At 40.4% G+C, this 144,179-nt stretch overlaps 2 protein-coding genes and 1 pseudogene across 11 annotated transcripts; all 3 read right to left on the reverse strand.

The window, feature by feature from the left end:
- Positions 1-5,753: 5,753 nt before the first annotated feature.
- GP5 (glycoprotein V platelet) lies at positions 5,754-8,196 on the reverse strand. Its single transcript, XM_054481594.2, has one exon. It carries the CDS (start codon positions 7,948-7,950, stop codon positions 6,268-6,270), a length of 1,683 nt encoding a protein of 560 aa, XP_054337569.1. The 5' UTR covers positions 7,951-8,196; the 3' UTR covers positions 5,754-6,267.
- Positions 8,197-11,560: 3,364 nt separating this feature from the next.
- On the reverse strand, positions 11,561-95,125 carry ATP13A3 (ATPase 13A3). 10 transcript variants are annotated; one of them, XM_054483798.2, is made up of 35 exons: positions 94,681-95,125; positions 93,901-93,942; positions 93,033-93,154; positions 70,238-70,335; positions 68,756-68,929; positions 67,887-68,069; positions 67,571-67,641; positions 65,213-65,293; positions 64,025-64,094; positions 62,387-62,521; positions 61,835-61,907; positions 58,262-58,393; positions 56,571-56,750; positions 55,965-56,122; positions 55,046-55,234; positions 52,854-52,915; positions 49,425-49,575; positions 46,990-47,106; positions 45,693-45,710; positions 45,448-45,601; positions 45,232-45,352; positions 41,654-41,778; positions 39,927-40,102; positions 39,314-39,436; positions 39,152-39,231; positions 38,482-38,524; positions 38,281-38,390; positions 37,887-37,983; positions 37,054-37,126; positions 35,313-35,490; positions 33,577-33,764; positions 28,168-28,256; positions 22,123-22,203; positions 21,045-21,134; positions 11,561-14,994 (listed from the first exon to the last, which is right to left on the reverse strand). In XM_054483798.2, the coding sequence occupies exons 4-35, from the start codon at positions 70,286-70,288 to the stop codon at positions 14,797-14,799; spliced, it is 3,771 nt and encodes a 1,256-aa protein (XP_054339773.1). In that variant the 5' UTR covers positions 70,289-70,335; positions 93,033-93,154; positions 93,901-93,942; positions 94,681-95,125; the 3' UTR covers positions 11,561-14,796. The 10 variants fall into 10 exon arrangements, 8 of the variants coding, with proteins under 8 accessions (XP_054339773.1, XP_054339774.1, XP_054339772.1 ...); XM_054483799.2 differs by lacking the exon at positions 94,681-95,125 and adding an exon at positions 94,524-94,638; XM_054483797.2 differs by lacking the exon at positions 93,033-93,154.
- Positions 95,126-140,615: 45,490 nt separating this feature from the next.
- On the reverse strand, positions 140,616-140,713 carry LOC129034373 (U6 spliceosomal RNA; annotated as a pseudogene).
- Between the last annotated feature and the right edge of the window lie 3,466 nt (positions 140,714-144,179).

Genomic DNA, 144,179 nt, shown 5'->3' on the forward strand with positions numbered 1-144,179 from the left:
AGGTCCCCAGTGTAACACTCAGCTTGCTCTTGCTCCCCCATACCCTAAAATGAAGTTGATAACCCCTGCCAGTGTGCACAAAGATCCCAATGTCAGTTATTTGTATTGCCTTACTTTAAAAATATGAACCAACAACCAAGGGTTTAAGAGAAGCAAGCAAGCAAACAACAACAACAACAAAATGAAATACCAGAGAAAAAAGATGTAGTTTAGAAAGGGGAACTTTGAAAACTCAAAAATCTTAAACTCTAGTATTCTAAAAAAAAAAAACAAACTGCATCCATAAGACAAGAATAAGAGTCTATTTTAAAAATTAACAGTGATTGCAGAAATTAAAAATACAATTGCAGAAATTAACATTTTTACATAAGTGTTGGATGGAGTTGAGGAGTCTCTCAGAAGGAGAAAAAGAATGTAGAAAAAAGAGACTAAAAAGATGAAGAAAAGAAAAAGCAAAAAAAGATGAAAGGAGAGGACAAAGGAATTATCCAAAAAAAGTATAACAGAATCTCACAAAACTTAAAAGGCATGAGTCTCCAGAGGACCCTGCAAATGCCCCTTTGTGTGAACGAAATAAAGAGCAATGTATGGCAAACATCAGATCAAAATCAGAACAGAGGACATAGAGAAGATCCTAAGGATGGCTGCCAAGAAAAGGAGAGGTCCCCTGTTAATAATGACAACAAATTCCCACCAGCACCCTTGGCGCAAGATGATCATTTGAATTTAGAATTCTCTTCCCAGCTAAACTAGCCATCAAGTATGAGAGAATAAAGAATACAGAAATTTGCTGGCAAGGACTCAGGAAAGGGGATATCCTTTGGATCCCTTTTCCTAAGTAGTTGTAAAATGAGGGAGTAGAAAAGAAAGAAGACATGGAATTTGGGAAATTGTGGAAGCAACCAAGGAAAGCTGAAGATCAGTTCTAGGAAACAGCCGGATAGGTGGCCAGAGTGGTTTCTAGAAATGCTAGAAAAATGAAGGAATTGCTAGAAAGGAAACGTAATGACAGTGGACTATTTGGCACTATAGTAAATAATATTTACAAAGAAAACATATGAAGTCTTTTTTATTCATTTTCAAGTTTTTCCACAATCACCAAAATTTTAGCTATAAGAGAATACAAAAGTGATCAGTCTTGACTGAAACTGGGAGGTGGAAGAGACAGATAAGCATCGGACAAATAGGAACATAGATGTCAGCCCACAGAACAAGGCATTCATAGAGACCGTCTGCAGTTGCTGGAACAAGAAAAAGGTGAACTTTAAAGTTACAAATGTAATCACTGGAAGGACTACATATAGTGCCAGAACTTTTAAGTTAAATCACACAAAACTTGTTTTTTTTTGTTGTTGTTGTTTTTGAGACAGAGTCTCGCTCTGTCACCCAGGCTGGAGTGCAGTGGCATGATCTTGGCTCACTGCAACCTCCACCTCCTGGGTTCAAGCAATTCTCCTGCCTCAGCCTCCCGAGTAGCTGGGACTACAGGCGTGTGCCACCATGCCTGGCTAATTTTTTGTATTTTTAGTAGAGACAGGGTTTCACCATGCTAGCCAGGCTGGTCTCGAACTTCTGAGTGATCCGCCTGCCTCGGCTTCCCAAGAAACTTGTTTTTTAGGTCAAAAATGGTTGAACATCAAAAATGTAATACAATTCAATCTAACATATGAGCAGAAGTGTATAATATCAGTAAATTAAACTATAAAAATTTTTTAAATCCAATCTTATTTTATTTTTTAATTTATTAAGAGATGGAGTCTCACTCTGTCACCCAGGTTGGTGTGCAGTGGCATGATCATGGCTCACTGCAGCCTCAACATCCTGAACTCAAACAATCCTCCTGCCTCAGCCTCCCAAGTAGCTGGGACTACAGGAGCGCGCCGCCATGCCCAGCTAACTTTGTATTTTTTGTAGAGCTGGGGATATGGCTGTGTTGCGCAGGCTGGTCTCAAACTCCTGGGCTCAAGCAATCCACACGCCTTGGACTCCCAAAGTTCTAGGATTACAAGCGTGAGCCACTATGGCTGGCCTGGACTGGCATTTTAGACATCCTCAGGGAATATGAAGCTTCAGCAAAGCTCAGGTTATATTCTTACGAAAAGCATTAAATTATTTCTGTGTTTTATATAGCAGGTCCCTTCACTTTTTAGAGAGTAGTAAATCTAGCTTCTTTGCACAGACTTACAACTTATCTAAAGATTTCATCCTTTTACCTCATATTTGGGAGAAATTTCATGGATATATGTTACCTGTTTTCCTATGCCTTCTAGCTCAAACAACATATAGATCAATGTTAATTTTTTCTTTTTCAGATCTTATAAAAAAAAAAAGCCACAAAACCCACAATTCTTTGAAGAACGAAAGGGGGAAGCCAGCTGCCATGTCATGAGGACACTCAAACATCCCTAAAGGGGTCCATATGGCAAGGGTCCGAGGCTGCCTGCCGTGAGCCAGCAGGGAACTGCCAACAGTGTAAGTGGGATATGTCGGAAGCAAATCCTCCAGCCTCAGTCATGATAATTATAGCCCCAGCCAACACTTTGATGGCAATCTCATGACAGACCCTGAGCCACAGCCACTCAACTAAACTACTCCCAAATCCTTGACCCTCAGAAACTGTGACATAATGTATTTTATTGTTTTAAACCACCAAGATCTGGGGTATTGGTTATGCAACAATAAATACCGAATACACACATATAATAAAACCAGGCCACGATGGTTTTCCAGGGGATTCTACAACACGTTCAAGGAAAAGATGATCCCGGTTTTTATGAACCATTCCAGAGAGAACGTCCCCACCCACTTTATGAGGCTGTATAACCTGATACCAAAACCAGTCAAGGATATTATTTTCAATGTATAAGCAAATCTCACTAATGAACAGATAGTAAAAGTTCTAAACAAAACAGCAAGCTGAATTCAGCAATATATTTTAAATACACATAGCATGGCTCAGTTTACTTCGGGAATGCAAGAATGAATTTACTTTTCCAAAATCTATAAATTTATTCACCACTTTAACACATTGAAGAAGAAAACTGATATGAGCATCTCAATAGTTGAGATAAAAATGGATAAAATCTAACTTTACTGATTATTTTAAAATATACTTAGCAAACTCAGACTAGAAATGTCACATTTATTGATGAAACATTAGAGACCTACCCTTTGCAACCAAGATGGTTCTAAGGATGCTCACTGTTCTGCTCAACATTATAGTGGAGGTTTTAGAGAGCGCAGGAAGATATTTTAGAATAGAAAAATAAATCGATAATGGGTGTAAGGTTTTAATAGGAAGAAGCAAATTATCAGAATTATTACTAGACATAAGAATTATGTAAAAATAAATTACATTCTTATATATTGGTAATAAAAATTAGAAAATACAACTTTTTTTGTTTTTTTCTTTAGAAAATATAACTTTTTAAAAAGATACCATCTACAATAGCAACGACAAATCAAAAAAGAGGAAGGATACCTAGGAATAAATCTAACAAAATCAGTGCAAGGTTTCTTTCTTTTTTATACTTTAAATTCTAGGGTACATGTGCACAACGTGCAGGTTTGTTACATATGTATACATGTGCCAGGTTGGTTGGCTGCACCCATCAACTTGTCATTTACATTAGGTATTTCTCCTAATGGTATCCCTCTCCCATCCCCCCAACCCCCGACAGTCCCAGGCGTGTGATGTTCCCCGCCCTGTGTCCAAGTGTTCTCATTGTTCAATTCCCACCTATGAGTGAGAACATGTGGTGTTTGGTTTTCTGTTCTTATAGTGAAGGTTTTTATAAAAAAACATTCTAAAACATCACTGAAGGATTTAAAATGATGTAAATAAATGGGAAGATGAACCATGCTTACTGGCAAGAACACTAGGTATTGTAAAAAATACAGATTCTTCCCCAAATTAGTTTTAAATTTACTGCAATTTTTTTTTTTTTTTTTTTTTTTTTTTGAGATGGAGTCTCACTCTGTTGCCCAGGCTGGAGTGCAGTGGCACGATCTCGGCTCACTGCAACCTCCGCCTCCCAGGTTCAAGTGATTCTCCTGCCTCAGTGTCCCAAGTAGCTGGGATTACAGGTACCCGCCACCACACCCGGCTAATTTTTGTATATTTAGTAGAGACGGGGTTTCACCATCTTGGCCAGGCTGGTCTCGAACTCCTGACTTTGTGATCCACCCACCTCGGCCTCCCAAAGTGCTGGGATTACAGGCGTGAGCTGTAATTTCTATTAAAATTCCAGCAGGGTTTTTCAATGGAGTTGACATGCTGACCCTGAAATATTCATAGAATTGCAAAGAACCAAGAATAGAAGAAAAACAAGGTGGAGAGATGACCCTATACCAAAAATTATTGAAGCTCCAATAATGGAGACCGTGAGTCTGGTATGGGACTAGACAAATAGACCAATGGAGAACCCAGAAACCAACTCCCACATCTGCAAAACCCGGAAACAAATGCCGGGATCCAGCTCTCCTGCTCCACATCCACCTGGTGGTGTTGGAGGATCCATTGCTCTGGACTGTGAGCACACAGCCTGGCCACCCAGGGCTGAGGCCATCCGCAGGGGAAGACAGACTGATTTGAATTTGAAAGTTTGGACTTACCTTTATACACAGAGAAAAATACCAACTCAAAGCTCTTCTTTAGAAATCATGATGCTCTTGCTCATCCTTTAGTAATAATAGCTAACATTCATTAACATGTATTGTCTGCAGGCCACTGGGCTAAGTCATTATATGCTTTATTGCCTTTAATTCTCACAAAAACTCTACAAAGCAGGTACTATGTTATCCTGTTTTAAGGTTCAGGAAACCAAGGCTTAGAGAATGTAAGCAGGTGTCTTACCCAAAGTCCCATGCAGTTAGTAAGTGGTAGAGCTGGGATTTGAACCCACAGTTGTCAACTCGCCAGCCCCTGTTTTAACCACTGCCTCTCACAAGCACAGACATTCAATTAAAGCAACAAAGGTTTTACAGCTTTCAGTTGGAAGAACAAATGAGACTGTGACAGCAGCTGAACTAGAATCAAGCTTATCATTATATTCATGAATACCAGTCACATGTTCACTGCTCCATAAATGCTTATAAAATGAGGTGGCAGAGTTCCAGGAAATGAAAATCAATCCAGTTTCAAAATGACATGTCGCATGGATGTAAAGCAGGTGGAAACCCACAGGAGGCTCAGGAAACACTCTGGACCTACACTGGGCACCTGGAGGGAAGGCTCTGTGTTTTCTTCCTCTCTCAGCCTCACAGAAGTCGCTTATCCTGAAAATGCTCATGCATGAATGAAGTCCAGTGCTCTCCCAAGTAGCCCATAGGTCAGCGAGACACAAAGTGAGAAAAATGGGGCAAGGGAAAAAATGGCAAGAGCTCTATTTCTCAAATAAAAGTCGATAAAGAGGGCCAGGTGTAGTGGCTTGTGGCTGTAATCCCAGCACTTTGGGAGGCCAAGGTGGGCAGACCACTTGTGGCCAGGAGTTCAAGACCAGGAGTTTGAGATCAGCCAGGCCAATATGGCAAAGCCCCGTCTCTACTTTAAAAAGTACAAAAATTAGCCGGGTGTAGTTGCACACGCCTCTAATCCCAGCTACTCAGAAAGCTGAGGCATGAGAATCACTTGAACCTGGGAGGCGGAGGCTGCAGTGAACCGAGATGGCCCACTGCACTCCAGCCTGGGCGACAGAGCTAGACTGTCTCAAAAAAAAAAAAAAAAAAAAAAAGTAGATACAGCAACAGCCTATCCTTTCCCTCCAAGAAAAGCCGTCATCACTTGGAGGGCATGTGTTCCTTTATCCACGCATTGATTTCACAAACATTTACCTGTGCAGGAGGCAGGCCCCGGCCTGGAGTTGTCCCCTTACTCAGTAGACACTGAAGAGGCCCCTCTCTCCACCAGACGCCAAGCCAGGCACAGCGGGGCAAGGATGGGTCCAACACAATCCAGCGCCCCCGGCAGTGTCAGCATACACCCGAGTGGGAGGTGGGGAAGGTAGGCAACCACAGTTTACAAATGTAAAGCTTAGTTTCGAGGAGCGGGCGGGGGACAGAGAGAGGAGGGGTTGCGGGCCTGTGAGAATGAAGAGCACAGAGCGGAGAGGGGGAGGAGGAGGGAAAGGAAGGCGTGGCAGTGAGAGAGAAGAGGAAGAAGAGAGGAGGAGTGGGGAGGGGAGGGAGAGCAAGACAGCAGCGGGTATGGATTCCCCTCCGAGCTACATCTGGTCAGGTTCTAAGTAATTAGAAGATTTTTCCATTGATTTAACCAAGGGCTCTCTCTCTGATTAATTTTCGAAAGAGTTGGCCAATTTTAATCAAAGCAAACACGATGATCACGGTGATCATGGCCTGAACAGCTAAAAGCAGAAAATAAAACCCCCAGAACGGGCTATGATCTTGACCTTTGCCCGTGGTCACTGGCTGGGCCCACATCCAGGGTTCTGAGCTGTTGGGAGCGAAGGCTGAATGGACAGGGGCTTCCGAGGAGCTGTCCGCAGCGGGGTGGGGAGGCAGGCCCCGGGGGCCCGGGCACTCCGCGTCATCCCCCGGTAGGGCCCAGAGCGGCAGGCCGGCGTGCGCCCCAGGGCCTGCGCACCGTGGGGGCTCTTCCCCGCCCACGAGGCCTAGGTGCTGCCGCAGCCACCCCAGGAAGGGCCCCAGGCCACAGTCGCAGCGCCAGGAGTTGTGCCCCAACAGGACCTCCGTCAGCCGGGGCAGAGCCCCAAACACGTCGCCAGGCAGGGTCTCCAGCTGGTTGTGGTCGAGCTGGACGCTCTCCAGGCTGCTGAGATTGCGGAAGAGCGCACGGGGCAGGGCGCGCAGCTTGTTGCGGCGCAGGGACACCTGGCGCAGCTTGCCGAGGCCGCGCAGCAAGCCGTCGGGGAGGCCGGTCAGGCCGTTGGAGTGCAGGGCGAGCACCCGGAGCTCGCCCAGGCCCTGGAAGGCGCCCTGCGGAAGCGCGCTCAGCCGCGGGCTCAGAGTCACCCCTAAGGACCGCAGGCGGCTCAGGTTGCGGAAGGCGGCGGCGGGCAGGGTGCGCAGCTGGGTGCGGTTCAGCCACAGCTCCTGCAGGTCCCCCATCTCCCCGAAAAGCACCCCCGGGAGCTCTGCCAGCGGGTTCTCGAACAGAGTCAACAGAGTCAAATTGTTCGAATGAAGAAAGAGCGCAGAGGGGAGAAACGCAAGGTGGTTTCTCGAAAGCGTCAAAGAACTCAGGTTTGGGAGCCGGTCGAAGGCCCCGGGTGCGATGGAACGGATGTGATTTCGGTGGAGCTGCAGCTCCGTCAGGGCGCCCAGGCTGTTCAACAGCCCCGAATCCAGAGACACAAGCCGGTTCGAGTGGAGCAGAAGTCTCTCAAGCTTAGCCTGTGCTCCAAGCAACCCCTTGGGCAGGTGGGTCAGGTTGTTTCCCGATAAATCCAACAACTTCAGGTTCCCCAGATTCGTGAAGAGACCGGCAGGAAGGAAATCGAGCTGATTCTGGTTCAGAGCGAGCTCCTGCAGATTAACCAGTTTCTGAAACATGTTTTGGTCAATGCCCCTTAGCGCATTGTGGTCCAAAAACAACTGCTCCAGGAGCACCATCTTATCCAGCAGCGCACCTGGAAGATGCGTGATTTTGTTGCGCGACAGCCTGAGGGTTTTCAGTTTTATGAGGTCATTGAAGGTGCCGGGAGCAACGGCGGAAATGTGGCTGTCGGAGATCATGAGGCGCTGCAGGACGGTCATGCCACTGAAGCTGTGGTTCTGCAAGACGCCGCGGCGCATTCCGAAGAGCAGGATGTGCGTGAGGTTGGTGGGCAGGCCCAGCGCGGAGATGAGAGCCACGTCGCCCCCCGAGCACTGCGCGGCGTCCCGGAAGACACACTTGCAGGCTGGCGGACAGGGGAAGGGCTGGGCGCGCAGAAGCCCGAGCACCGCGCACAGCAGAGTCCTCCTCAGCATGTCTGAAAAAGCAACCGTGGGAGTGTGGTCAACACACAGGAGCGTTCGCGCCCGTACTGAACCCTGGGATCCTGCACTTTGTGCAGAGGCACAATCCTTTCGCCAGAATTCTCACTCCCTGTTTTCTTAGGACTACAGATTTCCCTACGTGGTGAAAAGGCATTCATTCTACACTGCGTGGTCTCATTCTTTTGCTTTATTGATTTTCCACTCTCAGTTTAAAGCATTGAGATTAAAGCGTTTTCAAGCTACCGAATAGCCAATACTGTAAAATCCTTACATAGAGATAATAATCATTCTCATATTCAAGCTCACAGACATCACAAAGCAATGTCCACTGTGAAAACGGCTCTGCTCTTGACTTTATAACTTACCCTGCATTGGCTATAACCAACAGTCAAGAAGGGAACAGCAAAGTCTGCAGCTACCACCATCTGATTCTTTTGCTCACGATCATGCTATTTCCACAGTACCAAGTTACTCTATTAAAACAAAGGACACCCCCAAAACAGCGAACACCTTCAATCAACAGCCAACAAAAGCATATAATAATACCTATCACTTTACGCCATGCATTGTTCTCAGCGCTTTATTTATACTATATGCATTTAATCCTTACAATAACCTTAGGAGGTAAGTATATTATCCCTGATTCAAGGATGAATGCACAAAGGCACAGAAAGGTTAAACAGTATAACTAGGGTCACATAGAATTTGAGGGTAGTATTTCTGACTTAGCCATAAACATAAAGAGCTACTATTTCTAAGACGCTTAACTAAAGGTAAGACTCATGGCACTGAATTTTCTGTGAAATGCACACCATACTACTAATCTGCCAAAACAATGTTTCCTAAGCGAAATTTTACATAAATTGCTTCTTGTGCAATTTTACTTCTCATGCACACACACTAAAGAGCCCTCTAATTTCCTATACTAATGTGTAAAACATTTGGCCTTACCTGAAATGGTTCTGCACTCCAAAGCAACTGAAAGACTTAGAGCTCTGCATGTGATTCGACACTTTCCAAAGGAAGAGGGTGGTATCCTTGCATCCTGAGGATAAAGACTTAACCAGAATAGGTCAGGAAAGGACCCTATCTCAGAGCCCATGTTCTGGTTTTTAATGACAAATATCTTCAAACTGAGAGGCCATATATAACCTGATTCCTACTGTCAAAGCCAAGAGCAGTGGGGAGAGTTTTTCCATAAATAGCACAATATAACTCTATGATACCAGGGAAGTTTAGTGATACAGCTGGATCATTGCAGTAGCCACACCCCTAGATGGGCCACACTTCCCCTGGGTCTTCCTTTTTATGCCACATGGCCCTAATTTTCCACCCAGGTTTTTTTTTGTTTTTGTTTTTGTTTTTGTATGTGTTTTCCTTCTCCGCTTAGCAATAAAGCTAAGAACATTCTCAGATCTTCCATTTTTTTCTTCCTTTTGGGACTAATAAGGCTAAGAACATCTTTGAACATGTTCAACAATGGCATTGCTAGGTTGCAGGGTGCTCACTTATTCTTTTTGGTGGGGGAGGGGGACTCTGTCGCCCAGGCTGGGGTGCAGTGGTGCGATCTCGCTCACTGCAACCTCCGGCTCCCTGGTTCAAGCAATTCTCCTGCCTCAGCCTCCCAAGTAGCTGGGATTACAGGCACACACCATCACGCCCGGCTAATTTTTTGTATTTTAGTAGAGACGGGGTTTCACCGTGTTGCCCAGGCTGGTCTTGAACTCCTGAGCTCAGGCAATCCGCCCGCCTCGGCCTCCCAAACTGCTGGGATTACAGGCATGAGCCACCACGCCTGGCCGCTCACATGTTCAGTTTAACTTGGGAACGTCAAACTGCTCTCCAAAGTGGTTGTATTGGTCTACAATGACACCTACCATTTATGAGAGTTCCTGTGCTTCCTCTCTGCCCACATTTGGTACTTCCTACTTTTTGCCATTTCTATGAAAGATATCTCAGCATGGTTTTAACTTTTCCTTTCCCTGTTAATGATGAACTTGAACACCTTTTCACATAATTACGGCCCACTTGCGCTTCATTTGAGAAAGTTGGGTTTCCTTTTGCCCATTTGTCTATAGGCAAAACGTGTCTACATGTCTTTTGAGCACTCTGATAATGCTGTCTGCATTAAGACTTCTATCCTTCAAGACACCATAGAAAAGGGGAAAAGATAAACCACCAACTAAAGATATTTGTAACACCTATAGCTGACAAAGGCTTAATATCCGAATACATAAAGAATGTCTACATCATGGGATCCAATCACCCTTTGAGGCAGCCTAATGCAGTCAGAGCCCAGTAAAGGCTGGGTTGACTGAAATTACCTTCAAAGTCATGCAGTCCTGGACCACAGGGAAGAGCCACTGCCTCTGCCAGGTATCGCGTAAGTCTTTCAGTTCTGATCAAGGAATGCAACTCCAGAGCCCAGAACTGCTACACTGGTGACCTGGTAAGTCCGTCATGCATAGGCACATCGAGTGAAAGCCTCCCCACCCCCTTGCCCATGAAAATGCCAACATGACACACTGGAAAGGCGAGCTGTGAAACAGAGGAAGATGCCGATGGCTCCAATTCCTGTGGCCCTTGTTTAGCCTATTTCCCCAGGAAAACCCCCATTCAGAATGGCCTCTACATTTTGTTCCTTACGAAGACACTTTGATTGTCCAGGAAGGGAAGAGTAGGTATGGCAGTTGCAGAGTGCGGGAACACTCTTAGTCCATCCACTGAGCAAGCTGATGAGGTAACGAGAAGTATTTGGAGCAAGGAAGTTGACAGCTCCAGTGCTTCCAAGTCTTAAGATTCTGTATCCATCACCAGGTCAGAAGTCTGCTGTAAAACAGTCACCTGGCTTAAGGGGCTTGGCTATTCAAAAGCAGGTCTGCCTGGGTGAGATAAGCCTTTTTCCTCTGAGGGAGACTCAGTGGGCGGGGCACAGCAGGGAGCAACCACACCCCAACTTGGACCACGGACAGTCTCACTCAAGCCCCTAGGACTCCCTGTCCCTTGGCAGTGATACAGGGGAAGGAGAGACATGCAGAACTGTGCCCACACCAGCAGGCTGTGGGGACAGCAACACACATGCCGCACAAACCATAGCGACTGTTAAGAACTTGAGCTAAAAGCAGGCAGGCCCTCACCCCCGAAATTCATCACACCACAGCCAGCCACATATTCCCTAGCAGAGGCTCCATGTCTCCCGGAGCTGAGCTCCATGGAAACAACTCCCACCCACACACAAAGGTCCTGTCTTCTCTGGGAATTTTACAGCCATTTTCTCTCTCCATGGTATTAGCTTTTGGTTTGATTCTCCCAACTATTAATAGATTATAAGTCCCTACTCGTCTATTTCACCATTTCCCTCAGACCTCCTCGCATTTAACATTTGGCTCTACATTGCACCCGACTGCGTGGTTTCCCCAGGATGCTCACACACATGGTATGATATGCAGAATGTTGTTCTTATTTCCTTCAAAATCTAGTTTAAAAAAAAAAAAAAGAAAGAAATGGGGAAGTATTATTAGGCAGGAAAATAAATCCACAAAGGGCAGTATTCATGTCACTAAAAAGCAAACAAATGAATAAAGACACAGAAAAAGTGTTATTTCATTCATTAAAATTTTTATTTTGAATAGCTTCAATCAAAAAAGGTTTCATAAGATTATTTACAATGCTGAATGTACAATTATGAATGTATGCCTTTTTGACAAGAGGGTACCATTCTTGAGCAGCAATACAATTTTAAAAATATAAAGATGCAGTATCATTTCTGATATAAAGTTACTTAAAAAAATCCAAGGTCTTAGGGAATTCACAAATCATAACTAGAAGTAACTTTTATTAATTTAATGTACACATAATTACCAAATTTTAATACATTAAAAATGTGTAAATGCCCACAGACTGTACAAAAATTAACACCCCATTTTGTTAAAAGTTCCCAACCACCTCCCACCATAAATATACAAAAACCTATTTTTAGATATGTCAAAATTGCATGCATGAATATTTTCTAAAGCTTGAATTTTGCTTTTCACTGGATAATGTTATCTATAGCTGTTTCTGTAACAGACTACATAAACATTGATATATTATTTACCATGCCTTTGAAACTGTGCAGGACTTTCATAAACATGGGGAACAAAATAAATAGAGTAAAAAATGCAACAGTGTTGTTTAGATGCAAGTGCAATTTGGAAAGCTTTCGAATTTAAGGTTATAAAACTACTATAAAAGTATTTATTCTGTTGTTGGCTTAGCCACTTTTATTCAAGCATTATTTGCAGCATTGCTTTACAGCAGTTGGTGCCAGAAGATACAAAACATATAGTTACCACTATTTATACTTGAGGGAGAAAAAAACTTCAAACAACCCTGAGGGAGACACACATTAAAAATCTTGTTATTTATTTAAAAAGTTAAAAAGTTACATATCATTATTTAACAATTACTTTCCCAGACACTTCTGTCCTTTAAGTATGTGCATAAATAAAATTTAAATCAGCAATATTCATCTTAATACATCAAAATAATATATGTACAGATTTTAAAATTTAGGTCTGTATAAACTCAAATAATTTAATGTGAAATTCAGAATCAAAATTACTATGTAATGGTGACCTACGAGAGAAGACTCAGTCTATCTATGGCACTGAGTAGAACCCACACCTGGCTTCACAGGCATTCTTCAAATAACATTCTCAACGTGAATAACCCACCTTGTCTATATTCAAATCTAACTTCCTACAAATGCTTTTACATCCACCTAAACACCTCATTCCTTTGAAAACAATATGGACAGAAGAGATATAAAACCCTTATTAACTCTAAATGTTAAAAAAGTGGGGGGGGGGGTGTCAAAAATAGCTCTTTATGATCATGCTCTTAAAGATGTTAAATACAATCTGATAATTGAATTTTTAAGCTGCTACTTAGCAATTACTTTCATTATATGCTTCAGTACTTAAACCAAAGAATAAAATGCACAATTGTGGAAATCACTGAAGAATAACACGAGCATATTTGAAATTAATATGGAAATTATAAAATGATCCAGAGAATAACTATAGAAAATAGTGCTAATTCACAGCTCAAGAGGTCTAAGATGCATAGCTTCATAGAATCATTCATGGAACAATTGTTATCATCTAATGTGTATTAATAGCATATTATACATTTGATGGAAAACTTTGATTATATTTTTGCAGGAATCATCAGTGGCAATAGCAGTAACAGTGATCCTGAGTGTAATTTCTATTTTTCTATAGTTACCAAACATCATCCAGGTCTTTGCAGCATAAAGAGTGAGAACCATTTGGTCCTAAAATTCTAGGTAAAATTTGGTAAATTTGTAAATATATGTTGGGAAAAGAATGATCAGCTAGAAGTAGAAAGCACGAGCAAGCATGTTACTGGCTCTGGAAGAACAGAGAACAATGTCACACTGTTTTCATAGTTTAGCGTCCATTTTATAGCACGATCAGTTTTCTGTGTTGTGGTAACTGTGGGCATTGCCAGACTGCTGGATCCACCTATAAAAGGCGTTTTTTAAAAGTTACCTTAATTTTGGCAAGAATTTAAATGTTAATCAGGCCAAATAGAAAGGTGAAAAATGTTTATCCACATCTCTTTTGGCTCAATGAATGTCAATTTTTTAACTTTATTTCCTCAATTTTTTTTCTCCCAGAAATTTCCGTATCAAATATGCTCTATTTGAACGATCCAATTCAAAATAGACATGTTCTGACCTCTGGCGCCACCTAATGGCATAAAACAAACTCATCAAATTCCTATTGCTTTGAAAAAACAGCAGCCATTCAAATCCAGTATTTTTTAAGCCTCATTATCGATAAGACAGAGACATACATCAAACCTCAAAAAATTTTATGAGGTAAAATTCTAACTTAAAAAAACTATTATCCTATGTCTTTAGGTAATTGAAAACACAGAAGAAAATTTTTAAAAACTATTTAAAATAACACAAAGCCTGACAGAAACAAATTTGAAGAAATGTTAAAAGATGAATCTACATCTACTGCCAAAAGCAATGAATCTTATTTCCTAGTGAAAAAGGTTCTACAACATTTTACAGAAGCAAATTAGACTACTGACACCACACATAGCACAGGAGCCATTTAAGAGCTTTGAGAGGCATCTCAAGAAGGCAGTGAAGCACCTTGCTGATTAGAAAAATAAAACCCAGGCAGTTTGTACAGAAAATATAAAACCAGAAATGGAGATTACCTGAGTTGTTCTATAAGCAACACCATAAACACTCATTCCTAACTGCAGACCATCATAGGGAATTGGCATATGTTTATACAGAATTCTTTGGAAGAAATACTGGAATCAAATGAAAACAGGCTTTCAGTATATTTTCACTGGAGGCTAATTAACACTCATTTTCTTTTTATCAATCACAAACTTAGAGCCTGTATATAAACACAGACTTTTCTAACAAGGGGGTTGTGAGCATAAATGTGAAGAGGTAAACTGGTCTCAAAAACTAATGTTGAAAAACCTACCAAACACCAAACTTCTCCTGTACCCAATATAAAGAATATCACTGAGAGTAACCATCAAGAAAATTCTGGAAATGTATGTAATATTTGGGTTACTGAATGAAGATACAGGACTTAATGGATTGATTGTTAATTTAACTGTTAGGACGATATCTTTTTCTGTTTTTATTTTAAGGAAGAGCAAAGCTGTCAAATAAGCTACTATATCAGAAGGGACATAAACTGAAATAGTGCCATTCTGACACACAGGATCAGAAACTCCTAAAATCACATATTCCTGAATACTGCTATCAGCAATACCGCTGAGACTGATTCACTGCTATGTTATGGTGATGATTTGACATGATCCATTCTCCTTAACTAAAGCTTTAGCTTCTGTAGTTGTCTGAGGTTTTGGTGGCCATTCTGGATCAACCAAGAGCTCCTGCGCCAGATACATGTACTTTGCCTTTGGTATCTTCTTTCTACAGCCCAGGGCCCAGGGTAAGCAGCATTTTCCCCACCGATCCACTGACTCCTAAGAAAATAAGAAAAAAACAAAACAAAACACCCCAGTTGATTAAAGGCTTGTTGTTTTCAACAGGTTTGTTAAAGCACACATTAGCAGAGAAAAATAAGAGGAAATGACTTCTAAGCACAACAAATGGGGGAAAAAATCCATGTTAAAAAAGGCAGCTTTGGCCAGGCGTGGTGGCTCACGTCCAAAATCCCCACATTTTGGGAGGTGGAGGTGGGAGGATTGCTTGAGCCCAGGAGTTCGAGACCAGCCTGGGCAACACAACGAAATGTGTGTTCTTTTGTTTTATTTTGTAAAGGCAGCTTTCAATTATTTAGGAACTGATTATTCTTTAGATTAGATTTTTTTGGGGGGATAATCAATATGATTTACTTCATTTAGTTTTATATACCTATACTCTTGTGTACTAATACATTTTAAATAACTTGCAGACATGGATTCTTTACCACAGAATATCTAATGTATTAAGAAGAACTTTAAGCCATTCAGAAAGAGAAAACATTTTTAATATTTAATTTGAAAATCTTCACATTCTGTCCCAAACTATCATTTGGTACTATTGCTCCTGGCAACTTAGCTGCATGATCATTTTTGGAAGAAAGCCGTGTACAAGTATCCTTGTTACTGTTAATATCATTTCTCACAACATGAAGTAAATATTGTTTGGTCAAAATTAGGGCTTCAATCTTGTTTAATGTCAATTACGTCTTTTAAAACCTCATCCTTACTAATATAAAAAACAATACTGTTTTACAATGATGGTTTCCGTTGGTGCTCCACGACTGGAAAGGGGTATAAAACAAGTACTATTGCTTAGTATTATTTCATTGCAAAAAGCTCTGCTGTCACTGAAATCCTTCTGATCAATCCTGATGTTTTTAGTGAATGTGGCCTTAGATAAATGATCCTTGGAGAACAAGAAAGCAGAGTCCCTGGTTAATGCATAGAAATGTAAACCCAATAAAACCCAATAGAGGGCTGAAAAGGGCCCTCAGAATTTGTCTCAATTGAAATTTGAAATAAATATAAATGACTACACCAGGACTCGTAGTAGTTATATTTACTTCTAAAGAACAGCCACTTCGTAATGATTTTGGCTGTTGCTTCTCCAAAATGAAATTTAAATTCCAGGTCATTTTGTTTTGCCAATCAACATATAAACCAGGCTACAACTAGCTCTAAATGCAGTAATCTCACAAGGTAGAGGAGAACATAACTGAGATACATATTCTACTGTTACCCAAAATGCCTCATGATTTAAAAAGGCAAGTTAGCTATAGATGTATTTTGAAACATGTTTCTAAATTGGCCAATGGAGAAGAGCAAAAATACTTTAAAATTAAAGCTCTTAAAGCTTTTTCCTATTCACTTGATAACTCTTTCTCATCCAATTGCAACAACCATCAGGAACCTACTCCTCTTTCCCTCCCCTCCCTGACCCCGCAGAGAGCACGGTAAACAGTAACTCACCGCTCTCAATGTTCAAGGTCTGCTAGCTTAAGCCTGTCAACAAAACACAATCAGCTGCACTGCTACCAAGAATTTAAAGGCAAAAACGGTGGACAAAAGTAAGCTACATGGCATTCTGGGGTGGTGGGGGGAAAGTCTGAAGATTACTCGCCTAGTAGCCTTTTTACTGTCATAACTAAAGAGAGTTATATCAGTATCACCTTAAAAAAAAAGTCCACAGGAAAATATTTAGCATTAAGGTACAGAAGTCACTATGTATAGGATTCTTCAGGTGATCCAAAATAACAGATAATGCCTTTCCAGTATAGGCACACAACAAACGTAATATTTCATCTGAGATGACAGTTTACTACTTGGATCTTACTTTTCTCCCAAGGTGTCATTGTCAATCTAATTGTGGGGAAAAAACCATTGTTCCTAAATCAATTCAAAAGCTGTCACTTTTTTTTTTTTTTTTTTTTTTTTTTTGAGACGGAGTCTTGCTCTGTCGCCAGGCTGGAGTGCAGTGGCGTGATCTAAGCTCACTGCAACCACTGTCTCCCGGGTTCAAGCGATTCTCCTGCCTCAGCCTCCCAAGTAGCTGGGATTACAGGCATGCGCCATCACGCCCGGCTCATTTTTTGTATTTTAGTAGAGATGGGGTTTCACCATGTTGGCCAAGATGGTCTCGATCTCCTGACCTCGTGATCCGCCCGCCTCGGCCTCCCAAAGTGCTGGTGGGATTACAGGCATAAGCCACCGCACCCGGCCAAAAGCTGTCACTTTTAAGTAGCACTGTTAGATTACCACAGGAAATAAACTAATGTTGACTGCTGACTTTTTTAAAAAAAGCAGAAACATAATAGGACTTGTCTGCCCAAAGAGTGCCAGGTTGAAGGGCAATGCGTAGCAAGCTGAGTTAAGGAAAGCCAAACACACACATATCTCAATTCATTGTTCCCTACTTGTGGAAATTAAGTCAACCAATAGAATTAAAATTAATTTAATTGCAAATAGAACAATAACTGAATAGGCTTCTTTTTATGCATTGAAAAAATATCCTCACAACCCTATTACAACAAACAATGTACACTTGTCACAATTTTTAAAAAGTCATGAGGAACACTAAGGATCCCCCTACTGTACCATAATTGAAAACATTTTGTTCCTGTACCCTTACCTCCCCCAAGTATCATACACAAAAAGTACACTACATGCAAGCATAGGTTTGTTAGTTTACAAATACAAACATACCACACACATTCTCAAACACAATATAATTCACTGGAAGAGAAAAGAAAATGTGCTACAGGCATGCTGGAATGAGAAATCAGCCAGCGGGGAGGAGATGATGGTGAAGGGAGAAAGGCAAGTTCTGGGTAACACAAAGGCCATGAAACAGGGCATCAGGGGCACAGAACGAGCACGTGGGTCTCTCCAAAACCTCTGCGGCACAAGTCCCTAAAGCAGAACGCAGTAGCTATAGCAACTGGATCTTTCGGTTTGTTTCTGAAAGGAATGCTTCAGTGACCAAATTTATCCCCTCAGAGAAGGAAAGAGGCTACCGTGCATAGTTTAGCAGAGAAACTAAAAAGAACTTTCAAAAATGTCAAGTTTACGCTTAGCAATGTCTTTTAGGAAATGTTTTCATGGGCAGTATATAAAATAGAATGCCATGCTTGAAGGAAAAAACGTTATAATGGCGCTGTGGTTTTCATAAGTCTTCTTCCATACCAATCCTGAATATAAAACAAACACAGAAATCAGAATTAACATTCTGTCTATATAAGCTCAAATAATATTCTAAGTGGCATAAAGACTACCATTACACCATAAAAACTGCTTTTTTGGTTTTTTCACCAAGTAAGAAAACATAAATTGGGCACAAATCCTCAGGCATGATCAAATTACAGGTAGTATGATTCTAGTTCCACTAAGTGTCCTTAGTTTACCAGACACAAGGTAGGCACAAATGCTTCTAAAGAGAAGATACGACACAGATCTCCTGAAACAGGGTTGCTTTGTAGAAAAACCACAGACGATGGGGGTCTCCACCGAAGATTTCCATTCAGTAGGTCAAGGGTAGAGTTCAAAGCATTTCTGATGAATAATCTTGCTTGATAATCACTGACATAAAGAATTTTTTTTTTGGTCAGAGAGTAAGTATTAACACCCAGGGCTGCCAACTGTGACAACCAAAAATGTCTCCAGACACTGCCACGTGTCCCCTGGGGAAAACACCTGTGACTGAGAGCCACGGCCTTATGGTAATTGATTAACTGAGACCGGCTCTTGAAGAGCCACAAACATGAACAGTGAAGCAGCACTACACACACAAGTAGCAGACAAGGAAAGGATGTCACTTTGTGCTGGGAGGTTATAAGAGGTTATAACTCTCTTTCCTAAAGCCAGTAAGTTTTTAAGCCTTTAAAAAATGCACGTTAATCATGACCACAGAAACGGAAGACTTAAATTCTTGTCTATTTGATGATTCTCAGAATCAGCTAACACACAGGATGTGCTGGGGTCCACCTGCTCTGGACCACTCTCTACCTTCACTCTCCCATGAACACTTCAGAGGTAGAAACATAAACTTCTAAAAATTAGAAGGGGAGGCCGAGCGTGGTGGCTTACACCTGTAATCCCAGCACTTTGGGAGGCCGAGGCAAGCAGATGGCTTGAGCCCAGGAGTTCGAGACCAGCCTGGGCAACATGGCAAAACCTCCTCTCTGCAAAAAAAAAAAAAAAAAATGCTGGGCCTGGGACGGCATGCACCTGTAGTTCCATCTACCCAGCAACATGGTGAAACCCTAACTCTACAAAACAAACAAAAAAAAATTGCCGGGCATGGTGGCATACACCTGTAATGCCAGCTACCCGGGAGGCTGAGGTAGGAGGATCATCTGAGCCTGAGGAGCTCGAGGCTACAGTGAGCCATGATCATGCCACTGCACTCCAGCCTGGGTGACAGAGTGAGACCCTGGTCTCACAAAAAGAGAAGGGCAGATATTTCTTAATAATTTTTTAGAAAACAGAGACAAATAAATAATTTTCTGTCATTTAATTTTGGTTGAAAAGCAAGGAGAGTCTTCCAATCCAAATATTTTTAAGGGGCCTTATAATACCTACTTTCAGCTAAACCAGGGTTATTCCCCTTCAAAACATGTAATTTCTTGTTCAGATCAATAGTCAGAGATCTCTTGGGAGAATATGAAAAATCTAAATGTTTTCCTAGGCCTAAGAATACAATACAAATATTTCACATGAGAGTTGATGATATAAGCCAAAGATAACCTTTTGAAGTAATGCAGTGAGGTAACTATACGGGGGTGGGAGGGTTGGGGTGTTGGGGTGTGTGTGTGTGTGTGTGTATACACAGATGAGATTTTGCTAAAGGACTTGAGCCCCTTGTACAACCCTAGTCATACCCACTACTAGGGACAACTGATATTACACTGCTTTCAGGAAAAAAAAAAAATTGAGGCTGACTGCATTCCATCATTATTCACCCATAAAGCATTAGAAAACGGAAATGGTACTCTGCAGGCCCTGTTAGAAAGCAAGCCTGTGGCGTTACACCAGGACATCAGGCCTGCTGGATTACCAAAATAAAGCTCAGGAAGTTACCACTTAGGTAAAAGTTGGCTAAAACTAAGTGGGTAACCCAACTCAAAAATGCCAGGGAGTCGTCTTCAACTCCACCAGCTTCCTGTGGCTCAAGGCTGAGTAAAAGACTCAGAGCTCCTATCGGTAAAGCACATCATCCATCTCTAAAGAAAAATGGGTAAGGCAATGAAGGGGTGAGATTTTATCAAATTCTCTATGCCTAAAAAGCTGCCTCAAAGAGCTCTGATTCATAGGATGGGTTTAAAAAATAAGTCCAATCTGTATCTGTAACAAGAGCTATACTTTAACATCCTAACACTAGGAAATAGGTTTTATTCTTCTGTTTCTCTTCTCTCTTTACCACAGAACTTGCAATACCTTTCAAATGATAGGCTATTTAACAGACCCAAAAAGTCAAATGTCCTAAACCATGGTTTGTATGAAAAAAGGCACATCATCTTCTGAATGATAAGGTATATAACGCTGGAGAAAGCCAAAAAGTCACTCCAAATTAAGGGACAGTAACTGACAAGAAATCAGAAATAATTCTTCAAAATTTTGGCCTTTGGACTCTGATCCAAGAAGAAACAGTTTTCATTGCAAACTTTGTTTATATAAATCTCATTTAGCTTCTAAGGGGACTCATGAAAAACAAAAACATAAAATTTATAGCAGATTGAAATAGAAAAATTAACTCTCACCTTTGCGGACAAGACTTTTACACAAATAGAAGATCAGGATTGGAATGGAAAGGAGACTTATGAAATTTCTGATCTTGAAAAGCCTCTAACAAATGTTTGCCATGAATGGTCTAGGACTTCTTCTAAGAAATGAAATGCCAAGCACAGAGAAAAAGGCTGAAGGAACACGTAATAGAACAAGAACACGCTAGAGAATAACACATAACAGAACAAGAACACGCTAGAGAATACAGAGTACACAAGCAGAGAGCCTAGAGAGACAGGAAGAATCGACAGGAAGTGCTGAGTTCCAACCTGCGGTGGCTGTGTGGTGCTGAACCGATACTCTCCTTGTTTGTCTCGATTGAACACAACTTTCCAAAGGACCATGTCAAGGAAGAAGTTCTGAGAGATATTCCAGTGAGTTAAGAATTAATAATGACTAAGTCATTTTTTATTAATGTGCACCTTTTTAAAAAAATCACACATGCTGCATAACTGATGAAAAACACATTTTGATTTTCATATATGGAATTTCAGTTAATACTGCCAAAGGATCAAGAATGATAGGACTTTTGTAACAAATACAAATCATCATAAAATTCTTGATAAAATGAGACTTCTAAATTTTCCATGAAATATGGCTTTTGTATAAATAGGTCTTTCCCATATTAAAATGATGCTTATGTAATTTGAAGTCTTTCTTCACAATGGTTATTTTCATTGAATATCTAGTATTAATTCTATATCCATATCTATAGATATATAATTTCATCAGCATCCAACGCTAACCTAAAGGCAATCCTAACGGGAGGGTAACTACACAATATACAATGAATCAAAGGGTACTTAAGACCACTAGAGGTCACTCAAAAGCAAATACCAAGGAGGATGTTCCAGGAATCAATGCTGAAATTAGGTAAATCCATAACAATTATTATTTTATACTTTCATTAAACTCTCCTGCTATTAATATTCACTATGTTTCCTGGAGAATGGCCCTTCCCCTTCCCTCCTCTCTTAAATGGGAGATTTCACTGTACATCACAAAACACAGGTGGCACATGCCAACTCTGATTTCACAATCACTGGTTCATCAGTTTCATGGGCCACCAAGGCCCCAAACTTCTCTCCTTTCTACTCGTCATTAATTTCTATTATCACATTGCTTATTTTCTCCTATCTGTGTGAGTGCAACTAAGTCACCTCCCTTAATATGACCACTATCAATTCATGGAAAAGTTCACAGGAGAAGGCTAAATGAATTTGCCTAAGATCAAACTGAGACTCTGTGGCTTTCCATTATATTACCTGCCCTCTTCTCCCATTTGCCATTAAATCACCCAAGAATTCCAAAGCAACATGGTAGCCATTTGACTATGGAAGTGCTTACCTCCACTGTGATAGACACAAAGGCATTGACAAGAACAATGATGAGCATAGTTACACGCCACTGATATGGTACACACACTATCTGTAATGCAAAAACATTTTAAAGTTAAAATTGTTGTTATGTAGTCAATATTATAGCACTGTATCATAATTTCTAAATTTATTGAATTCCTATGATGTACCAAACACCTTCATATACATTATCTACTTAATCCTCAACAATGCCCCAGGGTATATATTATATTCACTTTCAGATGATAAAACTCAAAGTTTAAGTAACTCAAGGTTAAAGAAAATATTAAGTGACTGAGGTGAGAGTCAAATCCTGTTCCCTCAGATTCAAAAGCCCATGCTCTACTAGATCATGAATGTCTAACAGTTTCTATTTTTAAAATAAAAACCCATCTTTAAAGAATGAGGTGCCAGCCGGGCACAGTGGCTCACGCCTGTGATCCCAATATCTTGGGAGGCAGAGGCGGGCAGATCACTTGAGGCTAGGAGTTTGAGCCTAGCCTGGGCAACATGGCAAAACCTCGTCTCTACTAAAAATATAAAAATTAGCCAGCTGAGGTGGTTGTGTGCCTATAATCCCAGCTACTCAAAAGGCTGAGGCACGAGAATCACTTGAGCCTGGGAAGTGGAGGCTGCAGTGAGCCGAGATCCTGCCACTGTACTCCAGCGTGGGTGACAGAAGACCCTGATTAAAAAAAAAAAAAAAAAAGAGGTACTAATCTAATAATGAAGTACTGGTCAGAACTCAATTATAAAGACAAATTCATAAAAGAACTATACAGATGAAGTTAAGAAAAAACAATCTAAGTGTTCAGTTTAAAATCTGATTATTTCTAAGGACTAAAAAAATGGGATAGTAGTAAAGACAGAAAGGTTTATAAGAAAACTGAAAGAATCTAACAAATGGCTGGCTACGGAAAGAGGAAAAAAATGCACAGATAAACAGACACACACGCATGTACACAAGCATGCACACTTCTGACCTGAATAAATAGTGGTACCAAGAAACAGAGAAGAAATAGGGTTGAAGGAGAACATGATGAGCTTAGTTCTTAAAATGTTGAAATTGAGGGATCTGTTGGGTGGAACACCCAAGTAATAGTCAATATATCAGTGTATTTGCAGGTCTAAAGCTTAGTAGTGAGTTAGGCTCAGGGTATAAAGGTTGGGAGCCTTTAACATATAGATGGTCATTACAGGCGAAGCCATGACTCTAGGGGATATCACCAGAATGTACTGAGTGACCAGAGGGATAAGAACAGAAATGTAAGGAACTCTACCATTTAAGGAATGGGCAGAGGGAGTGGAGCCAAAGTGGAAAATGAGACTGAAGAGTCACAGAGGTAAGAAGAGGCCCAAAGACAGCAAAGCATCACAAAATTTCAGAAGAGAGTATCTTAAGCATGATGACATGGCTAACTCGTCAAATACTGCTGGGGAGTCAAGTAAGACTGGAAAAAAATACATTAAGGAGAAAAGTCCATTGGACTTAACCAGTAAGAGGCTAATGGCCTTGCTGAGGGCCGTTTCAGTAGATTGGCAGGGGAAGATGCCAGACTAGTTGACGAATGTGTGGGAGGTGAGCTGAATGTGGTACTATTTCAAGAAAAAGACATGTGCAGCAGGAGAGAAATACAATGCATTTTGTTTTCTTCTTTTACTGTAAGTGCTTAGCTAAACCCCTCAATGAAATATGCAGGGAAACAGACCTATACTGCTGGTAAGACTACAACCTGGAACATCTTCAAAGTTCAATAATGCAGAATTTATGAAAATTAAATTTATAGATACCCTCAGACCAAGCAATTCCACTTTTGCATATTTAGCCTATAAATATATATTTGTCTATAACTGAAGTGTGCAAGGATTTACAATACCACATTGTTTCTTTTTTTTTTTTTCTTTTTTTGAGACGGAGTCTCGCTCTGTCGCCCAGGCTGGAGTGCAGTGGCCTGATCTTGGCTCACTGCAAGCTCCGCCTTCCGGGTTCACGCCATTCTCCTTACAATACCACATTGTTTCTAATAGCAAAACACTGGAACCAACCTAAATATCCAGCAAAACAGGACTAAACAAATTACTAAAAAGTCCATGCAATGGAATACTCATTTCACAAACTTTGTAAGTTTAAGTTATATAACTTTAAGATCAAACCTGTCTGTAACATACAAGAAAAGAAAATTAAATCTGATCTCATTCATGCAGAGGCAAAAATCCAAAACAAAATCATAGCAACCTAAATCCAAATTTCAAAGAGTGTGCATCATGACCAAACTGAATTTATTCTAGAAATGCAAAGTTAGTTCAATATTTGAATACTGATCAGCTATAATTCATCACATTCCTGAGGGAGAAAAACTGTGACCATTTCAATAGCTGCAGAAAAAGCATTAGACTGGCTGGGCACGGTGGCTCACACCTGCAATCCCAGCACTTTGGGAGGCCACGGTGGGTGGATTGCGAGGTCAGGAGTTCGATACCAGTCTGGCCAGATGGTGAAACCCCATCTCTACTAAGAACACAAAAAATTAGCCAGGCATGGTGGCACATGCCTGTAATCCCAGCTACTTGGGAGGCTGAGGCAGGAGAATTGCTTGAACCCGGGAGGTGGAGGTTGCAGTGAGCCGAGATCATGCCACTGCACTCCAGCCTGGGCGACAGAGCGAGACTCCATCTCAAAAAAAAAAGCATTAGATAAAAATTTAAAACCACTTATGTTAACAACACTGTACAACCAAGGAAGCTTCCTTAACCTGATAAAGACTATATACTAGAAATATACAGCAAACAGTATATCTAATGGTGAACTATTAGGAACACTTCCTTTAGAGACAAGAGTAAGACAAGGATATCACTATCACTATAACCAATATATTAAGACATGAAAAATACAGAGAAAGCACATAAGGACTGTGAAATGTCAGAAACAAACTGCTGGGGAGTCAAGTAATTACAGCTTGTAACTACTTATATATGATGCCTGTCTAAACAGAAAATCCTAGACAATCTAAAATGTGTCTGAAAAAAGTCTGATAAGGCTTCTGGGAACAAGATGAATATCTAAAACAACTGTATTGAGTTCAAAAACATAAAAAATTAGAAAATGTCATTTTAATTATAATTTATCAAGGGATCAAAAACTGTATTACTCCAACAACCTAACAAAAAATGTGCAAAAACCATTAGGGAGAAAACTATCTGACTTACTGAAAGACATTAGGTCAAAAAGACAGAAACAGAAAGAGATACTGTTTGTGGGAAGGAAAACTGATGAATTCACCCTCAAAATTTATTGATCAACTCTGTGTAATTCTAATAGTTCCGAGAGGGCTTTTCCTGGTATTTGACAAACAAACTTAAAAGTTAAGAAGAAAAGCTTGGCTGGGCACAGTGGCTCACCAAGGCAGGGAGATCACCTGAGGTCAAGAGTTCGAGACAAGCCTGGCCAACATGGTGAAACCCCGTCTCTACTAAAAATAGAAAAAATTAGAGCCAGGCGTCGTGGCAGGTGCCAGCTACTCGGGAGGCTGAGGCAGAAGAATCGCTTGAATCTGAGAGACGAAGGTTGCAGTGGGCTGCACTCCAGCCTGGGTACCAGAGCCAGATTCTGACTGACACACGCACGCACGCGCACACACACACACACACATGAAGGAGGAAGAAGGAAAGCTCAAGCACAGCCAAAAAGGTCATGATGAACAACAATGTGGGATGGGGGTAGGAGTCCTACCCAACCATATATCAAGATTTCTTATAAAGTCATGGTAACATGGACAATATAGTACTGGCACAAATAAAGGGAACTAAACAACAAAATATGGAGTCATATTTTGACTATTAGTCATATATATGGAAAACTGCGGCCAGGCACCATGGCTCATGCCTGTAATCTTAACACTTTTGGAGGCTGAGGCAGGAGGATCACTTGAGCCCAGGAGTTGGGGGTCAGACGGCAACACAGTGAAACCCCATGACAAACCCCATTTATAATTTTTATTACAAAAAATTTTAAAATTTGCTGGGTGTGGTGGTGCACAACTGTGGTCCCAGCGACTCAGGAGGCTGTGGTGGGAGGACCACTTGAGCCCAGGAGGTCGAGGCCACAGTGAGCTGAGATCATACCACTGCACTGCAGCGTGGGTGACGGACGGACGGACGGACGGACGGACGGAAGAAAGGAAGGGAGGGAGGGAGGAGAGGGGAGGGGAGGGGAGGAAGGAAAGAAGGCATGAAGGAAGGAAGGAAGGAAACTGATGTAAGACAAAAGTATCACTGAATATCAGTGGAAAAGACAAACTTCAATAAGCAATTGCTGAAACAAATGGGTATGTGTAAGAGAAAAAAAAGAAAAAGAAATTTGATCCCTATTCAAAAGCTATACATAAAATTAATTCCAGATGGATAAGACTAAATGTGAGAGTATCTTTATAACTTTGAGATGGACAAGTCTGCCAAACTGAGACACAAGGAACAAATAAAAAAAGAAGTTAATAAATTTGCCTTGTCAGACTATAAGTTTGTTTTTTAAAAAGAGATATTATAAACAAAGTAAAAAGACAAGCCACAAACTGGGAGAAGATATTTATCACTATACAGTCAAATATAATACATTAAGAACTCTGAAAACTAAGTTTTAAAAAAAAGACAACATCCTAGTAGAAAAAACTGGCCAAAGGCATGAATAGGCAGTTCACAGAGAAAATAAAAATGGCCATTAAACATATGAAAAAATGCTCAACTCCATTAGTAAAGTTAATTAGCAAAGTAAAACCACCATAACATTTTACACCCACTGGACAAGACCAAGTGTTGGCAATGATGTGAAACAACAGGATGTCAAACACTGATGGATGATTGATACAATCACTTTGGAAAACAACTTGGCACATGGTAGCTGAAGAGTACATGCTCATCATACCAGAATACACCAGAGGAAACTTTTGTCCCTAGTGGTTTGCCAAGGGTAGTAGTGGAAGAAGTATATTACCACTGGAAGTGTTTGGAAATACCAGCACGTGGCAATATTTAAAAAGCAGATGGACTTCTACTGGGCTTAATCACTGTTTGCAAATTCTCTACAGCATCACACCACTCTCTCACTGCTTGTACCTGGGATAAACCACTCCTACTCCACTCTTTCATACACTATTACTTACCCCCATACACTGAAAGACACGTAAAAATATGTTCACAGCAGCAATATGTTCAGTAATTATTTACCAACAGAGGATGGAGAAATCAATTTAATATATTCCTACAATTGTATACTATACAGCAGTGAAAATAAAATACATGTATCAACAAACAATGTTGATGGGAGAACGCAAGTCACAGAAAAAAGGAACAAGATAACATTTTCAGGAAGTTCAAGAGCACACAAAACTATCTTTTATGACTGCAAACATATATGGTTAAGTGTATAATGAAAACAGGGAATGACAGAAAAATCATCAAAACAGGTACATGAGTGTGCTTTACTGATTGGTAATGTTACCTTTTTTTGTTTTCTTTTGTCACTGACTTGTGCTCAGGTAATGTTCATTTTTTTAGGTTGGATGATACACTCAGGGTGTTATCTCTTTACTATTTTTAAATTATGGCTAACAACTTAAATATGTGTGCATATTCTTTTGTATGAAAAACAAGTATTTCATTACTCAGAAAGTTTTTAATGAAAAGAATTGAAGAACTAAATGGCCAAAAAACAAAAGGGAGCATGTGTAGACTACTCAAGAAGTAGACTGGTAGAGAAGAGAGGAGTAACAGATAACAGGATCAATGTTTTTTTGTTGTTTTTAAAGACCAAGGGCTATTTAATTTGTTTGCAGACAAATGAAAACGGAATCAGAAGCAGAGATTAAACAGGTATAGCTAAGAAAAGCTGCTATTTTCATTAGGTTCTTTATTCTTTGTAGAGTATCTTTGGGTTAATATAACAGCATCTTAGAAAACATAAAAAGAAGAGATCCTGGAAAAAAAGAAATGTATACAGGTTAGTCTTTTTCCCCAAACAAATGATATGCTTAAGTCTTACCTGAAGAACCTGGTCAACAGAGGCAACTGGATACAACATGATGAATAATATAAAAATATATAAAAAAATCACAGAAAAAACAAAAAAATCTGGAAAAGAAAGTAAAAGTAGAACAAGTAAATTAGGAAATTCCTTTATATAAAAAGGCATCCAATAACAACTGGTATACTGTCATTTCTAAATTTGGTTTTGAATACTTTCACTTCAGTTAATGAAATAAAGACATTGTTCAGGGCACCCAAAAGATTCATATACACAACGTGATGTTATATTTAAACTCCATTAGCTTTAACCGTAAAAGTACTTCAGAAAATAATCAGCACTTTAAAAAATAAGACTCAGACCTTCACAGACATTTGTATGTCGCCCAAATGGATAGCTACTTTGTAAGATAATAAAGCCAATACATAATGAGCAAATAAGAGACTAAACTATGTGTGGCAAAATGAGATTATCATTTAAAACATGTATTCAATGACAATTACTACTGATTGTAAAAATGCTTAATAACACTTATTTTCAGTATTGGGTATGTCTTAACCCCAAATAGAGGCATTCTAACCTAAATGTAAATGTATTTCTAGTAAGTGAATCCCATTTTTTCACTGATTTACACTGTGAAAATGTTTTCACAGAAAATCTTAGCCAAAAGCCAAGAGACTGAGTTGATCTACTATTTTTCAAAGTGGGCTGACCTATGGCTTGCTATGGGAGCTGGGAATGGCAAATCCACCCAGCAGTACTTTGTCTCACTTTCCTAACTCAAAAACCAAACTGCTTGCTCATGGCCATTTTCTTAAGTGTGTACATCAACACATATACACACATGTATATAAGCATATACTTGTATAATAATAAGCCATAAAAGTGGCTCCAAAATTTTCTAATTATATTGATAGCCCAAACTTTTTTCCCTTTTTCCTTTGATCTGGACATTTATTTACAACTTCCTATTTGAACTCCACTTCAAACTCAAACTTTACTAAGACCACATACAAAAACTTTATCATGAGGCCTTCAGACTGGGTAAAGAAGTTACTGTCCTTTTTACTGACTGTAAATGAAGGGTCTCAGTGTCATTTTTAAACGTGGAAGTTATTTGTAAATATAAACTTTGTTAATATCAATTCAAAACTACAGGTAAATATTTATCATTCTATAGAAACTATACTATATATTTATCATTTTTATGTTTATATATATCAGTGTGTAGGGGTATATATATATATATATATATATAGTTTTAGTAGCTTAGGCTGAAACTTACACTAACACTTATACCAAAAGTGGAGACACATTTTTTACTATGAGCCACTGACCAAAAGGATTAAAAAAAAACATGGGGCTGGGCGTGGTGGCTCATACCTGTAATCCTAGCACTTTGGGAGGCCGAGGCAGGCGGATCACAAGGTCAGGATAATGAGACCATCCTGGCTAACATGGTGAAACCCCATCTCTACTAAAAACACAAAAAATTAGCCAGGCGTGGTGGCGGGCGCCTGTAGTCCCAGCTTCTCGGGAGGCTGAGGCAGGAAAATGGGTGTGAACATGGGAGGCAGAGCTGGCAGTGAACAGAGATCACGCCACTGCACTCTAGCCTGGGTGACAGAGCGAGACTCCATCTCAAAAAAAGAAAAAAGTGGGACTCATATTGGGTAAAAAGCAATTCTACTAAATTGTAAATAGGAAATGTGACATCCTGTTTCACAAATGCAGCAACTAAAGTATCATATAAGTTCTATGGTCATTTAAGTAGTTATGGTCAGATAAGGAAAAAGTGTTTGGAAAGTGGTGGTTGGAAGTATATAAAAACAGAAAAGAAAAAAGACAAAATCAGAAAAAGGACAAAAAGCAATGGTCAGAACATAAATGGCAGAGAGAAACACGGAGACTAAAAAAGAAATTCAATGAAGTAATAACCCATATTGCATGTTTCTCAAATCTGATTGCATTTTTCAAACCACAGCAAAAACAGATTTGCGACCTGGTTCTTGACATGTGTGTCGTTGGCAAAAAAAAAAAAAAAAAAAAAATTTCTCAAGCACAGAAGCTTCTTTACATCTACCTAAACAATGTTTGCTTCTCAAATTTTCATGTCTCTCCCAGAGCCACCTCTTGGATCCCACCTCTAAAAATCTGCCAAGATTTCCATGTGAAAGAGAAAATAAGTAACTGAATCTATCTTTGTTTAGCCTGGAGGAAAAAAAAGGCACTATTCAAAAAAGACACTAAGTGACAGGGGAGAGAAGGATGGCTGGCAGACATACAACCATTCCAAATTTTAAAATCAATAAGGATTTCAACCAAGAATATAAGAATTAGGTATTCACTTTAGAGAGGTATGAATTTCTTGTAGACTATGCTCTCAGCTCCTAGATTCTCCTAGCATTATAAGCAATGGCTTAGTAATTGTACTAAAGTGTAAACATTCTTCACCAGAAGACAGCTATCAAAACAAACTGTGTGTCACTGGTGACTGCAGGCCAGGGTCAAGGGTGTTCCTTAAGATTTAGATTGTTTTAGATTGATTCTTCCACAAAGCTATGTGAATCTGAACAAGTCATTTACAGTCAAATTATTTTATCTATAAAATGGGGATATGATAAGGATTCTGTAGGAAATAATAGATTTTTAAGTATTCAAAGTATATAGCAACATGTAAATTGAAGTTATTATGAAATATTTTTCAGCTTGTGGCAACATACGATGTGCTGTTCATGATACCAGATCCCACCGATGGACTATGGTATCAAAATAAGGTACCAGAAAGGATTTCCTTCATATTCTTAGTGACTCCGAAATAAGGTAGACACACATACAATATTCACCCCAATATATATCTCTTTGTTCCTTCCCCAAACAATAACTAGTACTAACTAACCTATAGCCACAAATCCTAAGCCTTTTTATTCCTATTCCTCTCCCCTTATCCAGTTATGTCTTTAAAAGGTCACCTTATTCTGTAGGGCCTCTAGGTATCTGAATGGCTTCAACCAATTTAGGCATGCTAGATGAACAGGAAAAAGATACACAGGCCCTGAACAGGAAAGACTCTGGCAATTCAGTAGTAATGCCTTCATAGATAAAGGGATTAGATAGCACAAGCAATAAACTATAGGGATGATCCAACAAGAAACTGCATTAAAAATTGAAGCCAAATCCCAAGAAATCATGTCTAGTTAAAGGAGAGTGTTAAGAATTAAGTGCATAGCATGGCCCTTGAAATGAAAGCAGCTGAATGAGAAAATGTAACTGTGAAGCTCAAGTTGAAAATAGGTAACCACACAGACTGAAGTTAAGTTTAATTTAGATTAAAAGTGAACCAGTACAAGAAAGCAAAAAACTCTAAAGAGAATTCCTTAAACGCCTAAGGCTGAGATTAATTCTTAAAAATAATAATTTCAAAATACATTTAATATATTACACACCATTGATAGAGAGCAACAACTGGCAGGTCCTAGCAAAGGACCCTGCATGGACTCCAGTGACAAACAGACAAGAGGTGAAAACTAACAGGCAGGTCCTAGAAAGGACTCTGCATGGATCCAGTGACAGACAGACAAGAGGTGAAAACTAGCAGAATGCCTGCATCAACTGTACTGCTCCTTTCGTACTTTTCAGAAGGCATGCTTTACAACAGCAAGTGCTTCTGTTTACCCACTGAGAGAAGTACACAAGCTGCTAATAGTAATGGCAATCGAGTTTTATGGTTATATTTCTGCTAAATATAATCTTAGTACATTTTTAAATCATCCAGTGGCCAAAAATAGTGTTTATTATTTATTCTAGTAAATTGGAAATTAAACGAGAATACAAAATTTCTTAAACCCTTTTTAAAAAGTTTTCCACACATATAGATGATGCATCTTTAGAAACAGGTAACTAATATTCTCCCTTTCTCTTTTTTAATTCTAACAGTGTGGATAGGGTAGATCTCTAAAATTAACTTTCTTGATAGAGCTGTCTTGCTTGCAAACCAGTCTGAATACCAGTTTTCTTCAAATTAAAAAAAAAAAAAGCAATGTTTTTTCATAGATGTTTTTAGCTACCCTTACATGTATTCAACATTTCCTTGAAATTTAAAAATGTTGAATAAAATGTATACCAACGCTAATGATTAAATTCACCTTATAATAAGTTATCTGTAGTAAAAAATCCTTTTAGAAATACCGTGGCAAACCTTCTATGGAAGGTTTTTCATCCCGTAGCATGGTTCTAATACAGTTCTTGGTAACATAGTTATTAGTATGGTTATACAGCAATATATAACTAATAAATAATATAGCTATTTTTTAAATAAGTTATTTTTTAAAGTTCTTAGTAACACAGTTATTACTATAGTTATATAGCAATATATAACAATAAATAAGTAATAATATAGTTATTTTTAAAATAAGAAACATCAGCTCCAAAAAGGGGGCAAAAAAAGGAAAAATTACAGTAAGATCAGATTTTAATCTTACCTGTACAAAACATAAAGTAATAAAACTTGCCCTACAAACCAACAGGGTATAAGTGACAAATAAGATAATGTATGAGAAAATGCCTTATAAATGCTAATATGAGACAGAGACACTAATAGTTGTGATTCCTATGACATACCCATACCTGTGACCTGGCATCTTGCCAACTAGAACACTGCCACCTTGTCATAACTACAGCAAAAGAATAATTGCTATTTGCTCCAAGATACTGCAGAAGTCTAAAAGTTGTTCCATATATTAGTGTATTCTCAATTTCTTTAATTGGCAATTTATATGTAGTAACTGATTTTTTCCATAAACTCTAATTTTGATCAATCAAAATGGTATATTCTATTGCCATAGACAAGTCCACAAGGGCACAGGCCTCCATTCAGTATACTGGCCCTTTCTGCAATAGCATGCAAAGATACAAGAAATGAAGAATCCCAGAGGTGAACACAGGCCACACCAGCGTCGGAAATGAAGAAGATGGCCGATGCTGTGCAGACCGCCCGGGAGGAAAGTATAATACCTACTGTTCCAACTGAGGAACCTCTGTCTCCGCTTCCATTCCTAACTCCCTCCGCAGTGGGCTGAGGAACCTCCATCTCCGCCCCCGATCCTAACTCCCCCAGCAGTGGGCTGAGGAACCTCTGTCTCTGCTTCCAATCCTAACTCCCTCTGCAATGGGTTGCAGAAATAAAAGCTGGAGCCAGAGGCACTAGATGTGAAAAACAACAGTGTTTAACACTGGTGGCTTGAACTTTAAATTTAAGGTGGCAACTACCAATGAAAGTAAAACAAAACAGTAAACATCTAAATCACTAAGTTCATTCTATCTGTGAAGATCTGGTTTACTGTGGCAAAGACAGCTATAATTATTCTCTTCTACATTAGTTTTAAAGGGGCAAGGCAGGGTGGAAATCACAATAAATGCCAAACTTACAATTTTTGTAGCAAGGTTGCCTGAAGGGTTTTCCTTTTGAAAAGGCAATTGCCACTATGAGGTACTGAAAACTGGAAATAAAAAACACTGTGGTATTTTCATAATTTTGTATATTATGTTCATCAAGTTCGGTTTCATTGTCTACGTGTGAAAAATTCCAAAACTGGCTTCCTGTTGTATTACAAGCACTAGAACACATGCAAAAAATGTCTGCATTAGTAAACATAATACTCTTTCCCAAAAGAAACCAATCTTACCTTAATTGCCCTGAATCACTATCATAACAAATAGAAATATGATATTTACAGCAAAAGGTCCAACAATATCAATATAAGATATATAAAAACAGGTACAAGAGTATGAAGGGTTTTCTCTTCAGTCAGACATCTTAATCACTTAAAAAATTAGAATCTAGTAGGAAATATTTAATAAGCCCCCCTCAGTTTTTTTAATTTTGGGAGTAATTTTAGCAGAGTGAAAACAGACAGGACAATGGGCTTGACCCAAGCACTATCACTTTTCAGTGCTAACTGAGGAAATATTATTTACTCTCTCTGAGCCTACCTCCTTCGCTGGTAAATGTTGGTACCTACATCACAAGTTGACTCGTGCAAATGCCTAGCAAGTCCCTGGTGCTGAGATGTCCCTCAATATTCTCCAGCTATGGCTGTCCCTCATTTCTACTTTCAGGTAGGCAGGACCATCAGGCACAGAAACAACTAACTATGAGAAGTCCCCAATAATCATTACTAAAGCATTAACTATAAACACAAGCAAGTGCTCACAAAATGTGATTAACAGATTCTGCTGCAAGTGAACCATGAAAAGATTCTCAAGAAAATTCCACCTCTTTTTTTTTCATGTGCAGTGTTTCTATGCACATATAAAAAAAGTATGTTAAATCTCCTAAAATCTTCTAAAAATTTTAAAGATAATATCCCTCAATCAAGCAAACTAGAAATAAATGTTTACATCTGAAAATTTATTTCTACAAAATTAACACGTTTAATTAATTAAAATGATGTTATAATTTGTGATCCGTAGAGCACTCTACACTCTACGAATAGCAAATGCACCTAATTTATTTTTCACCTTAAGTTCTAAAATGCCATTTCCTAAACTGGGGGAAGAAAGATTAGAAGTACAAAACACTCTGGGTTTAGAAGAGGACCCAGAGATTAATTCCAACTTTCTTATTTTACAGATAAGTAAGGCTCAGTAGCAAATTAAGAAACCGATCTAAGATCCCCATTTTGGTAGGATTATTAGAATTTTGCCTGAACATCTTCCCAAAGATAGGAGTGACCGTGATATACAGGCAAATACAGGCCAAATTATGTAAGTGTTTAAAGCAGCCTGGATGCAAACTTTGTCTCAAAAAACAATCTCTTGGCTCACTGCAACCTCTGCCTCCCAGGTTCAAGTGATTCTCCTGCCTCAAGCCTCCCAAGTTGCTGGGATTACAGAAAGGCGCCACCACGCCCGGCTAATTTTGGTATTTTTAGTAGAGACGGGGTTTCACCATGTTAACCAGGCTGGTCTCGAACTCCTGGTCTCAAGTCATCGAACTCCTGGTCTCAAGTGATTTACCTGCCTCGGCCTCCCCAAAGTACTAGGACTAGAGGTGTGAGCCACTGCACCTGGCACAAACTTTTATATTAACTTCTAACTCATATTTGTATCATATTATGTTGCACATATTTTATATAGATTTTTACATAGATTGACCAACTTACTCTGATTTTGGATGCCACACTTCATACCAAGGTTGCTGCTTGACCCAAAAAAAACCCAAAGATTGAAATCCAATGCAGATGATAATCTGAGACAAAACGGAGAAGAGAAGGGCCCCAGATATAAGACCCGAAGGTGGTCTTTGTGCCACAAGTTCCTTCCAGGCAGGATTTAAACTCACTATATTGAAAAGAAAAAGAGGAAAGGTTTGTATCTACATTAATCTGTCACTATATAAGGCATAACTAGATTCATTTAGGAACTTTAAAAATTTGTTTTTGCCTAACAATTCTTAATACAAAAAATCTTCAAAAACCAAGCCACATATCGTACATATTTAAATAATCTGTAAAAGTAAACAGTGTAGGTTTTTTGAAAAACGCCTCAGGAATAATTTTTACATTTCTATTGAAATTCAGCAGTAATATTAACAAATAAAACTAGGCCAGGCATGGTGGCTCATGCTTGGAATCCCAGCAATTTGGGAGGCCATAGTGGGAGAATCACTTGAGCCCAGAAGTTTGAGACCAGCATGGGCAACATAGTGAAACCCCATCTCTACAATAAATAAATAAATAAATAAATAAATAAATAATTTTAAATTAAAAAAATAGTAAAACTAAATATAAACACAATAACTATAAAGTTAATCATCTCATATATTTAAGAGACCATTATATTCTGAATCTTTAATTGCAAAACTACAGTTGAAATAATACATACTTCTTCCTCTTACGATATTAACAATGTTTGAAGCAATATAAACATAGCAGAAACATTTTTCAAAAAGGCTTTCATTACTTATTAAGGTGGTATACACAAGTTTTCCACTATAAAGTTTCTATTTTTCAGCTGGGCACAGTGGCTCACGCCTGTAATCCTAGCAATTTGGGAGGCCGAGGCGGGTAGACCACTTGAGGTCAGGAGGTGGCGACTGGCCTGGCCAACATGGTGAAACCCCGATTCTACTAAAAATATAAAAATTAGCCGGGCATGATGGTGCACACCTGTAATGCCAGCTACTCAGGAGGCTGAGGCAGGAGAATCGCTTGAACTCGGGAGGCGGAGGTTGCAGTGAGCTGAGATCGTGCCACTGCACTCCAGCCTGGGTGACAGAGACAGACTCTGTCTCAAAAAAAAAAAAAGAAATTTCTATTTTTCCCTTTGTAACTAGCACCTTGTGAAAAGATACTTTGAGACTGTGAAACTCCTGCTCCTCATCAAACTTTCACTAGTTTTATCATCTACTAAAGGTAAGTGGTTCTCAACTAGAGGATTTTGCACCCCAAGGGAGCATCTGGCAATGCCTGGAGATATTTTTTGTTCTAATCTAGGGGACTACGGGAAAATAGGCATAAAGGACATTGTTGACACAAATGACAAAACCTGAATATAGGTTTTGTACCAGATATTATATCAATGTTAAATTTCCTGATCTTTACAACTGTATTTAGTTATATAAAAGAATGGTTTTGCTTTTAGAAAATATACACTAAAATTGTCAGAGGCAAAAGAGCATAATGACTCAAAACTTATTTTCAAATATTTCAGGGAAAAAAACAATAGAGACAGAACAATAAAAAAACTGGCGCAAGATACAAACAACTGGTAATAAAATAACATATTTACAAGGAATCTGGAGAGGTGTGAGCTGTTACAATTGTTGATGTAAATTTACAAAAATTTAACGTCACATCAGAATTTCATACACTTTAAAAATCAATAACAAAGCAAAATACTCACTTGTAAATACCACTACCAAAATGATTGCCAGATCAATGAAGAGAAACTGGAAGTCTCCTAGGTTACTTAAGATCTACAGAAGTAATTTTAAAAACATTATTAGTTTTTGGGAATTATTTTTATAGTGTCCCCAGGTTTTATTAATAGTTTGGATTTTCCCTATAACGACAACTTAAAAATGACACTTGGACCTGCTTAAAAATTGAAATATAAGTGTCTCTGAAATTAAATATAACATATATTTACAAATATTTGATTTAGTATATTAGTATAAAAAGCATCTCCTTAAAATTCGTTCAATAGGCTGGGCGCGGTGGCTCACACCTGTAATCCCAGCACTTTGGGAGGCCGAGGTGGGCAGATCACGAGGTCAAGAGATCGAGATCATCCTGGCCAACATGGTTTTTTTGGCAAAAAGAAAACACAAACATTTACTCAAAATATTCAACGTTGTAAATTAGTATCTTCATTTAATACCATCCCTTCTGATACTTTCTACAAATGGTCAAATGGGATAGTGTCACCATGAGTCTTTAGGATGTCAGAACACTTTGATTATAAAATCTGATAGGGTACCTGTGGCCATGGCTGTTTATACTTTTTCTCCAAATGCAAACCATTCTCCAAATTCAACAAACCACTGTTGGAACATCTTTTCTCATTTTAACTTTTTCAATCTGCTACTCAAACTACAGTAAATTGAAGGTAAATTTATAGGTACTACTCACATAAACAATTACTAATAGATGCATTCAAAATCAAACACATACACTCAACATCTTAATTTACCGTGCACATTAAGTGTTATCTCTGCACACAATGTTAATACTCACAGAATACAGCAGAGTAACACTGAAGTACTGGATAATGCTGTACAATGCCATGAATTTAAACACACAGAAGGAAGTTATTAAAGCAGCACGGCCTTCCCTGTGAAAAGAAATCAAATGTTGGCCTATGAATAAAAGCGTTTTAAACTCATTTTCCAAACCACAATTTTATCTTAACAGATGAACATCAACAATCAACGGCTACAACAAAGTGCTTATCCACCAAAAGAACTAAACCAAATGAGGAGTAGCAATCAATCTGTTACTAATAAGTTACAGCTCAAATGTGCTAATCTGCTACTATTAAACAAATTCATATTACTTTTTATGATAATTTTCTCTTCTGTATTATTAAAGACAGAGAAAAAGGGATGAGAAAAATTTTAATTTATACTACCTGATAAGGTTTGGCACACAGGAAATACTAGGAGTTTTAGAGGTAAAGGGAGATGCCACTGAAGCTTCGAGCTCCGATAAGGAAATGCCTCCGTGTGCCCTCTTCAAAGCCTAATAATTTTAAGAAAACTGGTTAAGTTTTGTGAATATGATTTAGGCTAGAGTAAGAACTATAAAAGTAAATCACAAAAACTATACTTACACCACAATCATTTGCGCCATCACCACACATCCCAACAAAATAACTAAGAAACAAAACAATGTTAAGATTTTAATTAATTTCTTAAACTACAAAACATTTAACTTATTAAGACTTTTCTATTACAGTATTATAAAGAGCTAACACACCAAGATTCCCCCAGTGGAACTATGAATCTTTTCACTATAGTGAACACAAGTGTGCTGCTTTGCAAACAGCACCGGACCGCAAGTGAAATGAGCTAGGTTATTGTCCTACTTCTGTCACATTATCGGCAAATCATTTTGGTGTCTCAATTTCCTCATCTTTAGAGCAAAGCACCTGTGCCTACAGTCTTTAGTATGGCTACTTTTAAAGTTATCAGTAAAAATTTATCCCTTAATAACCTGAAACATAACTGTTTACTAAAATGATTAGCCACTTCTATCAAGATAGAGCACCTGAAAGAATGAAGTCATAGAGAAAAAACTGTGGATTTTGTACTTTAGCTAAATAAAAAGCACATGAGACTCTTTTAAAGAGGCACTTAAAGTTCTCATCTATCTTATAGATCACAATTATATATATAAATATGAAATATTAGTATAAGAAACATATAAAAATTATTTTTCTGATGCTGAAATGAAACCATCATTCATCAAAAACCAAAACCAAAAAAGACGCCAATACTTACTCAACATTTTGCAATGCTTCTATCAACTGTGTCTTCTGATCAGGTGCCATACGGGCAAACACGGTGCCATGCAACATCAGCTGGAAACAATAATATAAATTTCTCAAAAATATTGTTCACGATGCACTCATGTGAGCACATACATAGACCCAAATTACTTACCTTAGGAACAAGGTCTTGAAAATGCTCCAGTATCACTGAAAATGATTTTCCATTCATTGCAAAATGATAACGAGTCATTTGAAGATCGTCTAAGCTATCATGGACCAATTTAACCGGAATAGCCTGTGTATATGAGACATTGGGAACAATATTTAGGCAACCAAACCAAGTAAAACAATTCTATTTTAAACGTATTTGTTCTAAAACTGAATTCTTTCATTTGATATGTTCCACAACACAATGAAAGCCTGACATTTATTCAAAGGAAAAAGAAACTCAATTAAATATCAGCTTCAATTTGAAACGATGCATGAACTGAGTATGATAGACCACCTGCATCCTTTACTACTAGTTACCTGAAGAATACGATAAACATCTGGAATTCTTGTACTTTAAAACTATGCTTCTCATCTTAACTAAATATCAAAATTTGAACATTGAGATTCCTGGGTCTGTCCCAGTCCTAATGAAACATAATCTCTGAAAAAATAGCCCAGACTTCTGTTTTCATTTAGTTTTTGCTTTACTGTGTTTTAATGCACCACTTTTTTTATTTTTTCAGACTAAATTTAAATCAACAAACTTTAAAAGGGACAATCAATCTTGACCTTACCTCTGGGTCAATTGCTGATGGATGACTGCACTGCGTGAGGGAGTCTGCATAATGCCAATTTATTTTGGCAACTTTCCCATCCTTTGGAGGTAACGCTTCGGCAATAATCACTTTATCCTGAGGTAGAATCATTCCACAGTCTCTGGCCACAGAGACAGCAGTCAACATACTGTCACCTGATTTTCAAAATATTTTAAATGTATTAAAATTAAAATGGAAACGTGAATGTATCAAACACGCAATTGCTGAGAATCTACTAGTCTCCATGACTGGGCTGGCAGAGTAACAATAACGTATGGTTCTTCCACTTACAGTTTAAAAATAACAGAACTGGAACATACTTATCAAAAGAAGCCTCAAATAATGCAAGCACGTATATGCTAATGAAAACATCTCATCCACAATTTTTAAAGCCAAATATAATTCTCAATCTTTTCCAGTCATGCACTATTTGTATCTACACAATACCTGGCACGGTGCTACACACAGATCAGGTGGCTCAATAAATACTTACCGAAATAACTTTACAAAGTGACTAGTGGTCTGTGCAAGAACACTAGCACCATATCATAGAAAATGATGAATTACAAAAGCAAGATTATACAAAACAAAAAGGTAAGACAGGTAATAAGAACAGGTGTAAACGAGAAACAAGAGAGACAACTTCTCAGTCATGAGAAGAAAGAAGAGCAGCAAGAACAGGATCTTATTAAGGAGAAGCAGACAAAGGTTTGTGGATCCCACTGCTACCAAAACAGAAGAGCGAGATATTTCTTTCCTCAATTTCCACACACTATTTCCAAGAATATCTTCCTATGACCTTTGGTACACAAAGCCATATTCTGGCAAGGGGAAAATAAATAAATAAATAAAAGAGGAGGACGAGGAACAGGTGAAAAGTGTCTTGACAGAGAAGACACAAGAACTAAGAATGGCTAGAATGCTAACAGACTTAGTTACCTTGAGTTATATGGTAAAATTATGTTATTAGATAGATCTCAAGAGTCTAAAACACAAAAATGTATACAGACTTTCTCCATATTAGTCTTACTGAACACGTAAGTGCCATTAAGTATCTTAAATCTGATTATCTGCTAAGAAAAAAAAGAAAAAACAGAGCTACCACAATTTCACACAGCTAAGGAGTAAGAGTTATCTAACATTATTAACAGTATAGTAACATCAGGAGAATCCCTTAGATGTACTAGAAAAAAAAAAAAAGTAGGCTATTTCACTAGAATTCAAGCTAGGGTAATAAACAATATCTTACATATAAACATTTCATGCTATCAAATATCTATGAATCATTTTCTATGTACCTGACAGTTCTAAAAGTTGCAAAGGACCCCAACATGAGTAAAACATATTCCTAACCCTCAAGAATCTTATATTCTAGTACAGAAAACAAATCTACAAATAACACAAGGTACAATAAGTGCTATAAGAAATATATGAATAAAGAGAGAAAACAAAAAGGAGTCAAGTTTAAATTTTTACAGTGTACTTTTACTATTCTACTATACTTTCTATAAATAGGATTCGCTAGACCTCAAAAAGAATACGGCAGTTATCTTGCACTTGGGAAAATATTCAGAGCTAAAAGAGAACTTAGGTTGAAACCGCTATAGACTATATAATACGATTTTATAACTGATTATCCCTCAATATAATATGACTTCAGCTCTGTCACACTCCATTTGCTTCTGTGTTCTTTTATAAAGTCTAACCTGTGACCATGACGGTGCGAATGTTGGCTTTATGCAAATCTTCAAGTACTGCAGGGGTTTCTTGCTTTAATTTGTTCTGCATTATAATTAATCCCATAAAATCCATGTTGTTCTCAATTGCATCTCTGCAGAAAAAGAAGTTTTAACACATAATGGTTTAGTCAACTGAGTAAGCAACTTATGTACACAAAATATCTAAGCAATTAAAAATGTCTATAAGTTACAACGCAGTTTAAAATATCTATAAATGAAAACATTTTATATGCTGAATAAACCACGTGTGTGTTCAAGAGTTCAGTATCTCAATATAATAATCATTTGGAAATGTATGTCACTGTACACTAAACAATTCTAATACTAAGGAATATTCATCTTGTGTAGTATCCAAAACTAAGCATAAATCTATTCTTTACTGCTCTCTACAACATATCCTAATTTAAATGTTAAGTGAAAAAGAAAAAACTGTGCCACAAGCACATTCAATACAGTTTTTGTGGATTCATTAACAAGTCTCAGATCAATTCTATAAAACAATTACTGACCCTGAAAATGTGACACAAGAACCATTAGCAATCCAACAATGAGATCTACTTGGGACCCAGAGATGGGTCTTTGAAAATATTACTAATATCGTTATCAAGATGCTATTCTTTAAATAACTGAGTATCAAGAATGCACCAGGCACTATGCTAGTCACTGGGAGGTTAAAGACAAAAAGGGATGATCTCTACTCTCAAGAAACTTGGGTGGGGAAACAGACATGCAACCAAAGAGATGCACACAAAAATAGTATGTGCTTTAGCACTATAAAAGAGATGAAGTCTGTTCAGTGATAGTTACGTTCTTAAGAAATCCCAGGTCAGGCATTGTAGCTCATGCCTGTAATCCCACCACTTTGGGAGGCTGAAATAGGAGGACTGCTTGAACCTAGGAGTTTGAGGCCAGCCTGGGCAGCATAGTGAGACCCCATCTCTACAAAAAATGAAAAAACAATTAGCTGGGCATGATGACATGTGCCTGCAGTCCCACTACTAGGAAGGCTTGAGGAGTGAGGATCATTTAAGGCCCAGGTGGTCAAGTCTGCAGTGAGAAGTGTTTGTTCCACTGCACTCTAGCCTAAGCAACAAAGAAAGACCCTATCTCCTATCTCAAAAGAAACAAACAAAAAAAGAAAACAAACAAAAAACACTTCAACCTACCTAAATTATATCATAGAAATTTTTTTCTCAATGGGGAAGGAGGAAGGCCTGAGGTCAGAGACTAGAATTTCAGACTTGGAATAACCAAGCGATTTTTCTGACAAAATTCCAATAAAAGTTGCTTGAAGTATGTATCTATGAAATCTAAAATCTCTGAAACACCTAATTTCTAACAATGGGTGGTAAGGATATTAGAGAATAGTTGAGAAAATTAATATAAATGAAACTGCTGGTGGTAACAGCAGGAAAAAGCCTTGAAACCTGAAATTGTATTTCAAAGCCCAAAGTTGTATCAATGTGAAGACAATGTGTCAAAAGCACTAAGCCATTTTCCTTCAGGCCCTAGTTTCTGGCTTCAGCTCGTCTCCTAACTCTCTCATACCATATGAATGATACAGGTCATGGAAATCTTACCCTCTAGTTAGTGAATAGTCCAATATTCAAGATATAAAGGCTTAAGCTATAAGGGAAATGCTAAAACCTGTTCCTACAAGGTAAAATGGAAACAGAGGTCTCGGTGGAAGGGTAAAGAAGAAAGGGAGTAGAGAAAGAGAGGAAAGTTAACAAGGAGGGACAGGGTATCCTCAGCACAAGGACAGTCTATCCAATGTCATGGAAGGATGTCTCAAGATGACACGCCTAAGAACTATAGGCAGCCAGGCGCAGTGGCTCACGCCTGTAATCCCAGTACTTTGGGAGGCCAAGGCGGGCAGATCACGAGGTCAGGAGTTCGAGACCAGCCTGGCCAACATAGTGAAACCCTGTCTCTACCTAAAATACAAAAATTAGCCAGGCATGGTGGTGTACATCTGTAGTTCCAGCTATTCAGGAGGCTGAGGAAGGAGAATCGCTTGAACCCGGGAGGCAGAGGTTGTGGTGAATTGACATTGTGCCACTGCATGCACTCCAGCCTGGGCAACAGAGCGAGACTCCGTCTCAAAAGAAAAAAAAAGAACTGTAGGCAATTCAATAGTTAGTGTTTATGGGGGAAAATGGCAAAGGCATCCATTTTCTTATCCCCTAGCACCCTTGCTAGTGTGAAGCTATAAATTAAGAAGAGACTAATGTGTCCTTAGTAGGAATTAGGATATAATATTATACCTATTTGTGGTTCCCGACATGCATATGTATCACATAATTTGGGTAGAGGTTTTTCTTTTTTTTTTTTTAAACTCATGCTTAGACCTCACCACCTCCCCCAAATAGGCAGAATTAGCAGGACAGCCAAGTGACACTCCTTTCTGCTTACAAAACTAGGTACATCATGAAATATTCCTAAACAAAAATGCTATCCTCAAAGGTAGGTCTGTATCAGTTACAGTCAAAGTGACAATCCTTGAATATGACACTGTCATTTGACGGGGGGGCATGGAGAGTACTGGGGATTAGGAAAGAAGTGGAGTGGGAGGAGCTTGGTTACTATGACTCATTATATTCTGATCGAAATTAGTAGTTATATCCAACCGCTTGGCAAAAGTGAGAAGATCAATTGGTGAAAATAAACTTCTATAAAATTACATTTACTGTTCTTGGAATGTGCCTGACACACAGTGGGCACACAATAATTAACAAATTGAAAACAGTTTCAAAGAGCTCTAAGGAAAAAACATGACGTTACAATAACATAAGGAAACACAGTAAACAGTCAATACAGAATGACCACTTAAGGCCAGGAGTTCGAGGCCAGCCTGGCCAACATGGCAAAAACCCCGTCTCTACTAAAAATATAAAAATTAGTCAGGTGCGGTGGCACAGAATGACCACTTAAGGCCAGGAGTTCGAGGCCAGCCTGGCCAACATGGCAAAAACCCCGTCTCTACTAAAAATATAAAAATTAGTCAGGTGCGGTGGCACAGAATGACCACTTAAGGCCAGGAGTTCGAGGCCAGCCTGGCCAACATGGCAAAAACCCCGTCTCTACTAAAAATATAAAAATTAGTCAGGTGCGGTGGCACCCGCCTATAATCCCAGCTACTTGGGAGGATGAGGCACAAGAATTGCTTGAACCCGGGAGGCGGAGGTTGCAGTGACCCGAGACTGCGCCACTGCGCTTGAACCCGGGAGGCGGAGGTTGCAGTGACCCGAGACTGCGCCACTGCGCTTGAACCCGGGAGGTGGAGGTTGCAGTGACCCGAGACTGCGCCACTGCACTCTAGCCTGGGTATGGGTTGAGACTGTCTCTCAAAAAAAAAACCCAGAATGAAAGGAAATCAGGCAGTGGGGAAAATGTACTTTTACTTCAATCACCTAAAACAATATTATATTAGATATCTTTTTCATGCATTCAATAAATACTCAATTACATGCAAATTACTGTGCATGACTAATATAACCGTCAATGATGGTGACTGGGAAACTAGGAAAGCCGTTCAACCTCACCTGCTAATATTCTGTACTTTATGCCACGTCAGTTTTGACTCCAATTTTCTGTGTGCAAGAGCAATCACACGGAAGCCCTGTTTAGTGAAGTCTTCCAAAACGTTTTGAAAATCGACAGGAACTTTTTAAAAGAAAGAGTAAATTTCATTGTTAGAGTTGCTAATACAAGTTTACTCAAATACCAGAATTTTACCCAAAGCATAGATATTTCCTTACCTGTTTCAGGTTTACAAAGACTGGCAATGACCTCGGGTGCTCCTTTCATGTAGGCATCCATTTTCTTATCCCCCAGCACCCTTGCAACCACACTCATACGTTGCAAAGCAGAAGAAAATGGGAACTGGCGAACAATTCCTATTTCATAAATAGCCTATATCATTTCAAAAGACGCACAAAGCACTTATTATTCTTAAAGGATCAAAACAAATATACTTAGTAAGAAGTAAACATTCTTCACTTACTGGAAGTTCAAACAGCTCCTACAAACGAAACAAAACAAGAAAAAATAGTACAGATTAACTCTATTAACACACTAAAGTTAGAAAAAGTTTACTAAGCATCCACAAAACATTATTTGGAAAAGAAACAAGCAACTGTTTTTCAAAGTCAGGATTCAAGATTCCTTCTATACTACTTCCCATTTTTAAAAAGTATGTTCTTAAATATTTTCAAATGTTCTGCTATCCTGAAAATATTAACACTTTAAGTACTAAAATAAACTAAGGGGTGCAAGCAAGTGTACATACCAAAAAACACAAAATAAAAATTAAAAAATAATAGGCTGGCTGGGCGCAGTGGCTCACGCCTGTAATCCCAGCACTTTGGGAGGCCAAGGCAGGTGGATCACTTGAGGGCAGGAGTTCGAGACCAGACTTATCAACATGGTGAAACCCCATCTCTACTAAAAATACAAAAATTAGCCGGGTGTTGTGGTGCACGCCTGTAATACCAGCTACTCAGGAGGCTGAGGCAGGAGAATCACTTGAACGCAGGAGGCAGAGGTTGCAGTGAGCTGAGATCTCACCACTGCACTCCAGCCGGGGCAACAGAGCAAGACTCCGGCTCAAAAAATAATAATAAACTCTGGAAAGAACAAATATAAACAGGAAGGAAAATGAATTACCCAGAATCCTGCCAACCAGTTATACAAATAAGATAAAGTGGTGTTTATCAGAATCTTGGTAAATTTCTTGGATATGTAATACTTATACATGTAAAAAAATTTTCAGGTAACTTAAAAAATAGTAGTAATAAACTAAGGGGAATATATTTAAAAATTCACCTAAAAGTAAAGCCTTTCATACATACTTTTTATTAAATTCTAGGAATACAGATGCAATTTAAGAGGATTAACCACCAGCTGTATAAATCACAAGGCACTAAGCTGCTCAGTAAATAGGAAAGAAAAGTGATAGTACTGAGAATTAAATCTCAACACAGAGGTGTAGCTTCTGATAAACGCAGTTAAAATATTCCTATCTCTGCATAAGAGTTAAATGAAGGACTTGTGACTTCCTCTTCTAGCAACGTTTCAAAATGAGAATTAAATGTAAGTAAGCAGGCTGGGGGTGGTGGCTCACACCTGTAATCCCAGCACTTGGGGAGGCCAAGGTGGGGGATCACTTGAGCCCAGGAGTTTGAGACCAGCCTGGGCAACATAGCAAGACCTTGTCTCTATAAAAAATTAAAATTAAAAAAAATTAAAAATAAATATAAGTAACCACCAACAGTTTTATCTAGCTTTAAGTGACTTCTCACCATTTCTTGGTTTCCTGCAGGGGTAGATTCAGGAAGCAGTTGTTTGGGAGGACGAACCACTGTGGGCATAATTCGATTATGAAGTGCTGTTTCTTCTTCGGTTGCTTCTTCCAGAATCTGGAAAAAAAAAAAAAAGACAAAAAAAACAAAAACACAACATTCAAGCACTGCTTCATAAAACTGAATTCATGGTTCCATTTTTAAATGGAACATTATGGCCATTTTCAATAATTAAAAAAAATGTATGTCCAAGGAACAAATGAGCACTACTGGATCACTAACATAAGTAAAAGAAAATATGAACCAAGATGGTGAGTTAGATACCTAACAACCCACGGGAGAAGGGTTGCTTCATTCAGGGTTAGAAGCAGAATAAAGAAATAGAAACTGATCTCACTTCACTCTTACAACTTGTTGGGTTCAGAGAAAAGCTCTGCAAAAGACAAAAGGTTCTTGTAGTCCCCAGAATTTTCAGGCTCATCCAGTGATTCCTTTCTGCTACCAAGAAAGGATTCGAAAGTACATAGAGCTCAGATATGGTTAGCAGAACCGCTGGGTCAAGAACAGGCTAAAGCACAAAGATATGAGTTCAGAGTTTCTCAGCTTGAATACTTCTAGTTAAGCTAATACTTTAAAGAACTTTTTTGGTGAAAAACATTCAAAGAAAAACCTATATTAAACACACACTATAACTAGTGGGATCAATAAATGAGAAAATAATAGGGAACTGTGAAAAATTAGCCAATTTTGTACAATTCTAAGACACCTTTTTTCGTATCTTAACATCTCTAAAACCGGGATGCATCTTGTATCACATGACACCAATCACATCAAGTCACAGTTGTGACTGGCTATGTGAAACCATTTCATTGATAAGTAAGCTCTGGTGGGATCAAGCATCAAAGCAACTCAGGGCCAGTGAAATATGCCATTATACAAATTTTCTTAATTTCTTTGAAGATCCACCAACACTGAACACTAAATCTACTGAAAATCTATTCAGTTGGAGAAAAGCTTAGAGAAGAACGATAAATCAGCCCATTTTTGTTATTCTCTCTATAAATGAAGTGAGGCCTCCTTTTCAGAATTAAATTTCAAGAGTGTTTACCATGGACTTTCAGTAGTTGGCAGATGGAGCACTTATCCCGTCACCCCCTCCCTCTCTCCCTTTCAAAATGTGGGTAGGGAGGGAGGGAGGTGGGGAGGCAGGGAAGAGGGAAGGGAGGATCCTGTAAATGTAAACAGAAAACAAACCTGAAGGAAGGGATTTCAAATATGGAAACAAAGGGCAAACTGAAACCTATGGATGGATACAAACAGGAACGAAACAGTAGCCCAGAACAAACACAAGATATCAGGTGAGGCAGGAACATTTTATCAGCCAGAATAGCTGAGCTAAAGAAAGCCAAACAAAAAACTAGGGAGTCCTCCTCCAGAGACATAAACTGAATGTCTGACAGGAGCAAAGGCTGCTAACATGAGGGTGAGGATTCCAGAGTACAGAGCTCCACATGTGCAAGCATGGTGAGAATGGGTGAGGAAAGCAACAGAGAGGCTAACTCTGAAACTATTCCTTTGAAACTTTTAAGAACCCCTGTTTATAAGACCCCACCAGACACAGAGCAAGCACCATCCCTCATCCCCCAAGCCTTCCCGATCAGAAACACTAACATACATAGGGGCAAGGGTAAAATTTTAAGTAGCTCACTGCAGCTATGCAGAATTACCAAATCAGATCTTCATTTTTATAGTAAAAAAGTGCCATCCAGATGTACAATGAAAACCAAAAGCATGAAGGAGAGACACCAGGCATGGTGTGGGGGCCAGAGGAGACCATAACCCCAGAGAAAATAAATAATTCAGAAGCCAGAAGGGAACTCTAAAATGAACTGACTTTGTATTTATAAAAGAAGAACTGAATGCAGTAAAATGGTAACAACCAGAGAACGTAAGCAGGCACTTAGAAATTAAAAAGTCCCAATGGCAAAAATAGAAGGAAGTTATAAACAAACAAAAACATGTGCATGTGTGTGGACACAGTAAACAAAAGACAGGTAAAAAAGAGCAATGAAGACAAAGGACTTTGAACTCCTTTGCCTGTGGCCAAGAAATTGTGTCAGTTGAGATCATCTTACTGGCTCTGCTCTACCCTCCCCACCAAGTTGCTGACCCCTGGTTTACCTTAAACACAAAGCAGGGGCCTGAGCTGGTCAGCCTCTATTAAAGGTGTACTAAATGGGTTAACTAAAAGTTACTTTTGCACAATTTTTAAAATATTTCTCCAGTGATGTAGCTTTAGAAATTACATAGCTCCTTTTAGGGTACAAGATAGACTGTCATTAAAACAAAAAGCAGAAATAATCCTTGTATGAGGTAATTTAATTTTTAACTATTATTTTCCTAAAGTTATTTGTATTTTAAAATATTTGACTTACCCATCCAATAGCCTCAAACATTTTCAGATCAAGTGGATCACCAGAGAGCACTCCTTCAATTTTTGTAAGTGAATGACAAGTAGCCATACAAGCAACAAACTGGGATTTTACCAACATCTCATTGCACACATTTTCTTCTGGTGAAAGAAATCTAAGCAGAAGACACACTGAATTAGTTTCATAAATTCTAAGATTCAAGATAATATTCTAACAGGGCTTTTCTGGTTTTGTAATTAAAAAAAAAAAATCTTTTAAATCCCAATCTGAGCTCCTAAGAAAGAGAAACTGTCAAGTGCCAGAAATACAGGGAAAAGAAAACCAGAAGGGTGTGAACTTGAGCTGATGCTATGGCTGCTGGGGGGATGAAGGGAGGAGGCCATCTCAGTAAACTAAGAACTTGGGATTTAATATCCACAAAAGGACAGGAAACAAAGTCTGGCCCCATGCAAAATGGGAAGCTGATACTGAAATGATCCCTCTGACTCAGGAAAGCCAGTACTCTTGAAGAGCTACACGCTCTTGGGAAAAGGGCAGATGAGAAAAAATTCACCCACAGACCTAAAGGCATTAATTATGAATAAGCTTGTCTTTTTCCTCACCCAAAGTCCAAGAAAATAGCTAATATCTGCATAATATTTACTATGCACCAGGCATTATTCTAAGAACTTTAAATTTATTGGCCCATTATCCTCACACCATAGAAAAGGTGTTTTATTACCCCCATTATAGATGAGAAAACTGAAGCAGGGTGGTTAAGTGACTTGTCCCAGGTTACACTGCCCATAAGTAGCAGAGCAAGGATTGAAACACAGGAGGTCAGTTAAAGCCTGTATGACACCGTTGATTATCACTGGGGCTCTTAGCCAAGCAAAGTCAGAACTTCTCCAGAGGGGAGCTCAAACAAAATTCTGTTAAGAATGAGTCCATAATTTAAAGATGCGCTAGCAAACAATTCACCAAGAGTGTCAACAGACATAACAAAGACAGAATTAGAATCCTATAAATTTGGCCAGGCGCAGTGGCTGATGCCTGTCATCCCAGCATTTTGGGAGGCTGAGGCAGGAGGATCATTTGAGGCCAGGAGTTCAAAACCAGCCTGGGAAATATAGCGAGACACTCATACCCATTCCTATGTTTAAAATGAAAAAATAAAGACTCTCGTAAGTTTAAGATAACAGAATGGCAAATCTGAAAGAATGCAAAAAGGGCATTTTAAAATTAGACATAGAAAGAGTAAGACACTGTAGATGCGAGAGTAGGGGTAGGAGCAGACTTGGAAAGAACCAAGTAAACCACGTGTCGTCCAACACACGGTTAGGATTCCCAGAAGGAGAGAAAACAAAACACAAGGAAAAGGCCATAATGGAAGTGAAAAAACGCCTGAAAATTTTCCAGAAGTTATGAAAAACATGAAAGCAGGAAATCAAGAAGCATCATGAACCCTGTACACACAAATAAAAAGATCACAGTGAATCTGCAGAAATTAAGGGTGAAGAAATATTCTTCAAGCAACCAGAGAGAAAAAAGATTACTAAAGAGACTAAGATTTATCAGTACCAATTAACAAAAGGCAGTAAGAGAAATGAAATAACAGCTTCATATAGTATTGAGAGAACACAAGTGTCAAACCTAGAAATCTGTATAGTTACACTATCACCCAAGTGACAGTGGGCTGCTCTGCCTATGGAGGAACCATTCTTTATTCCTTTACTTTCTTAATAAATCTGCTTTCACTTAAAAAAAAAAAAAAAGAGTGACAGTGAAACAAAGCAAATGAATGTAGTTACAGAAGATGGCAATTTACACAAGATGCAATGGTTAAGGTATTTGTACACCTAGGTAAATCTAAGCATGCAGATTGTATAAGACCAAAATCATAATCAGAAAATATTATGCAACAAATACATATAGGAAGGGAGGAGAATAACCAAAAGTATCTTACAGTCCATAGGTTTGTTTTGGGGGGCAGGGGACTGGTTAAAAGGCAGTATTGACACCCATGAACTTTAAGTATAAATATTGATAATGTAAGAACAAGCAGTATAAGATTAGGATGCATAAACTGAGAAAATGAGAGAAAAAATGAGAATGTGAAAATGTGTATGTAAATTGGGGGAGCAATGGTAGAAATAATTTCTAATATACCTGAATAAATGTGCACATCATGGCACAGAAAGACGGAAAAGTAAACAAGTGGCAAAACACACACTAGGCAAACATCAGGCAAAAGAAAGCTGGTATAGAGCTATATAATTATAAGACAAAAGAGAATTTAAGGCAACATGCATTACTAGGGATAAGAAAGGTCACAATGTGACATACTATTTTCCAAGACACAACAACTCTTGAAATTACATTGGCCAAACAATACTGTCTCCCAAGCTTATACACCAAAATTTAGCAGACTTTTGACGGGGGGAGTGGGGAAGACATAAACAAAACTACAGGAGTAAAACTTCTGAGCTTCAAAAAGCAACAGAAACAAAAGTAAAGAGATGAGCCAGAGACTAATAGGATAATTTTCAATACACAATATTGAAAAAGATTACTATCCAGAATATAAAAAAGACCTCTAACAAATGAATAAGATAGACTTCACAACAGAAAAATGAGGATATAAACACACAATACACAGAAGAATGCTAAATGACCCTCCCTCCAAAATGTGAAAAGATGCTCAATTTTATAAGAAATGAGAAGAATGTAAAAACCACAATGTAATACTCATATCCATCCATCTGGCAAAAATTACAAGTCTGACAATATTAAGTTTGGCAAGAATGTGGAGTAAAAAGATCTTTATCCACTGAGAGAGAAAGCATAAGTAAGCTGAAGCTGTGCCCATGCTATGGCCCAGCCTTTCCATTTATAGGAATCTAGCTTACTGAAACTCAGCCACATGCCTACAAGGACTTGTGTGTAAGAACTTTAATTGCAGCACTATTTGCAACAGTGCAGAGAAAAAAGAAGAAAAAACAGAACTGTCTCTTAGTAGAAGAACAGACAAGGTTTAATCATTCAATGGAATAAGACAGAGCAGTTAAAATTAATAAACTAGATCTGCACATATCAACATGGATAAATCTTGAAAACAAAGTTTGGAGAGGGGAAAAAAGCAGCAAAACCTATGTACAGTATATCATTCATGGATACTTATTTATAGATTTATACTTAGAAAAAATATAAAATATGCAAAAATAATTTCAGAATGGCAGTAGGAATTGGGGAAGGGATAGAGTGGGACTTTGGCAACTTCTATGATATTTTAATATTCTAAAGGAAGAGATCTGAAGCAAATATGGCAACATGTCCACAGTTTAATCCTGGTGTAGGTACACAGTTGTCTATTACTTCCTTTATGTTTGAATGTGGCACATGTTAAAATATTAAAAATAAACTAATAAACTATCAAGTCTAACTAATATTTACCGTGCATTTTCCACTCGTTGAATCCCCCAAAGATCTAAACCATCTTCAGTTAGAGTTCCAGTCTAAAAAACAAAAAAGCACACATGCACAAAGTATGGATAATGCCTCAAAAAAACCCAAAAATAAAAATAAAAAACAACCACACAGCATTAGAAACTATGCTACATATAACATAATGGAGTTCTACAGAGTTAAAAAAACAAACAGGCGAGATCCCTGATAGAGAATGGCTTCCAGGACATATGGTTAAAGTGGGAAAGGGGGTGCAAACAATGATCACAAATCTTCTACATAAGGGGAGAGAGGGGTATATATTTATGTGCTTATACTATCAAAAAAAAAATCAATGGAAGGATGCACCAATTAACCTATCTTATCAATCAATAAAGGATGCCTATAAAGGAAGGAAGGATTACTGTATAAGGAGAGCCAAGAGGAACAGGTTAAAGTACATCAGGAAGAAGCAACTGGCCAAATCCACAAGGTAAATGACCTGGTTTCTTCAACAAAATAATTGGAGGTAAGGTGTAAGTAAAGGCAATTGTTACATGTTAATTGTAAGCAATGTAATCCCTATTTGGATTCTGACTGAAAAATCGATTAGTAAAAATTTGAGATTTGAGGAAATCTCAACTGGATATTAGAAAAACTAAAGAATTGCTAATTCTGTTAAATGTGATAGTGATATTTTAAATATCCTCTAGACACACACTAAGGTAGTTACGAGTGAAATAATGTCTGATGCTGTCCCCTTCAAAATGAGCAGATAGATAAAATAAGACTGACAATGTGTTGATAACTGATAAAGCTTGGTAATGAGTAAATGAGTGTTTATTATACATGCATCTTTTCTCCACTTTTGTCTTAAAAATTTTAGGAAAGTTTCCAAAAAAGACAAGCATAAGTGAAATTTCTTGAACAGATAAATATGAAATAATCGTGGCAGTATGTGACATATTTTTTTCTAACAGAACATGTTTCCCATTTTTTCTGTAATAATGAAATGCACAAAAATCAAATTCGTCTCACATCAGTTACCCAGAAAAGTGTGGTAGAAGGTTTTTGGTCAAAGTTTAATTCTCAGAAAACTTTAAAGAAAATTCCACCTCAGGAAAGGAGAAACCTTTCTAAGAGGCAAGATATACTTCACACAGGTACATAATTTGTCATTTTCACATAAAATCAGTGACCTTCATAATTCTGAAACATATTCAATAAAATCATACAGCAAACACTAAACATACACACTTACAAGCAATAAAATCATAATAAATATATATGTATGGAGCCTATTGTGTTAACTAAGAATTACTGTCTAAAAAATTAAAGATCACGTAATCTTTACTACTACTACTGTTAATACTACTAGGCCTAATTCTGGAGTTAACTGCAGCTTTGAGCAAATAAGCAATATCCAAAGTATTAAAAATTGAGAAAATAAGAAATACAGCATGTCCTCAAATACCATTGTTTTGTCCGTCTTTTTTTATAACATGATGGGGGCCAGTGGTGGGGAGAGCTGAGGCCCAGCCGCGACCACTATCTACATGGAGTTTGCAGGTTCTCTCCCCGTCTGCATGGGTTTCACTCCAGGTACTTCGGTTTCCTCCCACATTCAAAGCTACGCAAGTTAAGTGAACCAGCACATTTGAACGGTCCCAGTCTGCGCGAGTGTGAGTACACCCTGCGAAACGATGGCGTCCTGTCTAGGGCTGGTTCCTGCCTCGTTCCACCAGTTGCTGAGATAGGCTCCCACTACCCATGAGCCTGAAATAACACAACTGGGTAAATAATTCCCTTGTTTTTATTTCTTTCTTAAATGAATGTATAGCTCATATTTATTTCAATGATTAATATCAGAAGTGTTTTAGATCCTTATTTAGAAGTTTGGTGATTTTTTGTGACCAAAATATGGCACAGGAACTTAAATCTCATTTGTATCAATTAGCCTATGGTAAAACTGGTTTCATTTCATTTAAAGTTGCAGTTTCCAAGAACCTATCAGTAATGTTAAGTGAGAACTTATGGTATAGAAAAATGATGCATATACCAAATAAGTGGAGGAAAAGGAAAATTAGAGGAACATGACAGAATGTGTCTAAATTTGTTGACAAAGAAAATAAAAAAACATTGATCTAAATATTTAAATGCTACAAAGTAACCTTTGAAAGTAACTATGAAACTGAACCAACCTTGTCAAAGCAAACAAGATTGAGCTGTCCACAAATATTTATTCTTTGAGGACTGATACAGAAAATACCGATTTTTTTCAGTCTTCTCTGAGCATACACAATACCAGCAGTCATTGCAGCAGGAAGTGCAGGGGGCACAGTAATTGTGATAATATCAAGAGACTCGATAATTATGACCCCAACTTGTACCTACAATTAACACAAAAATAAATGTCAAACCCCCAGTATTATTTACTGATTTAATATGGGTATTTCTTTAGTGCAAATCTGTAAGCCATTTTCAATTGTATATTTCAATTTTATGTATGTGTGTGTATATACATATCTATTAACCATATATAATTTTTTTCTTCAGATATTTCTGCAAAATAAAAAAGCTCAGTGGATTATAGAATGACAGCTACTTTCAAAAGAAACTTATCTCATTTTCAAGGCGCTACATACTTCACACATGACACACTTCAAAGCCGGTCAACAAGCTTTATCAGATATTGACTCAGCATGCACACACCTTACTGTGCCAGTCTCCACTTCTGACAAGCGGCGCCTTCAATTAAATAATCAAAAATCATTTTAACACTGTATATTACATGTCAGAGGTAAAAAATAGAACATAAAGCTTTTGGTGAGTATGTGGGGTTTTTTTTTTCTGTTTTTTTTTTTTTTAAGTCACAAGACCAAGTAAAAGACCATTTAAACCAGAGCCACCCAAAAGAAGTGTCCTTTACAATGGAAATATTCTATAGCTGGGCTTTCTAATATCATAGCTACCAGTCTCATGACTTTGTTAGCATTAAATTAATTTAAATTAGCTTAAAATTTTAGTTCCTCATTCTCATTAGCCACATTTCAAATCCTCAATAGCCGCATGTGATAAATAACTGAGGTTCAAACCCTATTAAGAGTCCCACATACATACCTCATTTAAAATGCTATTAATAATAGTGTAGATAAACCCAATGCCAGCAACTGCCACAAGACATAGTAGAAACAAGTAGGCATCTCTGTAGAGTTTAAAATCAGTTGGTTTGGGATACAATATGGAACGAACAAGCTGTCCTTTGGAAGTACTAAATCCTTTCAAAAAAAGAAGACAATTATTGATATTTTTATAAGAAAATGAGAATTATATCCCAAAACAGAATCTCCCTCTCTTTTTGTTTTTTTGAGACAGTCTCGCTCTGTCACCCAGGCTGGAGTACAGTGGTGTGATCTCGACTCACTGCAAGCTCCACCTCCCGGGATCACGCCATTATCCTGCCTCAGCCTCCTGAGTAGCTGGGACTACAGGCACCCACCACAGGCCCGGCTAATTTTTTTGTAATTTTGGTAGAGACGGGGTTTCACCATGTTAGCCAGGATGGTCTCAATCTCCTGACCTCATGATCTGCCCACCTCGGCTTCCCAAAGTGCTGGGATTACAGGCGTGAGCCACTGCACCCAGCCCAGAATCTCTTTCTAAACATTTAGTAGGTATCAAATATGCTGAAACATGCAAAAAGAGATTAATTAAGATGTTTCCTACCTGTTCTAACAACTATGGCTTTGACGAGTTCTCCAGTGTAGAAACGAGTCTGAATAACAGTTGTCCCACAAAACAAAGTATGTCGTTTATGTGTTTCTGGATTATATAATTCATCTCCTATTCCTTTCACATCCACAGAAGGATTTGGCAAATTAGTCTTTGTCACTGGAACGCTTTCTCCTTGAAAAAACAACAACAACAACAAAAACAGTTTACAAATTATTAAACGAAAGCACAGGAATCAGTATATCTACCACCAAAAAATATTAAATTGTTAAATATTTTAAATGCTACCATACTGTTTACAAGAATCACTAAGAGTTGTATATGTGGATAACATGGCTTAATTTCTTGTCTACCAATTTCCTCACATAGAAGTATCAAATATTATCTCCCACAATAATTCCAGAAAGTAATTTGTGGCTCAAAGGTAATATTTGTTTATATTTAGAAACAGTTGCGTTGTTCAGTTTCAAATAATTTCAAAAAAGATTAAGTAGTTGCTATAGTCCCTGCACCTGTTTTCTTATCTCTGAGAACTAATGGTAACAGTGGAAAGCACTGTACAAGAGATGTGAGGGCCTACCCTGATCCACCCCTACATACACACACACACACACACATATATACACACACACACACACACACACAGAGAACAGAAAAGACAGCTGGGCAAAAAAGGGACGTGAAAATGAGTAATGTGGTGGTTCTCTCAAACAACCACAAACAGCCGAATTCTTTTTAAAATTAATTCTCTGTAGCATTCACATTTCTTGCTTCAAAGAAGGCATGTGTGTCAGATATGTATTTGTTTGTGTGTTTTAAGACACGAGATATGTGTTTGTGTGTTTTAAGACACGACTCTTAACAGTTTCAAAATGTATTACATATAAATCATTTTCTAGCCAGATCGACTAGGACAATTAAAAAAAATTCACACGATTAAAATAAGATATTGGACAGGCACAGTGGCTCACGCCTGTAATCCCAACATTTTGGGAGGCCAAGGTGGATGGATCACTTGAGGACAGGAGTTCACGACCAGCCTGGCCAACGTAGTAAAGCTGTCTCTACTAAAAATGCAAAAATTAGCCATGCATGGTGGCACACACCTGTAGTCCCAGCTACTCAGGAGGCTGAGGCATAAGAACTGCTTGAACCTGGGGACGGAGGCTGCAGTGAGCCAAGATGGCACCACTGCTCTCCATCCTGGATGACAGAACAAGGCTCTGTCTCAAAAAAAAAAAAAAAAAAAAATCAAGCTCTACCTCAAGATTGTGAATTTCCAAAGGGAAGTCATTTTAAAGCCTGTATCTCCTCAGTTCAAGAAAAATATAAAATCTTTCTTTATTCCCACTTTTTACACATCAAATGGGGAACCAAACACTGTATGCCACATTTTCTGTGGGAAAAGGCCGCCTTTCCACTTCCCTAACCATAAACCATTTCCTAAGGTCCAAAGAGTAGCCAGAGTCAGGCCAAGAAATGTGACCAACACTATAGCACAGTATCTAGTATTACAGCTGAGTATAATGCAGAATTTGGTCTACTCAGAATTTTAAATCTCCAATATCCAACATATTCATGAGTAAAGGTACAAATGACATACCTAATTTTGAAAAGGCTTAATCAGTAACTTAGTCATGATATATCATGAACAACTCATGTTGATATTTACTCATTTAGTTTACCTGTTAACATGCTTTCATTTACAATGCAGGTACCATTAATAAGTACAGCATCACAAGGCATTATTGTCCCATTTAATGGAATGACCATGACATCTCCTGGCACAAGGTCGGTAGAAAAGATTTCTTCTATTTCTGAAATTAAAGAAAGAAAGAAAAATCTGAAAAAGATATTCTTTACCTTGGAAAAATACAGCAAATACTATTCAGAAGTCATCTGATCTCAATAAGAAGTTTATAATGGGGTAAAATAGAAAAATCCAACAAATCGCAAGTTTTTACAAATAAGATTATTAGGCTAACAAAGCATGGTGTGTCGGCTAGTTAGTCTCCTGCTAGGACACCAACTGTGCACAGGTGATGCAAGTACCCTCTGAGGAAGCAAGTAAATGTGCTTCAACACTCATGATAACCGTCCATGATAAATGTTGACTATTAGCCTAAAGAAGAGACACAATGAGTCCACAAAGGAGATGCCTGTGAAACAGGTCAAACAAACTCCGATTTCTATAATCCCTTGGAAACAGAAGGAAGCACTAGAAAACTTAGCATATTTTCTTTTCAACAGCGTATCTATAATATTCCTTTTCTCACTGCCACTATTTATAACCTTCAAGTCTCATTGCCTCAATATTCCTAAATTACTCTTTTTAGATATTATTTTAAATATGAGTAAATTCATTAAATAAATTAAACACTGTAATATTTTATCTAGTTCATTATTTCCTTACAAATTTTAGTGAAACACTTTTTAAAAAAGATCTTCCCTCTGGTACAAGTTGGTGTTTGAAAAAAAGAAAAATGAAAATGAAAAGATCTTCCGAAGGGTGAAAGGCTTTTCTTTAGGGTCCCCTTATATGTAGGTATTCTCTCTCTTTTCCTCTCATTCTCTAACACCCTCTCTCTCCCTGCCCAGGTTTAATACTGTGCTCAGAAGACAGTCACACTAGTTTATAAATGGAGATGGATGAGAAGAAACCTACTGTTTGTGATGTTAGCCTGTAAGACAAACACTCTTTCTTTCCTCTTTTTTAAAAAAGGAAGTAATTTACTAAATTATGAGGGAACAACTTTTAAAGAATGACATTTAGTACACAGTAGATATTATCGATCTTCATTTTAAAAATAAGATCCCTTCTTTTAAAAATTTGGATTTCTTTAAAAAGAAAATAAATCCATTCTTCAGATGGGAAGAAAAAAGTAAAAATTTGACTTTTCTTAAAGCTTTTAAATACCACTTGAAGTTCTACTCCTTTTAGGCGTACTAGAAAACAAGGTATCAATGATATGTAAGACTATACAAAGTGGGTAAGGAAGATTCAAGTTGAATGGTATGTCTGCCCTGGCATCCCCATTATCTTCAGCAACAGCAGAACAAGAAGAGGAGAGGCATCGATAAGCTACACATCTTAGACTTCAGCTAAGGGAGGCAGATCTTCCCAGCTAGAGTAGCAAGTGGCCAGGAAGCACAGGGAAGGAAGCAATCTCTTGGATTAGTCTGAGTCAAAAAAATGGAGACTGATTTGGTGTTCTGAGTAAATCAAAGCGGCTTCTGCCTCCAAGGCCCATGATGCTGTGCTGCCTCCTTTACCTCTTCAACATCTTGCCAGACAAGTTACATGTCCAAAACATTACCCTTCTTGCAAGCCTGCTTCTCTTCCAGAGTTTCCTATTTAACTAAATAGCACCAACATCCATCCACCTAGCCAGACACCGCTCCATGGCCTCATATCCAATGAGTTAAATCCTGTTCAACGGTCACATTTAAGTATCTTTCGAACTCATTTCTTTTCATCTCCACAATCGCTACCTTGATTCGGGGGGGCATGCCTTCAGTATTACTCTCCTCTAAACCAGTCCGAATGTGGACGCCAGCATGATTTTTTTCCAAAGGGCAAGTATTTTATCACTCCTCTGCTTAAAACCCTTCAATGGTGGCTACGCATGGTGGCTCACGTCTGTAATCCCAGCACTCTGGGAGGCCAAGGCGGGCAGATCACTTGAAAGTACCAGACCAGCCCCGCCAACAAGGTTGACACCGTTTCCACTAAAAACACAAAAATTAGCTGGGTGTGATGGTGCGTACGCCTGTAATCCCAGCACTTTGGAAGGCCGAGGCGGGTGGATCACTTCAGATCAGGAGTTAGAGACCAGCCTGGCCAACATGGTAACACCCTGTTTCTACTAAAAATACAAAAAACTGGCTGGGCGTGGTGCCACATGCCTGTAATCCCGGCTACTCAGGAGGCTGAGGCACAAGAATTCCTTGAACCTGGGAGGCGGAGGTTGCAGTGAGCCAAGATTGCCACTGCACTCCAGCCTGGGAGGGAGACTCTATCGAAAAAATAAAATAAAATAAAATAAATTAACAATAATATCCTTCAATGGCTTTCCACTGTCTTTTGGACTGAGCCCAAATCCCTAACATGCTTCAGAGAGCTATCCATCATTTATAGTTGCTGTATTTGTCATACTAAATTTCTTCTTTCAGTTCTTATAATGTCCACACAATCTCTAATTTCTAGGTCTTTGGGTATTTAGAACCCTCTTCTCTCCTTCTCTCAGCCTCCCCTTATCAACTTCTCACCTACCTCTTATTTGGCTAATTCAAATAGTCACCACTTAAAAGCACTTAATCAAAGAAGTCATCCCTGATACCTACAGTAAATGAGCTCCCCCTAATATATAAGTTGGCTGACTTCTCCTTATCATAGCATTTGTCACACTGTATTGTTACTGTTACTACTGTTATCTCTACACTGAATCCCGAGCCTAGCATACTGCCTGTTACATAGAAGAAAAATACAATTTTATATAAATAAATGAATTTGATACAAACTCAGGAACTGAAATGTATACTTTTAGTTCTTAAAAAAATGAATGTATGTGCGAGGCAGAGTGGCTCAAGCCTGTAATCTCAAGACTGTGGGAGACTGAGGCAGGAGGATCTCTTGAGCCCAGGAATTCAAGACTAGCATGGGCAACACAGTGAGACCTCGTCTCTTCAAAAAAAAAAAAAAAAAAAAATTAGCCAGGAATGGTGGCACAAGCCTGTAGTCCCACCTACTTGGGAGGCTGAGACAGGTGGGTAAGTTGAGCCACTGCACTCAGGCCTGGGCAACAGTGACACCACATTGACTTTAAAAAAAAAAAAAAAAAAAAAAAAAAAGGCCAGGTGCAGAGTGCAGTGGCTCAAACCTGTAATCCCAACACTCTGGGAGGCCAGGGTGGGCAGATCACTTCAGCCCAGAAGTCTGAGACCAGACTGGGCAACATGGCAAAAACCCTGTCTCACCAAAAAAAAAAAAAAAAAAAAAAAAAAATTAGCTGGGCATGGTGGCATGCACCTGTAATCCCAGCTACTCGGGAGCCTGAAGTGGGAGGATTACTTGAGTCCGGGAGGTCAAGGCTGCAGTAAGCTGAGATTGTGCCTTTGCACTCCAGCCTAAGTGACAGAGACACTGACTCAATCAATCAAAGAATGTATATGTATTATACTTTGGGCTTACTTCACACATTATGCCTAACAGGTATCTTTTTTGATTTATTCTTCCAACATTCACTTCAATTACTTACCTTCATTTACTCTACAAACTGAAACTCTTACGGTACTATGAGTTGCCACCATGTCATGCAACATAACATATTGCTGAAAGAGGAAAAAGAAGTTAGAAACTAGCCAATATGAACTCACTCCTCAAGAAAAAAGCCAGAGTACTAAAAAATAAGTTAATTCAATAAATGCATATCACTCCATCTTTATAAAATGTCGAGTCAGAAATTCAGATTATTCATTGTTTTAGTTCAAGACAAAACAAGAAGCACTTTAACAGGATAGCCCTGAAAACAGTACCTTCCAGTATTCCAGTCTGTGATCAGCAACTACAGATCCCTATGGTCTCTAGACAGTCAAGTGGTAGAGTCTTGACTCTAAAAAGCACCTGCCATCCCCAACCTCCCAACCCACAAAACAAACAAAAAAGGGAGGTAAGAAGGAGCATATAGTCATGCAACTAAAATAATGACTGCACTGAGAATTTACTTTGTGCTGAGTACTATTCTATACACTTTAGATGTTACTACAAAATACAAATACAGTTGTGAAACCCATAATAAATTTGAACTTACCTTTCTAATGGAATATAGTGAGCTTACAATTGATACTATGGACATAACCACAATAGCTAAAGCATAGTAATAGTATTCATCAGTGCTCCACAGTATAACACTGAACAGCTGGAAAATGTAAAATGGGTTGAGAACCTAAAAAAACAAGATTTTAAAGTCAAACTGAATGAGGTATTAATGACCATACAGATTGTCCACCTTTTCATTTGACAACCAAAAAGATACAAATATGTACAAGATAAGCTCCATAGTATTCTACGGCAAAATGTACTTCCCTAAAAAGCAGGGCAGGCTGGGCACGGTGGCTCACACCTGTAATCCCAGCACTTTGGGAGGCCAAGGCGGGCGGATCATGAGGTCAGGAGATCAAAACATCCTGGCTAACATGGTGAAATCCTGTCTCTACTAAAAAATACAAAAAAATTAGCTGGACATGGTGGCGGGCGCCTGTAGTCCCAGCTACTCAGGAGGCTGAGGCAGGAGAATGGCTTGAACCCAGGAGGCAGAGCTTGCAGTGAGCCGAGATCGCGCCACTGCAGCCTGGGGGACAGAGCGAGACTCCGTCTCAAAAAAAAAAAAAAAAGTAGGGCAATATGCTATCATACTCTTATTATCACTAAACTACTAGAATTTGGCTAAATAAGGTTAATTTAAATTATTGGCATCCATTTAGATTCATACCATCCAAATACAGACTCAGCTAGAAAAGGCTAGTAAGTGTATGATTTTAGCCGTTCTGCAATCTGCTTTGGCAATAAAGTACATTTATTTCCAATTACTGTGCTCTGGGCTAATAGAATACAAAACTTTTAATGAAACTGAACAAATGTTTGCTTACTATAAACTCAAAACACAAATTTACTTATATATCAAAAGTTAACTGGAGGCCAAAGGAAAGACAAATATGAGTTAATGGGTTATGTTACTTTGCTTTCTCTAAGATGATAACTAAGTATTAAATCCTGAATGAAAAAGAGATAAAGGGAGACCTTGGCAATGAACTTCGTCTACCCAAATGTCATGATATTTTATCAATTTCATTAAACATCCCCCGCCCAATGTCTTAAAATTGATGCTTCTGTACTTTTCAAAGCACTTTCATATATAGTCTCATTTTACCTCAAAACCAAATGAGATAATTGGAAAAAACTTATTCCAAGTTTATAGGTAAAGAAGCAACAGAGAGAATGTACTAAAGATCAGAGCTGGTTACTGATGGAACTACATTACAAATCAGGCTTTCCAATTCCTAATCACTACACTATGCTATGCTCATAAGCAACATTACATGGCCACTCTCAGGAACTGATGAAAAACAATCTTACTTCTACTACTAAAAGTGTTCACCTAATACAACTAATTCTTGAGCTTTAGCCAAAAACCAGAATGAAGATTGGTGAGCCTAACTCTGCTAGACATTCAACAGGTAATAAAAGCAAAACTAGACAAAATTTTAAGAATACATGCCCCAGATTCTTTCTCTACCAGAGTAAATGTCTTCCGTCTTTACCTTCCAAGTAAAAATATGCAAAAAGAGGTTAGGAAAAAGAAAACCAAGAATATTTTAATCACGAATCATTCCAAATTGACACATCCATTGATCATGACTGTTAAGTTATATACAATCAATAGTCTTACCTCTTTAATTAGAAGCTTAAAAACAGAAGGCACTTTTACAGCAATTTCATTTACTCCATAAAGCAGTTTTCTATAACAGGAAAATACATTAATAGTATTACATTATATCATAATAGCATAATTTACGAAAGGCATTGTATTAGGTAAGGCTTAAACCACAGACTGTTCTTATTCATGTCTCCAAACACCTGTCTTCTATAATTCAAACTCTCTACCTACAGAATTTAAAACGAAGATACCTATACTGGTAGCACTTAACTTCATTTTGTCTCACATCTTTATGTGTGACAAGTATCTTTCCCACTAGTCTATAATACCATGTGAGCAAAAGGTTCTCTTTTGCATCCTTGAACACACTAGATCTTAACAATTTTGAATTACAATTATTTTTTGCAAGAAACCAAATAAATTTGAGGGACCTTATTTTTTTTTAATATTGCACTACCAGTGTTTAGTTCAAAACATTGTACATTTGACTTTAAAAGAAAATGCTTTTAAAGTTTAAATGTTTCCACTTAATTCCTTATGTTACAATAGTATTTTCTATATGATAGAGTAATTCTAGACTTTTATGAAGTGTAAGGCTAAATTAAGTGAATTTTATGTTCTATCCCTTTGAAAGAACATGTTACAGAACTATAAGAAAATTTCTTCTTGAATTTCAAAGTGGCATTTATCTTTAACATATGCAATACACTGGTGTATTTTTATGATTTAACAAGGAATAACACAATGAAGAAGATTATGTCTCCCAATTTACAATCTTTCATTACGGTGAATTTGAACTCATGCTTGTATTTCAGAAAATCTAAGGTGCTATCAATTATAAGGCATACCATTATTATATGATCAAGAAAGATAAAAATGCTATCAAGAATGACACTTCACCAACTCTATGACACATCCCAATCTCAGAGATGTTAAAAGGTGGAAAAATGTGCACCTGGGAACTGATGGAATATGGTAAAATTTCAGGGATACCAACTTCAAAATATCAGCTTGCACATTTTTATAATTCTTAAACTGAGACAGTCTTACCCAAATAAAACATCAATAAATTCTCAACTACTATGTCTGTAATATTTAAGTATCTGTTAATATGTACAACTATATGGTAAAGGGTTGACTATGTATACTACTGCTTTTAGGAATTTTGAGAAGATCTAACTTTAGTTGGATAAAAATTACCTGTAGGCATGCATCCCCTTTGTCAGTCCTGCACTATGCTTTTCATAAATTGACGTACAAGAAACACCTTCATCCAGTCCCCTAAATAAATCCAAAGTTTTTACTTTAAACAAAGTTTAAAATATCCAAATTTCTTAACGCCTCATTTTTCTATATGCCTGATTTTATAAAGGTGTGACTTCCTTACAAATGCTTAGAAACCCTTAACAAAAATTGAGATAACAAATGAGAATTTTTAAATCTCAAATTCTTAAGATAAACAATGACAAATCTAAGTCTCAAACCCAACTTCGAAGCTATTCAATATATTTATTGCAGGATAGATGAGATGGCTCTAAATACTCAAATTTACATAATAATATAATTATCCTTAAGACTGTGCCAAAGCTGTAATAACTAAAATTAAACTTTAAAATTTTAAGATAAAGTACAACTTGAGAATTCTAAACCAAAGATGAAAACATTTTACTTTTTAGCTAGTTTCTCCTTTTCAATTTTAGAGTCAAATTAAGAATTTCTATTCATTTTCTTCCATCTCTATAAAAGCATCAATCCAAACCCTTCCCTAATGCATACCTGGTTTGAAGTGCAGAATTTATGAGTCACAGACAATTCCTAAAATCTGTAATAATTCCAAGTGGGATTCAACACACACATCTACTTTTTCCCAAAATATCTTAATTATGCTTTTTTTTTTTTTTTTTTTGAGATGGAGTCTTGCTCTGTCGCCAGGCTGGAGTGCAGTGGCGCAATCTCCGCTCACTGCAACCTCCACCTCCTGGGTTCAAGCGATTCTCCTGCCTCAGCCTCCTGAGTAGTTAGGAGTACAGGCACACACCACCATGCCCAGCTAATTTTTGTAATTTTAGTAGAGAAGGGGTTTCACCATGTTGGCCAGAATGGTCTCAATCTCTTGACCTCAGGTGATCCGCCCACCTTGGCCTCCCAAAGTGCTGGGATCACAGGCGTGAGCCACCACCCCTCTGCCTTAATTATGCTTATTTTAACTGAGATACCAGCTATAAAACTCTAAAGCAAAGAGTCTTACATATACTTAATTCCAATCCTTTTCCACATTTTCCACCTAGGAAAGCTAAGCTTCATAATTCACTTCAATCAATGGAGTAAGTTTAAATTTTTAAGTTTCTATGGCTAGCAGAAGACACACAGTAAATATGTTTGACATTTCTTCCCACTGAATTTGATGACTTCTCCAGAAGGCAGCAGGGGCCAGTGCCAAGTCAAAAAAAAAACACAAAAAAAATTTTTTTTAAACAAAATGACAGCCCATTGGCAATTTTCTTTGTTTTTATGAGACACAGTTTCGCTCTTTTGCCCAGGCTGGAGCAGAGTGGCGTGATATCAGCTCACTGCAACCTCCAGCCCCCTGGGTTTGAGCGATTCTCCTGCCTCAACCTCCTGAGTATTAGGGATTATAGCCATCCGTCACCAGGCCCAGCTCATTTTTTTTGTATTTTTAGTAGGGACGGGGTTTCACCGTGTTGGCCAGGCTGGTCTTGAACTCCTCACCTCAGGTGATCCGCCCGCCTTGGCCTCTTAAAGTGCTAGAATTACAGGCATGAGACACCGCACCCGGCCTGATTTTCTTTAAGGCAATAGTTCTTAATCAGGAATGGTTTTTAGAACTAGGCATGTAAACATGCCCATGCCCGTGTATCTGAGTAAAAAATCCAAGCAGGAATATTTTATTTTTTACTTCCAATAGAAACCTACAGGTATGAATATTTTCAATGTTCATAACATGATTTTCTTTTTACCGCTAAAATTAAGAATTCCTTTGGCACTCTAAAGCAACGATATTAATGAGTATTTATAACAATTATTTTAAGAGCAATAAAAATAGAATCTTAATGTGTACTTATATAACTTAAATCCTCGATTAAAAATAAAGGAATTACTACAGCTTGCCCCATTCTTTATCTACATAGTAAAATTAAATTTCTATTTGCCTATTACTCTACTCCTCAAGTACCACAGGCTTTAAGTGTCAGTAAACTAATAGGTAATGATTCAGATACTCTAAGTTAAGATACAGGCTTTGAGGTATACTCAAAATTATTTTGAGGTGAAACAGGTAAGAACTCAGACTCAGTAGACTTTGGCATCATACTGATTCTAAGTTTCATGTAAACTCTGCCATGGTGCAAGCTGCGGTGGGACTTATTTTAAAATGGCTAATGAGCCTTCAAACAGCAACAGGGAGTTGTTAATTAATACGTGAATAGAAATTATGAAATAAAACCTCAGCAATTTTATGAATACTCGAATGGACTCTTTTCTACCTAGAACGTTTTCAGGATATTCAAAATATAATCCAAACAAAAGGAAAATACTTACTTTAAGAAATCAAAATTGTGAATGGTATCATTCCAGAAATATTTTACACTATGGTGGGTGAAATAACGAATCTGTGGAACACAAATAAACGTTATACCAAAAAGCATATCATCACTTGTGATATGTAATGTTACTTCTATTAATAGCTATATATAGGATTATATATAGCATTATATATAGTAATATGTAATATTTTATATGCATGTAAATTTATCTCAAGCATTAACTGCAAACACAAAATTATAGAATATACATGAGAGCATAAAATGTAACAATTCTGATTTTTAAAGAAACTTTGACATTAAGATCACAATACCTGTTGTGATTCAGTCTGTGAATATTTACTGATCCTGTGCCTATTTTCCTCAGTGGGATTCTCAATTAAACAAACTGCATGGCCATTTGAAAGCTTATTAGACATAGATTTTGGACTTGAAACTGGGTAAGTTTCCAAAGAAAGAACGCGAATTTTTGCACAAAACCACATTTTGAATTCATCCTTAAAGAGAGAAAGGGATAACGGTAAGGAGTCAATTTTATATAAAACTGCCTATATTTTCATTTATTTTCCATTCTTTACGAGACATTATTTCCTCATCTCTAATTGAGGAAACATCACGCCTACTCACTAAATATTAAACCATTTCATGAGGATGCTTAAATTCAAACATAAGGTGCTTTCAATTGCTCATGGTTTTTATGACATATTTTACCGATAAGCACATCAATACTTCATAAAATATCATAAGTAATTCCTTAATTAGCCTATATATTTAGACTAAATATTAAAACCTCTTATAAAATGCTTCCAATTAGGGTTTTTAAAAAAGAAAAAAGGCTGAGATGCATCAGCATCACACAGCAGACAGGCAGCTGGCCTAGTGACCGAGATCTGGACTACAGTCCTAATGGACCAGTACCTTAACAGACAAGTATCTAATCTCTCAGGGCAATAACAGATATGAAAGGAAGGGGGTGAATCTGATCATCTTTAAGATTCCTTTAAACTCTAATCGCTATAATAATAGTCAATTCAAACACAAATCCTCTAGAAATACTAGAATTAGCATTCCTCATTTTATTCAGGCAGCAATGTTCCCTTCATCTATTATTTTGAATAAAGTATACACAAAGACATTGTTTTACTCCTTAAATAATCAGCTACAAGTAAACACATAAACTTACAGTAGTCCTCAGCAGCACTACTTCACAGTCTTTAATTGCAGCTCTGACACAGGTCGCTTTCACTCGCCACTCAGGCATCCAATAGAGGAGGAGGAGAAGAAACCCACCAGAGCAAATCACTCCTAAAGAAACTATGGCAAGCTTCCAGCGACTCAAATTGTAACCATAAATCTCCTGCATGGACACAGCGATCACATGATTAATTATCAAATGATAAAATGATATGGCAGATAAACACATTCCAAAGTTCTTTGTTTTCCAGATAGGTATTATTGTCTTGTCACATAAACTGTAAATATTTTCCAATCCATAATTTACCTTTAAATTTTGTTTCTGACCAGTTTACAGTCAGTTATATTTTAAGTAAATTTGTTGGTATTTACACTTTGATTTTATATTTAATTTATGCCTAATACGTTCTTTCCCACTGATATAGTAAATTCATATTTAGTACACTTCCCTAGAATGTTTGCAATTTCATTTTTACATATCTTTTTAATTCTTTTTGAATTTATTTTGTTATGAGGTGGGCTTTTTTTTAAATAAACATTTTATTTTGAAATAAATTTTAGATTTATAGAAAAGTTGCAAAAATATCATGAAGTTCCTGTATGTCATTTGTGCAGTTTCCCCTAATGTTAACATTTCTTGGTACATTTGTTAAGAATCAATAGATTAACACTGCCGTATTACTATTAACTAAACTCAGTTTTAGGATTTCACTAGTTTCCCACTAACATGTTATTTCTGTTGCACAATATAATCGAGAGTATCACAGTACATTTGGATGAATAGATTTTCATCTATTTCCCAAATGATTTACTAATTGTCCCAATACCACTGCGACTAATCAATTTCATCTACTGACAAACTGTCTCATAGTTTCAGGTTAGCCCCCCAACAAGTGTTGCCAGATTTAATAAATGAAAATGCAGGAGGCCCACTTAAATTTAAATTTCAAATAAATAATAATCTTTTTGTCTGTCCCATGCAACATTTGGACATATTTATACTAAAAATTTCTCCCTTGATTATGTGACTTTTACATTTAACAGGGCATCTTATACTTTACCTGACATCTTTCTGGCTCCCCCCAACAAAAAGTAGAGAAGTTGAAGTTGGCTTTTTTTATTAAGCTGATTTTAGAAAATTTTTGTAAGTCAAAATTAGAAATCTTTATTTGGGATTGTATTTAAATCTTTTATTTAGGATTATATTAGCCAATGTTACCTCTTAAATCACCAAATGCAAAAACATACTTCTTCTAAGTTTTAACAGACCACAAGTAAAAAAAGAATTATACTAAAAGCAACTAATAGACATATTACACAATCCCAATTCAAAAGCACAGGATGAAGAAAGAAGCCCATTGAGTTAGCTGCTGCTGCCACTGTTGTTAAGTGCCTTTTTCTAGTCCCTAAAATAATAAATTGCAGAGATAAAGTCTTCATACTTCACAAGTAAATTAGAACAGCTGGTTACCATTTCATCTTCTTGACCCTGATTGATGATCTTCCTTTCTTCCTTGTCCATACCTACAGTGGTCTAAAGGTCTTGTGTTTCAAAACAATGGAAGATCACTAAGGGAAGAAAGGGAACAAATGTTAGTGAATTATTTTATATCTTAGTAGACGATATAACTTCATTCTATCAACTGTCTATTATACAAGGGGTCCCCAACCCCTGGGTCATGGACCTGTTAGGAACAGGGGCCACACAGTAGGAGGTGAGCGACAGGCAAGCAAGCATTACTGCCCCAGCTCTACCTCCCATCAGATCAACAGAGGCATTAGATTCTCACAGGAGTTCTCACAGGAGCACAAACTCTACTGTGAACTGCCTGTGCAAGGGATCTAGGGTGCGTGCTCCTATGAGAATCTAATGCCTGATGATCTGAGACGGAACCGTTTCATCCCGAAACCATCCCTCCCCACCCGTAATTGTCTTCCATGAAACCAGTCCCTGGTGCCAAAAAGGCTGGGGACTGCTGTTTTATACCATCAAAGTGTTCTTTTAATATTTAATAAGATTTTGTTTAAATTTGAATTCTTTCAAAGCAGTGATGTATTCATCACTTGCTCATGGGATGTATCAAACTTTAGATGACACTTAAGTAGTTTCTAAAGTGCTAGCTGGTTCTAATGACATTTTCAATGGGATACCAGTGCTTGAAAACTACCACAAAACATGGTATATTTCATTAATTCATTTAGACTAGCAACTACTGTGATACAGGACAATTTATATTGAGAGGAACTACTAACAGAGTCTTCCTTTTTCATTCCACAGATTCAGAAGTAGTCTAGTTTAACCATCTTGAGCTAAAAGTACTTCACACAACTCAAATTTATTCACTGTGGCATAGTAAAGAGCTATGGCACTAGCAGTGAAACCAACCCAAAAACTTCTCAGAGATTATTAATCATCCAATAAATATTTACTAAGCACCAATTACATAAATGGCAATCCCTGGCCAAGAGTCAATTGCTATAGCAGGTTTACTTCTACTGGAGAGCACTGAGCTGACTCCAGCATTCGATTCCAAGTCCACTGGGCAACCTTCTGATTGTTTCTGACTACCTACAAAACTTGTCCAAGGAAAAAATTCATTGAGCCCACTGACATATTTTTCTTTTTTTTTTTTTGTATTTCAAATATTAAACATTCAGCTACACATTAAAGAAATTTGCAAGCTGTAAAACGATGCCAGTTTTCTAACTTTTTGTTTTTTTAGAAAATATCTTCCAAAAATGTTACCTAAAATATAATTTTATTTTTTAAATAAATATTTAAAATACCAGTTTTAATTCATATATGGTATCAATAGCTATAGTCCACATAAATAAAAGCTCTTTAGCATCCACAAAAATTTTCAAGAAGGTAAATGGGTTTCAGCCCCCTGAGTTTGATAACCACTGCTTTAGATGAGGCTGATCTCACAGTGGGACTATTACTGCCTTCGTTTCAGATCCCACACCTCTACTCATCTACCCAGTGCACAGCGGGCTTGACACACAGTAGGCACTCAAAAATGCTTACTGAATAAATGACCTGATTTAAAAAATGTGCACTAAGTAACAATACCTATTTATTTTAAGATGATACAAATTAACAGCCAAGTAAAAACCAAATGCAGAATTTTAAAGTAACCCCATACATAAAGATTGTTGAAACTTCTTGATGTTCTATCACAAAGCAACCAATAAGAGGGGTCTATCTGCTGAGCGTGGTGGCTCACGCCTGTAATCCCAGCGCTCTGGGAGGCCAAGGCAGGCAGATCACCTGAGGTCAGGAGTTCAAGACCAGCCTGGCTAACATGGTGAAAAACCCCATCTTTACAAAAATACAAAAATTAGCCGGGCATGATGGCGGGTGCCTGTAATCCCAGCTACTCAGGAGGCTGAGGCGAGAGAATTGCTTGAACCCAGGAGGCGGAGGTTGTAGTAAGCTAAGATCACCTCACTGCACTCCAGGCTGGGTGACAGAGAAAGACTCCATCTCAAAAAAGAGAGGGGTCTGTCTGTACAGTTACTTACATTGTTTTAATAATTTCACTCCTAACTATGACATTCTTATCAAATATGTGAATACATAAACATTGGTACAAAAATAAATAACCAGTAAGATACTGAACTCACTGCCATTGTGGAAAAGGAGAAACCTTACACACTATCGGGTCTGACTTCCTCTAAACAAGCTGTATGACCATACAAAACCTTTTGGGCATGGTAACAAGATCTTCTCCACCTAGCACAGTGTAATGGTCCTAGAGCATATTACCAGAGTTATTCCACCATAATAATGCTCCATAAAATCAAAACACTTTTGGGTGGCAGTTATTCTCAAGGGCTGTGCCTGCTACTACAGACTATGGTGAGAATAAGCCCAACCTCTTTCCCTGTAGAGAAGATCAGCTATCGTCTATCATCACCTGAATGTGTAAAGTAGTAATACCGTACAGGCCTACTATCAAAGGGTAAACCAAAGACCTTTTGCTCTGACACTGTCCCTGCTAAAGAATACTAGTCTGCGGTTCTTAACCTTTAGCCTGTGATTCTTCCTTAAGGGCTCAAAAATGAATCTTGTAGTCATCACTCAGTAGTCACCGGGGTCTGTTTTGGTTTGGGTTGCTTAGTTTTCTTTAAATACAGACGGGGTCTCACTGTGTTGCCCAGGCTGGTTTAGAACTCCTGGGCTCAGGCAATCCTTCCACCTCAGCCTCCCAAAATGCTGAGACTGCAGGAATGAGCCACCACACCCCATGGGGTCATTTTTCATAACCAATTCTGATCTCCATTTCCAATCACCACCACCTAAAATATGCTTCCTCAGGGAAGGATTACTTCACATTCTCATATGGAGACTTCTGCTTCTAACCAAGTTGAGACAAAAGGGATCATATTTGCCATTCTGCCCTAAAGCAACAACAAAATACATAATGGTTTTCAAGGAATCGGACATCAGGCAATGAAGAAAACTGATAATTGAGAGATTAAAAAAACAAATTAGGTAAGCCCTACAACTGTCCCAGTTTACTGACGGAAAACACTTTACAGGTCACAAAAAAAGGGAGGACAGGGAACTCAGAGGGAGCCCAGCAGTTTCCCTGAGTTTGGGAGATGAAACCGGAAGTCTGGGGAAGCACCAAAGCAATGAGGTTTGCTGGTCAGATCACCAGAAGAGAGTCTGACCCACTAAGAACACGACTGACCTGCAAGAGGGACTCCCTCAAGCCTTCAGCTGTGTACCGCTCAGCACTTGTGTGTGAAGAAACTACCGAAGGCCAGGGAAAGAACCACCCAAAATGATTAAGGGGATTAAACCACCAGGGCTCACAAAAGGCTGGGAATTGTACCCATTTTTACCAACCACAGTGGAAAACCCCATTAGCCACAAGGAATCAGGAAGGGTATTCAGGTTTTTGCTTTAGTTAGTGGGATAAAATTTGCCTCAAACAAAAACTGCTCTGGTACCGCCTAACAAAGCCTAAACATAAGACCTGAAATAATACAACTGTTTTCAAGTAAATAAATCTAGGTGCAGGCTCACGTCCGTAATCCCAGCTCTTTGGGAGGCTGGGGTGGGCAGATCACCTGAGGCCAAAAGTTCGAGACCAGCCTGGCCAACATGGTGAAACCCCATCTCAACTAAAAATACAAAAAAAAAAAAAAACCATTAGCCAGGCGTGGTGGTGCATGCCTGTAGTCCCAGCTACTCAGGAGTGTGAGGCAGGAGAATCGCTTGAATCCCAGAGGCAGAAGCTGCAGTGAGCCAAGATCACACCACTGCACTCCAGCCTAGGCAACACAATGAGGCTCCATCTCAAAAAAAGAAAAAAAAAATTATAAACTTTTAAAACACCAATGGGTCAAAGTCGTCAAAGTGGAAAATACAAAGTATTCTGAACTGAATAAAAATGATATATTGAAATGTGTAAGATGCCACTAAAACAGTACTTAGAAAAAAATTTATAGCACTAAATTCCAGTATCTGAGAGAAGAAAAGTCATGACCTCAGCTTCCACCTTAAGAAAAGTAGAGAAAGAATAGCAAATTACTCCCAGAGTAACCGCTATAGGGAAACAAAATTCAGAGAAAAAAAATCAATAAAATAAAAAAACAGAAAGATAGAGAAATGTCACTGAAACCAAAAAGGCTGGTTCTTTCAAATCCATAAAATTGTTAACTCGTACCTCGACTCATCAAAATGAAAGAAAATGGGGAGGAGAGATGCAAATTACCAATATCAGTAATAAGCAGATATACCACAACAGATTCTGCAAGTATCAGAAGGCTAATCAAGGAACTTAATAAGCAACTTGACATTGATACACCAACTTTTTTGTAGGTTTAAAGTTACTTCAAAATTAAAATTTTTTAAATTAAAAAACCCATCTTTATTGACCAGGGGATGGCCATGAGTTTGATAACTGCTAAAGCAAAGTTAAAAGCTGAGTGAATGGATACATGAGAGTCCATTACACTAGTCTTTCTACTTTTTAACGTGTAGAAACTGTTGATAATAGAAAACGTTTTCAAAAAATTAAAAATTAAACAGCTGGGTGCAGTGGTGCATGCCTATAGTCTCAGCTACTCGGGAGGCTGAAATGAGAGAACCACTTGAGCCCAAGAGTTTGAGTCCAGCCTGGGCAGAACAGTGAGACTCCATTGCTAAAAAAATAAAAATAAAAAATTTAAAAATTAATACCCACCCATCTGAAGCTTTTAGATAGAAGAAAACTTTCAGAAGACATTTATTTCTGGCACAGAGGGCCACGAATATTAAGGATTCTGCCTCTAGGGGTCCAAAGTCCACTGACTCAATCTACTATGTGCCAGGTATTATCCATAAACTCAATTCACCAAACTTCTGTTGGTTTTTGAATCTTACTCTTCTTCACCCTTGTCTTTTATCAATTTCCCACAAACCTATAGACTTCCCACTCCTGTAAATCCAAATTTTTCAATGTAGAATGTATGTATAAATAGATGAATAAGCATGTTTTATAACTTTAGAAAGGAATTGCCATTAAAATCCAATGTTTTCATTAAGCCCATGTACTTTTAACTATTTAAAACTTTTTCTCCAAGTATCTATAGAAGGAGTTCATTCACCTTAGTTCAGCATAATAATATTTTTCACTTCATCTTCTACAGTTAGACCACAGAAAGAACTATTCCAATTAATTATTTTTAAATGAGATTATAGGTAGTTCACTGCCTATAGCAATCTATTTTCATACTTTTCAAAATACAATTTTTTAACCATATTACACCATTACTCTTTTTATGAGTGTAATTTCTCTAAAATGTAGTTGGTTTTTAAAGCAAATTAAGTCTTAGCAAATTTTACCAAAGTGCTAAAAATAATTCAAATAAAAAGTTGCTCTAAAAACCTCCAATTAATTATTCACTTTGAATATATTATATACCTCAAAGGAAATTACCCAAGAATTCACTTTACACATAAACTTTTAGTCAACTCCAATGTGACAACTCCAACAGCTCTTACATTTAGAACATATGTATGTTAAAAACATATTTAAATTTTAAATGTACATAAGTAAAAGCCCTGATTATTTCAATGACTCTGAGAGGATAAAAAACCACATAAACATATTTAAAATACACTGCTTATCAAGATAAAAATACATATTAAATACAATTCTACTATATATCTAATCAGACATTTGAAGCATTAATACCAAATTGATAAACCCATTACTTACAGAAGTATAACTTTTGTGGACTGCTGGAGCACATGTTTTTTAACCAAGTCAAATTCGATATCAGAGAAAACAAATTGAAGAAATTTTTCTTACCAATAGCACTATATCATCATTCTTCCCAATTCCTGATATTTGCACGGCTTTCAAAAGCTGGCTTTTAATAATAAAAATAAAACTAAGCATAAAAATTTGGAATTTTATGCCAAATATTTCTGTTTTGGTTCTGTCTGAACTGCTTTCAAAATGATTAAGATATTAAAATTTAGAATTTTGTAATTCACCAATTTTTAGTAAGTTTTCAGAAGATGTGCCCTTCTGCCATCTGTCACTCGTAGAGCTATTATTTGAATAAATCCTAGCTAGTTAGCTCACCGAAGTTCCAATTCCACAGTGCATGCCTGAGTCTTGATGTTATCTAAATAGCAAGGAGCTTATAGGCTATTGTGCTTAACCAAACCCTTCCTTGAATTTATAATAAACTTGATTTGCTGTGTGAGTTTAAAAAAAAAAAAAAAAAAAAAAAACAAACCAGTATGGGACAAAGTGAAGCTACTGGGAAAAAAAACTCACTAAATTAAATATGCTAATTTTTGAAAGTTTACTTATTTTTTCACATTATGTAATTACTACAAACAATTAAAGTATACTATTTATCCTATACCATGCTAAAAGTTAGATTTCTTTCCTTAAAACAAGATCAGTTTTTTTCAGACACAGAAATCTCCAAACCTCAAAGACATCTTTGCTTCAAACCTGAGTTTCTCAAGAGCTATAACAATATTATAATAGTGAGTGTGGAGAGTGTTGAATTTTTTTAAAGATAGTCTATGTACGTGCCTACAATTCCAAAGTAGGTAATTTCACAGTGATTTAAAGAACGATCTGTAATCAAGTAAAAGTTCAAGCAAGGCAATTTTGAATAATACATTTTTAATTTAATTTTTTCCTTCAGACAGTATTTGCCATCTTCAGCAGTACTGAAGTAAAAAACTAAAATTAAAAATGCATTATTCACCGAGGCGGGTGGAATGCCTGAGGTCAGGAGTTTGAGACCAGCGTGGCCAGCATGGTGAAACCTCATCTCTACTAAAAATACAAAAATGAGCCGGGCAAGGTAGCATGCGCCTGTAATCCTGGCTACTCAGGAGGCTGAGGCAGGAGAATCGTTTGAACCTGGAGGTGGAGGTTGCAGTAAGCCAAGACTGCGCCACTGCACTCCAGCCAGCATGACAGAGCAAGACTCCATCACACACACACACACACCAAAAAAAAAAATGCATTATTCAAAATTCACAGCTGGGTGCAGTGGCTCACGCCTATAATCCCAGCACTTTGAGAGGCCAAGGCAGGAGGATCACATGAGGCCAGGAGTTCGAGACCAGTCCAGCCAACATGGTGAAACCCCATCTCTACTAAAAATACAAAAATTAGGCAGGTGTGGTGGTGCACATCTGTAATCCTAGTTACTAGGGAGGCTGAGGCAGGAGAATTGCTTGAACCCGGGAGGCGGAGGGTTGCAATGAGCAGAAATCACACCACTGCACTCCGGCCTGGGCAACAGAGTGAGACTCTGTCTCAAAAAAGAAAAAAAAACTCACAAAAATAAATAAGTATAAAAGAAATTCAAGTAACTGAATTTCTCAATGGTGTTTAAGTTTATAACATATATAATTCTGGAGTTTTAAAAATTAAAACTTCACTGAGACTTCTGTGACATTTTTGTATTGTTGAATGAGAGAAGGAATTATCCCGCTTTGTTTTGTAGTCCTAGATTTTTTTTCTGAGAATTACACATACCTACCAATGTTAAATAAAGATTTGATAAACCCATCTTTAAAGACCACACAAGCCAAGAGTGCTTTAATGATCTTGAAATATAAACAGCACAGCTAGCATTCTAAATATTATTTTATTTTCAAACTTGTAAAATTTACAGTAACTGAGAAGATAACCTTGTACAGTTCAAAATCAGTTCTACTTTTTGCTGCTGAAATAAAATATGACCCAATACGTTTAAAGCCTTAACTTTACTCACTGAACAATTTCAATTTTAATACCTATACAAATATATATAAAAAGAATTTTTGAAAAATCAGAATCATCCAACTGTAATAACCAAATTGTGACAATTCTTTATGAGGGCAAAACTTAAAACTTCAAGTCAGCTCCTAAAAATAAGAATGACATAATATAATTTAATGAATACATGGAAATTTTACAAGGATACCAGCTAAATTTTAACAAAGCTCTACTCAATACCCACTTTATCACTTCCCATCTTGGACTTTCTCTTATAATATGCTTTTGTTTCTGTGTTTAGGCTTAAGGAAGACCATTGTATCCAATATACACCAAACCAAGACTGTATTTACATTTGTAAAGTGGAGTCTTTGTATAATTATAGTTTTTTGTATGTTACAAAACAATGTGATAGCTATAACAAAATAAGTTATAATTAGGAAAGATAACATAATTACCTGTATTAGGATCAATATGAAGAAGAGTTTAGCCTACACTATACCATTCATTCTTGCATAGGTACTTTATTGCTTTTATCATATACACTATTTAAAAAACAAAATCAACCCTTTTATTCAGAGAAATCCCACAGAGTTTTGTCTAATCGTATAGTATTTGGCAAAAAGGGGGATGTTACCTTTGGACTGACAAATGATACGTGCATTTTACTCTCTCTTTATAAAAAAAAAATGCAAAATATCATTTATATGCAATGTAATAAAACAGTTTGCATTCTCAAAATGTCCACTTACGTCATTGAGAGATTTTCTATTTCAATTGTTCAAGCTACTCTGTTCTTAAAACTTTCATACTTTCCCCTAAATTGTTAAAAAGTATGTAACTTTTTAAAATTCCACATTCAAGGTTAAGAATTTTAAGACTCTTATGATTGCTAGATAGATTTCAAAACATTACTACTATCTATGATGAAAAATGCTGCGGCAGGCAATAGGAAACAGTGATAAGTCCCAGACTGAATATTCAAAACTGGCAGAAGTAAAATGGCTTAGAGAGAAAACTGGCACCTACTCCTGAGATAATCAAAAAGGCGAATACATCAATAAATTGGTGACAATGGCTACCTCTGGGCTGGGTGGGAGTGAGGAAGAGAAATTAGTGCCTTTTGAATGCCTTCCAGAAGGAAGACTGAATAGGTGACTGAATATATGCCTAAACTTCTAATTCTACAATGCATGGCCAACCCTGGGTCTAAACTTGTAGGAACCTTTGAAGTACGTCATGGTGCTCTATCAGACCATTCTCTTTGCCTGCATCTTACCCCAGGCAAGAGAAAGTTGTCATTCTGAAGGCTCCTTTAACAAGTATATTTCTATTAATTAGATTTATTTCTATCTCCTCTACATTTTGGCCCAGCTGAAAAAGCATGTGCCTATAATACAGCGTAAGTAGCAGCAAATTCTAAAAAAGAAAAAGAAAATTTGAGACAGCATCTTGCTCTGTCTCCCAGGCTGGAATGCAGTGGTATAATCTTGGCTCACTGCAACCTCCGCCTTCCGGGTTCAAGCAATTCTCTTGCCTCGGCCTCCTGAGTAGCTGGGACCACAGGTGTGTACCATCATGCCCAGCAAATTTGTTGTGCTTTTATAGAGATGGGGTTTCACTATGTTGCCCAGCATGGTCTCAAACTCCTGGACTCAAGCAATCTGCCCACCTCAGCCTCCCAAAGTGCTGGGATTACAGGTGTGAGTTACCACGCCCAGCCCTAAATTATTTTTATCAAACTAATTCATCTAAGTGTTAAGTGTGCATCTTATGCCAGGTTCTTTACTATATTAGAACAGTAGGATTTACAACTTCATCCCCAAAACAAACAAAAATAAATGAAAAGAGCACAAGAGTCAACTTTAGATTCAGTGGCTGGCTTTGTCGAGCAACAGTGTAGTGGCCTTCAGGTGGCTGGAGGTGACTAGCAATTTGCAGTATCTTTGAATTCACTAACAGAACAAAATGCAAATCTTTGTGAAGACCCTGACCATCGGCCTGGAGGAGGAGCCCAGTGACACCACTGAGAATGTAAAGGCCAAGATTCAGAGTAAAGAAAGTATGCCCCCTGCCCAGAAGAGGCTCATTTCTGCAGGCAACCAGCTGGAAGATCACACTCTTTCTGATTACAACATCCAGAGTCAACCCTGCACCTCAACTCCATCTGAGGAATGGCTGTCAGTTCTTCAGTCTCCTTTTCACAGTGCCCAATGACAGCATTAACTCTGCACCGTAGCCATTTGCCCCAATTGAAATTTAGAAATGACCAGTTTCAGTAACAGCTGAACCTGTTCAAAATGTTAATAAAAGTTTTGTCGCACAGAAGCCAAAAAAAAAAACAGTCAACCTTAACTTTTCCTTAAATAACAATTAATTCAACATGAACTATGATGTAAGTTCCTTCACGCTGGTCTCAACTTCTTCTCCACTAAAATAAGGCAGATAGAATAATTTCTACAATAAATATCAACCAAAAACGTTTTGAGCTACACAAGCATAGCCTTTGTATATGGCCTGCTGGTACACTCTTTCACCACTAGGGGATGTTCCAACATTAGTAAGGAAAAAAGGCTGAGTTACAACAAGACTTAATAAATAGAACTGCTGCAGTTATCTGAAGTGATCAAGAATGATTAAAGATGAGAAATTATCTCAAAGAACTAAAAACAGAACTACTATTCGACCCAGCAATCCCATTACTAGGTATATATCCAAAGGAAAATAAATCGTTCTACAAAAAAGACACATGCACTCATATGTTCATCACAGCACTATTCACAATAGCAAAGACATGGAATCGACCTAGGTGTCCATCAACAGTGGATTGCATAAAGAAAATGTGGCACACATACAGTATGGAATACTATGCAGCCATAAAAAAATAATAAAATTATGTCTTTTGCAGCAACACGGATGCAGCTGGAGGCCATTATTTAAGCATTCGAATTAATGCAGAAACAGAAAACCAAATACTGTATGTTCTCACTTATAAGTGGGATCTAAACATTGGATATACATGGACATAAAGATGGGAAACAATGGACACTGGGGACGACTAGATGAAGGAAGGGGTGGGGCAAGGGTACCTATCAGGTACTCTGCTTACTACCTGGTTGATGGGATTAATCATACCCCAAATCTTAGCATCACACAATATGATGCATGTAACAAACCTGCACAGGTATTCCCTGAATCTAAAATAAAAGTTGAAATTTTAATGAGAAATTATATATTTTAGTACCACTGGAGATGGTGAGATGGAAAGCAGGAATTACCTTTTTAAAAGATGCCCTGCATTCATGTGTCTCAACAAAAAATTAAGATACGCAATAAAACACAAAACAAATGATAATGGGGTAGAGAGAGACAGCTATATTAATACTCCCTTTACATTCTAGTCTGAAACTAGAATTTAGGGATCTTGCAAAGTTGTAAAGCAAGGGAGAGAACAATAACAAAGAGCAAATGAACCTATTACAGAACAAGATGATCTATTTACAGTATAAAATTATATGGTAAGACATTATTTGCTCATTAAACTGGTGAAAAAAAAAAAAACCTGACAAGGAGCAACCTTATACATTGGTCTTAGGAGTGAATCTGTCCTACCGTTTTAAAAAACCAATTGACAAGATACTTAAATTTTGTCTACAGCCATACCACCTTGAACGTGCCAATCTCGTCTCATCTCAGAAGATATTTAAATTTAAAACCTATACACTTTGATCCAACAATCCCAGTTTTTAAAATCTATGTACAAATACATATATAGGTACACACGTACAAAACATGTATATTGCAGCACTGTTTGCAGCAGGGGGAAAAAACCTAGAACCCACCTTAACGTCCATCAATAGAAGAATAGATGAATAATTTATGGAATTAAGGAGAATGAGTTAAATCTATGTGTAGCGACCAAGATAGATCTACATAATATATAAAAACAGGAAAAAAGGAATATGTCTAATACACTATTTTTATAGCAACCAAATAAGTCTGTGGATATGTGTTTTTAAAAGACCAAAGAGAAAGGTATCAGATACACACCAAACTGTTAACATCATCTCGTATTGCAAGGCAGAGGCTACCATTAACAGTTTCTTCAAATTCCTCTGCATCTTTAGATTTATGAAGTAGAGTATAAAAGTTTTGTGCTTTCTTTTCTTTGGGGGGTGACAGTGGGTATTTAAAAGCAAAAACACCTAGTGAGAATAAATAAAAGAGCTTATGGGGTTTTTTTTAAGAGATGGGGTCTCACTCTGTCACCCAGGCTGGAAGACAGTGGCACCGTCATAGCTGACCACAACCTCGACTCCTGAGCTCAAGGGATGCTCCCTTGAGCAGGAAGGGGCTACAGGCCTGAGCCACCACACCTAACTAATTCCCCCAATTCCCCCATAAAGATGAGGTCTCTTCATCTTGCCAGGCTGGTCTCGAACACCTGGGCTCAACAGGTCCTCCCACCTTGGCCTCCCAAGCAGCTGGAAATAGGAGTATGTTAAAATAAGAAGAAAAGAAATTGTGTGGCATGGGCATTTAATATAATAGAAACTGACAAATCAAGAGTTTCAGTAACAGCTTGTGTAAACAAACCAAATGGATAAATAAGCCTAATTCCCCCAAACTAAAAATTATACTTTTAAGTTCAGAGTTAAGGTAAAGGTTTTTGTTGAGTAATATGTAAATTAATGTCTTCCATTGTAATGCAAATTAACAACTATTCATTTGAAACTGTAATGCTATTAATAAAAATCTCAAATAACTGTTGACATTTCAGTCATCAAATTAAAGATGGTCTCTGAAATTTAAACATTCATGAATTCTCATTTTACCATAGCTAAAATCAAGACACTGCTTAGATACAACCTTACAGCTGCTGCCGGCAAGTGACTGCTGTGATGCAGTGCTCACTGCACACTCATGCTTCAAACTGGCCACACTGCTCAGACTACTGCCATGTCAGCTAAGTAATGTGCACTGTTGCTAAGACTATGTTGAGTTTAAATTACTAATTAAAGTATTCAAAAAGATTACACTGTAGTTGCATAATAAAACAAAAAGTAACATTCTACATAGAAAGATACTGAAATAGGGCAGCACAGTGGAGAGGAAAAGCTAGGATGAGAAAAAGGGGAGGCTAGGGAATAGTATAGGCATAGCGAAGAGTAGAGAAGAAAAAAAGAAGAGTAGAAGAAAATTTTCCAGAGGTTATACTTCCAAGTCTTCAGTGTGTTAAAGACATATAAACCTCAGAAATGTTTGTTTTTTCTTATTGATAGCAAACCTAAAAATAATTTTTTTCCACTTCTGTATGGTTCACTTCAGAATTACTATACAATCTGAAACAAAGCAAAATTAGTTTTTCTCATGACCTACACTACAGAATGATTCATATTTCACTCTTCCAGATTCTGATTTGAAAATCCAACCACAAAGAAGCATAAAATCACTAGGAAGCTATTCTGTACAAAAAGTACAATCCTGCAAATGTATAAATGTAACTCATAGGTACTTGGGTCAACTTTAAGTTACATGAATTTGGGTTTTTCTACTTGAGTCCTTTGTCTAATCTGAAACCTACCCATGCTAACTCAGCATAGGCAATACAAAGGCCGTTAACATTTACATTCAACAAATATTTCAAAAATACAGTAATATAAGTTGCCACTGAAGAAGTTAATCACCTTATTCATGGTACAACCATCATAAAAACGTTAACTTTCTAACCTCCTATGATCGTCCTGTATGCCACTATCCAGGATTTAAAAAAACCACACACATACACACACACACACACACACACACACACACACCGCCCCCCCACAATCAATGTATTTAGGCACTATAACAACCACAACAGTGAACCTGTATGGGAATATTTAGTTTACACAACACTTTGATGGGCATTATCTACTCTACTTACCAGAATACTGCCTTTCAAAACCAGAAAAAAATCATCTTCACTTAACCAAGATTAGTATTTTTCATTGTCCCCAGAAAGTCAAGCATGGGTGACTTTACATCAAAAAGCCTTACCAACAAATTTAAGGAATGACACGTAGGCAGCACCATCTTTCAAGGGACAAAATTCATTTAAAAACCAATTCTTACTCCACATGTACTTGAAATACATTTCTCCATAAGGAAAATAGTGTCTAGATTCCTAAGATAGCCCACAAATGCCCATTTTACCTCCTACAACTCTGCTGAGCTGCAGTTCACATTACACTAGCCTGGGTTGCTGGGCAGGTAGCCAGGTTACCAAGCCTCCATTTCCTCTGCCCACTTCTTAATTATTAATATTCCTCAGGCTCTTCTCTTTGTAACAATCTCATCAGGGGTGGCACTACTGGACCATCGCGATGGCAACTACCAATTCACATTTTCAGCACTGATCTCTCATGTGCTTCAGACCCACAGATTCAACTACATGTTTGCAGACAGCTAACATTCAATAGGTTCATTTTCTCTTTCTTCCAAAAAATCTGCCCCACCACCCAGCCACCACCAATTCCCCCTACTCCTTTAATGAGTATGAGTTGCCTAAAAAGCCAAGCCAGGAATTCAGAAGCCACCTTCGAACTCTTCCTATCTCACACCTTCTATATCCAACCGGCCACTCATCTTACGACTACCCTTCTCAAATCCACCTCACCATGCCTATCTCCATCAGCTTTGCCTTGATTCAGGTCCTGAGCCCTCGTCTCCCTCATTCAAGTCTGTATGCAGCCAGATATGACCATTTCTCTCTCTACGTAAAATTTCAGTAGCTTCCCACTGTCTGTAGTAGCAATTCCCAAACCGGTAAAAGAGTACCTTCAAAGTAAGTTTTTTTTTTTTTTTCAAAAAAATTAAATTGAACTAGATTAAACAATATTAAGCAGGCCTCTCACTAGCAAAGTTTTGAAGTCTTACAACGCACAACATGATGTATTTCCCTGCCATGAGGAACTGGGGTGGAAGGGAGCCCCAGCAGGGTTCCAAGGTCAAAGTCAAAACTGATTGCAAGACATCTAAGATCCTACAGACTCTGGCCCTGCCTAGTTGTCAACACCATCTGCCATTCATCAATGGTTATCACTTGCCCCTTACAAACCTTACATGCCATTCATTTAGAACACAATCTGTAGTTCTTCAAAGAGCCCTACTGTTCCCTGACTCTACTTCTTTATATAGAATATTCCTTCTGCCAAGAATGCCCTTCTCTTAGTCTGGCTAAAGAGCTCCTACTTGCTCTTCCAGGACCAGCTCAGGCTACTAAGCTTTGATTGTCCCTTCCACCTCCTAGCAGAGGACTACCCCACCTTTCTCCCACCTCTGCAGGAATCAGAGCACTTGTCCAACAACACTGAACTTCCAGACTAAAAACCTTAAAGGCTGGGAACCAGGCAAGCATCCAGCAGCACAGCTGAATAAAGAAGACAGGGCAAGACTGGGTGAAGAAGGGGTGGAATCCCTCTTCTTTCTCCAGGCAAAATTTGACAACAAAGTAATTTTGTCTTTGGCATGCTCCCGCATCTCATCCCTATTCCCCTTTCCCAGCTCTCCCAATATCCGGTGTTCCCAGGTCACTCAGTGACCTCATGGAACTCTACACAACCGCCACCACAGCACTATGTTCTTCAGATCAACCCTTCCTCTTCCTCTTAACCAGGATCCTTCTGTTCAGAAGTTAATACATAAATTAGTGACAGCTTCTCATAGCTGTTAACCTAAGATGAATCACTAAGAAACAAAATTTTAAATGAAGTATGCAGAGGATATGGGGAGTGGACACTCTATTGCACAGAAAGGCTGGCCCAGAAGAGTCTATGAGTCTCTTCCTGACTGGGCCCCCCAAAAGTGTTTCCACCTCACTTCAGTCACTCCTACAGATTAGCTGCAATGAGTGCTACAGGCAGAGACAGAGCTGGGGCAGGCGCTACCATCCCACGGATCATCCATTCTTCTTGGGTTGAATACCTCTGTGTATTTGTTTTAGTTTGAGACCACTTATGGTTAATTCTTCAGCAGACAGAAAGTTCTCACCAACATGTTTACCAATGAACTTAAGTGTCTTCACTCTAGCCAAGCAGTTCCCTGAAATCTAACCCCAAACTACTGCTTGACTAGAAAAAGGTAAATTAAATAAATCAGAAAACCAAGATGTTGTCAAGTATCCTAATATTTCAAATAAATCTGTAAATATTAAATTAGCATTCTAGCAATAATCATTCTGGTTTATTGCCAACTTGATTTCATAAAAACTCATTTGTTAGAATGGTATTGCCTACCATGTGCCAACTAGTGGTCTAAATGCTGGAGGTTACAAGATTAAATTTCTAACCTTAAGGAACCACCACATCTAGTAGGCTAGACAAATAAGTAAGCAAACAAATATCAAACAAAACGGTGACCAATGGCACCAGGGAGAAAGAGTGGAGAACCAAGAACAGAAAAGACTTCAGAAAAGAACTATCCCTTGATCTAAGACCTGAAGGATGTAAAGTTGATCAAGCAAACAAGCAGTAAGAGGAAAAATATTAGGGAGAAAATAGAGAGATGAAACCCAAGCAGGGGAACTGCCACATGCAGAAGCACTATAGTGAGAGATCCTAAAAAATGCCAGGAACACAAGTTATTTAAACTGACTGGTGCACGGGGTGATAGCCTTTAAGGAATAATTACAAATGGAGGTTTAGAAAGATAGGACAGGATCAGATTATAAGGAAGGATCTTGTTAGACATGATAAACAATATAGATTAACTTGTCGGTGATGGAGATTCTGAACTTTTATCACCTGAAAGAGATCCTAGGCCAGGCCAAGGAGCCATATTCCTGAAGAATACAACGTGAATGGTATCCTCTGGACTTGTGCAATGCAACAGCACAGTGTTTACCTGCTGGACTGTGTATGTGTAAGAAAGCAGAACTCATTCATCGATGTCTCCCCAGCATCCAGCCCTGTGTTTGGCATGTACAGGAACTAAAACACTACTAAATAGTTAGAAGTACCAACGCAGTCCTAAGGGTGTAACCAAGAGGCCCTAACCAAGCCCCCTTCCTTGCTACCTATAAAATCACAACTCTTATACACTACAATAACTTATCATTGCCACAACTATTAAGGGAACATGAAGAATGGTGATTCACTATGGGCTGCATCAGAGATGAGAAAGGATTGGGGCGGGGGGTACTCTTTAAGATGCTTCTGAATCTGACTAAATTAAGGAGCTTATTCTATTCTTTTCATCAAACACTGAACAGAAAACCATGGGTTAGCTTAAAATTATTCTTCAACTAACTCTAAGGCAGTGCTGACAATTATGAAAAGTACATTTTCATATCAAAAAGACCCATTAAATATTTCAACTAAGCATTTGCTAGGGTAGTCTAGTCTTTCAAGTAAGTGCTACAGACAAAATTATGTCATTTGCCTATTGTACTTTACATTTTACTTAGTATACTAATCTACTTATTATAATTAGCATTAAATAGGTTTCTATCTTTTGTGCTTAGGAAAATAAACATAAACATTAAAAAAAGGAGAAACAAGGAAACTACAGATGAAAATTGTAAATGAGCTTAGAAAACTCTTGACTTAAGAAGCTAAGACATGATCTAGAGACGAATGAAAAATCTTTGGTCTAAAAAAATAAAATAAAATAAAATAAAATTTAAAAAAAAGAAAAATCTTTGGTCTATAAGGAACCAGTGACTAGGATTCCATGTTTAAAGAGAAATCTAAAGGTCACAAAATTGAAATATAATTCAAAGTCTTCTTTAAAAAAAAAGTAGAAATATTTGACTTATCAGAATTTTTAAATAAAAATAAGGCATATAAAGTCCTATAAAATAAAAATAATTACAGATAGTTTTAAATTTTATAAGGTGGTCAGAGACAGAGACATTGGGTAACAGTAACATAGAAGATGGGAGAGAAAACAGACTGCAAACACACCAGAGACACAAAGAGAAAAACTAAAATATACATAAAATGTATATCGGAGATACATGAGGTTAACATCTTGAGCTTTTGAGGATGTTGCAACTAAAGATACAAAATCATGGAGTGTCTTGGACATAAAAAGCCTGAATACAACATTATTGCCTGCTGTTCCAGTTAACAAAAAAACAAAGAGCAATCATCAATCACACCCCACACACACATCTGACTTGTTTTGAATATCTTCAATGTTACTAAGTTAACAAATAATAAGTTACCCTTCACTCAGACTCTTATCCTTACAATTCTCTAAGGTACCCTTTATCACCTCTATCTGGCAAATAAAAAAGCTCTCAGAGGTTCAGTGACTTACTTAACCCAGACTACAAGACTGGTATGTGACAGAGCTGTAATTCAAAATCACTATGGCTCTGAGGCCCACATTTTTATCCAATACACCATGCCCTCTCCCAGGACATAAGACTGTTAAGTTTCTAGCCACCATCATGTTTTTACATACTCATGTTTTCTTACTGTGCTATCCCCAGAGTAATATTTAAGTTCAGATAATTTAAATTTCATGGAATCCATTAATAATTTATATCGCTGTTTTAAAACAATGCAGATCTTGCTAGCAGTAAGGAATAAATTTATTCTTTAAAAAAACAAAACAAAAACACTCAAAGTAGTTGAGTATCCCCTCGGAATGATAGAAAGTACCAATAATCTCCTAATATTCTCAACTTTATTACCTAGCCTTTTAATTATACTAGATCTTTTTGTGGCATAACCTTAGGGAGACAGCAGATGTTCATAAATACCTAAGTTATTTCTCCATTATTCACACTGTGGAGTCACATCATATATGCACTTAATTAAAACCAATTCAACTACTTACACTCTGGGGGGAAGCAACAGAGAAAAATAATTTAAATAATGATGATAGTATGCCTTCCTTTACATCCCTGACCCAAAGTGAGCATGAAATGAAGACTATAAATCTGCTATGCTCAGTCAATCTAAAGACCCATTCACCTGTCAAAACAGTCTCACATAGCTGATGAGGATTCCGGCTCACCAAAAAAGGGACTTCTCTAAAACTACAGGAAAAACTGGCCGCTGGAATTGAAAGACAGAATGTCAGTTTCCAACCAGTTTTCAAATTGGTGCCTTTTTAAAAGACTTTTTCCAAGGGTAATTTTGACTACACAGGATTTTTATGTGAGAATTTAGGCCCAAAGGCCCCATGAGCAGTGACTGCACTTTATTCAGCTCTTTAGATCAATCAGAAAAAAATCAGGACCCAAAACACCAGTCTTTTATATCAAAATAAATAAATAAAATATACGTCATCCTATGTCACAAATGGAAAAAAAAAAAACAGAGCAACAGGGACGCTATAAAGAAACCACCCTTAGACACATATGTGGGAGCAATTCCATGACTCATTTTAAACAAACTAAAAATAGTTTGTTTCAAGAAGTCTGTCAAGCAAGCAAAGGCAACCCTTAAAAGTTGGCTCTCACTGGAAAAAAAAAAATGCAAAAGTTTTGAGATGTGCCATTACTACGGAGTACAAAATTAAAACATGGGTGAAAGGAATACCCAAGCTAGAGAACGGATCTGGGGTTCTAACCCCAGATCCTTGATGCTGTCACTTACTTCACTTTCCTCTTCTGTAAAAAGGAACTAATCTAAATAATCCATGATCTCTCTGCATTATTTTCCAGTCTCACACCTCTTTATTTCAATGTTCAACTCCTTTGTGAAAAAAATAAGAAAAACTCACTGAGCTAGAACCATCTTTCACCTTACCACCCAACATCAGTTACAAGTATTTTTACTTCAAACTTGAGAAAGATTCTGTAGACATCAGCAATTTCCAGACCACGTAATTAGGAAATTCTACTTTACATACTTAACTGACTTTTTCTGGAAATTTATTTCTTATCTAACTAGTCTCTGCGTGTCAATTGATCATTTAAAACCAAGATCCACAGGGAGTTAAGTGTAAGAATCAACAAAAAAGACAAAATTCTGATTAACAGATTAATTTTGTGGTCTTGACGTTTACTATTCAAGTTAATGTTTTACCATCTCAGACTCTAGCAAAGGCTCCAATATGGCCCTGTGGGTCTAAGATGTTAACAGATATGGTATTGGCATAGTTCCCTCTAGAGAATTGTTTTATGGAAACTTTTCAGCAATCACCATCCTCAAACAACTTTCCTCAGTGTCAGACATTTATTTGGACAGTTCTCTCCTTTATTCCGTTTTTCTCCCTTCTTACTGATTACCATAAAGTCATTTTTTAAACTATCATAACAGTAATCATTTTTTCCAATTACCATTTACTCATGTCATCTCATTTTACCTCTATTTTTAACCTTATTAATACAAATTATTTTTGGTTCTGTTTTAAGACAAAGTCTCGCTTTGTCACTCAGGCTGGTCTCAAACTCCTGGCCTCAAGCCATCCTCCTGCCTTGGCCTCCCAAAGCACTGGGATTACAAGCATGAGTCACTGTGCTTAACCTACTAACACAAATGGTTTTAACTCCTTTTATAATCACTAGTTATCTAGTGGTAACTGATTAACTTTAGGACCTTCTTCTACCTTACAAATATCTACTTTTCTCCAGACTAATTTGAGCCCAGAACTTTTTCATTGTTTTAAACCTAAATCTTAATTAAAATTATGTGCCAGAAATCTAAGCCTCTTATTTCTCTACTCTCAAAATATGATGTTCAACAAAACTCAAACGAGAACCTGACAATTTCCTTGCTTCTTGCATGCTATCTGAACTTAAGTGGTTAATTAGAACATGGTTTTGGCTGGGCAAGGTGGCTCATGTCTGTAATTCCCACACTTTGGGAGGCTGAGGCAGGAGGATCACTTGAGGCCAGGAGTTCTGAGACAAGCCTGGGCAACAAACCGAGATACTCGTCTCTACAAAAAAATTTTAAAGGCCGGGCGTGGTGGCTCACGTCTGTAATCCTAGCAGTCTGGAAGGCCGCGGCAGGCGGATCACAAGGTCAGGAGTTCAAGATCAGACTGGTCAACATGGTGAAACCCTGTCTCTACTAAAGATACAAAAAATTAGCCAGGCATGGTGGTGGGCACCTGTAATCCCAGCTACTCGGAAAGCTGAGGCAGGAGAATCGCTTGAACCCAGGAGGCGGAGGTTGCAGTGAGTGGAGATCGCGCCTCTGCACTCCAGCCTGGATGACAAGACAAGACTCCGTCTCAAAAAAAAAAAAAAAAAAAAAAAATTTTTTTAAATTAGCCAGACATGATGGCACACACCTGTTGTCCCAGCTGCCCTTGTTGCTGAGGCAGGAGGGTCGCCTGAGCCCAGGAACTCAAGGCTGCAGTGAGCCATGATCGTGCCACTACACTCTAGCCTGAGTGACAGAGCGAGACTCTTTCTCTGGGGAAAAAAAAAAAAGAAAAAAGGACGGGGTGCAGTGATTAATGCCTGTAACCCTAACACTTTGGGAGGCCAAGGCAGGCAGACTGCTTGAGTGCAGGAGTTTGAGACCAGCCTGGGCAACATGGTGAAAACCTACCTCTACAAAAAAAAAAAAAAAAATTAGCTGGGTGTGATGGTGCACAACTGTGGTCCCAGCGACTCTGGAAGCTGAGGTGGGAGGACTGCTTGAGCCCAGAAGGTCAAGGCTGCAGGGAGCCATGACAGAACCACTGCACTCCAGCCTGGGAGACAGAGCAAGATCCTATCTCAAAAAAAACTCAACATGGTTTTGACGACTACAGATTTACTCTCTCCATAGGCCAATTAGCTTCATTTTCACAAAAACTATGTTCCAAAACCAAGGCTAAATCCCATCCGCTACCTCTTGGATCCTGATGAGATATGGCATATTCAGAATACATTCAGAGGTAACACCAAGAAGAAATTTAATTTCTAATTTCTTCTGGCTACTCTAGGCACACTGCCTATCGGGTAGCCCTGTTCTGTAAGCAGTATTAAAAAATGTTTTTAAAACTTTAAAAAATAAGAAATATGATTCTAAGAAGGGAGAGAGAAGGGAGAAAAGGATGAGTACAAAATATCTAAGAGTTAAACTGAGCTATATTTGAATGGATGATAAATGGAATAGGAGTTGGCAGCTTATCACCTATCAAAGAAAACAGTTAAAACAGTTCACAGTTGTGTACTAAAAGAAGGTGATCTAGTGTCAAATAGGTGAATAGTGATACCTATTAAGATGACATATCTGATTTATCACCAGAATCTGAGGTTCAGAGATGTTATGTTGCCTAGTCACATACAACTAACCTCATAAACCCAGAGACAGAAACCTCTATGTTAAGCACATTAACACAGAGCTAGGTTTCTGTCTGTCTTCAAAGTCGGTTATACTGTAAGCTGCTTCACTTCTTTAATTTTTTTTTTTTTTAAACAAAGAAGAATACTGTTACCTGAAAGTGTTGAGGATTAGTTGAGACCATATGTAAAGAAAGGAGCACTTTTCCTGGCACATAATGGTTTCTTTCCTTCTTCCATTCCATATATTGAATCAAACTATGCTTGTATAACGTGGTGGTTTTGTAACTATTGTGAATATGAGGTTTTAGAATATGAATATGCTTTATTCCTAAGATAAACAGTAATCTTAGGAGATAGGCACTAGATCATATTACCATAGATATACAACCTACTCAATGGTCAAACTCAGTGAGAATGAGCAGTGATGGGGACGCCCTATGGAACTTTGTCTTTATTCTGTCTTTTTTCTCAGTCTGAGTGATGGTGGAAATAAGAACTTCATACTTGTGAATGACAACAAAGTGGTTTATAATTTCGAAAATCTTGAAGACAGAAATAGGATTTCAAAATGAGCTTGATAATGTGGTTTCTCCAAAGTGGATTCTGTATGCTGTATATTTGGTGATCTAAACTAACTATGTAAGTATCAACCGCCAAGCTCGGTGGCTTGCGCCTGTAATACCAGCACTTTGGGAGGCCTAGGCAGGAAGATCACCTGAAGTCAGTAGTTCGAGACCAGCTTGGCCAACACGGTGAAACCCTGTCTCTACTAAAAACACAAAAAATTAGCTGGGCGTGGTGGCGCATACCTGAAATCCCAGCTACTTAGGAGGCTGCGGCAGAAGAATCGCTGAAACTCAGGAGGCAGAGGTTACAGTGAGCCGAGTTCACACCACTGCACTCCAGCCTGGGCAACAGAGCAAGATGCCGTCTCAAAAAAAAAAAAAAAAAATTTTAAAGCAACCAAACAGTGTCACTTTTGCTACCCAATCCCCTGCCCAAAGCCAGGCATTGTTGTTCTAACAAGGCTCCAAATCTCACTTAACTATTTCACTCTCTGCCTGATCTAACGGTAGGATAATGCAAATCAAAGATAGTAGCAAAAGTTATGTTCTACAACAATCATTAATAATAGGTTTACCATTTCGAACAACTTCCAAGCACTGATTTGCCTTAAAGGGGTTGCAAACCAAGATGAGATGCCCACACACATTGATTTTTGGCAACTGTAGTCTATTAAGCAAAGCAACAAATCTCTAGAGAAAATAATGCCACATATATTCCAGTGAAACAAAATTAATACACGTGCCTTGGTAAAGAGGCTGAGTTCTAATCAAAGATAGAGCACTGTTCATTATGTACTCACCCTTCAAAGGAATCAAATCGAAACACTTTCATTTTAGCAACGAAACTTTTTAAAGGCTTTATTTTGCAATAATCTTTCAAGTCCCTGCATTTCTTAGATTCTTTAAATTCTAGCTTCTTGCCTCAGAGATCTAAAATAGCCATGACATACCCAGGTATGTTCTACTCATTTAGTTAAAATCGTATAGAGGAACACAAGTCTGTTTCTAGGTGTACGACTCCATACCCATTCATTTTGCACTAATATAACCACTAAATATAGCTCTAAGACACTGATGATTAAAAGCGGTTAATTATGTGAGTGATTCATACCTCCTATGTCCAAACACCAAGATTCAGGGATGTCTGTCAGATCTATGGGAAGAGGAAACAATAAACACCTGTCACAAAGCTTTTTCCACACCGGGAAGCCCCCAGCTGAGTTCCTGCCAATCCCAACCCGATTCCCTCCCCCTTCATCCCTACCCCTCACCTCCCCAAAAAAGCCAGAGGTCATACTTCCACCAGACCTGACTCTGTGAAGGGAATGGAGAGACAGAAAGGCCATAGCGAGAGTGGCCACGAGAGCACCGCTAGGGGAAAGGGCCCTGGGTTTTTCTAGTCCTCACTGCTACAGAGTCCGAGTGGGAGGCCTCAGGCAAGTCAGAAGTCACTTTTCCTCCACGGGACTCACTCCTTTTATCTGTAAAATGCGGAGATGGCAAGCAGCTCCATACTCCACGGCTGAGGACGAGCTAGGGTCCCGCACAGACCCATCGAGGGCCCTGCCAGCACCCCTACCGCCTCTGCCCACAGGACCTCCACCTCCCACAGGACTTTCCGAAAGGTCTGACTACCAACCACCCCGCGCCCGGCGCTCCACGCTCGCCCCCGGCAGGCAGCGTGTCCCCCCCAGGCCTTCGCACCCACCGCGTGGGCTCCTGCCCTGGCCTCACCTGTCCCCGACACTCCCCGTCCCCGCGATGCCCAACTCCGGCCCGAGAAGGCTGGCCGCGACCTCGCCCGGTACCCGCCGCCCGGACACCACCATTCGCCTCCTCGACCTCCCCCGTCGCCGCCGCCCACCCGCCCCTCGCCCCTCGCCCCGCTCACCGGCCGCCGCCGCGCCGCCTCCTCCGCGGCCTCCCTCGCGGCCGGACCAGCCCCAGGGGCCGCGGGGAACCCGGCCGCCGCTGTTGCCGCCGCCGCCTCGCCTCAGCCCAGCCCCATCGCCCTCGGCCGGCGCCGCGCGCTGCGGCTCAGGGTGAGGGAAGGAGGCGCCGCGGCGGGGCCGGGCCGGCCCTGGGACGTCCGCGCTCTCCTCCTCCTCCGCGCCCGCGGCGGCGGCGGCGGCGGCGTGCAGCCGGCAGGGCGAGAACAAGGGAGGGCGGCGGGAGGTGGGCAGGGGAGGGGGGCGGTCTGCACTCCGAAACGGCCCCCCGCCGCCAGCGACGTAGAGAACCCCCCTCCCCTCCGCGGCGGCGCCCGATCACGCTGCGGGGAGAGCCGGCAGGCAGGCGGGGGAGCGCGCGCGGGCTCAGGACTCCCGCGCCGGATGTGAGGTCACGTGGTGGCTTCATCCCCGCGCGGAGGGCGGAGGGGCGCGGGCGACGTCAGGAGGCGGAAAGGGGCGGGGCGATTTATAGGCCCCGCCCACTCATCGCCTTTGCCACCCTCGAACGGGCCAAAGAAAGAAAGAGGCAGGTAAGGGGAGGCGAGGCCATCCAAAAACGCTGGGTGTCAGGCCGGGGTGGCTAATGGAGGGCGGCTCTTCTGGTGGGATGAAATGGGACGGCAAATCCCACTTCATCCCCTTTGGGCTATGACAACATCATAGTCCAAACTCCCATTTTATGAGCAGGGAAACTGAGGCTCAGTGACTAGACAGACGTTGCCCAGAGTCATAGTCATGGAGGAGGCTTGTGCTAGAATGGTGGGAGAGGAGACCAGAGCCCAGCTCCCAAAGCAAGGCTCTTTCATTCCGTTAGCCACCCTCGCCCCCGCCAAAACAAACAAACAAAAAACTGACATTCTCATACGACCACGGACGCTGCGCCCCGGCGGCAGGCGGAGGACAGGGAGGAGCGCACACGAGAAAGCTCCCACGCGCCCGCGGCTCGCCTCCGACGGGAAGGCGCCTCTTCCGACCGTCCTGGATGCAAATTAAATACTTCCCTCCGCAGAAAACTTATCTCGGGGTAGGGCCGCAGCCGGATTTCCAAATCGCGGGTTTGAGTTTCGCGGCGTCCTCTTCGCGACGCGCGCAGGGAGCGCGCCCGGCCACCTGCAGCCTCGGGCTGCGGCCATCTTTCCGCCTGGGGCAACCTGGCCTGCGGCCTTTGTGCCCGGCCCGCTCCGTGACTGTTCTTCTTGCCGCTACTTACAGAACTCAGCCGCCTTAGCGTCTTAGAGAAGAGGACAGCATGCACGCGGACCCCGTCCACCACACCTGGGGAGCAGGGAGCCCTTAGTCCCTGGACAGTTACCAGGGCCGCTACCCCTGGTCCACGCACGTGATGACATCTCCCCTGGGGCAGCACACCGCCCCGAGTCTGCGACACTGATAACACCTCCCGCGGGCAGGAGCGCGCCACAGCCACCCCTGGTCCCCTAGATTGTGTGAGGCTGGCATTTCTGCCCGCCTCTTGGCGTGGACAGCACGCTGGACCGAGATGGAGCCACAGCTTTCTCTTCCCAATCCCTGGCCTCACCGTTTTGTTTCATACCTCACCGTTTGTTTCAAACCTCGTGGTGTTGAAATGATTAAATGAGATAAGGGGTGTGGCAGTGTTGGGCAAACCACAAGAAAGCAGTCTGGGTGGGGTCTGGCCCTAAAATCCTCCTCCCCCACCTCCCAGGCTTCTTTGCCTGGCTGCTTCCTCTCAGCCTTTAAACAGGCTGGCCTCTCTAAGTCCTAAAAACAAAATTATCAAGCCAGCCTCCTCCTGAAGTGCCCCCTCCAACTAGCTTCCAAGTGTTTCCTGTGGACCTCAAACAGTGGTCTTCCCCGGCTGTCTCTGCTTCCTCATTTCTCAACACTTGGCATTCTGGCGTCTCCTCCCCAACTCTAACCCTTCACCTTGCTGAGGCAAGAGTAACTCATGACTTTCATTTTGCCAAACCTTGCAGGCATTCCTCAGGCCTTATCTCTCTGGTTCTTTCTGCTACATTTGACACCTTGGGATGGCTCTCACCTCCTGGAATCTCTCTACTACCTTGGTTTCAGAAGAGTGAACCCTCTCAATTATCATATGAAGGTAAGTAAAGTCTCTGCCTCCTTGGTAGCATCTACTTGTGAATCTGCACCTTAAATTCAGGATTCCACTCTAAGCCAACAACTTTATTCACTTCACTCATTCTTCTGGGATTGCCTGCATCCTCATGGATGCAGCTCCCAAATTAGCAATTTCCAACCCAGACCCCTTCCACAAAATTTAGAACCAAATATCCAGCTGCCTGCCAGGCAGCTCTAGCTAGATATCACAGAGACACCGCAAACTGGACATTTCCAAAACTGAACTCATTCTCTTTCATAGCTGCCCCTCCCTCAGCTGTTGGCACCACCATCTCCACAGTCATCAGAATTAGAAAGTTGGGAATGAGTGAGTCATTCTTAATTCAGCCCTCTGCCTTACCCAATCACCAAGTCCTATCTATTTCACCTCCTTAATAAGCCTCAAATTCCTATGGTGGGCTGGGCACAATGCTTCGTGCCTGTAATCCCAGCACTTTGGGAGGCCGAGGCTGGTGGATCACACGAGGTCAGGAGTTCAAGACCAGCCTGACCAACATGGTGAAACCTCATCTCTACTAAAAATAGAAAATTAGCTGGGCATGGTGGCACATGCCTGTAATCCCAGCTACTTGGGAGGCAGGAGAATCGCTTGAACCTGGGAGATGGAGGTTGCAGTGGACTGAGATCGTGCCATTGCACTCCAGCGTGGCTAAGAAGAGCAAAACTCCATCTAAAAAAAAAAATTCCTACGGTGGTTCCCACTGGCATCCATCCTTTCCAGCCTGAACTGTTAGACAAATTCAGCCTTCAGAGTGAACTACAATGCACTCCATTTAAAATCCTAAGAGTTCCCCTAGGCTTCTGGCTGCAGTGTATACCTCCAAGCTACCCGGCATGAACCTGTCAACGCATTCGGGCTTTTAAAAAATCACAAAGAGCCCCAGAATTCGAGGTGCAACCAAAGTAAGGCAACATGCAGCCAGGCAAGGGAAAGCTATAGGAAAAAGAGAAGAGCATTCGGATATTCCAAAAACTTTTCTGTTACAGATGTTTTGAGAATGGTGAAAAAAGAATTTGGACACTGGCTTTAGAGGAAGTGCTGAGTCACCAGGAAAGGCTTGAGCATGTTTATAGGTTGAGGGAAAAGAAGGTGCAAGAAAAAGAGGAGAAACCCAAGATAGGCGAGAGAAAGGGAGTGGAACAGTTTGGAGAAGTTCTGGAAGGCTTACTGGTTCTCAAGTCATGATGATTCTGGGTCCAAGCCCACTGCTTCCCTCTGATCCTACTCACTGTAAGTGCCAACCCTGATTGCAGCTGCATGGAGGTAACAGTCATGCTAGTAAGGTCTGACGTCACTTCTCACAAAGGCTATTTTGCATCTCCTCCATCCTCAAAACCCCCATGTTTGTGTGCCCTTCCCTCTCACTGTCCCCTTACCTCCTATTTCACTAAGAAAACATACACCATCAAGAGGAAAAATCCTCATCTTCCCACCGGCAAATCTGTGCATCATCCTACATCGGCCCCAGGGTCTCTTTTCCCACTCCAGAGGAGCAAAGCCTCCTCCTAACAGAGCTAGCTCTCCACAAAAATGACCGCTGTTAGGCCAACTCCAGGGACTAGGCCTTCCCAAAATATTACTGTTGCCAACTCCGGAGGACACTTTGCAGGCCTTATCTTTCTAGTTCTCTCAGCAGCATGCATCTCCTATCCCTGAGACACTTTGCTGTTAGTTTTGATAACATACTCTATTTTGGAATTCCTCCTCCCTGTTTCTCTTTGTCTACTCTGTCTCAGCCTCCGCAGGTGCTTCCTCTGTCCTTCTCTAAATGTTGCTGTTCCCCAGGGCTCAACCCGGGATCCATTCCTGTGTCTATACAAAGTTTGTTGTTTTTTTTGTTTGTTTTTAATTTGACATCTCTTGACCTTACAAGAGTTGTGGACGGGCTTCAGAAGGATCTATAAGCTCCTTAAACTTGGACGCAAATACTTTTAAAGGAAGAAGTGGAGCTTTTAGCAGCTTCTCAGAGGTGTCTGGGTCCCCAAAAAAAGATAAGAGGACTGATCCACATGCTCTCCCTTGGTGGCCTCATCTACCATGGCTATAGCTGTCATCTGCATGTACGTTAATAACTGTCAACTGAGGCTGGGCGTGGTGGCGCACACCTTTAATCCCAGCACTTTTTGGGAGGCCGAGGCGGGCGGATCACCTGAGGTCAGGAGTTTGAGATCAGCCTGGCCAACATGGTGAAACCCCATCTCCACTAAACATACAAAAATTAGCCAGATGTGGTGGCGCGTGCCTGTAATCCCAGCTACTTGGGAGGCTGAGGCAGGAGAATCACTTGAACCCAGGAGGTGGAGGCTGCAGTGAGCTTAGATGGCCCCATTGCACTCCAGCCTGGATGACAGAGCAAGACTCTGTCTCAAAAAAAAAAAAAAAAAAAATGTCAACCATATGCCTGCAGCCCAGGCCACTCCTCAGAGTCCCTTGGCCATTCCTCCCTATCATTTTCACACGGTGTTTCACTGGTGCCAGATAAGTTCACTTATCCCAAACTTAACTCTTGCCTTTCTTCCCCAAACCAGCTCCTCTCTCCTGGGCCTCCTGACCTTAGCAAAGATGCTGTCACCCAAACAACTGCTGAAGCCCAAAACCTGGGAGTCATTCTTTACACCTCCCTCTCCTTTACCACCCCATCCAATCCAACACCAAGTCCATTTCAAATCCTTCCCCATTGCACAATCTTCACTGCCTCTAGAATAATGCATGTCCCCCCATCTCTCACCTGGCATGCCCCCCATCTCTCACCTGGCATGCCCCCCATCTCTCACCTGGCATGCCCCCCATCTCTCACCTGGCATGCCCCCTCATCTCTCACCTGGCATGTCCCCCCATCTCTCACCTGGCATGCCCCCTCATCTCTCACCTGGCATGCCCCCTCATCTCTCATCTGGCATGCCCCCTCATCTCTCACCTGGCATGCCCCCTCATCTCTCACCTGGCATGCCCCCCCATCTCTCACCTGGCATGCCCCCTCATCTCTCACCTGGCATGCCCCCTCATCTCTCATCTGGCATGCCCCCTCATCTCTCACCTGGCATGCCCCCTCATCTCTCACCTGGCATGCCCCCCCATCTCTCACCTGGCATGCCCCCTCATCTCTCACCTGGCATGCCCCCTCATCTCTCACCTGGCATGCCCCCTCATCTCTCACCTGGCACTAGTGCATTCGCTCCCGGCAGGTTCCTCTGCTTTTGCCCTTGCCCACCTCCAGTGCATTATTGCACAGCAGCCAGAGTGTTAGTTTATGTGACTTCAAGCAGAGCTGCTGATAAAAGCTTTCGCTTGCTTCCCGTCTCACTTAGAATACTAGATGAACTTCTTGGGTCCACAAAGTCCAGTGCAGGATGTGACCTGCCTACCACTTCCCCCTTCACTGGCACTCCTCTGCTCCTTCTGTCTTCTCACCGCAGACCCTTTCCCCAAGTTACTCCCGCTACACTAGGCCTTCTTTCAATTCCTCAAACGCACCAACCTCTTTCCTGCCTCGGGGTGTTTGTACAATCTATTCTTTCTCTTCCCTTTTTTTCTTGCCTGACTAACTTATAAGTTCAACTTTGGGCTTAAATGCATATACAGTTGTCCCTCGACATCTACAGGGAATTGGTTTCAGAACCTCTGTGGATACCAAAATCCAAAAATACTCAATTTTCTTGGATAAAAGGGTATAGTATTTGCATGTAACCTATGTACATCCTCCCGTGTACTTTTTTTCTCTTTTTTTTGAGACAGAGTCTCGTTGGGTCGCCCAGGAGTACAATGGCACAATCTTGGCTCAGGGCAACCTCCGCCTCCTGGGTTCAAGCAATTCTCCTGCCTCAGCCTCCCGAGTAGCTGGGATTACACGCATCCACCACCAAGCCCGGCTAATTTTTTGTATTTTTAGTAGAGACAGGGTTTCACCATGTTGGCCAGGCTGGTCTTGAACTCTTGACCTCAGGTGATCTACCTGCTTCAGCCTCTGAAAGTGCTGGGATTACAGGCATGAGCCACCACAACCGATCATCTATACTTTAAATCATCTCTAGATTACTTATAATACGATGTAAATGCTATGCAAACATTTTTATTTATAATATTTTTATTGTGTTATTGTATTTATCTCAAGGCTGTGGTTGTATGACACTTAAGTAAGATTGAAAAAATAACGGTTGTTTATTTTTGTAAATGTGAGAAGGACTTTTGGGATTATGGGAAACGGGCACACAAAATATCGTTCTCACCTGGGCACAGTGGCAGGTGCCGGTAGTCCCAGCTACTTGGGAGGCTGAGGTGGGAGGATTTCTAGGATTGCCTAAGCCCAGGAGTTTGAGTTTACAGTGAGCTATGATTGTGCCACTGCACTCCAGCCTGGGCAACATAGTGAGGTCTCAGCTCTTAAAAAAAAAAAAAAAAAACCCCATCCCCAACCAAACCATCTCTTTGTGCTGCTACTGGTAAATAATAAGTCAGTTTGGTTTATCACTGTAGACCCAGCACTAGATGAAGCCTGGCATGCGATAGACACTCAAATGTTTGCACCTGATGGATGACTGAATGAATGAATTTACAATCTCAGATATCATCTCTAAACACCTTCCCTGACTCCCAGGCTAAGAATCCCTCTTTAGCTGAGCGCACGGCTCACCCCTGTAATCCCAACACTTTGGGAGGCCGAGGCAGGTGGATCACTTGAGGTCAGGAGTTCAAGACCAGCCTGGCCAACATAATGAAACCCCGTCTCTACCAAAAATACAAAAATTAGCCAGGTGTGGTGACAGGCACCTATAATCCCAGCTACTCAGGAGGCTGAGGTGGGAGAATCGCTTGAACCCGGAGGTGGAGGTTTGCAGTGAGCCGAGATCGCGCCACTGCACTCCAGCCTGGCAAGACTCCATCTCAAAAAATAAAACAAAAAGAATCCCTCTTTAGTGCATATTTGTCTCACTGCATTTACAACCTTGAATAAGCACCTATTTAGTGGTTTTGTTTTCCATGAGTCTACCTTATTCATGTTTTTTTTCCTAAGGTTCTGAATACTTTCATGTGTTATCTCATTTAATCGTCACAACAATGCCAACACTAAAAATAGTAGTTACTATTCTGTTCATTTTCATAGATGAAGAAACTGAAGAAACTTTACATATATGATCTCATTTAATCTTTATAACAATTCTAGGAAGGAGGTACTATTATTATTTCTGTTTACAGATGAAATTGAGGAAAGCTTAAAAATCCCATTTTACAGAATGGAAAAAGATGTGTTCAATAACTCACCCAAAAGCACAGCCAGGATTCAAACCCAGACACTTTGCTCCAGAGCCAAACTCTTGACCACTATAACCAAATGAAGCCAGAGTGATTCACCATCTCGCATCAAAACTCTGGATTATCTGTTTAAGCACCCAGACTTCCACCTCGTCATGAGCCAGGACCTTCCTCAGCCACATCTGGAACCTCAGCCCCTCACAGCACACAGCGGTAGTCAGCAAGTATGCTGAGTAAGTGGAGAACAAGTTAACATTGATTTTCACAACCACGATGTCAGACTAGCAATGGAATTGTTTTGATTCTCCTTTTATAGAGAAGAAAAATGAGATTCACAACTTCACACAAGGGAGTGTCTTATCTAAGAATCTCTGACTGAGTTCAGCCCTTGTTTGTATTCCCTCTGCTGCCTCCACAAAAGGTTAGAGGTCACATGTTTAGATTATGAAGACCTTTTGCCGTTAAAAAATGGCAAAACAAGCAAACAAAACAAACACAGCACTCATTGCCTTTCCTAGAAAAACTGTCCATTAAAAGTACTTTGAGGCCAAGTGCAGTGGCTCATGCCTGTAATTTCAGCACTTTGGGAGGCCGAGGTGGGTGGATCACCTGAGGTTGGGAGTTTGAGACCAGCCTGGCCAACATGGCAAAACCCCGTCTCTACTAAACATACAAAAATTAGCCAGGCGTGATGGCAGGCGCCTGTAATCCCAGCTACTTGGGAAGGCGAGGCAGGAGAACTGCTTGAACCTGGGAGGTGGAGGCTGTAGTCAGCTGAAATCATGCCACTGCACTGCAGCCTGGGTGACAGAGGGAGACTCCGTCTCAAAAAAAGAAAAGAAAGTACATTGATTATGATTATGATGTTTGCCCAAGAAGCTCTATCTCTCTTTCTTTTAGTGCCTCCTAAGCCATTCAGTTCCTATTTAGCTTGACCTACGCAGGCCAGTGTGTGTGTGTGTGTGTGTGTGTGTGTGTGTGTGTGTGTGTGTGTGTACAGGAATGGGAACAGAGAGCAGGACTGTTAAGTCAGATGTCTACAAATCACAGTCCAGGGCCATCACTGACTTGTTTCTGTCTCTAAACAAAGCATGTAAAAACTGTTTGCCTCTGCCATGAGGCAAAAGCATGGGCCTGGCATTTTTCTAAGGTCATGGTGCCCTAGGATGTGGCAGTTCACGTGACACTGAATATTGTTTACCAACTAGCTATTCAGGATACAGGGTCCCTCCTGGAGGAGTGCTTACTGCTGGCGTAGGGCCAGTGTGCTGATAACCTAGTTCTCCAAGAGATTAAAAGCTCTGACTGTGTGGCGCCTGCCAATTTAATGGTGTAAATGCTCCCCCCACAGCCAATTTCAAGCTACCAAGAGTTTCTCTACTGCCTCATGAAATTCCTGAAAATTTTTATGTTTATTTATTTATTTTATTGTTCTTGAAATGGAGTTTTGCTCTTGTCGCCCAGGCTGGAGTAAAATGGCACCATCTTGGCTCACTGCAACCTCCGCCTCCCAGGTTCAAGTGATTCTCCTGCCTCAGCCTCCTGAGTAACCGAGATTACAGGTGCCCGCCACCACACCCAGCTAATTTTTGTATTTTTAGTAGAGATTGGGGCTTTGCCATGTTGGCCAGGCTAGTCTCGAACTCCTGACCTCATGAGATCCGCCCACCATGGCTCCCAGAGTGCTGGGATTACAGGCGTGAGCCACCACGCCTGGCCCAAATTCCTGAAAATTTAATAGCCAGCACTAGTGAGCCAATATACACCAGCCCCAGCACACTGCTGTGTATAATAATTCCTTGTATGGGTGGGGAGAGAAGAAATACAAGTAGTCCTTCAAGATTTTGGCTTGGCCAGGTGCAATGGCTCATGCCTGTAATCCCAGCACTTTGGGAGGCTGAGTCAGGCAGATTACCTGAGGTCAGGAGTTCGAGACCAGCCTGGCCAATGTGAAACCCCATCTCTACTAAAAATACAAAAAATTAGCTGGGCTTGGGGGTGGGTGCCTGTAATCCCAGCTACTCGGGAGGCTGAGGCAGGAGAATCACTTGAACCCCAGAGGCGGACATTGCAGTGAACCGAGATCACACCACTGCACTCCAGACTGGGCAAGAAAGTGAGACTCCATCGCAAAAAAAAAAAAAAGATTTTGGCTTTAGGGGCCAAGGCCTGACTCATAGGCTGTCACGGGGAATTTCCCTGTGTTTCGATGTAATGATTTGTCCTCTGATGAGAAAAGTGCAATTGTATTAATATTAGAGATGGGGAAACTGAGTTCAAGTTGTAGCCTTCTTCTAAGTCATGTATTTCTTTATTTGAATCCAAATTGTAATGGGAATAATATTACCCACAGCACAGGATGTTTAATTATCTAACACACTCTGCTATAGCACTTACTACCTGGTAGGCACTGTTTAAGTACTTTACAAACTGAACTCATTTAATCTTTATAACAACACTGTTAAGTACTATCACTAATTTAGAGATGAAAAGACTAAAATACAAGGAAGATAATGAAGTTCTTTAAGGTAACGGAGCTAGAAGGTGAGAAAGCCAGTATTTGAACCTGGCTTCAAAGTCCAAGCTCTTAGGGCCCCATACCAAAGCTAGCTGCCTGTTTTTGTGGTTTTACTGGAACACAGCCATGCCCATTCATTTACATATTGTCTGACTGCTTTTTTGCTACAACAGCAGAGTTGAATCGTTGTGACAGAGATCATATGGCCCACAAAGCCCGAAATATTTACTATCTGGCCCTTTACAGAAAATGTTTGCTGACCCTGGCTCCATAGTATCCTGTCTTTTTGTTTGGAGTGAGACATTGGTTATTATTTGGAGCCTGATAGTCCCCAGTGTCATGCTGGTTGCTGGGCCAATAAGACAAGCAAAAAATAGTGTCCAGATTGTAACTATACTCTTACGTTTATACCATAACAATTGTGTCAGTGAAATAGCATTCTCAAGCACAAGGCCTAAACTTCAGTAACAAATGATCCCTGCAAATGTATATTAATAGAAATATGTATCTAGACCGGACATGGTGCTCACGCCTATAATCCCAGCACTTTGGGAGGCCAAAGCGGGCAGATCACCTGAGGCCAAGAGTTCAAGACCAGCCTGGCCAACATAGTGAAACCTCATCTCTACTAAAAATACAAAAATTAGCCGGTCATGGTGGCTGGCACCTGTAATCTCAGCTACTCAGGAGGCTGAAGCTGAGAATCACTTGAACCCAGGAGGCAGAGGTTGTAGTAAGCCGAGATCACATCACCGCGCTCCAGTTTGGGCGACAGAGCGAGACTCCATCTCAAACAAAGAAAAAAAATATGTCTGTGACTTCATAGGACCGCAACAGCTCAAGGTTGAAATTAATTCAGAGATTACTTATCCCAACCTTAACTCCTCTTGGGAATATTGCATCGAGTTTCTAAAGTTAATGCTGTAGATTCCTCTTAATCATTCCTTGAGCCCTGCAAGATGATTCCTCTGTATAGAAATGGCCTTTTTGCCAGCCTGGCCAATGTGGCAAAACTCCGTCTCTACTAAAATACAAAATTGGCCAGGCGTGGTGGCGGGTGCCTGTAATCTCAGCTACTCGGGAGCTGAGGCAGGAGAATCGCTTGAACCCGGGAGGCAGAGGTTGCAGTGAGCTGAGATCACGCCACTGCGCTCAGCCTGGGGGACAGAGTGAGACTCCCTCCCAAAAAAAGAAAAAAAAGAAAGAAATGGGTTTTTTGCAAAGGCATCTATTTTATGAGGCTGAGGAATCAGGCTCACATCGCCACAGCTGTCATTCTTTCTCGAAGGCAGCTCCTCCATGTGCCTGTTTCAGATGCCAAGAAGAGAAGCTCCTCAAAGCCTGTCATTCACTGGCCTGTATAGTCATTAAAAACTTTCCCTGACCTTTGCAGCTACTTCCTGTGAGCAGCCCAGGGACGACCAGTCACTTGTGACCTATTTTCACAGCTGGCAGTTCTGACTTCTCGAACAAACTCGGAACAAGCCCATCTACAGCTGGTTGACTGAGTTTCCTTTGGGCTCCTGGCACCAGAAAGAATTGCTCACTGGAAGGATCATAGGTGGCACTCCTGTGTCAGTGCCCCACTCAGGTAGGTAGATTTTCATTGCCCTATAAACCACAGTCGGTATCTCAAGATCTCCAGAAGGAGTTTATGATCTTCTATTTGCTTCCTAATGGTAATTTCTTTAAAAGGTGGGGCACAGTGGCTCACATGGGACCTCGTCTCTACAAAAACAAAAAAATTAGCCAGGTGTGGTGGCGTGCATCTGTAGTCCCATCCCAGCTACTCAGGCTGAGGCAGAAGGATCGCTTGAGTCCAGGAGATCAAGGCTACAGTGAGCTATGATGATGTCACTGCATTCCAGCCCGGGCGACAGAGCAAGACCCTGTCTCTAAAACAACAAAACAAAATAGAACCATTAGCTCTTCTTTTTTGTTTTGTTTTGTTTTCCTCAGAGCAGAGGTGCCTACTGCCTCACTGTGATAGGTAAATTAAGGTGATACTGATTGCCAGCTCCAGTGTGGAAGTCCCAAGGCGAAGGAATTTCTTTCATAAACATTTCAAAAGTGAGTCGATCCAGAATACACCTCCACCATGAGATTACCTGTAATCTAATTCAACCTGGAAGATGGAGTCCAAACAGCTTGAGGTTCTGCAAATTTCACAACAGCAGCAGCCACAAAATGAAAGTGAACAAGGCTTTGGCCGGGCACGGTGGCTCACGCCTGTAATCCCAGCACTTTGGCAGGCTGAGGCGGGTGGATCATCTGAAGTCGGGAGTGTGAGACTAGCCTGATCCACGTGGAGAAACCCCATCTCTACTAAAAATACAAAAGTAGCCGGGTGTGGTGGCGCATTCCTGTAATACCAGCTACTCAGGAGGCTGAACCAGGAGAATCACTTGAACCCAGGAGGCAGAGGTTGCAGTGAGCTGAGATCGCGCCATTGCATTCCAGCCTGGGCAACAAGAACAAAACTCCGTCTGAAAAAAAAAAAAAAGAAAGTGAACAAAGCTTTAAGGTGGAGCACACCAGAAACATCTTGCTATTTCCACGTGTCTCTTTGTCACTACACTCCTTAAATACACTTAAATAGCTCATATTAACAACAGAGACAACCAGTGTGAAACCTCTTGGGGCTTTATAAAAAGTTTCCTAAAGTTAATGCTGTAGATTCCTCACGATCATTTCAAAACTAATGTGATTTCTTTAGGGTACCTTTAATTACACTTATGACCTTGGTTTCGTTTTAAAAATATACATACATTTAAAGAAGACTGAGGACCCTAAGGATCTCAGATATCCCTTTGAGGGGTACCTAATAGCTGTTTTTGATTCCTGAGATACTTGGTTTTATCTCTCCTTTAGAAACAAAAATTATGCTCAGCTGTAACCTCGTCCAGCTCTACCAACTCAGATATTTACAGGCTGATTTCAAGCTCCAAGAGAAAAAGTAGAGTCACATTTACCTTTTTATCCCCGACAACATGTAGCCATGTTCCCTCCTTAGTTCTGCATCCTCAGATCAACCAACCAGGGATGAAAAATATTTAAGAAAAAAATAACAATAAAACAATAAAAAATATAGTTGACCCTTAAACAGTGTGGGTGTTGAGGGAGCCAGCCGCCATGCATTAAAAACTCTGAGTATAAGTTTCAACACTCAGGCCCGGCACAGTGGCTCATGCCTGGAATCCCAGCACTTTGGAAGGCCAAGGCAGACAGATCACCTGAGGTCAGGAGTTTGAGACTAGCCTGGCCAACATGATGAAACCCCATCTCTACTAAAAATACAAAAACTAGCCGGGCATCTGTAATCCCAGCTACTCTGGAGGCTGAGGCAAGAGAATCGTTTGAACCCAGGAGGAGGAAGTTGCAGTGAGCCAAGATGGTGCCACTGCATTCCACACTGGATGACAGAGTGAGACTCTGTCTCAAAATAAATAAATTAATTAATAATAAATAAAAAGTACAAAAAATTAGCTGGGTGTGGTGGCACACACCTGTGGTACCAACTACTTGGTAGGCTAAGGTGAGAGGAGTGCTTGAGCCCAGGAGATCAAGGTTGCATTGAGTCGAAATCGAACCATTACACTCTGGCCTTGGCAACAGAGTGAGGCCCTGTCTCAAAAAAAAAAAAAATATTGACTCCCTAAAAACATGACTACTAATAGTCTACTGTTGGCTAGAAGCCTTACCAATAACATAGTCAAATAACACATAGACTAGTATCTACATATATTTTATGCATTCAAGACATACCTAACATTTTCTTAATTTTTGCCATATTTCTAGTCTATGTGGTTCACCTGCAAGATTTTTCAAATTGTTGCCAATTTGAAAAAGGAAAGAAAAAAAAGACCATCACATTCTGGAAATACCTACTTTGGAACTTTGGAGGTAGCTTCTTACATATGTGTATTTATTTTCTTTCCCTGTTTTTCACAGAAAGGAACTAATAGAAAATATTTCTTTATGTATTGAGTTTATTTAGAACTGTTCACATCCTCTGCCCTAGATATTTCAATGATGGAAAGCCATCCTAATTATAACATAACCTAGATACCCAAGAACAAATTCCCATTCCCACATTACAGATGAAGAAGTCCAAACACAAACAACTTGTCCAAAGTCGCATAGCTGGGTAAACTGAAGAACATGGTGTTGCTCCAAAGCCATTTCTACTAACTACGACCTTATACAAAAATCTAAAACAGAAAATTCTGTTTACATGGAGATGTTCACACATATATATTTCTTTTCTTTTTAGAGATGGGGTTTCTCCATGTTGCCCAGGCTGGTCTCAAACTCCTGAGCTCAAGTGATCCATCTGCCTTGGCCTCCCAAAGTGCTAGGATTACAGGCATGAGCCTGGCCGATATCACTAATAATGGGAAAAAAATGGAGGGGGGATATCTAAAGCTCTAAAATATCAGCAAATATTCAGAAATATCTAAAATATTCAGCAAAACTGGGATATTATTTATAACACATCCAAATGATGGGGGTACTATGCAAACATTTAGTAACATATTTACAAAGGAAGGAAATAATAAAGATTAGAGTAGAAATAAATTAGAGAATAAAAAAAGTACCAGAGAAAATCAATGTAACCAAAACTTGATTCTTGGAAAATATCAACAAAATTGACAAACATTTAACTAAACTGACCAAAAATTAGAGAGAAGACTCAAATTACTTACATCAAAAATGAAAGAGGCTGGGCACAGTGGCTCATGCCTATAATCCCAGCACTTTGGGAGGCCGAGGCGGGCGGATCACGAGGTCAGGAAATCGAGACCATCCTGGCTAACATGGTGAAACCCTGTCTCTACTAAAAATACAAAAAAAAAATTAGCCGGGCGTGGTGGCGGGCGCCTGTAGTCCCAGCTACTCAGGAGGCTGACAGGAGAATGGCGTGAACCCCGGAGGCAGAGCTTGCAGTGAGCCGAGATCGCACCACTGCACTCCAGCCTGAGCGACAGAGTGAGACTCCGTCTCGGAAAAAAAAAAAAAAAATTAAAGAGACCTCAGATGTTTTTGAGTGACAAAGAAAGGAAGGAGGGGAAGGAGGGAAAAAAATAAAAAGGTATTGTTGGCTAGACGCGGTGGCTCACACCTGTAATTCCAGCACTTTGGGAGGCCAAGGCAGGCAGATCACAAGGTCAGGAGTTTGAGAGTAGCCTGACCAACATGGTGAAACCCCGTCTCTACCAAAAATACAAAAATTAGCCAGGCATGGTGGTGCCTGCCTGTAATCCCAGCTACTCAGGAGGCTGAGGCAGGAGAATCCCTTGAACCCAGGAGGCATACGTTGCAGTGAGCTGAGATCGCGCCACTGCATCCAGCCTGGGTGACAGAGCAAGACTTCGTCTCAAAAAAACAAAACAAAACAATTATTGGTGGTACAGGCCTGTAGTTCCAGCTACTTGGAAGGCCAAGGCAGGAGGATTACTTGAACCCAGGAGTTCAAAACCAGGCTGAGCAACATAGTGAGATTTTCTCTCTAATAAAAAAAAAAAGAGAGAGAGGAATTATTATTGACTTTATAGAAATGAATGATAAATATTATAAGTAGTGGTATGCAAACAAATTAGAGAACTAAAATGGATACATTTCTAGAAAGGTACAAACTATCAAAACTGACTCAAGAAGAAATAGAAAATCTAAATTGATCTAAACAGGTAAGGTGATGAAATTAGTAATCAAAAAACTTCCCGCAAAGAAAAGCCCAGGACCAGATGACCACTGATAAATGTACACAATTTTAAGGAAAACTGGTACCAATTCTTCACAAACCATTACAAAAAAAAAGGAGGAAGTACTTCCCAACTTATTCTATAAGGCCAGTACTAACCTGATACCAAACCCCTTAAAAAGACATCGCAAAAAAAGAAAACTAAAATTTATCTGCAGATACAAGGGAGCAGAAATAGCCAAAACAATTGTTTTTGTTTTGTTTTGTTTTTGAGACAGAGCCTCACTCTGTCACCCAGGCAGAGTGCAGTGGCGCAGTCTCGGCTCACTGCAACCTGTGCCTCCCAGGTTCAAGTGGTTTTCCTGTCTCAGCCTCCCTAGCTGCTGAGACTGCAGGCACATGCCACCACACCCAGCTAACTTTTGTATTAGTGGAAATGGGGTTTCACCATGTTGACCTGGCTGGTCTCGAACTCCTGACCTCAGGTGATCCACCCCCTTCCCAGGCCTCCCAAAGTGCTGGCATTATAGGCATGAGCCACCGCGCCCAGCCTAAAACAGTTGTTTAAACGAAGAAAAAATTTGAAGGACTCACTTCCAAATTTAAAACTTAACTACAGAGCTACAGTAATCAAGACAGTGTGGTACTGGCATAAAGCTAGACATGTAGATCAATGGAATAGAATTGAAGATCCAGAAATAAACCCTTACATTTCTGGTCAACTGATTTTCAACAAAGGTGCCAAGACAATTCAATGGGAAAAAGAATAATCTTTTTAACAAATGATGTTGAAACAACTGGATATCCATATGCAGAAGAGTGAATTGGACTCATTCCTCATACCATACACAAAACTTAAAATGGACACGATCCCAGAAACATGGGAAAGGGGTAAATAGGCAGTGACTACTAATGGATACAGGGTTTCTTTTGGGAGCAATGAAAATATTCTGAAGTTAGATGGTGGTGATGGTTGCACAACTCAGTGAATATACCATAAACTGACTTTAAAAGGCTTATTTTTTAGGATGCATGACTAATATCTCAAAAATATCATTATTTTAAAAACAGTATATTTACAAAGGGTTCAAAATAACATAATAAAGGCTCTAGGCCATGATTCAGTTGTGCCTTTACTTAAACCTTATATTCCCCCAGGGTACCATAATTCAGAATTATCAAATTAGACCGTGAGAAGGCTCCATATGGAATCCTGTTAATATAGTCCCTCACTGAATCACCTTAACAAAATTTCATCTTAATATTTCCCTCATAGCTTTAATCAAAGTTACTTTAGTAAATATCCATATGGAACTTAACTTCTACATTTTTGCACAAATATTAAAAACATTGTCCTTCCCATCAACATATCATTCATTGTTCCCCATATTATAAAAAAAACTTTATTATGAAAATTTAGCTACAATTTATTTTGGGAAAAGCGATTCTCCTTAGGAATTATTTTTTCTGATAATCAAAACTACAATTGATTATGATTTCTTTTTAGCCTTAGAGGAAACTCATTTGAACCATAGCAATTATGTTGATTGAAATAATTAACATTTATTTATTCATTTTTTTCTTTCTGTTTTTCTACTTCAATTCCTAATTTGCAAATTTTTTGAGACAGGGTCTCACTCTGTTGCCCAGGCTGGAGTGCAGTGGCCTCGACCTCCGAGGCTCAAGCCATCCTCGCACCTCAGCCTCTCAAGTAGCTGGGACGATGGGCACACGCCACCATGCCTGGTTAATTTTTTGACGTTTTGTTGAGACAGGATCTCACTATGTGGCCCAGGATGGATATAATTTGCAATTTTATTGCTTGGAATTTTGGTGTAAGTCACCTCAAACCCTGATATTCAAAGGATTTGTCAAGGAGTCTTGTCTAAGGTTCAGTATTTAATTGAGCCTCACATTAAATCAAGGTTTCTCTAACTAGGCACCATTGACATTTTGAGCTAGATGATTCTTTGCTGTGGGGGCTGGGGCTGTCCTGTGCACTGCAGGGTGTTTAGCAGCATCCTTGGCTTCTACCCACTAGATAGCAGTAGCAGCTCCTTAGTTATAACAACCAAAAATGTAATCAGACAGTGCCCGATGTCCCTGCAGGGCAAAATTACCCCCAGCTAAGAACTACTGCATTAAATCACCCTTGAAAAACTGACCCCCACCACTATTTCAGTAACTCTTGGGAAGTTCATCATGAGGCCAGGCACGGTGGCTCACACCTGTAATCCCAACACTTTGGGAGGGCAAGGCAGGTGGATCATCTGAGGTCGAGAGTTCGAGACCAACCTGAACAACACAGTGAAACCCTGTCTATACTAAAAATAGAAAAATTAGCCAGACGTGGTGGTGGGTGCCTGTAATCCCAGCTACCAGGGAGGCAAAGGCAGGAGAAGGTTGCAGTGAGCTGAGATCATGCCACTGCACTCCAGCCTGGGCAACAGAGCAAAATTCCATCTCAAAAAAAAAAAAAAAAAAAAAAAAAGTTCATCATGATAGATAATAGGTAGCTAGGTAGATAGATACATAGATAGATATTCACACTCTGTTCACTTACATGAGATGAATTGAAGGTGTGTCTGCACTTACCATCAATTCCTAAAGCAGAGCTGCTTCTATCTGAGTTTACATAGAAAGAATTTTCTAGGGCTGGGCCTGGTGGCTCATGCCTGTAATCCCAGCACTTCGATGAAGCTGAGTCAGGCAGATTGCTTGAGCCCAGGAGTTCAAGAGCTCCTGGCAAACCCTTGTCTCTACAAAAAAAACGCAAAAATTAGCCAGGCATGGTGGTGCACACCTGTAGTCCCAGCTACTCGGGGAGGGGGCGCCGAGGCAGGAGGATCACCTGAGCCCAGGAGGTTGAAGCTGCAGTGAGCTGTGATTGTGACGCTGTACTCCAGCCTGGGTGACAGAGTGACAGACCCTGTCTCAAAAAAAAAAAGATTTGCCAAGAACTACAGAAGTTCTCTCGAGAGAAAGGGAAAGCTTAAAAAAAAAAAATCTAATCTGTTATCTCATTTGAGCCCAATAATCCATCAAAAATAAAACTATTGTTATTTCATTTTTTAGATGAGGAAATTGAAGTCCAGAGAATAAAAACAGTCAACTTCCAGACTAAATTCCAAATTCAGTGTTGATCCTTTCACAGCGAGGGAAAATGGGTCTCTTTCTCTCCCTGTCCCTGTCTCTGTATAACCGCAAATCCCTCCCTAGGTGATCCTCCCTGGGGATGGAGTCCTAGAAAGCCAAAGACAGTCTTCTAAAGAGCCAACAGCCTAAACTGGCATTTAATCCAGTCAACATCTAGAAAATGGATTACTACTTCCCAGATTATGTTGTACTTTAATTAAAGCTCACAAATTACTTTTAGATCTAGTTTCTCCTTTGCAAGGAATACAGGCGATAGAGGAAGAAGTCAGAGGACACTAGCAGTCAAATCCAGAAGCAGGACATTCTATAAGACATGGTCTTTACAGAAGGAGCAGAATTGAAAAAAAAGACAAATGGTCTCTGAACTTTTCTGAAGAGTCATTATCAAGAAAATAAACAATCAAAAACAAAACCATGGAGAGATGGTTTCAGAATAAAATAGACTAGCAAAACCTAAGAATCAAATATAATATGTGAACCTTGATTGGATCCTGGTAATGTGTAAAAGGAATTATGTTGAAGGAATTCTTAGAATGAAGGGAATTTGAATGTGGCTGGATATGAGTGTAGAGGTCAATTTGTTAGAGTTGTAAGAATCAAAATGGAGTCACCTGTGTTTAAAAACAAAACAAAAAACTGACAAATGGAGCCAGAGAAGGCTATGAAGGGAGGGTTCTCGTGCATAAGTGCCTGAAAACAAAAACAAAAACTATCACAAAAGTCTGCAAAAATTGCAGCCTTGCACACGGGTCATCGGAGCCTTACACAAAAAATACTTCTGTGAGGACATCTGCCGAAACAACTGGCTGTTCAACCTCAAACTGGCGTCACCCTTGTTACTGATCTTTGTTGCCAAGGATAATTATCTCAAAACAATTATATAATCTTCAGTTTTCCTTTAAAAACCTTCGTCTTCTTTAACCTTTGCATAGTTCACTATGGCATGCATATTCCCATTGCAATGATACATACCCAGATGAATATTATTTTTTTTTAGAGTGCCTCTCTCTATTTGATATTTAGGTCAACTGGTGTTAGTTTTCTGGTATAACAGGAAACTGTTCTTATTCTTAAAAGATACATGCTGAAAATATTTTGGGATAAAGTGTCATGATCGCTGTAACTTTCAAATGGGTCAACAACAACGAAACGATGATAGGTAAAGAATTATATATAGAGAAAATATTAACATTTTTAAAAATTTAAATGAAAGATGTACAGGAGTGTGCTGTACTGGTCTTCAGTTTCTCTGAATGTATGAAACATTTCCATAATAGAAAGTTGTGGGGAGCCAGGCATGCTGGTTCACACCTGTAATCCCAGCACTTTGGGAGGCCAAGGCAAGCGGATCACCTGAGGTCAGGAGTTTGAGACCAGCCTGACCAGCATAGTGAAACCCCTGTCTCTACTAAAAATACAAAAATTAGCCAGGCGTGGTGGCAGGTACCTGTACTCCCACCTACTCGGGAGGCTGAGGCAAGAGAATTGCTTGAACCTGGGAAATGGAAGTTGCAGTGAGCCGAGATTGTGGCATTGTACTCCAGCTCTGTCTCCTTTTGAGACAGAGCAAGACTCTGTCTCAAAAAAAAAGGAAAGTTGGGGGAAATGACCAAGCCTCCTTAATCAGGGATTCTGAATGAGTAGTTCATGGCTCACCTTGCAGGGAGGTGGGGCCCCATGGTTGTGCTTTAAGGACGCTGTGGACTCCCTACGATGTCAGCAACTGCTGTGTGCACCTGCAGCTCTCCATTTCTCTCGAGAGAAGTCCTGTAGTTCTTGGCAAATCCTTTTCAAAGGGGTCTCGTGATTCCGGAAGCATTGAAGCATTAAGGCTTGCCTGGAGATTTTAGGTCTGGTGGCTGCAGATGCATATGAGATGTTGGACTGCAAGATATTTCTCTACTGTTCAAATCACATGTTGGAGACGACTCCCTAAAGTCACAGGATCTCAAAATTGAAAGGAGCCTTAGGAATAACCTAGTTTTCGGCACCGAAGCAAAGCTCTAAAGACTTTGTCAAAGGTCAGGCAATAAACTTAATGGCCGCAGGAAAAGTGAAGTCCAGGTCTCCGCTCTGCTTCTGCAAAGAACCAGTTCTGTTGGTCCAGTCGCTTGATCCTACGTGAACCCAAAAAAACCAGTGAACATCCTTCTGCAGGCTACAAAGCACTATGATCTGCTTCCCTCCCTACCTCCTTCTCCTGACATCCCCTCCTCCTGTCCTGCCCAGGTTCACTCCTCACCCACCACGTGGTCTGCTTAGGGCTCCGACACAGCAAGCATGTGCCCGCTTAGGGCCTGCGTCCTGGCTGCTCCCTCTCCTCGCTGCTCTTCGTCCCAGTACTCGGTTGGTTACTGCCCCATCTTCGTCAAGCCGCCCACGTCTCACCTTCTCCATGTGATTCACCCTGACCGCCCTGTTTAACGCTGTAACTCCCTCCGCCCCCGCCCCCCACCCCACCAGCAACACTCAGTTCCACTGCTTATTTTTCCCATATCACGTGTCACCTTCTGATACCCTATACAATTTGTCAGTTTTTTCCATTTGAATGTAAGCTCCACCAGGGCAGAGATCTTTGTTTTATTTGCTGATATATCCCAAGAGCCTAGAGCAGTGCCTGGCACAGAGAAGGTACTCAATACTGAAAACTTTTTTCTTTTTTTTTTTTTTTGAGGCAGAGTCTCACTCTGTCACCTAGGCTGGGGTGCAGTGGCACGATCTGGGCTCAACACAACCTCTGCCTCCCAGGTTCAAGTGATTCTCCTGCCTCAGCCTCCTGAGTAGCTGGGACCACAGGCGTGTGCCACCACACCCAGCTAATTTTTTTGTATTTTTACTAGAGATGGGGTTTCACCATGTTGGCAGGCTGGCCTTGAACTCCTGGCCTCAAGTGATCAGCCTGCCTCGGCCTCCCAAAGTGCTGGGATGACACCATGCCCAGCCACAATACCGAAAACTTGCTAATGAATGAATGAATGTTCTCTCTCTGAAAAGTAGGACATAATTCCAATTTAAGTCTCGATAAAAGGAGCCACAAAGAGGCAAAAGAATTAGGCAGGAAAGGTTGGGGTAGTGGTTACACTAGATGCTTTACAGTTATTTATACAGCAGGACTTAAACTCTTGGTTTGATAAAATATTTGAAGGAGCATATAACTGGTAGTTCAGCTCCGTTTTGCAAAGTGTCAGCCAGCACTTGTCTGTACACAAAACAGATTAGTAACATCTCTTCCTGCCAGACGGCTTACATATTGCAATTCTCTTGTAAAAAGTTTCTGAATATTTAACAGTTGAAGTTGAATGACTTCCTAATAGGGTGTTGATTTACTACATCACAGACATAATTAAGAGGTGTCAATTCAGGTCTGTTGGGATTAAGTTTATAGCCCCAAAGCTAAGCTTTCCGAGCCAAGCAAGTCAGAAGACAACAAGCACATGATGCAGAGGAACATTGACACACCAGCTGAAGCCTCTGCAGCTGTGTTTTCCTAAGATTCCCACCTTTGCTGCAGGCCCAGTGGGTGTCACCTCGTTCTGAGTGTGGGAGTGAAGCTAAGGTGAACCCACAGCGTTAGGCCCACGGTGGGGGACCCTGTGGGGGTCCCACAAACAGCCACCCTGGAGTTTTAAGCTTGGGAAGGAGACCCTGACCTAGTATTTATGGCGGTGGTCTATTCTGATCTACGAATGTGGGTGTGGGTATTCATTACTAAATTTCACTGTAAACTGCCAGGAAGAAAATGTCAGCCTGTGGCAACTAAACACTCCATGTGTTTCACTAGTAATGACTTTCTCTCTTCTTTTTTTTTTTTTTTCCTAAGACAGGGTTTTGCTCTGTTGCCCAGGCTGGAGTGCAGTGGCCTGATCTTGGTTCACTGCAGCCTCCACCTCCGAGGCTCAAGCAATCCTCCCACCTCAACCTCTCTAGTAATTGGGCCTACAGACATGTGCCACCACGCACAGCTAATTTTTGTATTTTTTGTAGAGACAGGGTTTTGCCATGTTGCCCAGGCTGGTGTCGAACTCAGACTCAAAGATCTGCTCACCTCGGCCACCCAAAGTGCTAAGATTATAGGTATGAGCCGCCACTTCACCCAGCCTTTTTTTTTTTTCTTGAGACAGAGTCTTGCTCTGTTGCCCAGGCTGGAGTGCAGTGGTGCAATCGTGGGTCACTGCAGCCTCGATCTCCTGGGCTCCAGCGATCCTCCCACCTGAGCCTCCCGAGTAGCTTGGACTACAGGTGCATGACACCACACCTGGCTAATTTTTTGTATATATATATATATATATATATATATTTTTTTTTTTTTTTTTTTTTTTTTTTTTTTTTTTTGGAGAGAAGGGGTTTCGCCATGTTGCCCAGGCTGGTCTCAAACTCCTGAGCTCAAGCAATCTGCCTGCCTCAGCCTCCCAAAGTGCTGGGATTACAGGTTACAGGTGCAAGCCACGTACCCAGCCTCGCTAGTGACTTTTCATTGCAAGTGTGCATGCACCAGGCACACTCCCACCTCAGGACCTTTGCACTTTCTGTGCCCTCTGCCTCTACCAGTAGCCCTACAGCTTTTGCTTCCTTACCTTTTTCAGGTCTTTGTTTAAACATCCCCTCCTCACTGAGGCCTACAGTTGAAATCCCTTCACCTTGTCACACGTTATCCCCCCTGTCCTGATCTGTTTTTTTTTCCATAGCGTGAATCACCATCTGCCATATCATAGACGGTAGTTTATTGATTGTCTATCTCCCCCTCCCCACTAGAATGTAATGTCTACAAGGGCATTTTGTCCACTGTTCTCCATGTCTAGAACTTTACTGACATATAGAATATACTTTAAAGATGTTTATCATTGAACGAATGACTCTTGCTCCACTCACAAAGTGTGAATGTGTTTCCCAAGCCTATCCTTACCCTGGTTAACACTAGTCCTGATTGTCCCCCATGCTGACAGCTTGCCTGTGTGGCCTCCTGCCTGCTCTCTGTGCCAGGATCCCATGACGTGAAACAGAATAGGTGCTTCATAAACAGGAGTGACACTAGGCGTGGTGGCATGCATCTGGAGTCCTAGCTACTCGGGAGGCTGAGGCAGGAGGATTGCCTGGGCCCGGGAGTTGGAGGCTGTAGTGCACTTGGATAGCACCTATGAATAGCCAGTGCCCTCCAACCTGGGCAACATAGTGAGCTCTTGTCACACACACACACAAAAAGCTAGAAGAGAATAATTTGAATATTTCTAGCACAAAGAAAAGACAAATATTTAAGATAGTGGATAGCCCAATTACACAGATTTGATCTTTACAAATTACATATGTATTAAATTATCACAGCTGGATGCAGTGGCTCACACTTGTAATCCCAGCACTTTGGGAGGCCGAGGTGGGTGGATCATCTGCGGTCAGGAGTTCCAGACCAGCGTTGCAAACGTGGCAAACATGGCAAACATGTACTAAAAATACAAAAAATTAGCCGGGTGTGGTGGCAGGCACCTGTAATCCCAGCAACTCAGGAGGCCAAGGCGGGAGAATTGCTTGAACCTGGGAGGCAGAGTGCTTGCAGTGAGCCGAGACCGCACCACTGCTTTGTAGCCTGGGCAACAGAGTGAGACGCCATTTCAATAATAATAATAAACTATCACATGTAACCCCCAAATACGTACATCATTATGTATCAATAAAAATAAATAAATGTGAATAAATGACTGAGAGTATGAATAATGCCATCCCTCCAGCGCCCTTGCACTGTGGTTCTCCAGCACCTGCTACTTAGGTTTCTTCAGATACCAGCTGCTCTGGGAGCTACACCTTGTTTCAGGATCTCAGTCACTGCCTTCAGCAGCCCACTATCTGATCCAAGCAGCCATGGATTCTCTTCTGTATCCAGTCACTCCTGTACCCTCTTCCCTTTTAGGTTTTGCTACTGTCTTCAAACTTGCTTTGAAGATTTGAGCTCCTATGTCGCCAGGTCACCCTCAGAGGCATCAGGACATGCTCTTCAAGTAAAGTCCAAATGAGGGATTAGACACTCTGGGCTTAATTTCTCAGTGTCCTCTCTCAAGAGCTAGACTATTACTTGCATTTCTCATCTCCTTGAATCATCAGCGCCTGGTGCTATCATTTAAAATAGGGAAAGTTATGAACTGGGTTAAATTTTTTTTTTTTTTTTTTGAGATAGAATGTCACTTTGTGGCCCAGGCTGAAGTACAGTGGTGCAATCTTGGTTCACTGCAACCTCCACCTCCCGAGTTCAAGCGATTCTCCTGCCTCAGCCTCCCAAGTAGCTGGGATTACAGGTGTTCACCACCATGCCTGGCTAGTTTTTGTGTTTTTAGTAGAGACGGGGTTTCACCATGTTGGCCAGGCTGGTCTCGAACTTATGACCTCAAGTGATCTGCCCACCTCAGCCTCCCAAAGTGCTGGGATTACAGGCGTGAGCCACCACACCCGACCTCAAAAAAATTTTTTATAAAGAAAAAAGAAAGAAACAAAGACAAATAAAATAGGGAAAGATGATTAGTAAGTCTCTTCCTTTCCAGGGCCTTAGTTTTCCTACCTGTAAAATACAGAGCATGGTATTTTTGGAGTCCATGAATCCACCAAGCACAGTATCATCTTTGCATGGTGCTTAAAGTATATAAAACATTTTAGACAAACAAGATCTTATTTAACACAAAAATGCCCAATAAATGTTTGCTAACAGGAATGATAATGCTGATTCTGTGTGAGCTGAAAGAAGCCTATTGAAGGTGAATGTGTCCTCTATCATTAAGTCTGAGGACCAATTAAAGTTAAAACGAGTATGAGTCACTATATGTTACAATTAATTTTGAATCCCTTCGTTTAATTCCTACATGTTGTCAATGCCTGAGGGAAATGGTCTTGCCACAGGTGCCAGCTCATAAGAAAGGGGAAGGCCAGGTACGGTGGCTCACACCTGCCATCCCATCATTTTGGGAGGCTGAGGCCAGCAGATCACTTGAGGCCAGGAGTTTGAGACCAGCCTGTGCAACGTAAGGAGATCTCTACAAAAAAGTAATGAGCCAGGCATGGTGGTATGCACCTGCAGTCTCAGCTGTTTGAGAGGCTGAGGCAGGAGGATCACATGAGCCTAGAAGTTCGACGCCACAGTGAGCCATGAATGCACCATCGCACTCCAGCCTGAGCAACAGAGTGAGACCTTGCCTCAAAAATTAAAAAATAAAATAAATATAAAAATAAAACAAGAGAGAGAGGGCACCGTCTCTGTGGTACTATTTGGCTGTGTTACATAACTGGCATTTTATTTGGGAAAAAAAAATTCCTCCAAGGGGTTCATTTCCTCAGATCAAATGTCGTTCCAGGTGTTGGTTTGCATTCGACATGTGCATTCTTCAGCCCTGGTTATTCTGTTTTATTTTATGTAAAACATTTCAAAATACAGGTTTTCCCAGAAGAGTGGGTGCCCATTCTCCTTCAGGCTGTGCTAAATGGAAGGTGCTAAACACCTGCCTGAGGCCAGGTCCAGGCCACACACCTGGGCAGGTGATGCTCCACCTCCTACCCCCAAGTGCACCCTCTGGGTAAACACAGGCTCTGCTGGGCCCCAGCCACCACCAAGGGTTCTGGTTTCACTGTTGCTAAGGATAGTGAACTTTTTAAAAACAACCTTCCCTTTCTTCTCTAATCTGGTAGAAAAACAAAAGCCCAGTCAGGAACCAATCAAGTGGAAGAGAGTGCAGCTAAATAAAATCAACATTGCACTTGACTTTCTCTGACACCAGTTCCCAGAATCTCTTGAGTGATGGGAGGATCCATGCAGGGGTTGTTTTGGAGAGCCTGGCCAAGGGGTCTCTTGCAGGGCCTGAGGTCCAACATTTAAGGGAGCAAGCAGGAAGAAAGAAGGAGGAGGTTTCCTCTTCTCACATTGCTGCCTCTTCCTATCACCTTGCCTTGAACCTCAAGAAAAGGGCTGGGCACAATGGCTCGTGTCTGTAATTCCAGTGCGTGGGGAGGCTGAGGCAGGAGGATCACTTGAGGCCAGGAGTTTGAGACTAGCCTGGGCAACATAGTGAAACCCCTCCATTTCTACTTTAAATTTTTCTTTTACAGGTGGAGTGCGGTGACTCTCGCCTATAATCCCAGCACCTTGAGAGGCCAAGGTGGGCAGCTCACTTGAGCTCAGGAGTTCGAGCCCAGCCTGGGCAACATGGCAAAACCCCATCTCTACCAAAAATACAAAAATTAGCCAGGCACGGTGGTGTGCACCTGTAGTCCCAGATACTTGGAGGCTGAGGTGAAAGGATCACTCGAGCCTGGGAGGCAGAGGTTGCAGTGAGCCAAGATCGCATCACTGCACTCCAGCCTGAGTGACAGTGAGACTCTGTCTCACAAAAGGAAAAAAGAAAAGAAATTAAAATTAAATAAATTTTAAAAATCTTTGTTTCTTTCTTTTTTTTTTTAAAGAAGGCTCCTAAGAGCCAGGCTATTAGCACCATCCTCCCTTTCAAGTGCTATACAGTGATCAGGTGAAACTGGAGAACATCTGAGTTGGGAGAGAATTCTAAGATCTCAAGTGTAAAAGCTTAATTTCACTGACTAAAAACTGAAGTCCAGAAAAGGAAAGAGGTTTTTGGCAAGGGGACACAGCCAACTGGTGGCAGAGCTGGCAATAGAACCCAGGATCCTTTTGACAACCCCCCACCCCACATACACACACCCTCCCAAAGTGTGATCTTGCTCCAAAAAGCTAGCTTCTCTCCGAGTTTTCACGTTTCTATCGGAAGCCCCCTCATCCTTTTTTTTCTCCCCCCTTTATGGCTATGTGTCTTCTACAGGAAGGACAGAAGCCCTTTTCTTCTCAGTGGATAAGACTGGGAATCTTGGCCGGGCGCAGTGGCTTCCCAGCACTTTGGGAGGCCAAGGTGGGCAGATCCCCTGAGGTCAGGAGTTCAAGACCAGCCTGGCCAACATGATGAAACCTCATCTCTACTAAAAATACCAAACTAGCAGGGCGTGGTGGCGCATGCCTGTAATCCCAGCTACTCAGTAGGCTGAGGCAGGAGAATCGCTTGAACCCAGGAGGCAGAGGTTGCAGTGAGCCGAGATTGTGCCACTGCACTCAAGCCTGGGCAATAAGAGTGAAGCTCCATCTCAAAAAATAATAATAATAATAAATAAAAAGATTGGGAATCTTGAGAAACTAAAAGAAAAGGGCAAATAAGTAAAGAAAAAGGAAAAGACTGGGAATCTGAGGGTCATTCTTTAGTATTTTTCTTATCCCACATGTGCAAGTAATGATTCCTATTAAGGCTTGCTTTAAAATATCTTACTCTCTATTCCACCCTAGCCTTCAGTCTGTGCCTGCTGCTGCCCCCTACCTCTGACCTCTCTCCAGGCCACCCGGTAGATAGCTAACATATTCATGATAACTTACAGTTGTCATACACATACATGGCATCACTGTACTGTGTTCTACATGTGTTATTTTATTCCTCTAAAAGACCCCATAAGCTGGATGCCTTTATTACCCCCATTTTATAGATGAAGAAACTGAGGCTCAGTGCAGTTAAATAATATTTGTAAGATCTCACAGCAAGCAAGGAGCAGAACTGGGATTTTATTTATTTATTATTATTATTATTATTATTTTCAAGACAGAGTCTTGCTCTGTCACCCAAGCTGGAGTGCAGTAATGTGATCTTGGCTCACTGCAGCCTCCACCTCCTGGGTTCAAGCAATTCTCCTGCCTCAGCCTCCCAAGCAGCTGGGATTACAGGCACACACCACCACGCCCGGCTAATTTTTGTATTTTTAATAGAGACAGGGTTTCGCCATGTTGGCCAGGCTGGTCTCAAACTCCTGACCTCAGGTGATCTGCCCACCTCAGCCTCCCAAAGTGCTAGGATTATAGGGGTGAGCCACCGTGCCTGGCCGGAACTGGGATTTTAGAAGAACCAAGTGGTCTGGTGCCAAAATCCAAACTCCCAGCTACTATACAATATTGCGTTTCTCTGAAGCACCCATATGACCATGTCACTCCTGTGCTCAGGTCTCTTCAGTGACTCCCTTCTGACTGTGGTCGTTCAAACTCCTGGTTGGGCATTCGAGGCTCTTCAGTGGTTTGTCTCTCACTCTCCTGCAGGTAAGTTAATGCACTTTGTTGTGTCTCACATTCCTCATCTACTACTTGAGTGTGATAATACCCTCTTATGAGGCTGTCACGAGGATTAAAGGAGGTCACTCAGCACAAAGTGACACAATTGGTGTTAGTGATCATTTAGCTACCTTTGTACTGTTTCTCCCAACTTACTTAGAGGACTCCTCTGACCAGAATGTTGCTGCAAATAAACAGTGCTTGTTGCTAAACTGAATGTGAATGTAAATTTTCCCTTCCTAGAAATGTTCCCCACTCCCATATGCCAACATCTCCGAATCCTTCCAAACCCAACCATCCTCCAATCACCCTACTTCACTGCCCCCCAACCCCCTTCTACTAATTGAAACTCCTGGGACACTTACTCTTTTTTTTTTTTTTTTTTTTTTTTTGAGACAGAGTCTCACTCTTTCACCTAAGCTGGAGTGTAATGGTGCGATCTTGGCTCACTGCAACCTCCACCTCCCAGGTTCAAGTGATTCTCCTGCCTCAGCCTCCCGAGTAGCTGGGACTAGAGGCTCACACCACCATGCCCAGCTAATTTTTGTATTTTTAGTAGAGACGAGGTTTCATCATGTTGGCCAGGCTGGTTTCGAACTCCTGACCTCAAGTGATCCGTCCACCTCGGTCTCCCAAAGTGCTGAGATTATAGGCGTGATCCACCACGCCTGGCCTCGGGGACATTTATTCTCATCATCCTTTTTTTTCCACACCACTATTTATTTACTCATTTGTTAAGCATTTATCAAGTGCTTACTCTAATAATAACAATGCCTGTACAGACAGTCCCTGAGTTAATGGTGACTAACTTAATGATATTTTCAGTTGATGATGGGTTTACAGGGATATAACCCCATCTTACACTTGCTTGGTTATTATTTTTGTCTTTTTTCGTTTCTGTGGAGAACGGGGTCTTGCTGTATTGCCCAGGCAGGTCTCGAACTTCTGGGTTCAAGCTATCCTCCCACCTCCTCCTCCCTAATAGCTGGGATTACAGGCATGAGCCACCATGCCCGGTGGACGTAACCCCACTTTAAGTTGAGGAGCATCTGTATTTGACTTGATACTTTACGAAGGGCTCCATACCACAGCTCTGCGTCTGTAAATCCTCACGAAAGGCTTGGAAGGGATTCCCATTTTTAGGCTGCCCTAGTTTTACCAGCTGGTGGTAAACCCTGGTGTCAGCACCAGGGTTCCTGGGGATCCAGAGGTGATGCTGACAGGACCCCTGTCTTCAGGGCATGTATTGCTGGGTCTGTCCCGCAGACCCTGGCTGACGGATGAAATGAGTACTCAGACAGAGGTATGCAGTGTAAGAGCAGCTAGGTGACTGCCTGGCTCTGGTGTCCAGAGAGCAGCCCGAAAGCTGCAGCTGCTTGCTTTTATTCAGTGCAGGCACAATGACGAAAACCTGGATCCAACACAACCTGCAGGTAATTAACGTTTATCATTCCCCTTTCAGGGAACATCATGCATGCGGATGATCAACAGTCAGTTCCCGGTCAACGTAAGTAAACAAGCCTGTTTAAGATAAATTCCCCCACACTCCCTTGTACCTACTCCTTGCCCTCTGCCCCAGGGTTATAGAACAGCTGCTTTCTGCTATTCTCCCCCCAGGCTCTGCAGAACCTTCTGACCTTTCAGAAGGTTTGCATCCTTTCCCTATAGTTTTTCCACCGCTCTGACCAATCCCCCACAATGTATAGCCTTGTATGCAAAGCCAGGCCTGTCTATGCAGGGTGACAATCCAAGGTAGACAGTGGCAAAATCTGGTGGAGGCATCAGAGATAGTGCCATCAGTTTGCTGGAACAAGCATATCAAGGAGCCTGGCAGATCTACACTTCACCAGACAGTGCTTGTGGCCAACAGGGCAGGCCCTTGCTCCAGGGAAACACTCAGAAATCAAAACTCCTTGCTCTGCTGTCACGGAACTCTCCAGGAGATCCTCAGTGTCATCAGAAGCTGAAAAAACAGTGCTGAGAAACGTGGCCTGCCGTCTTCCCAGCTAAGGGAGGTGGCCTGTTCGACCCTGGGTTGTCCTCTGCAAACACGCTGCTGCAGGTTACATGGCACCATCTCCTGATTGCAATCTGCTTTCCTGAGGGAGTGAACTGACTGAAATTGGATGATAATAAGCTGCTAGGTTATTTTCCACTTTTTAGTTTATGAGGCTTATTGATTTTGCTTTAAAATTAACCACTGCCTTCCTTTTAAGGAGCTGGTGAGGCAGGGCATGGCAACAGGTTCAGGGTGAGGAGTGGCACCACCTCCTTTCAGTGAGGATTTGGGAGGGGTGAAAAGCACCCTAATCTTCTCAGCTGCATGTGAACAAACCACCTGTCAAGGTGGGTCCTTCCTATAGGGAGGATGATGTCAGCCCTTCAGGGAGGTCTCAGTTTTCTTCCTCCACTTCCTAATCCCTTCATTATAATTCCTTCCACAACAGAATAAGTTTCTTGAGCAATGCAGCAATATCCAGCAATTTTAGATAGACATTTACCTTTCGACCTAGAAATCTCACTTCTATGAATCCATCCTAAAGACACACTCTCAGCTGGATGTGGTCGCTCATGCCTGTGATCCTAACACTCTGGGAGGCCAAAGTGGAAGAATCACTTGGGCTCAGGAGCTCAAGACCAGCCTGGGCAACATAGCAAGACCCTATCTCTAAAAAAAATAAAAATAAAAAAGACACACAGTCAAAAATTCAAAAATTAATATATATAAGGCTATTTATTACAGAAACATTGGTAGTAGCAAAAGACTGGAAATAACTCAATGCCCATCAATAGGGAACAGAGTAAATAAACTAGGAGACCTACGCATAATGGAGTGCCATGCAGCTTTGAAAGGAAATGAGGCATATTTCTATGTTCTATGTTGTGATCGCCAGGATATAACCTAATGAGTAAAAAGCCAGGTGAAGAAAATTCTGATAATATGCTATCTTTGGAGAGGGGAATATGAATATACCGTACATCACATAGGAGGAGAGAGGAAATAAAGTGAGAGGATTGGGATAGAAGCTAGACTTTTCTAAATATATCTTGTTTTATAGATTTATGTTGGAAGTTTGTGGATATAGTACTTTAGAAAAGTATAAAACAAAATTAGACTTGACAAAATGAAACAACTCAATCTGTTAAGTTGATGGTGTAACTACACAGTGAGAAACTATTGCAAATGACCTTAACACTCAGGAATTCCACTGTATATTCCTAATGGGAGATCCCCTAATGACCAAACTCAAACCCAGTCCAACCAAACCAAAAAACCTTGTGAAATATCTGAAACCATTTTTAGTAATGAAATGAGAAATGTGGTAGTGTTGGTGATATGGTTTGGCTGTGTCCCCACCCCGACATCATCTTGAATTGTAACTCCCACAATTCCCACATGTCATGAGAGGAACCCAGTGGGAGGTGATTGAATTATGGGTGTGGGTCTTTCCTGCGCTGTTCCCATGATAGTAAATGACAAGATCTGATGATTTTAAAGACTGTTTCTCCGCACAAGCTCTCTCTCTTGCCTGCCACCATCTATGTAAGATGTGACTTGTTCCTCCTTGCCTTCCACTGTGATTGTGAGGCCTCCCCAGCCATGTGGAACTGTAAGTCCATTAAACCTCTTTTTCTTCCCAATCTTGGGTATGTCTTCATCAGCAGCATGAAAATAGACTCATACAGTAAATTGGTACCAATAGAGTGGGGTGCTGCTGAAAAGATACCCAAAAATGTGGAAGCAACTTTGGAACTGGGTTATCAGGCAGAGGCTGGAACAGTTTGGAGGGCTCAGAAGAAGACAGGAAAATGTGGGAAAGTTTGGAACTTCCTAGAGACTTGTTGAATGGCTTTGACAAAAATGCTGATAGTGATATGAACAATAAGGTCCAGGCTGAGGTGGTCTCAGATGGAGATGAGGAACTTGTTGGGAACTGGAACAAAGATGACCCTTGTTATGTTTTAGCAAAGAGACTGGTGGCATTTTGCTCCTGCCTTAGAGATTTGCAGAACTTTGAACTTGAGAGAGATGATTTAGGGTATCTGGTGGAAGAAATGTCTAAGCAACAAAGTATTCAAGAGGTGACTTGGGTGCTCTTAAACACATTCAGTTTTATAAGGCAAGCAGAGCATAAAAGTTCAGAAACTTGCAGCCTGACAATGTAATAGAAAAGAAAATTATATTTTCTGAGGAGAAATTCAAGCTGGTTGCAGAAATTTGCATAAGTAATGGGGACCCAAATATTAATCTCCAAGACAATGGGGAAAATGTCTCCAGGGCATGTCAGAGGTCTTCATGGCAGCCCTTCCCATCACAGGCCCAGAGGCCTAGGAGGAAAAAAATGGTTTCTTGGGCCAGGCCCAGGGTCTCCATGCTGTGTGCAGCCTAGGGACTTGGTGCCCTGCATCCCAGCTACTCCAACCATGACTAAAAGGGCCCAAGGTACAACTCAGGCTGTGGCTGCAGAGGGTGCAAGCCTCAAGCCTTGGAAGCTTCCATGTGGCATTCAACCTGTGGGTGCACAGAAGTCAAGAATTGAGGCTTGGGAACCTCTGCCTAGATTTCAGAGGATGTGTGGAAATGCCTGGATATCCAGGAAGTTTGCTGCAGGGACAGGGCCCTCATGGAGAACCTCTGCTAGGGCAGTGTGGAATGGAAATATGGGGTTGGAGTCCCCACACAGAGTCCCAACTGGGGCACCACCTAGTGGAGCTGTGAGAAGAGGGCCACTGTCCTCCAGACCCCAGAATGGTAGATCCACCGACAGCTTGCACATGTGCCTGGAAAAGCGGCAGACACTCAGCACCAGCCCATGAAAGCAGCCAGAAGGGAGGGTGTACCCTGCAAAGCCACAGGGGCTGAGCTGCCCAAGACCATGGGAACCTACTTCTTGCATCAGCGTGACCCGGATGCGAGACATGGAGTCAAAGGAGATCATTTTGGAGATTTAAGACTTAACTGCCCTGCTGGATTTCTGATTTGTATGGGGACTATAGCACCTTTGTTTTGGCCAATTTCTCTCATTTGGAATGGCTGTATTTACCCAATACCTGTACCCCCGTTGTATCTGGGAAGTAACTAACTTGCTTTTGATCTTACAAGCTCCTAGGTGAAAGGAATGTGCCTTGTCTCAGATGAGACTTTGGACTGTGGACTTTTGAGTTAATGCTGAAATGAGTTAAGACTTTGGGAGACTGTTGGGAAGGCATGATTGGTTTTGAAATGTGAGAACATGAGGTTTGGGAGGGGCCAGAGGCAGGATGACATGGTTTGGCTGTGTCCCCACCGAAATCTCATTTTGAATTGTAACTCCCACAATTCCTATGTGTCATTGGAGGAACCCAGTGGGAGGTGATTGAATTATGGGGGCGGGTCTTTCCTGTGTGGTTCTCATGATGGTAAATGAGTCTCACAAGATCTGATAGTTTTAAAAGTGGGAGTTTCCCTGTACAAGCTGTCTCTCTTGCCTGCTGCCATTCATGTAAGATGTGACTTACTCCTCCTTGCCTTCCACCATGATTGTGAGGCCATCCCAGCCATGTGGGACTGTAAGTTCATTAAACCTTTTTTTCTTCCCAGTCTTGCATATGTCTTTATCAGCAGCATGAAAATGGACTAATACAGTTGGTAAGACTGTTTTGCATGTATTATAGGATAAAGCAATGAGTAATTATGTTGTTTTGAAAAGTGGGATGTTTTACATCCCAGGTATGGATATAAGATCAATAAAGTTAAGTAGAAACATTTTAGTCTTACCTAAATTTGAAATAGAACTATTAGTAAGAACCCATAAAGTATTTGCTTGTAAAAAATCCTTTCTAGAAACCATCATCAATTCAAAAGCAAGCATTTCTTGCACACAGAATATGATCTCTAAATGCCATTTACTAAAAGAAAGCAGGGCTCCTTAGAAAAATGGCTGATTCCAGATCTGGGCTCCTGGGAAAGAGATGTACAAGATGAGCCTGGAACATCATATTATACACCCGATAATTAAGCATTTATCAAGAACAATAGGGTGATTTCAAAAGACAAATACCAGATATTATGTGCCTCCTGATAAAAAACATTAGTCATGAAGTAGTCTTGCCAAAATCCCTAACCTAAATCTGATCAACTACTCTAAATCCAACTTCTAGTTTATAGGAAATGTCAAGGACAGAGAACATGTTAAATCATACTGCTGGCTGCAATCAACAAAATTATTGCAGTGGCTCATGCCTATAATCCCAGCACTTTGGAAGGCTAAGGAGGGCAGATTGCTTGAGCCCAGGAGTCTGAAACCAGTCTGAAATATAGTGAGACCCCCATTTCTACAAAAAATTGAAAAATTAACCAGGCATGGTGACATGCACCTATGGTCTCAGCTACTCTGCAGCCTGAGGCAGGAAGATCACTTGACCCCAGGAGTTTGAGGGTCCCTTCAGCCATGATTGTACCACTGCACTCCAGCCTGTGTGACAGAACGATACCCTGTTTCAAAAAAAAAAACAACATTATCACAAAGACTTAGGTGCCTGTAGTCCCAGCTACTCAGGAGGATGAGGCAGGAGCATGAGGCTGGAGAATGGCTTGAGCCCAGGAGTTCCAGTCCAGACTGGGCAACATAGTAACCCCATCCCTTAAAAAAAAAAAAAAAAAAAAAAACCAGACTCAGTCAACTTGAAGAGGCCCCCACTAATCAAAGAATAGGATAATTTGAGCATCAATAAGAATTATAACTGTGATGAATTGAAGCTCATCAAATATGTTCAAAACCATGAATTCATGCTTTTTAAAAATTAAATCTATTGGTCACTTTTGGTGGATGCTAGGTATCCATTTGTTATTTTGAAAATTGGCAAATAAAGAGAGAGAAGCATTTGTATTACCTTTCCAGTGACAAATATAGCTTAGGTTAACTGCATAGATGATCAGGGAAACCTTCTTTTTTGGATGTATTACAGCTATTAAACAAAGAAAGACTAGAAGGATTAAAATATCACCATTTTGCCATCTTTAGTAAATTAACAGGGCTGGACTTTGATCATCAATAACGGTCAAAAGACAAATACATTAGTGCCTCCCGATGAAAAACAGTCATGAAGTAGTCTTGCCAAAAATCACTAACCTGTCTGATCACTACTCTAAATCCAATTACTAGTTCACAGGAAATGCCAAGGACAGGAAACATGTTAAATGATACCACTGAATGCAATCGCCAAAATTCAGATGGTGAGAAATTCCATGAGATAAATGACCCAGCTTCTTCAACAAATACATTACAAGGAGGAGGAACTTATCAAGCAAAAGGGATCCAAGAGGCATACTGAAGTCTATGGGTGAAAATGATACCATGATATGATTTGCTTCAGAATAATCCAGGGAGGGATTAGTCATAAAATAAGATTAGCCATGAATTCTTTTTTTTTTTTTTTTTGAGATGGAATCTCACTCTGTCACCCAGGCTGGGGTGCAGTGGTGCGATTTTGGCTCACTGCAACCTCTGCCTCCCGGGTTCAAGCAATTCTCCTGCCTCACCCTCCCAAGTAGCTGGGAGTACAGGCGCCCACCACCACACCCGGCTAATTTTTTGTTTTTAGTAGAGATGGGGTTTCACCATGTTGGCCAAGCTGGTCTCGAACTCCTGACCTCAGGTGATCTGCCCACCTTGGCCTCCCAAAGTGCAGGGATTACAGGTGTGAGCCACCACGCCTGGCCGAATTCTTAATTATTGAACCTAGGTGATAGAATCACGGAAGTTTATGATACCATTCTGTCTCCTTTTGTGTTAGAAATTTTCCATAGTGAAATAAATCAAAAAATAAAGAAACAAAAAGGAAACTAAAGACTGAAGCCACAGAAAAGCTAAACAAACGAAGACTTTCTCTCTCTTTTTTTTTTTGGACACAGGGTCTTGCTCTGGTGCCCAGACTACCTGGGCTGCAGTGCAACGGTGCCATCTCAGCTTACTGCAGCCTCAACCTCCCAGGCTCAAGAGATCTTCCCAACTCCTGAATAGCTGGGACTACAAGTTCATGCTTACCATGCCCAGCTAAGTTTCCCATTTTTTTGTAGAGACAGGGTCTCGCCATGTTGCCCGGTCTAGTCTCAAACTCCTGGACTCAAGTGATTCCCCTGCCTAGGCCCCCCAAAGTGCTGGGATGGATTACAGGTGTGAGCCACCATGCCTGGCCAGAAGGTGAATTTTGAAGTTGGGCCGACTCGGCTTCAGTTCTGGCTTAGCCACTCCATAACTGTGTGACAAGGGACAAGTTCTAGCTCTGAAACCCAATTTTCTCAGGAAAATGGTGATAGTACACACCACCATTCCGTTGTACGAATTAAAGGTAACAGTTGGGCAATGCTTGGCAGAGCTCCTCGCACCTGGTAACCACCTTTACTTATTACTGGAGGGAAGGTTGTACATCCTTGGGTCTTTTCTCTTTTTGAAATAGCTGGTGTTGAACTCAGGTGATAAGACTAGTGGAGGCAGGAAGAGGGACCCAGGAATTCTACCTTCCTACAGCTAAAAGTTCCCAAGGAGCTTTTCCCCACCTGCGAAGCTTCCTGAATCTTGCCCCTCCTCCCCATTTTTCAGGGCTGTTTTCTAGTTCTGCCTCCAGGCAAAATTAGTACCTCCTCCTTTTGCCTCAGCTTTTCCACAAGTCTATTTGAACACATCCTATGACTCCTTTTATTGGTGTGATTTGGACCAGGCACAGTGGCTCAGGCCTGTAATCCCAGAACTTTGGGAGGCCGAGGCGGGAGGATCACTTGAGTCCAGGAGTTGGCGACTAGCCTGGGCGACATAGCAAGACCCTGTCTCTATTTTAAAAACTTTTTTTTTTTTTTTTTTTGAGACAGAGTCTTGCTCTGTCGCCCAGGCTGGAGTGACGTGGCGCAAACTCGGCTCACTGCAACCTCCACCTCCTAGGTTCAAGCAATTCTCCTATCTCAGCCTCCCGAGTATCTGGAATTACAGGTGCATTCCACCATGCCCGGCTGATTTTTGTATTTTTAGTAGAGACGGGGTTTCACCATGTTGGCCAGGCTGGTCTCAAACTCCTGACCTCAGGTGATCTGCCAGCCTTGGCCTCCCAAAGTGCTGGGATTACAGGCATAAGCCACCGCACCCAGCCTTGAAAAAACAATTTTTTTAAGTAATTAAATATTAGTGTGATTTTTTTTCTGTTCTTCCTCCACCTGCTCCCCAAGCTATAAACTTCCCTACAGGGCAAGAGTCTTCAAGATCTTTCTTTCTACCCAGGTACCCAGAACAGTGTCTGGCACATTGTAGGCGCTCAAGAAAATGCTTACTGCCTCGGAAACCTGACCAGAAGAGGCCAACTGTACGTGGGGTGGGGAAGGGAATGAGGAGGGTTAACCTTTCTCCTCCACCTTCAGCTCTGTGTCAGATGATACACAAGTGGAGACTGAATCCCGCAGATTTATAGTGTGTTTTATGATGTATATAAACAGAGCTTTTTTGTTATTATTAATCATCCCACTTATGCCTTTCGAAAATCCACAAAAATTCGTCATTAAAATTTGTTTCATACCTTCTCATCCTTTCTCTCAATAACGTAGAAGTGTTGGAATTTTGTCTCAATTCCCTGTGGGCTTCAGGTAGCACTTGTCTGCTGGACACAGAGGGATAGGAATTCTCAACCTGAAGACTGCAAGTTTCAGCCACCTATGAAGTTTCAGCACCCTGATATTGCAAAATGGTACATATACATGTGTACCTATATACATTTTTTTTTTTGAGACAGAGTCTTGCTGTATCACCCAGGCTGGAGTGCAGTGGCACGATCTCAGCTCACTGCAACCTCCACCTCTCAGGTTCAAGCGATTCTCCTATGTCAGCCTCCTGAGTAGCTGGGATTACAGGTGTGTGCCACCACACCCGGCTAATTTTTTATATTTTTGGCAGAGACAGGGTTTCACCATGTTGGCAGGCTGGTCTCAAACTCCTGACCTCAAGTGATCTGCCCGCCTTGGCCTCCCAAAGTGTTGGGATTACAGGCGTGAGCCACCACGCCTGGCCCATATATGCATTTTTGGATAGGGTGATGGTCTGTGATTTTTCAGTCAGATGCTCTCATGGGTTCCTGACCTAACAAAGGAGAACGACTGCATTCAGTAGAAGAGGTGCAAAATAATGAGAAACACCGAGTGTTCACTGAGAACTCTTTTTTTTCTTTTTCTTTCTTTTTTTTTTTTTTTTTTTGAGATGGAATTTTGCTCTTGTTGCCCAGGCTGGAGTGCAATGGCGCGACCTCGGCTCACCACAACCTCCGCCTCCCAGGTTCAAACGATTCTCCTGCCTCAGCCTCCCGAGTAGCTGGGATTACAGGCATGCACCACCATGCCTGGCTAACTTTTGTTTTTTTAGTAGAGATGGAGTTTCTCCATGTTGGTCAGGCTAGTCTCAAACTCCTGACCTCAGGTGATCCACCTGCCTCGGCCTCCCAAAGTGCTGGGATTACAGGCATGAACCACTGTGCCTGGCCTAGTGTACCCATTCTTTAAGGCCCCACTCCCGTCCCTTCTCCCTACCACTGTCCCTGCCTCCTACCCAACCAGTTGTCTCTCTCTTGTAAACTCCAGCATTTCACATTTATCTCTTGTTATATGTGGCTAGTAACCATTGATCACCTTCCTTATGTTTGCTCACGTTTTACCTTCCCAGCTAGTCTGTATGCTTCTCGAAGGCTAGGATCATATTGGGCATCATTGTATCTTCTTTGCCCCCGGAGCATGGCCTGCCTAGAGGGGATATTTGGTCATTTCTTTTTCATTGATTGGTTTTATAACCACCGTAATGTTTGAACTCCTTAATGTGGCCTACAAGGATTGGTCTTTGCCACCCTGTTTGGCCTCATTTGTGTCTCCTCCCCCTTTACATTTTCTACCTAGCCATCCTCAATACCAGCCAGTTCCTCAGAAATTCCATGGGCCAGGGGCAGTGGCTCATCACACCTGTAATCCTAGCACTTTGGGAGGCCGAAGCGGGCGGATCACCTGAGGTCAGTAGTTCCAGACCAGCCTGACCAACACGGTGAAACCCCATCTCTACTAAAATACAAAAATTAGCCAGGCGTGGTGGTGCACGCCTGTAATCCCAGCTTCTCGGGGGGCTGAGGCAGGAGAATTGCTTGAACCCAGGAGGTGGGGGTTGCAGTGAGCCCAGATCGCCCTACTGCACTCTAGTCTGGGTGATAGGGCAGCAACCCTGTCTCAAAAAAAAAGAAAGAAAGAGAGAGAGGAGAGAGAGAGAGAAGAAAGAAAGAAAGAAGAAAAAGAAAGAAAGAGAGAGAGAGAGAAAGAAAAGAAAGAAAGAAAAGAAAAGAAAGAAAAGAAAGGAAAGAAAGAAAGAAGGAAATTCCAGCCATGACACCTCACACAGCTTCCTCTGCCTGAACACTCATCTCCTCTTCTGTCTGGTTGACTCTTCTCAACCTTTGCATCTCAATCTGGGAATTACTTCCTAATGAGAAGTTTTCCCCTGGACTTCACCAGAAAGTACAAATTAGTAAGATTGCGCCAGCAAAATGCATAGTGTGTGAGAAAGCATTTAGACGTGAATTAGAAACATTCACGTCCACTTACTCATGAGCTTGCTCCAGCTTCTTCTTTTCCTGTCCCCTAGTTCCCTCTGGATGTCAGCCATCTGAAATTACTCACAGGACATCTGAATGCACTTTGCTTTATTATACTTCCGTCCGTGCCTTTGTACACACTTTTCTTCCTTTTTTTTTTTTTTTTTTTTGGAGGCAAGGTCTTGCTCTGTCGCCCAGGCTGTGGTGCACTGACGCCATTTCGGCTCATTGCAACCCCTGCCTCCTGGGTTCAAGCAATTCTCCTGCCTCAGCCTCCCAAGTAGCTGGGACTACAGGTGTGTACCACCATGCCTGACTAATTTTTGTATTTTTAGTAGAGATGGGGTTTCACCATGTTGGCCAGGCTGGTCTCGAACCCTGACCTCAAGTGATCCACCCACCTCAGCCTCTCAAAGTTCTGGGATTACAGGTGTGAACCATTATGCCCAGCCTGTACACACTAAACATTTTTCATTTTTTCATTCTTCCTAGGATTCCATTTAATCCATGCCCTTCCTTCCTTCCTCCTTCCCTTCCCTCCCTTCCCCTCCCCTCCCCTCCCCTCCCCTTGCCTTCCCTTCCTTCCTTTCTTCCTTCTTTCTTTCTCCCCTCTCCTTGCCTTCCCTTCCCTCCTTTCTTCCTTCTTTCTTTCTTTTCTTTCTTTCTTTTTTTCTTTTTTTCTTTCTTTCTTTTTCTTTCTCTTTCTTTTGTTCTTTCCTTCCTTCCTTCCTTCCATTCCTTCCCTCTCCCCCCGCCTTCCTTCCCTCTCTCTCCACACCCCCACCCCCACCCTTCTCTTTCTTTCGAGAGTCTCACTCGAAAGAGTGAGACTCCCAGGATGGAGTGCAATGGTGCCATCACAGCTCACTGCAACCTCTGCCTCCCAGGTTCAAGTGATCTTCGTGCCTCAGCCACCTGAGTAGCTGGGATTACAAGTATCTGCAATCAGGTCTGGCTAATTTTTGTATTTTTAGTAGATATGAGGTTTCACCATGTTGGCCAGGCTGGTCTTCAACTCCTGGCCTCAAGTGGTCCACCCACCTCGGTCTCCCAAAGTGCTGGGATTAAAGGCGTGAGCCACCGCGTGGCCTAATCCATGCCCTTTCTTCACCTAATTAACTCCTACTCATTTTTCAATGCCCAGCCAAGGGGTTTGTATAATAGTGCCATTTTTGTTTGTTTGTTTGTTTTATGAGACAGAGTCTTGCTCTGTCACCCAGGCTGGAGTGCAGTGGTACGATTTTGGCTCACTGCAACCTCTGCCTCCCGGGTTCAAGCGATTCTCCTGTCTCAGCCTCCTGCGTAGCTGAGATTACAGGCACATGCCACCATGCCTGGCTAATTTTTGTATTTTTTTAGTAGAGATGGGGTTTCATCATCTTGGCCAGGCTGGTCTCGAACATCTGACTTCAGGTGATCTGCCCGCCTCAGCCTCCCAGAGTGCTGGGATTACAGGCGTGAGCCACCACACCCGGCCAAAAATTTTAATTACATATATTCTTAAACCAAGAAATATCACTTTTAGAAGTCTATTCAATAAAAACAATTTCTCTGGTATACAAAGATACATGAAAAAGTTAACCATCACGTTACTTGTAAGAATAAAAAATTTTGAGACGCTGAGGCGGGTGGATCACCTGAGGTCAGGAGTTCGAAACCAACCTGGCCAACATGGTGAAACCGCGTCTCTACTAAAAATAAAAAAATGAGGTGGGTGTGGTGGCACACACCTGTAATCTCAGCCACTTGGGAGGCTAAGACAGACGAATCACTTGAACCCGGGAGGCAGAGGTTGCGGTGAGCCAAGATCACACCACTGCACTCTAGGTTGGGTGACAGAGCGAGACTCCGTCTCAAAAAAAAAAAAAAAAAGAATAAAAAATTGGAAATAGCAAAAATGCTCATCAAGGAAAGATTAATTAAATTAATTGTGGGATTGTGCTGCATCCATACAATGAAAGACTATGGAACTATTAAAAAGGAGGTAAAGCTCTCTGTCTGGAAGCCAGAAGTCCACAACATATAGTTAAATGAAAAAGCAAGTCGCAAGATAGTCTAAATTTATTAGCCCAATTTTGGGGTCAACTTTATTGAGGTACAATTTAAATGCAATAAAATTCACCAATATTAAGTGCACAATAAATGAGTTTTAACAAATATACCATCATATAGTCACTACCACAATCATGAAATTGATAGAATATTTTCATTACCCCCAAAAAATTACCTTGAACCCTTTTGCAGTCATTCTACACCCCTACCCTCTGCCTCCTGGCAACCACTGATCTGCTTTTTATAACTAAGATTTTTTACTTTTTTAGCACTTCACATAAATGGAATTATACAGTAGATAGTCTTGAGTCTGACTCCTTTCACATAGCATGAAGCTTTTGAGATTCATTCATGTTTTACATATCAGTGGTTCATTCTTTATTATTGCTGAGTAGCATTTCACTGTAAGGTTTTACTACAATTTATATATTCATTTACAGTTCTTGAGCATTTGGATTGATTCCAGTTTTTAATGAGTATGAATAAAACCACTATAAACATTTGTGTACAGATTTATTTAATTAAACTTTTTATTTTGAAATAATTATAGATTCACATTATAAGAAATAATACAGAGATTGTTTCCTTACTTATGGAGGAAAAGAAAAAAAGAGAGATCCCTTGATCCAGCTTCCCCCAGTGGTAACATCTTGTAAAGTATAGTAAGATATCACAACCAGGCTGTTGACATTGATGAAGTCAAGACACAGAACAGTTCCATCATCACAGGGACCCCTTGTGTTGCCCTTTTATAGCCACACTCACCTCTTTCTTTCCCCCTCCCCAGCTCCTGGCAACTATTAATCTCTTCTCCATAATTTTGTCATTTCAAGAGTGTAATATAGATAAATGTAAGCATACTATATACGATATACAATTTGTAAAGATTGGCTATTTTCACTCAGCCTAATTCCCTAGAGATTCATTATATATATATATATATATATATATATGTGTGTGTGTGTGTGTGTGTGTGTGTGTGTGTGTATATACACATATATATATACACACACATCAATAGCTTGCTCCTGTTTATTGCTGAGTAGTGTTCCGTCCTGTGCATATACCGTGACTTGCAGAAAGACCTCTGGTTTTTGGCTATTATGAATAAAGTCGCTATGAACATTTGTGTGAATGTGTTTTCTTTTCTCTGAGATAAATGCCCAGGAGAGCAACTGTGGGTTGTATGGTAGTTTCATGCAGTTTTATTTATTTATTTATTTTTTGAGACGGATTCTCGCTCTGTCACCCAAGCTGGAGTGCAGTGGCGCGATCTCAGCTCACTGCAACCTCCGCCTCCTGGGTTCAAGCAATTCTCCTACCTCAGCCTCCCAAGTAGATGGGACTACAGGCGCGTGCCACCACGCCTAATTTTTTGTACTTTTAGTAGAGACAGGGTTTCACTGTGTTAGCCGGGATGGTCTCGATCTCCTGACCTCGTGATCCACCCACCTCAGCCTCCCAAAGTGCTGGGATTACAGGTGTGAGCCATCACACCCGGCCCGTACAGTTTTATTTTTAAAAACTGCTAAACCTTTTCCCAGAGTGGTTGTATCATTTCACATTCCCACCAGCAATTTGTGTGGCCCAGTTTCTCTACATCTTTGCCAGCATTTGGTGGTGTCATTATTTTTCATTTTAGCCATTCTGCTAGGCAAAAATAAAAAATATCTTTTTAACTTTTTTTTTTTTTTTTTGTATTTTTAGTACAGATGGGGTTTCACCATGTTGGCAAGGCTGGTCTCGAACTCCTGTCCTCAAGTGATCTGCCCACCTAAGCCTCTGAAAGTGCTGGGATTACAGGCATGAGCCACCATGCCCAGCCTAAAATAAAAAATATTATTATGCTACGTGCAAAATGCAAAATAATATTTCACCGTGGCTTTATTTTGTATTTCCCTAATGGCTAATGATGTTGAACTCTTTTCATGTGCTTATTTGCCATCTGTGTAGCCTCTTCAGGAAATGTCTGTTCATGTCTTTTACCCGTTTTCTAATTGGATTTTTTTACAAGTTTGTAAGTGTGCAAATTTGGGGGTTTCCTAAAACCACCCTCAGGTTTGGTACTTTGCTAGAATGACTATCCAAGTGATCCTCCTGCCTCAGCCTCCCAAAGTGCTAGGATTACAATCATGAGATACCACAGCCGCCAAATAATTCTTTTTATATCCTCAATACAAATACTTTGACAGATACATATTTTGCCGATATTTTACCCCAGACTTGCCTTTTCATTTTCTTAACAGTATTATTTGAAGACCAAATTTTTAAAATTTTTATGAAGACCTACTCATCATATTTTCCTTTTTGTGGTCTATTTAATATATTAATATATGCCCAACCCAGGGTCACAAAGATGTTCTTCTGTATTTTATTCTAGAAAAGTTCTAGTTCTAGTTCTTCAACTCAGGTCTATTTTTCATTTCAAGTTAGTTTTTGCAGATAGTATGAGGTAACAGTTGAGGCTCATTTCTTTACATATGATATCAATAATTACAGTATGACATGTGCAAAAGAGTCCATTTTCTCAGTGAATTGCCTTGGTATCTGTGAGGAGTTACCCAAACCACACAGTCAGACGCAACAATCCCTATAAGATTGCCCTGACTTCAGACACCAACTGCGGGTTTGCGGCTTCCTAAAACCACTCTTACGTTTGGTACTTTGCTAGAATGACTCACAGAACTCAGGAAAGTGCTATGTGTACCATTGCAGCTTTATTATAGCAATGGGATATAAATTAGAACCAGACAAAGGAAGAGATACGTAGGGTGAAGTCTGGGAGGGTTGCAAACATGAAACTGCCACTGTCTTCAGGAAAGTGTTTTCCTATCAGCACTGATGTGTGATAGTCTGTTCAGAGTATTCCCAACCAGGGAAACTTACCTGAGCTCTGGTGCCCAGATATTTTATTGAGGTTTTCTTACAAGCACGATTGGTTGAGCCCATGTGGTTGTACTCAATCTCCCGCCCGCTCTTCCCTAGAGGTTGAGCTGATACCATGTGTCCCCCAGCCCCAACCGTCTTATCAGATGGTTGGTCTTCCTGCCATGGCCACCCCCAACATGTTATAGCATAAAATATCAGGTGTAGTTCCAAGGGCCCATCAAATAACAAAGACACCCTTAACACTCAGGAAATTCCAAGAGTTTAGAGATTACCTCCCAGGAGATGGGGAAAAGGCCAGGCTTCTTTGTAGGGGCCACATTTCTTGCTATATAGCATGTTTGTCAAAAGCAAATATAAAATGTGGTTCATATCCACAGCTTTAGGTCATATATGTGTATGTGTAGATCTATTTCTGGTCTCTTTTGTTCAATAATCTACTAGATGGAATTTTCTATGTAAAGAATTTTGTAATGATTTTTCAAAAATATGGAACCCTTGCAAATCTGCATGTCATCCTTGCACAGGGGCCATGCTAATTTTCTGTCTCATTCCGGTTTTTTTTTTTTTTTTGAGACAGAGTCTCGCTCTGTCGCCCAGGCTGGAGTGCAGTGGCATGATCTTGGTTCACTGCAAGCTCCGCCTCCTGGGTTCATGCCATTCTCCTGCCTCAGCCTCCCAATAGCTGGGACTACAGGTGCCCACCACCACGCCAGGCTTATTTTTTATTTTTTATTTTTTTGTATTTTTAGTAGAGACAGGGTTTCACCATGTTAGCCAGGATGGTCTCGATCTCCTGACTTTGTGATCTGCCCTCCTCAGCCTCCCAAAGTGCTGGGATTACAGGCGTGAGCCACTGCTCCTGGCCTGTCTCATTCCAGTTTTATCAAATGTGCTATTGAAATGAGCACTGCATAATTTTCAAACAATGTGTATACAATACTTCCATAGAAAGGAAAAAATGATAAGGATATAAGGAAAAATTATCTGCTTAAGCAGAAAAAAATAATTATACATAATAGCTGAAATACAACATTAGGGAAATTTCCCAGGAAATATAGCAAAAAGATAAAGGGATATAAAATAGTAGACAAAAGGTTAGGAAGTTAAGAGTACTAGTTCAGGGGATCTTATATCTGAATACCAGTGTTTCCAGAAAGAAAAAAGAGAAAAGAAGGGGCAAAGCAATCAATGTCATAATTCAAGAATAGAATGAACTGCGATACTTAAGAGCCAATAAGTAGCCAGCATCATTTTAGGGAGAAGAGAAAATTTTATTGCCTCTAGAGATGAAAAAAATTGGCTATACACGAAGTTTAGGAACCAAAATGGATTTGGACTTCTCATCAGCAACACTAGAAGCCAAAATACAATGAAGCAGTGCCTTTAAAATTCTGAGAAATGTAACTTGCAATCTGGAATTCTATACCCAGCCATACTATCAACTGAGTAAGAGCAGAAAAAAATATGTTCAAGATGTAAGGTTTCAAAAATTTTATCTATCATGCACTCCTTCTCTATAAGCTGCTGGAGAAGATACTCCACCCAAAGACAAAGTAAATCCAGGAGGAGAATCTAAAATAGGAGGGAAGCAAGGAGATTCCCTGGGAGGATAGTAAGGGGAAATGCCATGATAATTGCTGTGTACAAGATGTGGAGAACAACCATTTCCATGTGGAAAAGTGTGGCTCAAGAAACAGGTTGAGAACTGTCATCACCCAAAAATCCTCACTGATATCATAACTTGTTCAAACTTGAGGACAATTTATCCATATTTGTCACAGTTTCATTACATATTATGGAAATTCCCACTCACCTCTCTATACGCTGCTGGTGGCATCGGCTGAGCGTATTCATTTCATAAAACGCTCCCGTTTCTGAAGTGTTGTGCTTTGGCCTACTCTTGAGAGCTGAACATAGGCTAATGAGCTTAAAAGCAGAAAATACGAAGCATCCTTCCACCTCTGACCCTATTTCTACAGGGTCTTCAGTGCCTGGCCCATCCTGCAGATCTGCCAGATGCCCAGATACAGGTGAACCCTCATGGTTAGAGACTTATCCACCTGAAACTAATGAAACGGAAGCCCTTTATTCATATATGTCCTCCCCAAGGCCCTGTACCTAATTTAGTATTTGTAATTTTGAACTTATAATCTTACAAAAGGGTCCTCCGAATTATATAATCTTCAGACCCCACAAATCCTAGATCTGCCCCTGTGTACGATTGTTTTTTTCTTTTTTTTGGCTTTCTCCCCTCCAATTAGGAAGATAGATGTGTGTTTTGTTTTGGTTTGTTTTCTTGTTTTGTTTTGTTTTTGAGACGGAGTTCCGCTCTTGTTGCTCAAGCTGGAGTGCAATGGCACAATATCTGCTCACCCCAACCTCCGCCTCCTGGGTTCAAGCAATTCTCTTGCCTCAGCTTCCTGAGTAGCTAGGATTACAGACACACGCCACCACAGCTGGCTAATGTTTTGTATTTTTAGTAGAAACAGAGTTTCACCATGTTAGCCAGGCTGGTCTCAGACTCCTGACCTCAGGTGATCCACCCGCCTTGGCCTCTCAAAGGCTTACAGGCGTGAGCCACTGTGTCCAGCCTTGTTTTTGTTTTGAAATGGGGTCTCACTATGTTGCCCAAACTGGGCCAGAACTCCTGGGTTCAAGTGAGCCTCCCATTTCAGCCTCCTGAGTAGCTAGAACTACAGGCACATGTCCCCATGCCTTGCTCTTTGATCATGATTTTGTCCTCTGACTTCTCCAGAAGAGGCTTTTAAAGACTCAGGAAGGTTGAAATTACATTATAACCCAGCAACTCTATTCAGCTTGTTTTCCATGACCCAGCAACTCTATTCAGCTTATTTTCCCAGGAAATCTCATGTAATATTGGCAATAGTGCTCTTTCCTTACACAGCTAGGTTTGTCCTAGCCACTCAGTTATTCAAATCCAACCAGTAGATTGTTTACGGATATGTCATATAGGGGGCAAAACTATAAAGCAAACAGTAACGATTAACATTAAAGGTAGTACCTGGGGAGGATGTGGTGCTCAGGGAAGCAGAGATTGCAGGGAGGCACACAGCTGAGCTTCAAGGTACTAGTGGGTGATAGGTGTTTGTCATTATTATTATTATTATTATTATTTTGAGACAGAGTCTCACTCTGTTGGCCAGGCTGGAGTGCAGTGGCATGATTTCGGCTCACTGCAACCTATGTCTCCCAGGCTCAAGCAATTCTCCTACCTCAGCCTCCCGAGTAGCTGGGATTACAGGCGCCCGCCACCACACCCGGCTGATTTTTGTATTTTTAGTAGAGACGGGGTTTCACCATGTTGGCCAGGCTGGTCTCAAACTCCTGGCCTCAGGTAATCTGCCTGCCTTGCCTCCCAAAATCCTGGGATTGCAGGCATGAGCCACTGTGCCTGGCCTATTATTTTATTATTTTGAAAGAGGGTCTTGTTCTGTTGCCCAGGCTGGAGTGCAGTGGTGTGATCACAACTCACTGCTGCCTCTTGAGCTCTTCCCGCCTTAGCCTCCTGAGCAGCTGGGACTACAGGTGTGTGCCACTGCACTCTGCTAGTTTTATTTTATGGTTTTGCTTGTTTGTTAGTTTGGTTTTGTTGTTGTTGCTATTGTTGTTGTTGTGTGTGTGTGTGTGTGTGTAGAGCTGGTGGTCTCATTAAGTTGCCCAGGCTGGTCTCAAACTGCTGATTTTAAGCCATCTTTCCACCTCAGCCTCCCAAAGTGCTGAGATTACAGGTGTGAGCCACTGCACCCGGCCTCATTATTTAATCTTTAGATTGTACACATACTCTTCTGTAAATATGATACATTTTATAATTTTAAAGCCTGGAGAGGTGCCTGAAGGCTACTGTTTCCTCTCTTGGTTCAGGGCTGCAGCCAGAGAATATGTGCAGAGTCACTGTCAACAGCAAGTTAAGTATAAAAGGAAATAATGATTTTCTAACATTCTAATAAACCTGTGCTAGTTAGAGAGGATAGTGGTTACTGCAATAGAGTCCACTGTTTGCGCTGGGAAGGGGTAAAGTCCAGC

This window comes from Pongo pygmaeus, chromosome 2, assembly GCF_028885625.2.
Source record: "Pongo pygmaeus isolate AG05252 chromosome 2, NHGRI_mPonPyg2-v2.0_pri, whole genome shotgun sequence".
NCBI lineage: Eukaryota > Metazoa > Chordata > Mammalia > Primates > Hominidae > Pongo > Pongo pygmaeus.

Coding starts and splice junctions, on each gene's coding strand:
- GP5 (XM_054481594.2), bottom strand. CDS start 7,950: ATGCTGAGGAGGACTCTGCTGTGCGCGGTGCTCGGGCTTCTGCGCGCC.
- ATP13A3 (XM_054483797.2), bottom strand. CDS start 70,288: ATGGACAAGGAAGAAAGGAAGATCATCAATCAGGGTCAAGAAGATGAA. Junction 39,232..39,313: donor TTCAAGACCTTGTTCCTAAG/GTAAGTAATTTG, acceptor TATTGTTTCCAG/CTGATGTTGCATGGCACCGT. Junction 37,127..37,886: donor GTGTTACTCTGCTGTATTCT/GTGAGTATTAAC, acceptor TTACTTCTGTAG/ATCTTAAGTAACCTAGGAGA.